Raw genomic sequence first — 142,979 nt, forward strand, 5'->3', positions numbered from 1 at the left:
ACAACAACCTCGATGCTCCTTGCCTTTCCCCATTCATTTTGAGCGGTGCGCTTTTTCAGATCAATGGGAGTCTATGGGAGCGACGGCGGGGGAACGTGCCACGCCGGTCAGAATTCCCGGGCATCTGGCACCCCACCCGCAGACTCTCTGTGCCGAGTTTCGCCCGCCTGAGGCTCACCGTTTCGGAGCTATTTCGAGTGCTCAAATGAGCAACTGGGTTTTCTTCCTATATCCTGCTCTGAGCGGTTAGGGAAGAGGCTCCAGCTAGGGAAGAGGCTCCTGCTTTCTCCTATTCCCTGATTTGGCCTGAAATGCAGCGACCGACTCCATCTAGTGGCGGAAAAATTGAAGTGCGCATAACCACTTCTCACCTTTCCCCTCACCAGAAATGATCCCGTGCCACCAAATGTCACCCGATGCTCGACCGGCGCCATCCGGAGGAGGAATAAATGAACTGCACAAAGACTTTCACCTGACATTTAACTGATGGGTAATTTTACTCCTTTTTTAAAATGATAATTATCTTCTCCCCTTTGAACGGCCTTCTCCCCGTTTCTTTAACTTAAATCTTGCTCTCCGTGCCTAAACCTAAAACAAACCTAATTTATTTTTATTATGGACCGTTTCACTGTTTTTTTTTGGAAGCCTTACCGTCCAATATTTTCCCTCAACCTAACCTCTCAGGATTTCAGTCAAAGCTAGGGGGGAGGCTCGATTTTTTTTTCCCTATTCCCTGATTTGGCACAGCCCTAACGCCACGGATCCCTAACGCCTAACCCCACGGATCCCTAACGCCTAACCCGTTTCCGACTGATCCTCCGTCGGCCCACGCAGGCTAAACCCTGAGTCGGGCGAAGAAGCCGTCGCGGCACACGCGTCCGGAACCCGTGCGAACCCCACCGCAGACCTGGCTTCGGCATCCGTAGCACGTTCGCTTCACGAGTTATTCTCATTTTGACTGATCTGACTTGGCTGTAGCCCTCTATCCTAGTGTCTTGTGAGTTAGGAAAGACGCTGAAGCTTTCCTATTCCCCGATTTGGCACATGTGATGGCAGTTACCGACTCCATCTAGTGGACGGAAAATTGAAGTGCGCATAACCACTTCTCACCTCACCAGAACTGATCCAGCACAACCAAATGTCACCCGATCCTCCACCGGCGCCATCCGGAGGAGGAATAAATGAACTGCACAAAGACTTTCACCTGACATTGAATTGATGGGTAATTTTACTCCTTTTTTAAAACGATAATTATCTTCTCCCCTTTAAACGGCCTTCTCCCCGTTTCTTTAACTTAAATCTTGCTCTCCGTGCCTAAACCTAAAACAAACCTAATTTATTTTTATTATGGACCGTTTTCCAGTTTTTTTGGGAAGCCTTACCTTCCAGTATTCTCCCTCAACCTAACCTCTCAGGATTTCAGTCACAGCTAAACTTGTTAGAAAAGGCCCTTAAAGTACAGTTTGCTTCGTGACCTTTGACCTCGCTCCACCTAACCCCAATCTGATTAGGGACCCCTAAACAACAACCTCGATGCTCCTTGCCTTTCCCCATTCATTTTGAGCGGTGCGCTTTTTCAGATCAATGGGAGTCTATGGGAGCGACGGCGGGGGAACGTGCCACGCCGGTCAGAATTCCCGGGCATCTGGCACCCCACCCGCAGACTCTCTGTGCCGAGTTTCGCCCGCCTGAGGCTCACCGTTTCGGAGCTATTTCGAGTGCTCAAATGAGCAACTGGGTTTTCTTCCTATATCCTGCTCTGAGCGGTTAGGGAAGAGGCTCCTGCTTTCTCATATTCCCTGATTTGGCCTGAAATGCAGCGACCGACTCCATCTAGTGGCGGAAAAATTGAAGTGCGCATAACCACTTCTCACCTCACCAGAAATGATCCCGTGCCACAGAAAAGGCCATTAAAGTACAGTTTGCTTCGTCACCTTTGACCTTCGGCTCCCTCGTGGCGGGTCTATAGATAGCTTCCCCGAGCACAAGCACAAAAGTCACCACACGAAGCACAAGTCCCCTTCCGCCGAATGGCTGAACCATTCCAGCAAATGGCTGAACCCCTTACCCGGGATCGGAGCACCGAACCCGGGCAGAGGCTCAGCCGTTCGGCGGGAGCCCTGGGAGGGGCCCCTCCACCCTCTGTATGTCCTCACTGCTAATATCAGTCCATGAATACTTTTCTTTTCTAAACGGTGGAAAACATTCACAAATACTAACGTCCGGACTCTACCTACACCCCTCCCTCCCTCCCTCCCTCCCCCCCCCCAAAAAAAAACAATGTAGGTAGGAGGTGGAGGAGGCCGTTTGGCAGCACCAGCTCGTGATGCCGGATGTATGACATCCGGCAGCACCCCCTTCGGCTCCCTCGTGGCGGGCCTACAGCTCCTCGACCGAAGGAGCTGACATATCTTAGCATATGTTTTTGTTCTAAAAACATATGCTAAGATAAAAAAACAGTTCATCATCAAGAAAAAGAACAGTAGAATCTTTCCCCCAGTAGCAAATCACCCACAGCCACTACAGCTAAAGCGCTCCCCTTTTATTCCCGGGACACTCCCCTACCTAACCCCCTCGAATTTGCCCCTCCTACCCGCCCGTGACCTCTGGAGCTTGACCTTTCGGCCTGCAGACCCGCGACATCCGGCAGCACACCCTTCGGCTCCCTCGTGGCGGCCCTATAGCTCCTTAACCAAAGGCTTCCGGATGGCAAAAGCGCTCCCCTTTTATTCCCGGGACCCTCCCCGACCGGCCCAAACGCCAACCGCCCCACACCTGAGCTCCAAAACATTTTTTTGGCCACCGTAACACTTGCAGACATAGGGCAGCACCACCCCATGATGACTTATGGCTGCAACCACCCACCCCACAGGGTGACGGATCGACCCCCGAACCCCTCCGAGCGCCCGGTCAAAGGGCCGACGGAAAAAAGTCAAGGCAGAGTTAAAAACAAAACAAAAAGTTCAGCTAGAAGAACTCGTACACAATTCCTGTGAAACTGACAGCTGGACTGGAAGCCCTGTTGTACCCTGCCCCCGTCACACACTCGCAGACATAGGGCAGCACCACCCCATGCCGACTTATGGCGAACCGCATCGCCGGATCCACACAAAGCACAAGCACAAAGTAGTTAGCCACCACCAAGCACAACTCCCCCCCCCTTCCGCCGAATGGCTGAACCGTTCCAGCAAATGACTGGAACCCTCTACCCGGGATCGGAGCACCGAACCCGGGCAGAGGCACAGACGCTCTGCGGGAGCCCTGGACGTCTCCTTATGGCTCGTGCCTCTGGTGAGGCAGCCATCCGGGAGCACCACCCCATGATTCCGTATGTCAAGAGGCCCTCCATAACACACAACCAGCCTCAAACGTTTTCTTGGTGCTAAATGCTAACAGCAGAAATTCTCTGTTGATCATATATTCAGACTTCATTCTTTAAAATATAGATGTTTAGTAGTTTCAATTTTAATGGAATAAACATATAATTATCATACTAAAAGCTACGGAAGCACGTGTCATACGTGCTTCCGTGTGACACTCGCAGACATCCGGCAGCACACCCTTCGGCTCCCTCGTGGCGGCCCTATAGCTCCTCGACCAAAGGCTTCCGGATGGCAAAAGCGCTCCCCTTTTATTCCCGGGAACCTCCCCCACCGGCCCAAACGCCACCCGCCCCGGACCTGAGCTCCGACAGATTTTTTCAGGGCCCAACACACTAGCAGACATAGGGCAGCACCACCCCATGCCGACTTATGGCGACCCGGTTCTACAGTACCGGGCCGCTCCAGGCGCCGCCGGACCCCGGGCTTTTGTAACCGGGATCCCGCCCGACCTCCGCTCCGAACCCCGCGTCGCTGGGACCTCCGGGGACCCCGATCCCGACCCTGCGATCCTTCGGGGTTCCCCATAAGTTCTCGACACAGCTCTCTTCAGGGTAACGCTTCCCGCGGGGTCCCTGCCCGAGGGGAACCGTCGCCCGACCGGCTAAAGTCATTCCTCAGGGCAAAGGTGACCCCCCCCCAGATCGCTTCCGACCCCCCCACACCTCCATCCCGCCTTTGGAAACGCTTTCCCCATTCGCCTGACTCCACATGTCCGGAATGAGCCCAAACGGCATCACCCCCGAACTCAGAGAAACCCTCTCCACCGTCGAACACCTGGACACTTCCAAAACCAACCCTCTATGTGCACATAGATCTGTTAATTCTGCTCAAAATGAGCAGAACGTCTCTCAACATGTCTGGATGAAACGGGGCGTTTAAAATGTCTTCATGATACTGATCTCTCCATAGAGAGAATTAAATTAAATCTTAAACACTAGGGAACTGTTAGAACAAAACAACAAGAATCAACCTTAAATATGGAAAAAAAAATTAGAGACTCTAAATCCAAACTTCACTCATGACTCCAACGAGACCTTTCTATCTTAGGATGAATAAACTTATGAAAATAGAAAGTTTATCAAGCTTAATTTATTCAACTCGTGCTCTCCCAAAATGAAAGACGGTTCAAACAGGTTCAAAGCACGCCAAGAAATGAGTTCAACGGAAGTGTAATTCCACTTTGACATGTTATGAAATGTAAAAAAAGTTAATTCAGCTGTTTTAAAAGTAGCTGCACATACAATGTAATAATTTATTACAATGATTATCTTATTTATAATAGATACAAATATATAATGACATATTAATATATAATATATTTATCATTATTACAATAATAAATTTTATAATAATTTGATGCAGCTGCTGATTATGATCAACGCCTAATTGCCAGCTGCAGAAGATTTGCATAGGGAGGAATGTCAGGTTAAAAGGAAGATCTTTTTTTCTTTATTTTAAAAATGTAAAATGTGGCTCAGGTAGTCTTGTAGTTAGTTTCTGCGTTGTACAATTTGCTCTGACTTTTTGAACACAGCATCTGAAACCACAAGAAGATCCTGTAGTTTAGTGGTTTTCATTCGCACACGCCACCCTGGGATTTGAACCCCGAGCATCACGTGGTAGCCATCCATTGCAAGTGGGGAAACTTAAACCACTCGACCATTGGAGCCATGGACGTTTTTTGCATTATAGCTGGCAGTAAAACAGTGGGATGGTGGATGGTGGAGATCCTGCTGCGGGATGGCTGCAGTGGGCTAGCTAGCCTTGCTAGCTCTTTTATACGTGTGAAAAAAAGAATTGGCTCCAGCAGTGGCGCGATTAGTCTTCTGATATACAGCAACGCAATGACCAACCAGTTGCCGGTGAACTGCTCCAACCACCTGCTGAAGCAGAGGTTGCGGTTGTGCTTTTGTCCTACACATGGATCCTGTAATTTAGCGGTTTGCATCGCCCATGCCGCCTTGGGGTTTGAACCCCTACAATCATGTGGTAGCCATACATTGCAAGTGGGGAACCTTAAACCACTCGACTACCTGAGCCATGGATGTTTTTTATGTTTTAGCTGGCAGTAGGACGGTTCTGCTTGCATCCGTGCTTCCAAAGGAGCGAAAAGAAATCACCAGACCTGCGCGCTTACAAAAAAAGGGAAAAATAACAACAAAGCATAAAAACACACTCTAAAATATATAAAAAAAAACTATTTACAAAAATAACAAAATTAACTATTTACAAAAACAAAAATAAATCATAAAGATTCTTTAACAAAAACATAGTTATTTACAAACAAGACTAAAAAACACACTAACTATTTACAAGAAAAGAAAAAAGAATTACAAAAAAGGGAAAAATAAAAACAAAGCATAAAAACACACTCATATATATATATATATATATATATATATATAAACTATTTAGAAAAATAACAAAATGAACTATTTACAAAATAATAAATTGAAATCAAACACAGGCAGCTCCTCATCTGAGTCACTGCTGCTTCTCAGATCCTCATGTCTCCAGGGTTGTAGGAGTAATACTCTACATTTAAGTGCAGACCTTATTATCGGGGATACTTCGTTGTTGGTGGTGTTGCTGTCGTTATTGCAGACGCTGCTGTTGCTGATGCTGTTGTTGCTGATGCTCTCCAACGGTGAAGGCACTTCCTGAGGCTGTGCAGGATCTGTAGATGGGTTAATAACGCACTGTACCCGTGCCGTGCCCTTAAATGTACCCGGGTACATTTAAGGGCACGGCACTTTAAATTGTATTCCATCTACTTCGATTGATGGAAGTAGATCAATGGCGTACTTCGACAGAACGCCAAGCTGTTCTGTTGGAAGTAGCAGCAGCGTACTCACCTCCTCACCCTGTCCGGCAGCTTTCCTATTCCCTGAGGTTAGTGGTGACTACGTCTGAGAACGGACCTTTGAATCTGAGGTCGGAGGGAGGGTCGAGGATTAGGACCTGGTCCAACTTGGACATTTTAGTTGAGGGGGGATGCACTTAGTTGTCGGTATGGTGACACATGTAAAAAATAACATTTATTTCGTTTGCCGTTAAAGCACAGTGGGCTTCGTGACCTTTGACCTCTCGCCGGCCCCGTCGGAGCTATTTCGAGTGCTCAAATGAGCAACTGGGTTTTCTTCCTATATCCTGCTCTGAGCGGTTAGGGAAGAGGCTCCAGCTTTCTCCTATTCCCTGGTTTGGCCTGAAATGCGGCGACCGACTCCATCTAGTGGCGGAAAAAAAAAACAATGTAGGTAGGAGGTGGAGGAAGCCATATGGAAGCACCACCTCGTGCTTCCGAGTGTCCGGAGGAGGGTTCGGTTTCACTCAATTCCAGCTTGGGTTGTCAATCACGTGGCTCCTTTAGCTTGGTGGAACAGCGAAAAGCGTCACTTCATTCGCCAGGTAGCGATTTATTGCACGTGTCTCCTGCAGTCTGGCGATTTGGTTGGGAATCGCGCGTGGCTCCTTTAGCTTGGTGGAACAGCAAAGAGCGTGACCTCATTCGCCAGGCAGCCATTTATTCCACGTGTCTCCTGCAGTCTGGCGATTTAGTTTCTTGGTTCCCGGAAATGAGGAAGAAGAAGCAGGAGAAGGAAAAGGACGAGGAAGAGGAGGAGGAAGAGAAGCTACTGACGAGGCTAAATTGTCGATCTCTGAATTACTTGCTACGAGGTGCCGACGGCTACGTCGGGAAAAAGGTTACCCGCGTGGCTCGAGTGCTCTCGTGGTTCAAGGTGGCCCGCTTACAGTGGATGGCGGCCACGTGTTTGTCCCCCGACGGACATCAGAGTCCAACGTCTGGCCTCGTACCGCAAGGAAGCGGCGTTGGTACTGCTGCTGCTCTTGGCACGTACTGCCAAACGGCACCGCGGGTACTTCTTCTTCAGCCTCAACCTGTTGCTCCGAGCGGAGCGCAATTCGCCCCACGACTGTTCGGGGATCCCGGTGGGTGGATTGCAGCCGCGTGGTTGGGGTTCGAATGCCAGGGTGGAATCGGCCAACCGCTCAAAGCACTCCGCCAAGCTACAGGATCCAGTTCGTGGTCGTGTACTGCGCTGAGGAGCTCCAGCTCCCGCTTCAGCTGGTGCCGGATGCGAGTAGCCCGTAATTGTTCGGGGACTCCGGCCTCGAGCGTGGCCGCCGCAAGACTGATTGAGCCAACGCCGCCGGAGCCGCTTTTCACGTTTGAAGACGAGCGGAACAAAGGGGAAACCTGAGACCGTCCGTATCCGCCGCTTGTGCCGCCTTGTTTTCTCCTTCTCCCTCTCCCTTTTCCCGAACCGCCAAACTGCAGGATCCGCGCACCGAGCGGCTGCGTCAAGCGAAGGGTGCCGTTGGCACGTCTTCCCTCCTGTTGGGGTCGAGAGGGAAAGCTCACGCTCTGCTTCAGACTCACGCTCTGCTTCGGGCGATGCGACCACAAGACTAACCGAGCCCCCACGCACGGGCGAAACCGCACGCACACACCCCCAACCACCCAACCCCCCCCCCCCGGGAAGCTGAAGCTAAACGTGCGTCTCCGTAGCTCGCTCCGCTTTCTCCTTCTTCACCTCTCTTTTCCCCCGACCGCTAAAGTGCAGGATCCACCGAGTCACTGCGGCGAAGCGAAGGGCGCCGTTCCCACTGCCGTTTCTGTTCTGTACCAGAAAAAGCCACGCGCGGATAATTCCTCGTCCAGGAACTGACCCGTAGCTCAGGCTCAGCTTCAGGGGACGTGACCGCAAGACTAACCGAGTCCACCCTTTTCCCGAACTGCTAAAGTACAGGATGCAGCGAGTGCCTGCCAGACGCAAAGGGCACCCCCCCCCCGGCAAGGCAGCCGTTTGGGAGCACCACCCCATGATTCCCTATGTCCGGACCGGTTGTGCACCGCCGCGAAAAGCACCACCGCCCACGGGTACTTCTTCTTCATCTGTAAGGCTGGGACCTGCCCTCGGGACGGTACGGGACGGGGGGGGCACCGAACCCGGGCAGAGGCTCGGCCATCCGGTGGGACCCCTGGACGCCTCGTTACGGCCCGTTCCTCTGGTCATAAGCCCTGTGCGCAAAAATAACCCTCTTAAAAGTGGTTGAAATCTTGAACAGACTGCTGGAACCACCACTTTTTAAATCTGGAAGCAAATCTTGACTTTCTCTGCTGGCTTAATCAACGATAAGACAGGAATTGCACTGATGAAAGATTATTTAATGAAAAACAGCAAGTTTGAACAAAAATAACAAGAAAGAAAAAAATACAAAAACAAGTGAAAAATCAAAATAAAGCAGAAAGCCATATAGCCGTTTATATAAAATATATATAAAATTGAACTATTTACAAAAATAATAAATTGTAATCAAAAACAGCAAGTTTGAACAAAAATAACAAGAAAAAAATACAAAAACAAGTGAAAAATCAAAATAAAGCAGAAAGCCATATAGCCGTTTATATAAAATATATATAAAATTGAACTATTTACAAAAATAATAAATTGTAATCAAAAACAGCAAGTTTGAACAAAAATAACAAGAAAAAAATACAAAAACAAGTGAAAAATCAAAATAAAGCAGAAAGCCATATAGCCGTTTATTTAAAATATATAAAAATTGAACTATTTACAAAAATAATAAATTGAAATCAAACACAGGCAGCTCCTCATCTGAGTCACTGCTGCTTCTCAGATCCTCATGTCTCCAGGGTTGTAGGAGTAATACTCTACATTTAAGTGCAGACCTTATTATCGGGGATACTTCGTTGTTGGTGGGGTTGCTGTCGTTATTGCAGACGCTGCTGTTGCTGATGCTGTTGTTGTTGATGCTCTCCAACGGTGAAGGCACTTCCTGAGGCTGTGCAGGATCTGTAGATGGGTTAATAACGGAATATCTGATCTTAAATCTTGATTATTTCTGCCGGTGTCAGCCAAGGAACACAAAGAGTGGAATTGCAATAAATAATAATAAAAGATTCTTTAGGGGGGGAACACATTTATCCAAACACAAGACCAACACACTAACTATTTACAAGGGGGAAAAAAAAACTTACAAAAACAAGGGAAATATAAAAACACACTCTAACATATATAAATAACTATTTACAAAAATAACAAAAGGGAACTATTTACAAAAACAAAAATAAAGCATCAAGATTATTTAACAAAAAGATAGTTATTTACAAAAAACACTAAAAAACAAACTATTTACAAGAAAGGAAACCTACAAAAAAAAGGGAAAAATAAAAACAAAGCATAAAAACACACTCTAAAATATATATATAAAAAAAACTATTTACAAAAATAACAAAATTAACTATTTACAAAAACAAAAAATTAAGTATTGGGGAAAAAAACCCACATAGCAATAAAAAAAAATAACTATTTACAAAAGACAGCTGAGGAGGGGGCTCAGCTCTGCCCCCTCCTCAGACTAATTAATAAATTATTTAATAATTCCCGGGACAGCCCGCTGTGCCGGTTGTCCCGGACATACATTAAGAAAATGCCTACATTTTTTAGCATCCTCCTTTGGGTGGCAGACGCGTACCCTCTGGTCCGGAGGTACGCCGGGTAGCTGGAGGACAAAAGTTAAATGTTGTCATTTGCACTTTAAATTGTATTCCATCTACTTCGATTGATGGAACTAGATCAATGGCGTACTTCGACAGAACGCCAAGCTGTTCTGTTGGAAGTAGCAGCGGCGTACACACCTCCTCACCCTGTCCGGCAGCTTTCCTATTCCCTGAGGTTAGTGGTGACTACGTCAGAGAACGGACCTTTCAATCTGAGGTCGGAGGGAGGGTCGAGGATTAGGACCTGGTCCAACTTGGACATTTTAGTTGAGGGGGGATGCACTTAGTTGTCGGTATGGTGACACATGTAAAAAATAACATTTATTTCGTTTGCCATTAAAGCACAGTGGGCTTCGTGACCTTTGACCTCTCGCCGGCCCCGTCGGAGCTGTTTCGAGTGCTCAAATGAGCAACTGGGTTTTCTTCCTATATCCCCTGCTCTGAGCGGTTAGGGAAGAGGCTCCAGCTGGCCTGAAATGCAGCGACCGACTCCATCTAGTGGCGGAAAAATTGAAGTGCGCATAACCGCTTCTCACCTCACCAGAAATGATCCCGTGCCACCAAATGTCACCCGATGCTCGACCGGCGCCATCCGGAGGAGGAATAAATGAACTGCACAAAGACTTTCACCTGACATTTAACTGATGGGTAATTTTACTCCTTTTTTAAAATGATAATTATCTTCTCCCCTTTGAACGGCCTTCTCCCCGTTTCTTTAACTTAAATCTTGCTCTCCGTGCCTAAACCTAAAACAAACCTAATTTATTTTTATTATGGACCGTTTCACTGTTTTTTTTTGGAAGCCTTACCGTCCAATATTTTCCCTCAACCTAACCTCTCAGGATTTCAGTCAAAGCTAGGGGGGAGGCTCGATTTTTTTTTCCCTATTCCCTGATTTGGCACAGCCCTAACGCCACGGATCCCTAACGCCTAACCCCACGGATCCCTAACGCCTAACCCGTTTCCGACTGATCCTCCGTCGGCCCACGCAGGCTAAACCCTGAGTCGGGCGAAGAAGCCGTCGCGGCACACGCGTCCGGAACCCGTGCGAACCCCACCGCAGACCTGGCTTCGGCATCCGTAGCACGTTCGCTTCACGAGTTATTCTCATTTTGACTGATCTGACTTGGCTGTAGCCCTCTATCCTAGTGTCTTGTGAGTTAGGAAAGACGCTGAAGCTTTCCTATTCCCTGATTTGGCACATGTGATGGCAGTTACTGACTCCATCTAGTGGACGGAAAATTGAAGTGCGCATAACCACTTCTCACCTCACCAGAACTGATCCAGCACAACCAAATGTCACCCGATCCTCCACCGGCGCCATCCGGAGGAGGAATAAATGAACTGCACAAAGACTTTCACCTGACATTGAATTGATGGGTAATTTTACTCCTTTTTTAAAACGATAATTATCTTCTCCCCTTTAAACGGCCTTCTCCCCGTTTCTTTAACTTAAATCTTGCTCTCCGTGCCTAAACCTAAAACAAACCTAATTTATTTTTATTATGGACCGTTTTCCAGTTTTTTTGGGAAGCCTTACCTTCCAGTATTCTCCCTCAACCTAACCTCTCAGGATTTCAGTCACAGCTAAACTTGTTAGAAAAGGCCCTTAAAGTACAGTTTGCTTCGTGACCTTTGACCTCGCTCCACCTAACCCCAATCTGATTAGGGACCCCTAAACAACAACCTCGATGCTCCTTGCCTTTCCCCATTCATTTTGAGCGGTGCGCTTTTTCAGATCAATGGGAGTCTATGGGAGCGACGGCGGGGGAACGTGCCACGCCGGTCAGAATTCCCGGGCATCTGGCACCCCACCCGCAGACTCTCTGTGCCGAGTTTCGCCCGCCTGAGGCTCACCGTTTCGGAGCTATTTCGAGTGCTCAAATGAGCAACTGGGTTTTCTTCCTATATCCTGCTCTGAGCGGTTAGGGAAGAGGCTCCAGCTAGGGAAGAGGCTCCTGCTTTCTCCTATTCCCTGATTTGGCCTGAAATGCAGCGACCGACTCCATCTAGTGGCGGAAAAATTGAAGTGCGCATAACCACTTCTCACCTCACCAGAAATGATCCCGTGCCACCAAATGTCACCCGATGCTCGACCGGCGCCATCCGGAGGAGGAATAAATGAACTGCACAAAGACTTTCACCTGACATTTAACTGATCGGTAATTTTACTCCTTTTTTAAAATGATAATTATCTTCTCCCCTTTGAACGGCCTTCTCCCCGTTTCTTTAACTTAAATCTTGCTCTCCGTGCCTAAACCTAAAACAAACCTAATTTATTTTTATTATGGACCGTTTCACTGTTTTTTTTTGGAAGCCTTACCGTCCAATATTTTCCCTCAACCTAACCTCTCAGGATTTCAGTCAAAGCTAGGGGGGAGGCTCGATTTTTTTTTCCCTATTCCCTGATTTGGCACAGCCCTAACGCCACGGATCCCTAACGCCTAACCCCACGGATCCCTAACGCCTAACCCGTTTCCGACTGATCCTCCGTCGGCCCACGCAGGCTAAACCCTGAGTCGGGCGAAGAAGCCGTCGCGGCACACGCGTCCGGAACCCGTGCGAACCCCACCGCAGACCTGGCTTCGGCATCCGTAGCACGTTCGCTTCACGAGTTATTCTCATTTTGACTGATCTGACTTGGCTGTAGTCCTCTATCCTAGTGTCTTGTGAGTTAGGAAAGACGCTGAAGCTTTCCTATTCCCTGATTTGGCCTGAAATGCAGCGACCGACTCCATCTAGTGGCGGAAAAATTGAAGTGCGCATAACCGCTTCTCACCTCACCAGAAATGATCCCGTGCCACCAAATGTCACCCGATGCTCGACCGGCGCCATCCGGAGGAGGAATAAATGAACTGCACAAAGACTTTCACCTGACATTTAACTGATGGGTAATTTTACTCCTTTTTTAAAATGATAATTATCTTCTCCCCTTTGAACGGCCTTCTCCCCGTTTCTTTAACTTAAATCTTGCTCTCCGTGCCTAAACCTAAAACAAACCTAATTTATTTTTATTATGGACCGTTTCACTGTTTTTTTTTGGAAGCCTTACCGTCCAATATTTTCCCTCAACCTAACCTCTCAGGATTTCAGTCAAAGCTAGGGGGGAGGCTCGATTTTTTTTTCCCTATTCCCTGATTTGGCACAGCCCTAACGCCACGGATCCCTAACGCCTAACCCCACGGATCCCTAACGCCTAACCCGTTTCCGACTGATCCTCCGTCGGCCCACGCAGGCTAAACCCTGAGTCGGGCGAAGAAGCCGTCGCGGCACACGCGTCCGGAACCCGTGCGAACCCCACCGCAGACCTGGCTTCGGCATCCGTAGCACGTTCGCTTCACGAGTTATTCTCATTTTGACTGATCTGACTTGGCTGTAGCCCTCTATCCTAACCCTAACCCTACTAACGTTAAACCCCTAACGTTAAACCCCTAACGTTAAACCCCTAACGTTAAACCCCTAACGTTAAACCCCTAACGTTAAACCCCTAACGTTAAACCCCTAACGTTAAACCCCTAACGTTAAACCCCTAACGTTAAACCCCTAACGTTAAACCCCTAACGTTAAACCCCTAACGTTAAACCCCTAACGTTAAACCCCTAACGTTAAACCCCTAACGTTAAACCCCTAACGTTAAACCCCTAACGTTAAACCCCTAACGTTAAACCCCTAACGTTAAACCCCTAACGTTAAACCCCTAACGTTAAACCCCTAACGTTAAACCCCTAACGTTAAACCCCTAACGTTAAACCCCTAACGTTAAACCCCTAACGTTAAACCCCTAACGTTAAACCCCTAACGTTAAACCCCTAACGTTAAACCCCTAACGTTAAACCCCTAACGTTAAACCCCTAACGTTAAACCCCTAACGTTAAACCCCTAACGTTAAACCCCTAACGTTAAACCCCTAACGTTAAACCCCTAACGTTAAACCCCTAACGTTAAACCCCTAACGTTAAACCCCTAACGTTAAACCCCTAACGTTAAACCCCTAACGTTAAACCCCTAACGTTAAACCCCTAACGTTAAACCCCTAACGTTAAACCCCTAACGTTAAACCCCTAACGTTAAACCCCTAACGTTAAACCCCTAACGTTAAACCCCTAACGTTAAACCCCTAACGTTAAACCCCTAACGTTAAACCCCTAACGTTAAACCCCTAACGTTAAACCCCTAACGTTAAACCCCTAACGTTAAACCCCTAACGTTAAACCCCTAACGTTAAACCCCTAACGTTAAACCCCTAACGTTAAACCCCTAACGTTAAACCCCTAACGTTAAACCCCTAACGTTAAACCCCTAACGTTAAACCCCTAACGTTAAACCCCTAACGTTAAACCCCTAACGTTAAACCCCTAACGTTAAACCCCTAACGTTAAACCCCTAACGTTAAACCCCTAACGTTAAACCCCTAACGTTAAACCCCTAACGTTAGGTTTTCCCCAGTTGGACTATTCCTTAAAAATATTTAAATGCATTTATATCACTATTTTTGCACTTGACATGTTGAAATGTGTAAACTGATAATGTGAAAATTCAGTCTTATACCATGTGATGATTTACAACACTAAAAAGTTGAATGAACTGCCAGTTTATTAATTTAAATTAAAGGGACCAAGTACAAATTTATGTGGAACTTGTCCTATGACTTCACTTCCACATTTTTTGGAAATCAGCACATGAGGTCAATTTTACTGCCACATGTTAGTGGCAAACAAAATACAGGTTACAGAAAAATCTTATCTAAATTATACTCCGGTAAAAATACATTTGCTATTTTTTTAAGATGTAAAAAAGTGTTTAATGTGATAACATCTTACAAAATGTAACTTTTAATAATCATTTACTATGCTTCTTCAAATTATTTAACAATATGTGGATATAGGTACTTAGTTAAATTTTGTTGAAGATGTTTAGAAATTACACATTTTACTACCTGTTGCTTATCTCATCTACCCAGGTCTGATAATGTCATGTGTGTAAAAGTGAAACAGAAAAAAGTAACCATTCAATTTCAAAATAATTAAGAATTTTATTAAGAATAAAGTGCATGAAATTACAACAGCTCAACATAAGAAACCAAAGCCACAAAATAAATTATCTTTGCAAAATACAAAAATCTGAAGATGCACCTTTAGAAACCACTGCGTGATAGTTAAGAAAGTTCTACCCCAGTGATCTGACTAGCTGTTTAAGCTAAATAACTTTTTATAAAGGCGTTTCGACTTTTTGGTGCATTCTAACGCACAGTTTAGAGGTGGTCTGAAATGGCCCGTAATGACATGTTGCTGTTTGCACAACAGAGAACATGCAGGTGTTACCAAGGCTAAGGATAAATTCATCGCTGTCTAATCCTTCCTGCATTTTCCCAAGGCAGGAACAATAGATGTGTTTATTTTCATACAGAAACATTTTACTAAAGAAAATGGGACCAAAGTTTATCAACTATCCATGTTTTTATTTAAAATTGCCTCAAAACTGGTTCCCAAATCACAGAGCTCTCCTGAACGCTGAAATGACCCAGTGCATCTATAAGCAGATTTTGATTATAAAAATAGCACGTCTCATACAATATTTTCTAAATCTTATATGAGCAGTTTCAATACCAAAACAGCTGTTACACAATATTTTCTGATTAGTTTTATACTTTGGTTTTAATGAAGTAACATGTTCAGATGAATATATGAAGTACACTCAAGAATGTGATCTACTAAAAGCTTAATGATCAAACTAATTTTAATGAAATTGGGATCATAAGAAAAGTGTTCTGCTGATTAAGTTATACATTGATTAAACTGAGTAAATCTAACCTAAATTGAGGTCTATTTTTTAGAATCAGGATCAGTGTAATATTTTTAAAATGTGCTAAAGTTAAAGCTAGAATTAAAACTAGCATAATTAAACTATTTCCAATAATGTCCAGTTATGATAACTAAGAATTAGTTTAGTAGAAAATGTTAGGGTATTATTAATGTCAAAAAATGAGAATGAAATTAGATTGTGTGATGGTTTTAGTAGTTTACTCTTGTACAACTATAGCATGTTTCATAGATAAATCTACAAAAAAATTTACAGGGAATTTTTTCAGAGCACTACTCTGAAAAGAGATGGGTTACTGGGATTAAATGGGGGTGATTCTCAAAGGTTGAAGATCTAGAATCTGGGTTTGGAAGGTTTGGTGATGGGTCATCTGTCTCAGACTCTGCAGCCAAGGTTTATTTACATCTACCAAATGTGGAAAATTGATGTAGGTTACTACTGTAAGAATCAGTTTGATGAAGATACCAACTAAAGGGTTGGGGGAGCTTCCACAGCCCAAGTTACACCAAGTATTGATATATATACTTGATGAAATGGTATTTTAATGTGCCACTACCAATGATGTCTACTGTTCATGCAAGAGATCCAGAAGATACCTAACAAAGATGTCAATCTGAAAGTGTCCCATCTCACAACCAATTACTGTCCATATATAAAACTCCAAGATGGATGTAACTGATCTTATGAGTTGCGACCACACAAGTGACAAGAAATGGACTTTGATGGTACCAATTACAGATTTGGCTTTGGCCAATAGCTGGCTATTGTACTGTAAAGACCTCTGTGTGGCACACCAAGAAGCATGTCTTGCAGTTTTGCAGGGAAGTAGGAAAAATTGTCTCAACTTAGCTTGATAACTGACTTAAAAGAGTGGGAATTGGACCTAGACATTTTACTCCAATGGATAAAGCACCCAGTGAAGGCATTGCTCCATGCCTCAGTCCATGGAACGGCTAATGCCCATATGCCAAAGGCAGCAAACTTGAAAAATGCAATGCAGCAGTGTTGTGTTCAAGACCACCTAACCCGAGACCAAGACCAGAGTGTATCAAGACCGAGACAAGACCAAGACTTTTGGGGTCCGAGACCAAGTCAAGACCAAGACCGAGGGGAGTCGAGACCAAGACCAGCGGCCTGCGCTACATGACACAATAAAAAGTAAAATATGATCGAAATTGCTTCTCAAAATAATCTGAAAGATCCATATTCCCATAAAAACACCAAGATATTAAATACTTAATACATTTTACCAATATTAAATATTCCATTTATGTGCTAAAAAGTGTGATGGTCTCGTGCCATCCCTAAAAACATAATGCCCTGGGCATTTGCCCATATTGCTCATATAAAAAGTGACCACTGTCTGCACCATTAAACATAGCAATTGAGGCAATGCCCCGACGGTAAATAACGCTCAACCATGAACACTGACCAAGGAGCAACAAGCAAGAAGTAACCAAACAGAAGGCGCACACCGTGACTGTTTTCACTCTCTATCCCAGTACATGAAGCCAGGTAGTCTGACACCATGGCACATTACAGCTGCCACTTTGAACAAAAACAATCAAAGAGCAATGTGGATGCTCCGCGTGCTCTTTCGTTCTTGTGTTTTAGTTATTTGTTAATTTAAATATTAACGTACATAATAAAATAATGATGCAGTGTACACAGAGAATTACAAGAACAAAGAACGGGTGTTCTGTCAGATCAGCATACGTTGTCAGATAGTCATACGCTTAGCTCAGACATGCATACGCTGTCATTACCATATGATTTCATTTAATCAGCAACATAGAATCATGACGTAGATCATCATACATTTGGTCATTAACAGTTGTATGGCATCCAGCTGCAGCCAGACCTGCTTTAAACACACTTTGAAACCACGACAACGCATGTATATCCATCTAGTTATCACATTATGTCATATTATAAACAATTTAATTACTTATTTTTGTCATAACTTGTTGCGTATACTGACAACTACACTGACGGTCGGACTTAATGGGCATGCGCTGGCATGGTACTCACTGCATGTATGCTATTCTGACAGCGTATCAACAGTTGTATGGCATCCTGACTTAGCGGTTAAGTGAGTTTTACACAGGCGTGTGTTGTAGCTGACTCCAGCTGCAGCCAGACCCTGCTTTAAATACACTTTGAAACCATGACAACACATGTATATCTATATAGTTATCATTGAAAACAATTTAATGACTTATGTTCATCATAACTTGCTGCGTATGGTGAACTGACAACTCCTCTGACGGTCGGATTTCTTAATGCTTAATGCATGTATGCTATCCTGACAGCGTATGGCTATCTGATAGAACAACGGCTCTCAGTGAGTGACACCCCAGTCCTATCTAATAAGTAAAGAGCCGTGGAGAAGAATCGACTGTTTCTGAATGTCACCTCACTATATTGCAGACTTTTGGACATAGCATTGTCCCATATATGCAACAAGTCAGTCAACACCTCCGCACAATAATTCAGCACAGTGAGTGATAACATTTTTCATCACAATGCTTATGTGTCTCTGTACAGCTAGCTTTGCTAACATCACGTTAACGGAGCTTACCTTCTTTGAGCTACTTTTCTAAGTGACGAAAAAAGTTAGACATTGCCTCCACCGTCTGTGAAAGCAAAGCGCTGCTGAGTTAGCTGTGGCCATCGGATTTCTTACTATTTACGCAGCGCTATTATATTACTGATGATTAGACAAACATTTTCTGCCGCTGAGAGGAAACCACTGCGCATGTCCTGGAGCGCCGCGTGCGAGTGAAAGGTGGGGAGGGTGGGGGGAGTAACAGAAACACTTAGTTGCTTGGATTTTAATCGGTGCATTTTGCATCCACTGAAAACAAAGATGTTAACAAATAAAGTGGACAGTATGCTGCACGTTTAGCGATATTTTCACAGTTGCGGTCTTGACTGGTCTTGAAATAAAATGCCGAGTCCTCAGCGCCCGAGACAAGACCGAGACCAAATGCGTTCGAGTCCGAGACGAGACCGAGACCATCAAAAAATGGTCTTAAGACCGGTCTTAAGACCAAGACCAACTTCGAGTACCACAACACTGCAATGCAGAATACAAGTGTCATGAATTGGATTGAGGTGCGGTGAGGAAGATGTCGTGGGACCAGGTTAATAGATGAAAAAAATTGATTTTAATGAAAAAGCCATCCATAATGGTTCCAAAACACAGGCAGCACAAATGAGCGGACAGTAAAGTTCTCACACTGGTAGCACTGGCTAATAAGGAACATGGACTGACTGGAACTACAACTTAGACAAGGACCTGACAACAAAGAGCACAGGTGGGTTTAAATAAAGAGGTGATAATCAGGGAATGAGACACACCTGGGAACAATAAAGGTGAGGACAGGACAACATGGAGACTCACTAGAGAAATAAACCCAACATAAAAAAATTAAATCCAACAAAAAGCACAACAAAACAAATTGAGTGCAGTTTTATTTGCAAGGTGCTCTGCTTACAGGCAGATTGCAATTGTTACAAAGCTGTTTACAGATTACTGTAAGAATGATCCCATAAGGGGGAAAATAGTTTGAAGTACATTAAGACTGAATTAAATGTTTCAAGTATCATAACATTCAAAAATTTAAATCAACTGTTTAGAACAGCAGCAATGCAATTTACTTTGAGGGATTTTACTTTAGGGACTTATGTCTTCCCATACCTGTCAGTAGTACTTTGAATGGAGACATTGCTGAAACAGTCACTACTGTTTATCATTTTGTTTCTGAACTCAGAAATGATACTAATGTGAATAGAAACTAAAGGTTTTGGATTTAATGAATAAATTGTGAGAAAGTTGTCTGCAATTTAAATTGAGTGTCCTCATATGTGGACATAATTTTTCTCAACTACATCATGTAAAACAAATTTTATATTTGGGCTGATTGGGACCTAATGATTGCAAAAATCAAAGGATTTAATAATACAAGACTTCAGGTCTTAGGAGGTTAAGGTTGTTTAGCAGACCTTTAAGCTGAAGATTTCCTGAAATTAACATTCATTCCTTTTGCAGTTAGAAAGAGTGGAGCTGTAAGATTGAAGACAAAATACCAGTTGGTGTGCATGTTGTATGTGTGAGGCTATTCCTCATAGAAGACTGGACTGCATTTAAGACTCCTGAGTCCTAGAGTCACCTTTCCCACGTGCTGTTCCTATAGGCGGAACCTGGGAAGGCTGATACATACCGCGCCCCTGGTTTCAAAAACACGCTATCCGTTAACACCGCAAGGTGGAACTAGCATGCCCAGGAAGCAGAAGCGTTCTCCGTTGATTCTCTTTTGGTCTGGGTTGAGTGCTGACAATCTGCTTGGTGGGGACCTAACTCACCTTTGTCAAGCTAGCTAACATGAACTGTGCACCAGCAGATTTTCACCATGTTGTTACTGCTCCCTATGCCACAGTGCCACCTAGAGGAATAAACAAAAGCAGCCATAGCAAAGTGTTACCACCCAGTCAACCTTCCAAGGAAGGAGAACCTGGACCAGCCACACCAAGCTGCTGGCTTCCACGTACCTGCTGAGATTCATCACCCCAGCATGAGTAAAGAGTCATTCTAGTGCCATCATACACCGCAAGACCTCTAGAATGATCAGTATTATGTGAGCCAAAGAGGGTACATGACCACATTAACTTACCCAAAGCTGCCACCATGGGATGTGTCCTCTATGATCAGCAGGCAGCACTTCAACAAAATGCACCTCATTCTGAGTCATGGTGCCGATTTTCTAGATGCTTCCAAGTTCATTCTAAGTTATCCAGTTCAACAGCTGAGCTCATTCTGATCACAACAGTATATGGTTTATTAAGGTTTGCAGCAAAAACAGTTGAACTAAAACCTAGAATTTGAAGCCCCACTATGCAATGCATTCTGGGAAATGCTGAAATGCTGACAGACATTTTAAAGGCCATTTCTGATGTTCAGAATGGCTTTTACAGAGATTTTTGGCACATAGCAGAAGCTCAGAGATGAGATTTGAATCTGAGCTGTGATTTCTGTCTTAAAAACTGAGTTTGAAGAGAAATGAAATCAAATAAAAGATGGTTAAAAGAGAAGATGCTTAAAACAAAAGTCCAGTCTTCAAAGCAGGAAATCCTGCATCCAACAGAGGCTCAGAGATGGCATTTTAAAAGTGAAGTGTGATTTATTTCCAAAGCAGAGTTCAAAAACAAATAAAAATGGAATAAAATCTGGCTAAGTTGAAGTAAGAGGCCACTGAGGTTAGGGTTAAAACCCAGCTCTATTCCTAGCAAGACTGACTAGGCAGAAAAATAAATGGGAGTCTTTAGCTCGGACCACCAAACGTGGTGGGCACCTGCAGAGGGTTGGAGGGAGCATAGGAAACTAAGTTTGGTCAAAAGAGCACTTATAATTTTGGAGTTGTTTTGAGTGAGCAATTCTTCAAATGAATGGAGGTCAATGGCAGCTCTGTGAAGGGAAGGAGCCACACCGACCAAACTTGGAGGGTATGTAAGGCCCCTTCCACATATTCTCTGTGCCAAGATTGTCCCCCTACCACTTTTAATTTATTTTGTTTGCTCTAATGTGGAAGTGGGTTTCCTCCTATACCCCTAACCCTCCACTAGATGGCAGCATAAGACTGTCATTGAAAACTAAACTCTCCAAACAAGTCCAAAACACATCAACACCTAATCAAATGAAACAGACCAACAAATAATAATTTTAAAAAAGAAATTTATTTTGTGACAAATTACAAATTTTATTATATTAAAACACTGTGCATGATATTAAGTAAACATGATATCAATGTATATATGTTCAATAATGTTATTGTAATACATACTGTAAGGCCAATCACAGCCAATCTATTTGTAGAAGTATTTTTCATTTCTGTGTTCATGTATTTGTACATATTTTCAAAGTGTATCGTTCCATGTTGTTTTATGATGCTATGCATGGGGCTGCCAGCAGGGGGAGTGCTTTAAAACCCTTTCACTCACCCCTCTGACCTCTCTCCTCCAGCATGCACCTGGCATGCCTTCCAGGATGCATCTGTGTTTTTCTGTTTGTTTGTAATCTTTATTGAGATACAAAATACATAATATTACAAAAATAGCATAGAGTGTGAGATAAAGACCGCCAGGGGACGAAAAACATTGAGGCAGTACATCAGCCTATTATTACATAAATACATTAAAGAGAAAATAAGGTGCTAATTTTAATAGCTTTAATATTGGTGAAATTTCCAATAGTTTTGACCTCATTGCCAAAAATGGGAAGACGTGTTTTTTTATTAGTGTAACGGCGTTTGTGCATGTGCCATTTGGCTAAGCATATAAGATTAATAATATAAAAATGTTTTTTTAGCTATTGGATAGTTAATAAAGCAAAACAATACATGTTCAAAACAAATGGAGAAATACTGTTCAATAGAAGCAGAAATCAAAATGAAAATACTTTTCCAAAATTGAACAGAGAAGAGAACAAAAATAAATCAAAGACCTTGTTTCCTTCACAAAAGGGCAAATAATGTCCATGTTATTGTTAAAACGTAGAAAATGTTTGGATGGGTAAATTCTGTGAATAATTTTATAAGATACTTCTTTTACTTTATTAGTTATAATATATTTGGTAAAGTCCAAATCCTTTTCCTGTTAAAGTTATGAATAAAGATGTTTCAATAAAATATCACATATAGAGTTGACACGTCTTTCTGAAATAATGAGCATTTATTTTTTGTTTGTTGCTTTTACAGATTGAGCAGAAACAGATTTGGAAAAATTTCACGTTTGGTTGGATAAAAATGAAACAGTCTTGGATTCTGTCCTATTAAACTTTTAAATAAAATAACTACTCCAGCATGTTGGGAACCAGGGTTTTGTTTCTTTGTGGGGGGTTTCTGTCCACCTGCTGCTTCCCCTTTTCAGCCACTAGAGGGCGACTGGAGGCTGCACTTGTGGAGAGCGTGCCTGCTGACTCAGCCAGTGGACTTGTGATCTATCAGCTAATCATCCTGGAGTATATGAGGAGCTGACTGCAAAGACCTCAATGCCTGATTGTTTGCCCGTAATTGTATAAAAAGACCTCCTGAGCTAGTTCTCTGTGTTTATTCCTCTGAAGATTCTCCAAGTAATTTATCCTTGTCGCATCTTCCTCAGGTGTTCCCTTGTGACTCCCCGGAAATCCTTTGGGAAGCCCAAGACCTGGTCTTCAGGATTTTCCCTTCTCATGATGCTGTGGATGTTACCAACTGGTTGCCGAAGTCCCTGGCCTTCACGTTTCCCTTTGTTACACCGTGGATTATTACCGTATTTTCCGCACTATAAGGCGCACCTGAAAACCTTCAATTTCCTCAAAAGCCGACAGTGCTCCTTATAATCCGGTGCGCCTTATATATGGACCAATATTGAGCCACAACAGGTCTAGCAACTACGGTAAGCAGCCGCCGACTTCATTTTTGCCCGTAGAAGAAGAAGCGCGCGGTGCATGCTGGGATAGTTGTCAGAACGTTTGGTTTGTTAATAAAGTCTGACTGACCTATCTACCTACCGACCGTCTACAATCAGGTCGTCTGCAGGTCATTTAGCACCACGTTCTCCACCAACATGCTGTGCACAAACGGAGAAGGGTGACCATCGTCCGGGCACGCCCGGCCCAGTCGCGGAAGGCTCTCCTCGTAGACCGGAGTCGGACTGTTTTGTTGATATTCACTTTAGAGCAGCTCCATCTAGTGGATACATAACGTAACTTCAGCCTCTACTGTAGCGTTTATTCTATGCGCCTTATAATGCGGTGCACCTTATATATGAAAAACGTTTTAAAATAGGCCATTCATTGAAGAAGCGTCTTATAATATGGTGCGCCTTATAGTACGGAAAATACGGTACCCACTGGTTGCCTGAGTCCCTCCAGCGTTTCCACAAAACTACAATAACCTGTTTCTGGATTCTCAGCTGGCAGTCGGTTCGCTCCACGCTCCTCCTCGCCTGTACTTACCCGTCCGCCCTCCACCGCAGTCTCCAAGTCTCCATCAAAGAGCTCATTCCATCAAGATTTCACGCTGGAACCTGGATCACTACAAAGATGCCCACAAACAGACCGTACCTTGGAACTCGCAGTATTTCCTCCTTGGCAAAATACCTTCAACACAAAGTAAGAACTTTCTGATTGTTTTCAACTTTCCCTTTTCCGACAAAACTGAACTCACCATTCTCCTCTCCTTATTCTTCAGTGAAACTGATGATCCAGTAGCTCCTCCCAAGAACCAGACTCACATTATCACCATCTCATCATTGTTGAAAATAAACTTTATTTATCTGATTCCTGTTCTCCTGGTGTTCTGGGGGTTGGTTGTCCTGATCCTCACTCCCACAGCTGGGACACAGCCAACAGCAGCGGTATAAACCCCAGCATCCTACCTGCATTCCTGACTGTTCACAGGCCAGTACCAGGAGTCTGATGACCCGAACTTTGTGGCCAAAGTCAGAGCCCTGCACAGGCTGTTAAAGGCGACGCACCACCTTAAAAATATGTTGGAGATTAACCGTGATCCAGCCGCGATCCAGTGGATCACGGAAAATCTGGTAACCACAGTCAAACCGGCCCATCCAAGTCCAAAAATGCTCAATCTAATTGATGGCATAAAGGACTTGAAGATGACTGGTATTGAAGAAGATTTTAGATTATGATATATTTTAAGAAAACCTCTGGCTCAATCGTCTTCTCATGGATCTAACCCTATCCCAGAGTCTTGACAGATAACTATGTTTGCTGTTCCCATTTTCTTGACACAATCTTGTTTGTAGAGCAAATTTGCATCTCACTGAGTAGGAGCAAATCTTTTAAAGTTTGAGCAACTAGAGGTTTCATGAAATTTTTTTTAAAATAAGCACCTAGCATGTGGATAAAGGTTTGACCAGAAACCCAGTCAGAAAACTTCAATCATTTTTCTTCCTCATTTCTGCTCTTTGTGTTAGATCCTGTGCTTATGTCTGCTGGTCCCCTGCACACAACACACACACACACACACACACACACACACACACACACACACACACACACACACACACACTGTTAGTGAAAGGTGAAATTGAGCTGATTTCATCTAGAGCCAGAGAGTAAGGAATAATAGAAAGCAAAAGGATGGGAGACATGTTGTCTCTGAGCTCTGCCTGTCGTGTTGTGATGATGAAAGCTGCTGCAGTCAGCATCGTTCCCTCCAGCTGATTGGTCAAAGTGTTTCCTGAAATACCATTATGCAAGTTTCCCCTCCTGTTTATTTCCTGACATGTCTGTGCTCTGTTCCTCACACCCAGCAGCGGCTCAGCTGTGGAAACTCTGGGATGGATCTCATCGCGTTCTGATCGTAACTGGACTCCTGGTCCACCCGACATCAATTAAACATTAACTATCAACCTTATGTCAGCTAATGTTTTGGTTGTCATAGAAACCATCAATAGTCACCTGGTAGGGTCTCACTGCTAAGAGATGTTAAACCTCCAGTCAGTTGTGATGACAGGCTTTGTCCTGCAGAGGGAGAAAAATCAGAAAGCTGAGCTACTTCACACCAAGGGATGCTGGGAGGAGAGGAAGAGGAGGAAGAGGAAGAAGAAGAAGAGGAGGTGATGATGTAAGCAGAAGCTGCAGAGATGCTAGCAGCCGAGTGACAGAGGAACCCAAAGTGACGGAGCTGACTGCATCTACAGGCTGGCAGAGAGGCAGCAGCACACACACCCCGATACACACACTGTAAGCTGCAGTGGAGCTAGCTTCTGATAGCCTGATAGCATGCTGCACAGGAGGCTGATCAGCACAAACAACGATGAGGCGTCCAAAGCATCCTGCTGCACGGTAAGTTCTGCATCTTTCTGCTGCTGATGCTGACAGCTGATCCTGTTCCCATGGAAACAATCAACCTGTCACTGCCCTTCATCACACAGAAGGATCAGGAAGTCTCTGCAGAGTACGAATAAAATACTTGACAGTTGAGAAGAGAGACTCTACAGGGATGCAGCTGAGCTAGCAGAACCACAGAGAAGCACAGAAACTACCAGGATGTAGCTGCTGCACAAACACTACAGATGGATGTGACTCCTGAAATGTTACTGACATTTATCCAAAATACACAATATTATAATACAGTGACAGCACACTAATCCAGCTGGTACTTAAGAAGTAAATACTGGAGAGAAACACGTCAGCAGAGGACCGACAAACATCTCAGATCGTGCCGCGCCACTAAAACTAAACACAAACACATTATGGAGAATAATTATTCAATCCCCAGCAAATTTCATGTCCTCACAAAGAAATGAACAGCCTGTAATTTTATGGATGGTCTATTGAAAGAAAATCAACAAAAATGTGAAATACAGGTTATAATAAATAAATTTATTAAAGTTTCCTGCAGATCCTGGAGCAAAACACGTCTCAACAGTTGAATCTGGACTCTTGCAGCAGCACAGATCTTTATTGAAGTTGGTCACCAGGTTTGCAAACATTTCCAGATGGATTTTGGTTTGTTTCTCTTTACAGAAAAGCTCAAAAATCCTGAAGGTTTTGAAGTTGTTTGTTGGCAAGTTTTCTCTCTAGATTTCCTTCACCTTAGGGTTAACTTCTCCTTCCATGTGATGCCGCTCAGAATGAAATGTCTCAGTGGTGCAGAGGTTCAAATGCAACAGGCAGATTTAGTAACATTTGTCTTACAAACATATAAGGTCATATAAGGAATATAGTATCTGACATTCACAGGCAGTTGCTGTAAAATCATAAAATGTTTTTTAAAAAGCACGGTGAGTTATTGTGAAGGTCATGCTAAAATTAGCCAATCTATCTATAGAGGATTAGAAAATTCTTCCCCTTGATCAAATCTAAATCAGATTATCACCCAAATTAAATCTTTTGTCCTAGAGTGTTTGTCTTTTCCTCTTGAAATATGCTGACCACAAAGGACTTAATTTCTTTACAAAATATTACAGAAATCATCTGCAAAACCTGCTGAGCTACAACACAAATCCTTCACATCCTACAGAGCTACACAGTGACAACTTCCTGTGTCCACAGGTGCAGATGTAGGAAGGATCAGGCTGACATTTAGCTGGAGGAGGGCGAGGAGCCAGCAGCTGTTGGTTATGTCAAAACGAGGAGTAGCAGGGCGAGGAAAGGGAGAGCGACCAGACGCCATGGCAGCCCTTCAAGCGGCCAATGAGGAACTGAGAGCCAAACTGACGGAGATTCAGATTGAACTCCAACAGGAGAAAAATAAGGTAAGGACTGGAGATCCAAATGTCCCACTCTGACTGCCGTAGTTTCATTAGTAGGACAATTACAAGTATTCTCAAACCAGCACTACTAGTTTCTGTTACTGTCAGAGACACTACTGCAGAAACCATAGTAGCCTTTGCTATAGTTACTGTAGTACATTCTGTAACCCAATGCATTTACTTTACCAATTTCAGTTACTGTAGCAATTCTAGTTGTGCTACAAAAGTTTCTATAGTCCATAAAGTACTTTCTGTAACAACACCATAGTTGTGTTTATCACGTTTTGGGTACTAGTACAGTTTTTGTGGTACCTCCAGTAGTAGTACTTGATGTACTGCGGTACTGTCAGTAGTACTATGTCTGTGTGAGGTACCGTTGTTTCTGGCTTCACCAGGTGAGCCGCCTGGAGAGAGAGAAGAGTCAGGAGTTGAAGGCGGAGCATAACCGTGCAACGGTCACCCTGACAGAGCTGAAGACCAAACTCCATGAAGAGAAGCAGAAGGAGCTGGCGGTTACCAGGGAGACGTTGCTACGGCAACATGAGATGGAGCTAATGAGGGTCATTAAGATTAAAGATGGAGAAATCCAACGTCTGAATGGACTCGTCCAAAACCTGAGAGACGGATCAACGGACAAGGTGATCATCGACTGATCGTCAATATTTCACAACTTCCATTCCATTGTGATTAAATCTGGATTTTCTAGATGGTTTTGCCTCAGAAGGCGCTCCTGTCCTAACCCTGACTCTCTGTGCAGGTGAGAAGCACCTTGATGGGGGAGATGGAGGAGGCGAGGAGGAGCTGGGAGACGGAGCGCTGTCGCCTCCAGCAGGAGGTGCAGGAACTGCGGGGAGCAAAAAAACATGCAGAGGAGACCTTGGCACTGGCTCAGCAGGCCTGCCAGGCCAGAGCAGCCGAGCTCCGATCGGCACATCATCAGCACCAGGAGGAGCTCCACAGAACCAAGAAAGACTGTGAGAGAGAGATCCGGCGACTGGTAGGGGGCGCTGTGGCACAAAAACAGTTCGCACACTGATAGCTGAGATACCAGGACAAACTGATCCTGTTTCTTCATTTATTTGCTGAGATTTCTCCAGGTTTCCAAACACATGAAGAAAGCCAAATCAGTTTGTACAACTTTCACTGAAAGGAAAACATTGATCCATTTTCTGATCCACTGAATCCTGATTAGCAGACCGTGTTTCCTCCAGAGCTGGAGGAAGCACTCAGAAAAGACTGGGATGATTCAGCCAAGTTTCACTCTGTCACTGACTGGTACTGAGCAGAAACAAAGAGCAGCTGTCCTGCTCCACCAGCATCATTTTAGCTGCTGATCAGCATGTGACCTCTGACCTCTGTAGATTTCATCTAGGTGAGAAGATGGTTGTCATTAAGAGGAGGTGAAACAGCTGAATTATGTTCAGTTCGGTCCCAGGTTCTGGTCCGGCACACTCAGGTCAACGTTTTGGCATATTTCTCCAAAAAAAAAGTCAATTATTTGCTTCTTTTTTGTTTCTGTGGGTGGAGGACGAAAGAAAAACCTGTTTTCCAGCTGGGCCCAGTTACACCCAGTTCACCTAACTGGAAACCAGCTGAAGTCGAGTTCCGTCTCATTTCAGCACAACATGCTCTAATAACTGCCAGCTGCAGTTTTTCTTCCAAAGCAGCAGACTCATGACCCCGCCCATCACCTGTCTGTCTGCCCTGATGTTCCTCTCTTCTACCTGTGTGATGATGCCTGACTAACCCTCCGCCTGTCTCCCTGTCTGTCTCTCACCGTGTGCAGATGGATGAGATAAAGCTGAAGGACAGAGCAGTCAGTGTTTTGGATAAAGCTCTGGGGCTGCAGGCTGGCCACGCCCACCGCCTCCAGTTACAGACTCAGGCTGCCGAACAACAAATCGCTGCTCTGAGAGACGCACAGAGGGCGGGGCTAAACCATCCTGCTAACTCCACCCCTAACAATGCTCCTTTCTTTGTAAGCCCCGCCTCTTCCTGCTTTTTTAAAAATGCATGAAAAAAGTCTGGGATTTTATCTTTGCTGCCCCCATGTGGCAACGTTAGAAACATTTTCAGCTCCTGCTGGTTCCCTATCATATATTTGTGAAAGGGCTGGGAGTCATTTTCTGTATTAAATTAAACCAGCATTGTGAGAACCAAAACCATTAAGGGCCTTTGCAACATTATTCCCATATGGAGGAAGAATGTCTCAATCCACTTCATTCAAATTATTTCCTGGAAATTTTAAGCCAGATTCCTTTTTAATTTCACTTTCTGCCAATGAAGTCTGTGGCAGATACAGTCTGTTTTAGTTATAATGGCAGAAGTCCCAACATAAATTCCCCAGAATTAAATATTCAGTTTTATCTTCACTAACTGTATTCATAACCTCTGACCCCAGGACAGTGGTCTGCTGTTCTTCCATCCATCATATATTGAGCCAGTCTCATCTTGGCTTCTTTTCCTCCATTTGGCTTGATCATGTTTAGAAATCTCTCTGGTTGCATTGAAAAATAAAACTTAAGAGATTAAATTCTTTTCAATGCTGCCTTGGAATGCATTTATTAATGGCTTCCTTAAATTTCCAAAGGTATACTGGCTTTGTCTTAATAATGCCCAAGTTGAAGAAGTCTAAAGAAGTCTTGTTTGTCCAAATCATAAAAATCTCTGAGGTAATTCTTGTTGAAAGGTTAGTTTGCAGTAAACAGCCGTAGCTGTGCATCCAGTGTTTGAATTTATGGATAATAATATTCTCAAATTTCTCTTAATTTCCTTTTTTCAAATTTCTCTTGGCTGTGCTGTGGTGGCGCAGGGGTTAAGCACAACCCACATATGGAGGCCTTAGTCCTCAACGTGGCCGTCGCAGGTTTGATTCCTCACCTAGCGACCTTTGCTGCATGTCTTCCTCTTCTCTCATTTCCCACTTTCCTGTCAATTAACTATCAAATAAAGGCCACTAGAGCCAATAAAACCTTTTAAAAAAAAATTCTTGCTGAGTACATCTGGAATCCAATTATTTAATTTATCAACAGATCCTTGCAACTTCTTGTCCTCAAGTATCATTTGAGGAGGTTTATCAGGTTGACTGTGTTCTGGGTCTTTCCCAGTACAGGTCACACCAGTTCACCAGGAACTGGGCAGCTTTGATTGTTTGTTAGAGTGTCTGAAATCTGCTTGCAGGTCAAACACCAGCTGATATCAACTTGTTCAGGTAACATGTTCATCTTAATCATGTCTATTCTCATCTGTAATGGTTATTGTCCATCTGCATAAAGAATACTTTGGTGATAGTTCTTATCAAACAGAGGATAAAATAATTGGTGTGCAGGCCAACCAACACACACAAAACACAGTGTGTGTTTGTGTGTGTGGATCCTAATAAAGTTGTGTGCCTAACTTTATTAGGCGCTGGTCTAATAGAGTTAGACCAGCGCCTTAAATAACCAAGCAATAATAATAAAATGCTTCACCTCCTCATAAGTGAAACCAATCAACGGCGCTCTGTGTGCATCACTCCCTCTAAAAAAATCTCACCTTCAGAAATAAAGGTGTCATGATTTGCGGTGAGTGCTGGTGAGGCAGACGCAGAGGACCCAGATTGAATTGAAGAAAATGATGGTATTTTAATGAAGAAGTAAGCAATACAAAAGTCCAGGCAACACAGATGCGGAAGGCTAATGGCTTGCAACTGGTTCAAACAAACTGACAACAGACTTGACAGAAGACAAAACGGTAGCATAAACCACTAGACGAGGACCCAACAAAGAACAAGGAACACAGGTGGGTTTAAATACACAGGGAGACAATCAGCGGAAACAAGGACCAAGTGAAAATAATCAAGGGGTAGACAGGACAACACAGAGACTCCACAGAACAGAGAAACCTAAATCTAAGTGCTGATTTATTTACCTGTGATCTGTCACAGCATCTTCCAATATAGGGGCATACTTCTGGGGACAAGATGCCCTGGCAACATACCGTTAAAGATCAGGTACCAACTCATCGAAAAGTATTTTACCACAGAACATAAGACCTGTGGCTGCCAAGGGCCAAACCATTCAAACACTCTGATCTTCTGATCTACGTTATTTTCCATCCACTCACTGTTTGCTCTTATCCTCTTCTGTAAAGTTTAAGATCATGTGATGAGCTGATCGCCCAATGAAAGCCACCCTGATCAATAATCTTTCTTTAAATGATAAAAACTAAATATTAATGGTCTGAACAGCTCTGTTTACTGTCTTGTTTGTTCTCTTGAACAGACCTCTGACCCTCTGATCTTGTGTGCAGTCTCAAGACGATCGAGACACTCGCAGGTTTCAGCTGAAGATCGCTGAGCTCAGCGCAGTCGTCAGGAAACTGGAAGATCGAAACTCTCTGCTGTCTGAAGAGCGAAATGAACTGGTAAAGATGTCCTGCCCTCCAGAACACACCCATCTAAAGCAAAGCGCTTTCCCCAACTCATTCCTACTCAGCTTTTTAATATTTTAATTTATTTTAAAATATTTTTGTCCTGTTCAGCTGAAGCGTCTGAGAGAAACAGAGAGTCAGTTTCTTCCCCTTCTGGATAAAAACAAACGTCTGAGCAGGAAAAACGAAGAGCTGGCTCTCGCCCTGCGTCGCCTTGATAACAAACTTCGCTTTGTGACCCAAGAGAACCTGGAGATGGCAACTATGGTAACTATGGTGACCACACACAACACTCATTTTTCCATTTGAACTAATTGAGCAATAATAACATAAAGATGCATCCAGATATCAGCTGACATAGAAAAACACCCGAGTTCAGTTACTGCATCCCACCAGCAGGTGTCAGTATTCATGTAGAACCCAGTAAACCCAAACAGGCAGACACACTTTCAGTTCAGCCTGATAACTGAGCTATGATCCAGTTCTGTTGGTTCTGAACAGTCAACAGAACCGTCGGTACCAGCCTGATCTCTTTGTTTGTCTACAGAGGAGACCCAGTTCCCTCAACGATCTGGACCGGAGTCACTCCTCAAGTTACCATGGCTACCACCAGGATGAGCGTGAGATGGAGTTTCTACGGTTACAAGTGGTGGAGCAGCAACACATCATCGATGACCTTTCTAAGGTACGACAGAAACTACAGCAGTATTACGACTTTGACGGCCATTTTAAATCTCCTCTGTGATTTCAGGCTCTGGAGACGGCAGGTTATGTAAAGAATGTTATTGTAAGTATTGAGCAGCCTCTGTCAGTACCTGTGAGGTACTTTCTGAGTAATCCATGTAACATCAGGAGATGACGATTGTGTACTTATCTGTGATATTCAGTTAGCTGATGAGCTTCAGGTCAGTGAGGATGAATAAAGACGTTTGGTTTGTTCTAGGAGCGAGACTTGTTACTGAGGTACCGACGTCAGGAACCAGTGAGGAGGAGGAGAACCTTCAGAGCCTGCAGGGTGAGAAGCTTCTGGTATCACCAGAACCACCCAGCAGCCAAGCCGTCGTCATTACGCCAACATGAGTATCGGAACCACAAAACCTTGTATTACTAATATTTGTACTTGTGCTGCAGATAGCTGTGCTCCGACAGATACCTGTACTACACCGTGTGTACTCCAACTGAACCAGTCGTTTATCTGATAGAACTACTACAAATAGTTCAGTAGAAATACTCTGAATAGTTCAGAGATCCAGTTTCAAAGCCTTCAAGTTGTTGGTTCTGAATGATGTTCTGGTTCTGGTCTTCGTTTCAGGGCGATGTCCAAAACAGCGACAAACCGTCCTCTAGTAAAAGTAGTAGTACTCCATTGTATTTATACTTAAGTAGAAGTAAAAAGTAGTCTTCTTAAACTGGTTCAAGAGTGAAAAAGTATGTGCTAAAATACTAAAGTACTGAGGAACTGGCCAGAATATCAAATATTTAAAAATGATGGAATTAGTCAGAAATATAAAGTTATCTGCAAATTCAAAATAAAAATGTAAGTAGTTAGTACCCAGAACTCCCAGATCATGATTTCAACAACTCCTCTGTTGTTTCTGAGGACTTGTTGACCTGGATGATGACATGCGTCATGTGTTTGTCTGCAGGTCATAGAGACATTTTATGGTTATGATGAAGAGGCATCGATGGATTCTGACGGATCGTCTTTGTCCTTCCACACTGACAGAACTCCAGATACGGAACCTGATGAGGTAAAAATTAAGAACTTAAACCAGCCCCATCTTAACGACCTCGGGCTCAACAACTTCAGGTCCCGGGAGTAAGAACAAGAAGCAGATTTAAATGTTGGAACTGGTCTGACTGGTTTTGCCGACTGACTGCTGGTTTCAGACTTGTGTTCGTGAGGAGGCAGAGCTTCGCTACCGCCAGCTTACACAGGAGTACCAAGCGCTGCAGCGAGCGTACGCACTGCTGGCCGAGACATGCGGAGGAAACTACGACGCTGAGAAGGAGATCAAGGTAGATGGCCTCTGAGCAAGGCAGCAGTAGAGTGGTGAATTCTCGCTGATCATGCTAAGGATGATGGTTCTGTCTCATGTCTTTCAGACCAGAGAACAGCTGCTGAATGAAATCAGTCGATATCAGAGCAGAGTGGCAGATCTGGAGTCAGCGCTGAAGCATCAAGGATTGGTAAAAAAACAACAAAAACAAAAAAAAACCTGCAAATTGAAGAAACTCAGACGTAGATGAGATCATTCAGAAAGGCTGAGCCTAATCAACAGGTGGGGGAGGGGCAGCCTTCAGTTTATTTTTTTAAAGGTTTTATTGGCCTTTATTTGAGAATTGAAAGAGGGGAAGGACATGCGGCAAAGGTCGTCAGGAAGGGACTCAAACCTGTGACATCCGTGTTTCGGTCTAAGGCCGTACTTTACCCCTGCGCCACCCCCAGTTTATTTCTGTATTTTTATTGGCTATCAGAGATCACCTGGCTGACAGAACATCCCAATCCTTCCTCCTTCCTGTCCTTCAGATGCGCATTCATGTTAAGTACGTCCCAATTCTTCCACTTCTGGCCTTAGCCACGCCCCTTTTGGGTCCTATTTCCGCCCTTTCTGCCTAACCCTGACCCCAACATGTCATAAGAAAACAGATTTGAACAGCCAAATATCTTCAGCAATGACTCTGGAAAGCAAAAACATCTCCAATGTACGTTTAAAGTCAATTTTTTGTTGTATTTGTACGTTTCAGCAGTAAATGCCTAAACAGTGACCGATCCGCAATTTTGGACCTCGAAGTTGTGGTGCAGAGGCAACCTGTCCTAATTCTCACATTTTTGCACGTTTGTAACCTGAACACTTGAACCCTTGTTCACTTTGACTGGACACTTCATGGAGGGGCCGGGGACCTTTATGTTGATGTTTTGTTTTCATGACTTCTCAGATCGGACCAATCAGGGCCAGGTACTCATCATCTCGTTTTGGTATGTGATTAAGAGACCCCCTTGCTCCCTCCAAGGGGGTTGATCCTATCCCAGCAGGAATTTGCCTTGCACAGGTTAAAGGTCAATCCCCAAACTCAAAAATTCTTCCTCTTTCAAAAATAGAAAGAAATGTTGGTTATTTTCCTAGGAAGTGTCAGAGTTCAGCATTATCTTTAAAGGGGGGGTATTATGCAAAATTCACATTTTGCAAATTTTTCTGGTTCTGGACCTCTTTTGGGTCTCAACTGCTATAAAAACTGCCCGAGCAAATGGAGCAGACTAAAATCTCATCTACGAATGATTTACACAAAATATGTAATGAACATATTCTGTGTAGCTTGGTGTGTAAACTGGTGGAACATGGTGAAAGGTGTCTGAGTTGTGTCATGTCTCTGCTCTCAGGACATGAAGTGGGTGGAGGAGAAGCAGGCACTGTATCAGAGGAACCAGGAGCTGGTGGAGAAGGTGAAACACTTCATTTAAACTCCTGTGACTTTGAGGAGGTTCTGAACCATCAACAGCTTCTTGGTTTCTTCAGGGTTAACTAACCTCAACAGTGGAGATCTTGGAGTTATTAAGGTGGTTCTGGACTGGGAGTCAGCCTTCTGACCAACTCTTGTCAGATTGGTGGCACCAGATGTTCAGTGTGGGTCACAGGTCAAGAAGACACCAGAATCTGATGTCAATAAATGTGTTTTATTCACATCTTTAAAATAGTAACAGTAGAATGGGTTGATTCAGATGTGTGCGGGTACTGAAGCCCAAACTATGATCCCAGTGTTGATCCTGATTGTTGTCGCCGCTCAGGTGGTGCAAATGGAAGGTGAGGCGCTGCGACTGAACGACGACATTCAGGACATCAGAGACCAAAATGAGTTGCTGGAGTTCAGGATCTTGGAGTTGGAGGTACTGTTGGCTTTGGGAGCAATGGTTGTATTGCAATTACTGATTAATCAATAACTTTCATTGTCATTATCTCTATTCCCATGGGAAAAGGAGAGGGAGCGCCGTTCACCCGGTATTAACTTCAAACAACTGCACTTCCCAGAAGGTCTCAGTCCCCTTCAGATCTACTGTGAGGCTGAAGGGGTCACTGTGAGTAGCACCTGGTCTCACCTGCAGACTAACCTGCACTCACCAAGCACTCGGAGTAGTCCTGAAGTTTTTTGCTCATGCAGAAACACCACAACATTCATGTGAAAACATTCTGTGGCTCATTATGAACATGTGAAAAACTGACCGATGGGATAACTCTTGTCCCAACAGGACATTGTCATCACTGAGTTGTTGAAGAAGTTGGACATCCTGGGGGATAACGCCGTAAGTGTATGTTGAATTTATCTTGTACATGTATGTGCTAAATAAAACCATCAGATCTGTGTGTGCTGTGGAACCACCCATGTTTAACTCTTTATAACTGTCTAATGCATTAAGTAAAACTACATGCTTGTTACCTTATGCTACATCACTGATGACAAAATGAAAAGAAATAATTCCACTGATCTCAGAACCAGTTCTGGGGACTCTGGTCTGTCTCACTGGTTACTGGTTTGTTGGAGGCTCCCAGTTGGTCGCTGTGATCACCAGATGGAAGAAGCTGGTTTTGTCTCCTTTGGTTCTGAAGGACTGAAAGTTTCAGTTTTATTGCTCATACTACATCACATCCTCCATTCCGTGGCTTTCAGGGTCTGGACATCCTTGAATCTCATAAAGGACCAAATTTAAAAACACAGAGCACATACCAAAAAGCATTGTTGTGCTTTATTGTAAGTATTCCAACAGTAAGTCCACAGCATAAACCCCACCACCATGACTTCGTCAAAAGAAAACAAAAACCAATGTGTGCCTTTGTGGCGCAGCAGGAGAGTGACTGCATGTCCTTGCAGCTCTTGTGTTTCTGCTCTACAATCACATCATGTTAGATTTTCTTCTCAGGGAGAGAAGTCAGTTCAGAGTGCAGGACAACCAGCAGAACCGAGCTGCTTCCTCCACAGAACCAGGCCTATAGACTCAACTGGTGCAGAATGATCTGTATCATTTAACATTTTAACATGAAATAACCTTTATTCTACTGTTATATTCCAATTCAATTGGCCGTGGCCTGGCTAAACACCCAAGGTTTCAGGATCATAATGTCCCTACTGGACAACTGGGTCAACCAGTCACGAGTGACTGAGCCACTGGTCCATTCTGCCTTGGTTTGGTCCTCATTGTTCATTGAAACAAGGACAAGCTTATAATTATCTTCTGAAATCTAAAACTGTGTGCAGTTACCCTCAATCAGCATCCAGTCAGCTCAGAAATGTTCACATTAGAGCTTTTTACATCACATCCTCCATTCTTTCCAGAGATAATCGAAGCTCAAGTTCTTCACACACTTTAAGATCCAACATGTCTGTTTCCTGTCTAGTTGTTTCTCACAAAGACAATGTGTTCACTGAAACCATCAGCAACTTAAAATTGATTCAGCTTGGACCTTCACCCAGCTGAACCAGTGAACCAATCAGCAGCTGGCCACAGGAAGGACTGAGGAGAACCAGTGAAACCGTCTTTGGAGACCATCCTTAGAACTCGGTGTAAGGCAGCTACAGGCCCTAAACCCAATCTGAACAGACCCAACTTTAGCTGAAGGGCCTTTCACATGAGTCTTCCCTCTGTTTCTGTTGATACTCAGGTGAAAATATGTGCTTATGATCTAACCTGCAAGTTTTTTCTTGTAGAATTTGTCCAATGAGGAGCAGGTGACTGTGATCCATGCAAGGACGGTGCTCACTCTGGCAGAAAAGGTGAGAAACATCTGGTCTAAAGGCTCCAACTTCAACTGATTTTAACATTTCAAGCAAGAGAAATGTTTGGTTTCAATATATTTACTTGAATATCAAATGAAAAATGAAATGACTGTTAAAGGTAACAATGGTACTTGTTGGTTGGAGGAAAGCTGGGAAGCTGCCGTGTTTCAGAGGCAATGACCTCATCTACATGTGTCATCTAGATCAGTGGCCCTCAGCCCCCCGGCCCTGCATCTTCAACATGTGTCTCTGTTCCAGAACAAATCATTTCAGGACTTCCTCTGCAGCCATCAATGCTGCAGAGGCCCCTTAACCACCAACTCATACAGGTCAGGTGTGTTTGTCAGAAGCACTAAAACATGCAGGGCAGTCTGGAACACTGAGAAACACTGATCTAGATCACTGAATCCAGATTCAAACCACTGTGGAAACAAGCCTAGTTTAGTTTTGTAGAGCTTTTCTTGTCCTCTAGAGGAGAAGCAGCGGCTGCACAGTTCAGAACCACCTGACTGCCTGTCTGCTCTTCCAGTGGCTGGAGTCCATCGAAGTGACCAAGTCGGCTCTGCAGCAGAAAATGTTGGACATCGAGAACGAGAAGGTAAAGATGACCTTTCTACTGTCAGACCAGCTCTATAACCTGACAAAGATGTTAATAAATGATGTCTCCATGACGACAGTCAACCTGCTGCTGATGTTCTGGCAACAGAAAACTTTTCTATTGGACTCTTTATGATGGTTGAAGCATTAATGCAGAGGATCTGATTTTATCCAACGAATCATCACAACATGAAGCTTCAGTTCAGTGTGAACTCCTGGTTTGAAGCAATATCTCAGCAGAACCTGATAAAAGGTTAAAGGTCAGTGTGAGTGAGGGTTGCAGCTCCCAGATGAAATCATCTTTCAACAGGAAGTAAAACTGTCTGACCAACATTTCTCTGTTTTTAAAAAATTATAAATGAAATCTAGTGACATCAGCAGAATAACTGATCACAAACCAGATTTTCAGACAGTTTAATAATTGTTTTAAGCAAGAAGATCTGAAGGTTTTAATGACTGACATGAACTTCAAGACCATCAATAAGTGAATGACTGCAGTCACATCTGCCACAAACCGATTCACAGTGTTTGAAGATATTTCTATCATCAGAATGATTTCTATCAGCTCAAATTCATCATATTTTGTCTGATTTGTCTCCAGGATCTCTTCAGAAAACAGAAAGGTTACCTGGATGAGGAGCTGGACTTCAGGAAGCAGTCCATGGATCAGGCCCATAAGGTCAGTCCAACCACATCATTTACTGTGTTTAGAAACAATATAGAAATAAGAACATATCCAACAACCCTCCTCTTTGAATTATTGTGCTATGCTAATAAGCTACTTTGCCTCAAAGTGCTTTACATGATTAGAAAGAAATAAAACAAGCAGAAAAAACATTATATTGAATTGGAAAAGTAGGAAAACAATGATCAATTGATAAACACTTTCGATGTTCCAGTTATTACTGGTCAAAAGAAGCTCTAACTAATTAGTTTTTAGTCTGGATTTAAAGGAACTCAGTGTTTCGGCTGTTTTTCAGTTTTGTGGTGAATAAAAGCTGAAAGCTACTTCTCCATGTTTGGTTCTGGTTCTGGATAAAGAGCAGAACCAGAACCAGCAGGTTGGTCCACCAGCAGATCTTTAATCCGTTAGTGATTTATGAACTAGCAGCAGTTTAAAGTCTCAGTGATGGAATGTAGATCTGGGTGATGTAGAACCAGGTGGTGTAGAACTGGGTTCAATGCCCACTTTGGAACCAGCTTTATGTGGCTCTGAAGGTTCAGGTCAAAGGTCATCACTACATCATGATAAAGAAACATTATCCTCCAAACTGTTAACAAGATGGAGTTTCTCCTGCAGTCTTTGGTTCCAGGGAGACCAAAACTAAAAGGACATTTCTACCATCTGTGTTTGACTCAGAGGATCTTGGAGCTGGAGGCCATGTTGTTCGAGGCTCTGCAGCAGGAAGAGGCTTCCAGGACTCCTGGACTAATGAAGGGAGAGGGTCGACTGTCTGACATGTTAACAGAAGGAGAGAAAGAGGAGCTGAGGAGAGCCATGGATCAGTGGAAACGATGTGTAATGTGTGAACTAAGAGAAAGAGATGCCCAGATCCTCCGAGACAGGATGGAACTGCTTCAGCTCACACAGCAGGTGAGCAGCTTCATATATTATAGATACATTAGTTTTAGTCACAGTCTGGTTCATAATCCACAAAGAATTCCACTTTTGCCCAATTACTATTCATTTCAAAAGAATTAGGGCCATGTCAAGTAGTAAAAAGCTCCAGATGACATCAAGTTTTCCCCTCAGTATGAAACCTAACAGCTAAGGACAAATCTCCTCCATGGTGTAACGTGTGATTGTAATTATTATTATTAGCCATAGTTCATTTGGGCTATGAAAACCACAAAGCAAAATAAAAAAAATTACCCCAGCGAAGAAAACCCTGAGAACAGCTCCACTCTGAAAACCTCCATCAGTCCTGGTGTGCAGCTGCTCCTCTGGCTCTCAGCAGGATGAGTGAAGCTGATGCAGAGCCGCTGGTTCACATCCAGCTTCCTGGTTCTTTCTGCCGCTGTGTTAAAGGATCATGGATCAGCTCTGGCACTCTGTTCTTCTGGGAACCAGCAACTTAACCAAAATTATTTGTTCATTTATTCTTTAATTATCAGAGTAGGAATGAGGGTTTACACACACGTCCAAACTCGGCATCAGTGATTACAAGGTTTACCAACAGTGAGATTAATATCAGTGAAAGGATTGAAAGTAGAGCAGAATGAACATGGAACCTTGTAATATGTTTGTGCTGGACAGAGGAACAAGGAGCTGGAGGAATGTATAGAAGCACAGAAACGACAGATCAAAGAGCTAGAGGAGAAGGTAAGAACAACCAGAAAATCTTCAATCTATTCCTACTGCGAGCTCCACTGATTCTTTTCTTTTTTCCAGTTTCTGTTTCTATTTCTATTCTTCTCTTTGGCCTTCATCCTCTGGTCCTGAATGCAGCAGGTGAGTCACACATCACACAAGTGTAGTCCAGGTTCAGGAGTACTGGCTCAAACATGTTCATCCAAGATATCAGGGTCTTTTGAGGTAACCCAGGTTGACTCAGGCAGTGAAAGCATCGCCAGGGTTTACCCAGGTAACCGTAGAGAGGATTAGGTTTCCAGTGTTGCATCAACTAGTTGATTCTTTACTCTGCAATGACTTTTTACTGGGCCAGTCCACTGGTTGCAATCACGTGACAAAACTGATTTTTCAAAGAAAATGAAACAAAGTGAACTAGGTGAATTCGTCAGATAGTTCAAGTTGTATAAAGATGTAAATAATTTACCAAAGAGAAACTGAAAATTCCAGTAAGGGAATAGAGGCGCTGCGCGGTGGCGCAGCGGTTAGCGCGGCGCCCCGCATAGACAGACCGGGTATCTGGAGTCCGACTCCCGTCCTCTGTTCGCTGGGCCCAGGCCTCTGTCGGATTGCTGTCAAATAAAGGCAACTAGTGCCAGAAACATTTTACTAAAAGTCTACCGGAGTAATGTGGGGCAACGCGGCATGATGATCAGCGTCGCTCTGCGTGTTGAAGCTTCCAACCTGGCAGCTTTACGCTCTTCTAAAATACGTCTAACGTCTGGAAACAAAGTCCAAGCTTCACTCTGAGGGTCTGATAGAGGCGATCTCTGCCGCCGTCTGCATGTGGGTCAGAGAGCCGCTGCTGATCGGCGGAGCAGCAGGAGGCGGCGCTGGGTTCAGCTGTAACCAAACGGATCCGGTCATGATTAGTCTGGTTGGTGATGTTCCACTGTGGTCTAAAGAGGTTTAATAAAAAGATTCCTATTAGGTCTTGTTGGAGGTGTGAGAGGAACCACCAGGACCCTGAACACCTCAGCAGACCAACTTTCCAAACGTTTAGAGATCAGAAACTCAACACAATTTAATTCATCTGTCAAAGCTCATCTTCTTCTGTTTCAGTTATGACATGAATGACTTATATAATTTAGTGAATGGTAAATGGATTGAACTTATATAGCGCTTTTCCAGTCATTTTGACCACTCAAAGCGCTTTACACTAGAGCAGGGGAGCCCAAAGTGGGTCCTGGAAGCCCGGCATCCTGCATGTTTTAGTTCTCTCCCTGGTTTAACGCACCTGGATCAAATGATGGCTTGTTAGAAGGCCTAAGAGGAACATTGACAAGCTGAAAAGGTTGTTACTGCCATCAGGGAGAGAACTAAAGCTTGCTTGAAATAGAGGAAATAAAAAATTAAATCCACCTGCTACTAGTACCACCTACTGGTTTGTGTGGTCCCTCAAACTGTGGCCTCAGTTGGTTTTAGATGCTCAGATAGATTCTGTAGTCTGGGCTAATCATTGGGTCCATCATCATTCAGTCTGTCAGTGGGAACTTTAAGTGTTTTCAGAATCTGAGTCAATCTGTTCCCGGGGTTTCCTCAGGTGTTTGGTATCTTGCTCCTTTTCACAGCAGAGTTTCTGAGCCCTTGTTTCTCTTTCTCAGCCCACCAGAGGCCACCATGTGGACACTCAGCAGTGCTGGCTCAGTTTGGACCAGAACCGGGAAACTGTAGGACTTTGCAGCTCTGAAACCAGTGGCAACAAAGCACAACTCAACCCTTCTTGTTGTCAGCTGGCCTCTACTTTGTAACTGCCACTGTCAGGACTGCCTCAGAGATTGAGTGGTTTCCATGGAAACAAAGCTGAGTTCAGGCCAGTGATGCTCCAAATGAGACAAAAACACCTGGGTTTCAGCTGAATGACACCTGCATACTGGTTGTAGAGTCACTGAGGCGGAATGCAATACCATCCATCTCAGAGCCGAATGCTGAACCCAGAAACGTCTTTACCACACTAAGAGGTCTGCTGAACAGAACCAGGAAGTCCAACTGAAACCCGGTTCAGACACAAACCTGCTGCGTCGTTAGGAGGCAGAGGTCAGGAGATGAAGGTGGGGAAATGGAAAGCATTCAACTCAAGTGTGAGTTGACTAAAGTCCCGGCTGAGGCCATGAAACGACTATCTGCAGACATGAGAGAGTTTGTGATGACCTTCAGAGTTCGGGTCATCCGATGCCTGAAAGCTTTTCAGAAATGCATGTTTGAACGCAACATGCATGCGTCTCCCCACATGGTGGCAGGTCTTGTCTAGACCCGAAGCAAAACCTTCCTGCCAGAGGACGCCGAGTTTCTTCACCAGGTGCTGGAGGTGGATCCAACCTCCTCCGTGTTCATAAGGAGATCCGACTCCAAGTGGAAACTTTTAAAACCCAAACAGTGTTTACTTCATGGAAAAATGTTCCTGGTTTTATTCCTGTTACTGATGATGGATGGTAACTTTACTGCTTTCAGCTGATTTAATAAAACAGATGAAGTTTTTATTCTGCTACTGGAGATAATCTCATTAATCTGAAATACAAAAATGATTGAATATTTTGTACTTTTAAGTCAAATTTTAATTTTTTTAAATTAAAGTCATCCTTCAGATCAGCTTTAAGTTTGAAGTGAGCTCTGCAGTTCGTGGTCATCATCAGTCAAAGTGTAGAAAGAGCACAACTCTGTGTGGATCCCACTCATCTTCAGTTCCAGCATTCTGGACTTTTATGATCTCAGATTCTATTTTTCTAGCCCTGCTGTGAAACTCTGACATCATCACTGAGATTAAAATGTTGCACATGAGACCCGAGGCGTTTGTGTTGTGTTTTTGATGATGGGAAACACTGACAGGGTCCAACGTTCAGATTTAAGGCCAGAGCAGCTAAACCTGAAACCCCAGGAGACGGTCCAGACCGGCAGCTTTGACCCGGGTTGCTGGATCGCCTCAGAGACCAAACTAACAAAGGACTCATTTGCTCCATTCAGACGCAAGAAAAAACAGAAAGCCAGAGAAAGCTTCAGAGCTGTTTCCCTATAAAGCAGCTCTTAGGTTAATAATGAAGTTCTGCTGCAGCCGGGTTCTGTCACAGGAGCTTCAGCTAACTGGGTCGGAACACACAAGAATATGTTTACAGGACGCCTTGATCTCTGGAAATTTGTTCATTTTAAAGAGAAAATTACCAAATAGTTTAATATTTTTCTATATGAGATTCAGGCCAGAGCTGCTGGAGCGTGGCCTCGGTCCAGGTTTCCATCTGGACCAGACTCCGGGCCGAAGGAGGGCGAGTCCAGATCATCCGGCCCGGCTGGGCTTCATGAGAAACTGTTTCCATAGAATCAGGGCCAAGAGTCAGGATTCATCCAGCTTCATGTAGGTCACAAACAGGTTCAGGTCCCAGAAATGCTGCAGATCAAAATCAGAGCTGGACTGGATCCTGCAAATAAATCAGATCAGTTCATTTCTACAGGCTCTTTACCAACAGAACATTCCGACACAATCGATTCGACTGATCTGAGTTTATCAACGGATAAAGTTCAGTTCATGATTCAAACTAGCTTAAGCATTTCTATGGAAACCCTGCAAAGGATCCTGACCTACAGCACCACCTTCTGACCAGCAGGGGGCGACAGTAGAGAGAGAAAAAAAAACTCCCCTTTAACATGAAAAGATCTCCAACAGAATCTGTACTTGGCTCAGAACCAGGAGTCACCTGCCCCCTTGGAACCGTCCAGAACCATCCAGAACTAGCCAGGATTATCCGGAACCATCCAGAACTATCTGGAACCATCCGGAACCACACAGAACCATCCAGGACTATCAAGGATTATCCAGAACTATATCCAGAAGTATCCGGAACCACACAGAGCAGAGACAGGAGCCCAAAGCCTTTTTTTTTTTTTTTTATTAGGCATTTTGAGATTTATACAAACATATAAACATTAAAAATAAAATATATATAAACAAAAAAAAAAAAAAAAAAAAACCTTACACAGCACAGAATCAGAAGAGAAAATTTGGAGGCATGTAAATAAGTCACAGCATTCTCTTGACAGGCACCAGTTGAGCTACAGACTCAATGACATGTCATTTAGGTTCACTTTACTGGTTTGTTAATTTTGAAATAATTAAGAACATGTTCCCATCTTCTTTTAAAGGTATAAAATTTTCCATCCAGAGTATCTCAATCTTTCTAATACAATCACTTCAGAAAATAGGTTTTTCCATAGCTGGATCGATGGGGCATCACAACCTATCCATTTAACCATTATTACCTTTCTGGCCAACATTAATAAGAGTTGCACAGTCTCTTTGTGAGTACCCAGGTGAGTGGGTATGAGTCCAAGTAGACAAAGCACTGGACCAGGATGCACTGTTTGTCCTATAGCAGAGCTGATTTCATGACACACTGCCTGCCAGAATGCCTCTATAATTTTACATTCCCATAGGCAGTGAATTCTAGTTCCTGTAGCTACTTTACATTTAGGACAGTTTGGAGAGCTTCCTGGTGTGTACTTGCTATATATATATGGAGATATGTATACATATTATATTGCATTTCTTTATATCGGTTGCATACTGAGATTCTGGAAGGCAGAGTCAAGATGTCTTCCCATGCTTCTGAATCAATTGTGCTTTTCAGAGTTCTGTTCCAGGTTGATCGTAAATTCTCCAAGTTATCTTTCCTTGGCGTTTGTAACTCGGCATAGAATCTTGACACAAATCTCCCACGTTTATGACAATCAAGAATAGCTTTATCAAGTAAATAACAATCCACCTCTAATGAGTCAGTTTTTGCCTTAACATAATGCCTTAGTTGAAGGTATTTATAGAAGTCCCTGGAAGCAATACCATATTGGGTTCTTAATTCTTCAAATGTCTTGAATTTTCCGCTATGCCACAGATCATGCATCCTAGCAATGCCAGCATCCCGCCATGACCTAAGATCAGGACCAGCGCCCTCTACTGTCAAATCCGGGTTGTCTACCAGTGTTGTCAGACATGAAAAGTTTTTATTCTGTCCAAACATTTTCTTCAGAATATTCCATGCTTTAATGGTATTAGTAATTAGAAAATTATCTTTAGCCATGGCTGGGAGTTCTCGTTGTTGTTTATTTAACAGATTTATTGGGTGGTAGGGTTTACAAACACTTTCTTCAATCCTTAGCCATGCATTAGCATGCTTTTGGGTAGCCCACATTGAAATAATTCTTGCATGTAAAGACAATATATAGTTCTCAATCTTGGGCAGAGCCCATCCACCCAAGGCTCTGGGAAGTTGTAGAACTTCAGTTTTAATTTTAGGTTTCCTGCCCGCCCAAATAAATTCTGATATTGCTTTATTTATTCCAGCTAAGTCTTTAGAGTCAATAAAGAGAAACAGCATAGACACTGGATAAATTAACTGAGGGAGGATTATCATCTTAACCAGGTTAACTCTTCCCAGAAAGGATATGGGAAGCCTCTTCCATCTCACCAATCTGTCCTTTATATGGGAGATTGTAGGACTGATGTTTTCGGGATACAGTTGATTAGTTTTAGATGTCATGCGTATTCCCAGATACTTTAACCCCGTAGGAGCCCATCGAAATGGTTTGATGAATGCTGGCTCTCCCCGGTCACAGAAACCCAAAGGCATAATTTCAGATTTTTCGTAATTGACCTTATACCCAGATATTTTACTAAATTTACTGACGCAGCCAATTAGGGCTGGGATAGATTTTACAGGGTCTGTCAATGTTAAAATGATATCATCAGCGTATAATAATATTTTGTACACTTTTGTTCCTATTAAAATACCTTTGATATCTTTACTTTGTCTAATTGCAATTGCAAGCGGCTCTATAGCCAGGGAGAACAGCAGTGGAGAGAGAGGACTTCCCTGTGCTGTCCCCCTTCCCAGCCCAAATGGTGCAGACAGGAGGCCGTTTGTCAAGACAGATGCTGAAGGATTCCTATAAAGAAGTTTTACCCAGTTTATAAAATTTTGCCCAAGTCCAAATCTTCTAAGCACTTCAAACATGTATTCCCATTCGACACGGTCAAAGGCTTTTTCCGCATCCATTGAGACAATGATGCCTGGGGTTTGTGTCTGATTAAGGTGTTGAATAATATTAATAAGTCGTCTAGTGTTATTTGATGAAAGACGTTCCTTAATAAAGCCGGTTTGGTCTATATTGACTATGTTAGAAACTACCTTTTCCAGTCTAGTAGCCAAAATCTTAGATAAAATCTTCACATCCACACCAAGTAAGCTAATGGGTCGATATGACGAACATTGTTCTGGGTCTTTGTCTTTTTTAGGAATTACAATATTTGCTATATACATGGTATCAGGTAGTTTAGATTCTTCTAGAGATTTATTAAAGACTCGTTGTAATAATGTGCTAATCTTACCTTTTAAAGTTTTAAAAAATTCGACAGGATAACCATCAGCACCTGGGCATTTGCCAGATTGAAGTGAAGAGATAGCCTTTTCGATTTCTAGAGTTGTTACGGGTCCTTCTAATAAGTTTGCCTGTTCTAGTGACAATTGTGGTATATTTAAGTTATCCAGCCATACATGTTCTAATGTGTCCGTCTTTGCTTCAGAGCAGTACAATTTTTCATAAAACCGTTTAAAACATTCATTGATATGCTTATTATCCATATGACGATGGCCCTCTTCGTCCTGAATTGAGGATATAAAGTTTGTGCCAGGGGACTTGTTTACTAGTTTTGTCAAGAGTTTGTTTGGTTTATTGCCGTGTTCAAAGAATCTTTGCTGTGCGAATAATATATCCTTTTCAGCTTTCTTTGTTATAATATCAGATAATGAGGCCCGAGCTGCTTTAAGTTCCCCCAGGATTTTAACTGATTTTGTGATGATATAGTCGTTTTCAAGTCTTTTAATTTGATTTTCAATTTTATTTTGTTCTGCTAATCTTTCTTTCCTCTTACAGCTAGAGTATGATATTATTATCCCTCGCATACATGCCTTATAAGCATCCCACACCAGTCTGGGGTCAGAGTTATTGTCATTGAATTGTAAATAAAAATCTGTCTGCTCTTCTAGTAATTTAGTAAAATCTTCGTTTAACAGCAGCAATCTATTCAGCCTCCATGAAGCTGAGCGGGCCAGTTTTCTGGGCGGTTGCATCGCTAGCGTTACAGGAGCATGGTCAGAGAGGGAAATTGTTCCTATCTCTGATTTCTCTACAGAATGTACCAAATGATTGGACATAAACAAATAGTCGATGCGCGTCATTGTTGAATGTGGCAATGAGTGAAAGGTAAAAATTTTTGTTGAGGGGTTGAGATGCCTCCATATGTCCGTTAAATCCAGTTCTTCTAAAATATTTTTCACTGCCCTAGAGTTCTTAGACTGAGTGTTTTGGGGAGGACTCCTGTCCATGAGAGGGCATAGAGAGCAATTAAAGTCACCTCCGATAAGTATGTTTGGGCAGTCCATTTCAGCAGTTTGGTTAAGAAGCGCTGCAAAGAAATCCTCATCATATACATTTGGGCTGTATACACTACCGAGCAAAAAGCTCTCTCCATAAAGAACACCCTTAATCAATATGATTCTACCTTCCGTGTCTCTAAATGTGTCTAGAGCTGTAAAAGGGAGATTTTTATGTATTAAAATTATAACCCCTCTTTAGTTTGTTGAATATGATGAGAAATGAACTTGCCCCACCCATTCTCTTAAATATTTTTTATGTTCATCGTCAGTAAGATGAGTTTCTTGTAAAAATGCTACTTGGGTTCCGTACTTCTTTAAACTATTTAGGATAGCCTTCCTTTTTATTACGTTATTAGAACCTTTTACATTCCATGTGCAAACCTTAATGCTCATCTTCAGAGTATTTCAATATGTTGCTTGACGCTGTCTTTTAAAAATATGCAGATAAGATTCAAATTTAAGTTTAACCTGCAAACTGCCTGCCTCAGATTGTGCTTTGTGCTGATAGACCAACAAAAAGGTTCCAAGCAAAAACCCAAAACAAAGCTTGGACCATCCTCTAACGAGGGAACAATAACTGTAGCAAGCTACATAACAAGATAACAATAATAAGCTCGTCATACCCTAATTCCTAGGTATAACAGGTGGGGGCCCAGTGATAAAACACAATCAGAAAAAAAAAGAAATTGCAGTGTTACAGCCCTCTCTGGGTCTGAATATCAAGCCACCGTGGATAAACACTTGCTGGGTGTAATAATGTTTTACCTCAACACTTTATCCCTTATTTATAAAACAGTGTAAACAAACTGAATTACAGTAGTGAATGTTGTTATGGTACCTGTTTTCTTTTTGTATATTCACCGTTGTTTTACTCTCATATTGCTCAGTCGTTTATGCACACACGGACGTGTGGAGAGATTCCTGTGAAGTCATTTAGGAAGTGTCTTCACGAATTCGTTAACTTCTTTCATGTTGGAGAGAGATGATGTCGTCCCATTTTGGTTGAAGATCTTGATCACGGTGGGGAACAGGAATGCGTATTTGACACCGGCCTCTCGCAGCTGTCGCCGAGCGTCTGCGGACTCCTGTCTCTTTCTAACCACCTCTGCGGAGAAATCCTGGTAAAAGGAGACTCTGCGATCTTCCACTTGAATTATCCCCTTGATCCTTGCAGCGCTGAGGATCCTTTGTTTATCGATGTAGTTGTGGAGCCTCACCAGGACTGCTCGCGGATGGTTTCGGTCATTTCGCCCCGCCGGAGGTCCGGTGCGGTGGGCTCTTTCAATTTCTATCCGTGTCTGCTGCAGTCCCAGGACTTTTGGAATCCACGCCCCGAAAAAAGCCACCGGTTCACTGCCTTCGATGCCTTCCTTTAGTCCCATAATCTTAATGTTTTGGCGCCTGCTCTGGTTTTCAAAGCTGTCCAGCCTTTCCAGGGCCCTTCTAATCTTTCCCTCCATACTGTCCAGTCTGGGCGCGCTTCTTGTTGACTCGTCCTCCAGATCAGAAATGCGCTGTTCAGCCGCAGATATTCGCTGCGTCATTCTGTCGAGTTTCTCCGAGAGTTCAGATACTGGTTTAAGAATTGCAGCTACTTTTCTGTCCAATATTCTTGGAGACCCGTTCCACTATGGTATCTTCTTTTAGAGTGTTAGCTTCCTCCACGTTACTCACAGTGCACTCCTCCATGTCAGTCCAAGCAGCGTCTTCGTCATTTTGGCTAGCTGCGGGTGTGCTAACGTTAGCACCAGCTTTCCGTCCTCCTTTCTTCTTTTTGCTCGGTGCAGCAGGCCCAAAAAAGTTTTCCAGAGACATGTCAAAGCTTACCACGGCTTCTGTTTCAGTTCACACGGTGGGGGATTGTCTTAAATGTTAGTTTTATTTCGACCCAGAGAGGAGACGAGGAACACACGTCTATTCAGCAGCGTGCATCACGTGATTCCCCCCAAAGCCTTTTTTAAACTGGAGAGTCGGGTCGAGTCCAGTTGGGCCGAGCCTCAAACCCGGCGTCTTTGGATAAGCCCTCAGGGCCCGGTCCAAACCCAGTCCGGAACCCTGTGGGTCCATTCAGGCCGGGCGGTACAGGTGTGAAGTCAGCTGTTGATTGGCTAATTGACAGTGGGGGCGGAGTCAAAGACAAGCCCAGATCTCCAATAGTTGATGTTCTGTTTGGCCCGATGTGCTGACCCAATTTGAATCTGGAACTAGAAAAAAGAGGAAGAACCAGGAATTGCTGACCAGAGAAAAAATGCTCCACAACAACTAACAGCTTCTTTAACAATCTTTCCAGATTGGACCAGAACCAACCAGCTTCCTACCAACAGCACTACAGCTCTGTGGTTCTGAGGAGCTATTCCAGGACCGCTTCAGTGACACAGTTGCAGTTCAGTCCTAAACCCAGTCATCCCATTAAACCCAATGTGCAGTGATCCGGGTCAGGCTGGGATCTAAGGAGAGTTGACAGAAAAGGAGCTCCAGGTCAGGCTCCTCATCTCTGGCCCGGTTCATCGTCTTTATGAGGTCCAGTAGCTTCACAAACAACGCTGCGTCTGATTTACATCAGTAGGTCTGGTTTCCTCTCACACACTCCTCACACACACTCCAGAGAGTGTGAACCAGGTTTTTATATCCTTGTGGGGACATTTTGGTCCCCATAAGGGGAAACACTGTTTTTGGGTTAGACTGTAGAAAATGAATGGAAATCAGTGTGAAGTCCCTACAAGGCACAAAAAACATGGCTGTGAATGTGTGCGTGCGTATGCACGTGTGTGTGTGTGTTTGCGTGGGTCTGTGTGTGTGTGTGTGTGTGTGTGTTTGCGTGGGTCAGTGTGCACGTGTGTGTGTGTTTTCATCTTCCTGCTCATTGGAGCTGAAACAGTCCAGGTCACATGACCTCAGTCTGAACTGAATTCCAGTCAAGAGAACCATCAGTTCTGGTGAACCATCTCCTCCTTCAGAGTTCTGGAGTCTCCGGGTTTGACCCGAAGAAAGAACAGAACCAGAAACCCAGACCCTTAGTTGGGTTCTTCAAATACAACCAGAACTTGTCAGGTTTTAATGAAGCGATTCCCTTTCATTATTTGGCATTTGTTGTCCTCTGTGGATCTCTTTTGGGTCATTTTCTTCTTCCTCCTCCTCCCCCTTTAGTCAGCCAGCGCAGGCTCTTCCTCCTCCTCTTCATCATTTGTCGGCAGCATGTCTGAGCGCCGGTTCCGTCAGGAGGACGACCGCTCCTCTCTCCTTTCCCGGCTTGGTTCAGATTCTCCTCGTCCTCGGATGAAGTTCGGAGGAATGTTCTGCAACGTGGAAGGCGCTTTCGAGAACAAAACTCTGAACTTCGAGTCCTTCAGTCCTCGGCTGCAGCGCCGTGGCGCCGGTCCGACCCAGACAGGAGGCCAACATGGAGTATGGACCGCAGTCCTTCCATCTGGACACACCCGGGAAAACTACGGCAAGAGAGAGGTTCATTACTTTCTACCTGTATTTGTTTGTAGATCGTAGAAAAATATACCTAACAGAATCCAACAGAACCATCTGAACCCAGGTTTGGTTCTGATTGGACCAGGTAAGGTAAGGTCATTTTATTTATATAGCACATTTTCAGCAACAAGGCAGTTCAACGTGTTTTACATGAATTAGAGGAAATACAAACAACACAAGAAAACCACAAGAGAGACAAAAAGGTAAAAGTACAACACTAAATATTGGTTCCTCAAGTTTAATAGGAATAAGTAGTCCATATAAACTAGTAGGGTTTGGTTCTGATTCCTGCCGTTTCTGGCTTTTTGGTCCCGTTTAGTTTCTGATTATCTAACAAAGTCAAAAGTCAGAACCTTCATCCAAGGCTTTAATGAGTCACTGAGGAATCTGGACCCGCTCCGCTAAATGTTTTTGTGTGTGTTCAAGCTGCACCACCAAAAATGACTAGTATGTAGCAATGAATAACAAAAGTGTTTTTCTCAGTGAACAACCTGTTGAGACCCATAGAAGTCAAACTAAGATTCAAATGTTGCATAGATATGAGTTTGGTTCAGAGTCACAGATCTAATCTCTGCTACACCTTTACAAAAACTTAAGGCTCTAAATAAGTTTTAATAAGTAACTCCACTTAATAAAATTCTTCAGAAACATTGATTTATTGCAGTGGTTCTCAATACAAATCATGTGTCATTTAAATTATAACTTAAGTTGCTTTAAACTTTTCTTTTTTGGGAGGGGGGGTTTCATGTTAAAACGTATACATATGTAGGAATTGAATATTTAGGAAGTATCATAACTTAAAGGTCAGTATCAGGGTTTTCTAGAAAAATATTCAGATTTTATTTTGTGGTTTTAAAGGCTCCACGTTGAAGATGGTAAGAAATAAAGACGTACTTTATTTATTTTGTTTTCCTGCCAACTGCAGTCGCCCCTCTGCTCTCGGCTCCCATACAGAGCTGTCGGCTAATGGTAACGCTCAGCCGCTCCCTCCAGTTTCAAACTCTTCTTATTAAAGTAAGAGAGAGCTAAATATAACTAAAATATTGGCTACCTTCGACAGAAAAAGGAGCCAAGTCTATGAAAGCAATGTAGCATTTTAGCTAGTTTTGATTTCCAACGCTCAAGGTGGTACTTTATCATGATTCAGCCAAAGTAATGAAATAACGAACTGTGGACTGATTTTTATTGTCAGTGTGTTTCTTCCTATTGAGCAGTGAAAGTAAATAAAAGGTGTTGCATGTCTTTTGCTTTCAGTATTTACTTACTGGAGGGTTTTTTTGTTTAGTGTTGCAGAGCCACAGCTAACAGCTAACAGCTAGCTCCTCACTTCAGCGGCTCTAACTGAGCCTGTGCCAGGCAGCTGTTGCTCCTTGAACCATCGTTCTAACAATAGTGGGGAGGGGGGTGGGCGACCTTAAAATTAAGACTTTTTTTCTTAGATGAATGGCAAATTTAAGTCTTTGTTTCTAACGCCTTTTTTTACATTGATATTGTTTAAGTACAAGGGTTTCTTTCATGATTTCTTTGGGAGGGGACAATTCTAGACTTTTCCAAGATTGGGGAAGTCTTGGCCTCATCCCGGATTTAGCCTATGACTAAGAAAAGAATGCCAAAGCTCCTCAGGTTAGCGCTGGGCAGCGTGTAGAGATGTAAACGCGCATATAATTTTTGTTCACAAAGTTAAATCATTCTTATCACGCGCCTCTGAAAGCGCAACTACAACTTATTCCTGCACAACCAGAGCTAACGCGGCGGGGTTTAGACTCTTACCTTGATGTGGACTTCTCCAGAGAATCATAATTCCACACAGAGGGTTGATGTAAATATCCACACAGGTCAGTCTGTGTCCAGCTTGAGTGAAAGGAGGATCTGCGCCGAGGTAAACTCAAGCAACGACAGCGCGCGAGGCAAAGCGCAGAGGCGCCAGCTGAGTGAATAAAATTAATTTTCTGGTTTGTCCATAAAGCTACACATCGAAAGCACAGCCGCCCGCAGTGTTCTGTCTATCGCTCACGGGTATAAATACACCCCCTCCAGGCATCATTTACAGGATGTTTATTGGTTCCCGAAAAACGACAAAAACCCGGACATAATCGGCTGACAGAACTTGAAAAATGGACGTTATGCTGCTAACACTTAGCTTTCATCAACAACTCAGGCGGAAGTGAGAGCGCTGCGCAGCGCAAATAAGAACATGGTTTAAATAGAATTTAACGAAGCTTCGAGGCAGATAAATTTTCCTCTTGGAATTTTAATAATCGGGGTACTCGAATCATTCGAGGAATCGTTTCAGCCCTACACCACAATGCACAAGGCCAAACTGGAGCTGCTGAGTAAAAATACAGACCCTGGAGAACATCTGCAGTTTCCGGGTCAGGATCAGGAACACTGATGGATTCCCCCAGGGTTCCGCCATCATCTCTTCTTCAATTTGCAGTTGAACTGTTCGGAACCAGTGACCCATTTAAGGCGGCTCTTCTCACTGTATCAAGTCGGAGCATCACAGTGCGAAGCTGGAACCCGGTTCTGAGGATCGGAGTCCATCCGGAAGCCGAGATCTCACTTCCTGTTTACATTTGCTGACGTCAATCTGAGCTAGACCCGCTTCAGATTCCAACATCTGTTACCATGGAAAACGATCCGAACCTGGTCATTCTTCAGGACCGAACCGGATTTCTTTCTTCAGAGCCGAACTGGGTTATTCTTCAGACCGGAAGTCCTTACAGAGTGAAAACAATAACTCAGTTTTTCTGCTGAACCGGAACCAACCAGCAGATTATCCGAACTCATCTAAAAAGAGTCTATCGGATCTCTGGTGGTCACCATGGCAACTGCAAAGCACTACTGTCCTGCTTGGGCCTTTATTGTGAAGGTCCACACCGGAACTGTGTCTGTGTATATCAGCTGGAACTTGACGTCACAGGTGGCTGCAACAACAATAGCTGCGGGTCCGCGTGAGGAGTAGAATCAGCCAGCTGATCCGGACCGACCCAGATCCGTCAGGATGTCCTTCCAGGTCAAGAAGAGACCCGCGGTACGTCCAACCCGAACCGAAACCGAGCCGAGTGCAGCCGAGATGAGACCGGGCCGGTGATGCTGAAGCTCCGCCTGTCTGACAGGGAGGAGACCCACCGAACTGAGAGGATGTGTGCAGCTTCTGGGCCGCTCAGCTCATCTTGACTGAGCTCTTTTTGTTTCGGTCCGAGATGAAAATCTGGGTTCTGCTGTATGCAGCACGCTGCATTCAGGGGCAGTGGGACGTCTCATGTTCCTGCATTGAAAGCTGATTTTCTGGGTTCCGCTTATTTGGTTCTGCAGAGCTTCAAGGTCTAGTTTTATTTTTAGCCTCATGTCAGAAACGTTCTCCAACCAGAGAGGTTGGTTCGGTCTCGGCAAAGAAACCAAACCAAAATCATGGAGACTTCAGGATGTTTTCCCCAGACCGGTTCAACCTCTGGATCAGTCGCCCCCCCTCTCGTGGCCCGGTTCCGCCCTGGCTCGGTTCCCTCCGTGATGAGGCGTTTCATCCAATGGTTGTAGGTTAGCTCATGATGCTCAGAGGTTCCAAAAATAATCGGCATTCCCTGGCTCTCATGAAAGCTACAGGTTTAGATGATGAAACGCCTCATTGAACCAGTTTGGTTCAATCTGTTTTCGAAGTTCTGGATTAATAGTTTATCCTCCTCAGAGAGGAGAATCCTGGTACAGGTTAGATATGGTCCCCGTTCACCTCAAGAATCTCATCTCTGATGTTCTTCCAGCTCACAGAGGAGGACATGCTGGATTCAGGAAATCTTGTCTTTAGATCAGGGGTCCCCAAACTACGGCCCGCCTCCTCATTTGGTCCGGCCCCCTGAACAATACCAGAGAGCATTCAGTGTTTTTTTTCATATATATGTGGATTTTTTTTCAACCACCAGGGGGGCTCTTGAGCAGATATGAAACTTAGTTTCCCTCAATAGAATATATACTAGTCGGTACCAGTCACCGTTTCGCTCACGGTTTTTTTCCATTTGCATTCTGGGTAAAAATCTATTTCCAAACGCGAATATGTCGTCGGCAGTAATCCAGCCCTCCCACCCCCCGTCAACAAAAGTTTTCTAAGGTTTCTTTCTCAAAAAACTAAGACCGGCCCCCGACCAGAAAAGGGAACAGTTATGTGGCCCTCGCAGGAAAAAGTTTGGGCCCTGCTTTAGATCATTAAGTTCCTGAGCTTCCTGGTTGGTTCCTCCAACATCTATCTTTCATTGTGAACGTCCGTATGAAGACTTAGGTCACATTGAGTCAGACCGGGTGGTGAACTGGGTCGTGTTGTGAGCTGTGTTCTTTTGGGTCACCTTGGGTCAAATCGAGAATCGTGGAGGTCATCAGCCATCTCTTCCTCCTTCGGATTTCCCCACAAGCCTCTCTGTTTCTCTGTTTCCAGGGAGACTGTCTCCTCATCAAAGGAGGAAAAGTTGTTAATGACGATCAGTCGTTCTACGCCGATGTCTACATCGAGGACGGGACTATCAGGTACATCTTCAGCCAGTTCTCCTATGGCTGGATGATCTCACCTGGTCACCAGGTGTCAGTGTGAGCTCCTCTGACATGATCACACTTCCTGTTTCCTGACAGGCAGATAGGCGAGAACCTGATTATCCCATCTGGTGTGAAGACGCTGGATGCGTACGGTCACCTGGTGATCCCTGGAGGCGTAGATGCCAACACCAACCTCCAGGCTCCGCAGAAAGGCCTGATCCCGTGTGACGATTTCTACCAGGGAACCAAAGCCGCCCTTTCTGGAGGAACCACCACCATCAGTCAGTGACCACCAATCATCCATCAGCACCCCCACCTGCATGCCACCTCATTACTGTCTGTCTGCAGTCGACCATGTGTTGGTGGAGCCGGGGACTAGCTTGCTGTCAGCGTTTGATCTGTGGAAGGAGACGGCAGAGCAGAGGGCGTGCTGTGACTTTTCCTTCCATCTGGATGTCACCAGGTGGCACGAAGGCCTCTACGAGGAGCTGGAGACGCTCGTCAAAGATAAAGGTGATCAATAAAGGTTAAAGAGACGGGGTGGTGATCAAACTTGTAGCAGCTAATGGGACGTTTCTCATGATCGATATGCAGCTGAGTCAACAATATGTGTCATCATGGCATAGATGGAAAGTTCTAACAAGTTTTACTGGGTTCTTGATGCTCCCACTTATATGTGGGGACAGGAAGTGTCTGGACTTTTTCCAGACTGATCCAAATGATCCTTCTTGACCCCTGAGGAAGGTTTTAGAAAACCTTTAAAATTCATCCACAAAGACCCAAATGAAACCAGGTTCTGGACCGTCACTTGGTCCATTTCTGATGCAGACCTGGAGAACATCTTGACAGCCATTTACCAGTAACCTTCACAGCAAGGCCAGAACCTTCATGATGACATCAGTAGAACGGCACCACTGACAATACCTACCTACTGACTGTACCGCTGTGTTTCAGGGGTGAATTCCTTCCTCTTCTTTATGGCTTACAAAGACCGGTACCAGAGCTCCGACTCTCAGGTGAAACACAGAAACATGTTCTTGTTTATTTGTTGTTGTCCACTTTCTGTTTATTTATTCATCACTTTCTCCTTCCTGGGGCTCAGCTTTATGAGGCGTTTGGGATCCTCCGGGATCTTGGAGCAATTGCTCAGGTCCATGCTGAGAACGGTGACATCATCGATGAGGTAACACACCTGAACAAGATGAACCACTGATCACATTCAAACCGGTCTTAACTACATTTTACTGGTCCTAAGTGGTCTGAAATGGTTTGTGTTTCAGGAGCAGAAAAAACTTCTCAGTGTGGGTATTACTGGACCTGAAGGCCATGTTTTATCTCACCCTGAAGAGGTAAAAGTACCTGAACCCTACATGGACGCCACCAGTGTGGTTTCTTTACGCTGTGATGGTTCCACCTGTTCTCCCGATAATTTCATCCACTCAGGATTGGTTTTCTGTGAACAGTGGTCTCGAACTCTAGGTATCCTGCGATGTCTCCCTTTTAGATGTCTCTCTGCTTCACCTGGCTCCAGTATTAGTTCACCAACAGATTATGTAGATGTAGAGTTGGACTGCATGCTAGTGAGGCAGTTTAGCCATTTAAGTGTATAGAACAAGGGATACATGAAACCGACTGGAGATTGAGACCACTGATGAAGAATAAAGGTGTTTTATTTACAGGCCCCAGATTTGACTGCTGTTGGGTTTGTGTTTCAGGTGGAGACTGAGGCAGTCTATCGGGCCATCACCATCGCCAAGCAGGCCAACTGCCCGCTCTACATTACCAAGGTGATGAGCAAGTCTGCTGCTGATGTTATCGCCAAAGCCAGGAAAAAAGGTGAGTACCAGAACCAGCTTTCCTACAGGTCAAAGTCAGATTCTGAGGTTCAACCGTTCTCCAGGAACTCATGACTTCAGCTTCTGTTGATGTCACTTTGGATCTACTCAGTGCGGAAGTCAGAGTTCAAGTCTAGAGGAAACGGACAGGTTTAGTTCAGACTTGGCAACAATCTGATCTTTGGTCTAAGGCAGTGTTTCTCCACCCTGGTCCTCAGCCCCCCTGCTCTGCATGTTTTAGATGTGTCTCTATTCCAGAACAGCTGTTTCAAATGATTGCATGACCATCAAGTACTGCAGAATCCTGTTAATCACCCAGAGATACAAGTCAGGTGTGTAGCAGAAGGGAAATACCTAAAATATGCAGGACAGGGGGGCGGTGAGGACCAGGGTGGAGAAACACTGGTCTAAGGTGAACGTCTCATGTCAAACCTGACACCAGTTTCCACAGGTACTGGACTGCAGCTCCAGGTCCTGGTGCTCCACGAAGCTCTTATGTTCTGAGTATGGAACTGAACTGGTGTCACTGAATGCCTCACCTTTAAGAGTCAGGTTGAACCAAACCACACCTGCTCCACCAAGCTGTCACTCTCTTTCTGTCTTCAGGTGTGGTTGTGTATGGGGAGCCAATCACAGCTGGCCTGGCCACTGACGGCTCTCACTACTGGGCCAAAGATTGGACCACAGCGGCTGCCTTTGTGATGAGCCCTCCCCTGAACCCGGATCCGTCCACGCCGCAGTATCTGACCTCTCTGCTAGCATGGCGAGTACACACATCTCTGACTCCACTTTAGCCTAGCAGCAGGTGAGTCTAACAGGTGTTTCTTTTCAGTGGCGATCTCCAGGTGACCTCCAGCGCTCAGGCCAGCTTCTCCACAGCTCAGAAGGCTGTCGGTAAAGATGACTTCACGCTGATCCCAGAGGGAACTAGTGGCATTGAAGAGAGGCTGTCTGTGATCTGGGACAGAGCTGTGGTAAGAGCCCTTCACCTGAAGCCGCTCTGACTGATGACATCACACCCAAAGGTCAGATGTTCCTAAGCTCCTTGAGGAAACAAGCGAACTGCTGGTGGAAGGTCAGGTTGAACACCACATTAGCAACTGATGTGGTTGGACAGTTGGGACTACACATGCAAATTAGCTTAGGCTATTATCTGGTATAGCACATCAAATGGTGACATTTATGTTTGAGCTGGTCAATGTTCATATCTAAAGAAAGTTAATTTTGAAAAAGTAAAACAAATAAAACTTACAGATTCTTTAACAACCTAAAATTCATGAGATCGCCCTCTTCTGGTAGAATTTTGAAACACTATTTCCTACATTTGTGCCAATTTTAATATCTTTAAAATTAAAACAGCGTAAATGAGAATGTTATCATCTCAAACGTTTGAGAGCAGGTTTCATAGATTTGAAGGGGGATGGTGACCTGTTTTTTTCAGGCTTCGCTGATTTCAAGCTTGTTCTGTCTGCAGTCCACAGGAAAGATGGACGAGAATGAGTTTGTTGCAGTGACGAGCACCAACGCTGCCAAGGTCTTCAACATGTACCCACGCAAAGGTATGCAGCACTTCATTTCTACTGGTGAGGCTTGATGGGAAACATTTTCCGTCCCCAGAAAGTCAGCTGATGGGTTGAAGTCATCAAGATGTTTCATGAACAGCCGGACAGAGGGGTCCGGCTTACAGGCCCATTGGTTCAGTGACTCTGAGCCAGAGTCAGTTTATGGACCTCACAGGCTAAAGTTTATTAAGCAACTGCTCCTCACAGCACATGCTTGGACCTTGGGTCAGAAGGTCAAAAACAAAACCAGTGGGAGGGTTTTGTTTAGGGGTGTTGCTAATCAGAAAGCACAGCCCCCAGGTGGTGACAGAGGTCATTAGGCTCCCTCCTGCCATCGCTGTCGACTTGGGGGTGGAGTGAAAACACAAACTGGGGAACCAGCCCATCTGGTAACACTCAGCCACTCATCTAAAGGATTGATCCACTTCCCCTTCCAGGGCCGTGCAGAGGCCACTAAAGGGGCAGGTGCTCAAAAAAAGGGCCCATCTAACCGCCTTCTAGGACAGAATATGAACAAAGCCTCTCAGCTTTAAGAGTTTAATAAACAATGATAAATTACAAAACTGTGAGATATACAATCAAAGCTAAGGAAAATCCCTATATAGATCATACAACTATGGATATGTAAGATATTTTATTAGTAATTTCTTTCTGCAGGTCTATTTTGTTATAGGAAAGTATTGAAATATTCAAACCTGCAATTTAGCGAGATATGTAAATCAGAGCTGGTGGTTTAGCTCTGATTTACATATTTTGTCTTTACAGAATTACACTATTAAAGATATAAACAAGGCCCAATGCAACCTTTTAGTGACTGTAATCTATAAAACAGAGCTGCCTGGTTGCTGCAGTGGAGATGAAGATGGTCCATTCAGGAAAGCAGAGCTGCATCAAACTTTAAGGTGGAACTGCAGAAAAAAGAAAAAGAAGCAAAAATGTAATTATTAATGCATGTCACCATGAGAAAAGCTGCTGAGTTTAGCTTAAAAACTTGTTTTAAAATTAAAATCACACATTTTTGTCTCATGAAGTGAATTTTTTTTGCAAAACAAACTTATTTGAGCTCGTCAGAAATCTTTTCTTGATATTCTAAGTTTTTGTTTGTGACTCAAAGTTTTGCTTGTGATTCTCACATGAAAAGATTTCTGATGTGTGCAAATAAAAGTTTGTTTGGAAAATAACTTTTTAAGTTCACGAGACAAAAATGAGTTATTTAATAAAAAACATTTTTTTAAACAAAACTTTTAGTTTTTAAAAAAGAAATCATTACAATTCCAAAAGTTTTGATTACAATTTTATTTTACTTAACTGAGTTTATTTTTTTATTGAATAATTGGGGAAATAAATTAACTCCATACTCTGAGAACCAGACCCTAAACTTAAAGTCTGGTTGAGTTTTTTCCCTTCATTAATGACTTTTATTACATACATTTTATCTATCATGGTAATTCAGGTGAGTTATTTTTAATTCTAAATGAATATCCTTGTTGGACTTTTATTTAAGTGCTATTCTCCTTCAAGGTACATTTACCTAACGCCAGAATAAATGCCATGTACTTTATGCAGCAAAGGAAATTAGACATAAATCCATTATGGAGATGATCGGTTCTGGACGGGCGATGTTCCCCTATTGCATAATCAATACTGAAGAATGACTGATATCATTAACGATACAGGGAAGAAGATTTTATTTATCTAGCTTTGCTAGCAAAGTCGTTAGCTAGCAGCTAGCTAATAGCACAACAACAACAGCCTGATGTCTGTATGATAAAAACACTGAATGATAGATCAGAACAGTTTCTCCTCACCTGGCTGTCTCCTCCCCTCAGTAGTTCTTCAGAGAAAGGCAGACAGAGGCCTGTCAGTGTCTGTTGTATCTCATTACCTCTCTGCTTAAACCGCTGAAGCAGAAACGAGACTTCAACGTTTTCCGTCATCTGACAAGCAGCAGGTCTGCTCCACTTTATTCACCAAAAACGTTTTAATTCACCAAAAACTGATCTGTGATCTGAATGTTCGCTACGTTCAGCTCCAGTTAGCCGCCTTATCTCACTGCGAGAGGCAACTGGGTCACAGGCAAAAGGTCAAAGGTAGCAAGGTGACCGGAGGGCTTATTATGTTGTTCTTCTTGAAAAGAAAAAAAAAACAAATAAATTTAGTACATGTTATGTGTCAGAAGAGGGTTTAGAAAATACCAAAAAAAAAAAGTTTGACAAAAAGGGCACTTGGGGGCAAGGAGCAAAAGGGGCCGGTGCTGAAGCCCCCCCACCCCCTGCACGTGCCTGTCCCCTTCGTAGTCGGCTGCTGGTTGCATCGTGCAGCTTCTAATTTCAGACTTCATCTCTTATGAGACCTGGAGGACAAACTTAGAGCTTCTGGGTAAAATCCAGGGTGGTGTTTATGGATGTTTTACTGGAAACTGGTGATCAGATTTTAGTCATTCGTAATCCCAGTTTACTGGATGTGCTTGTGTGTGTGTCGTTCTTCAGGAAGGATTGCTGTTGGATCTGATGCTGATATTGTAATTTGGAACCCAAAAGAGACTCTAACCGTTTCTGCCACAACTCACAACCTGGTAACCGCTGGTTTGATTGGTTTGTTACTCAAACTAGTCCATCTGATTAGTAGTTACATCCCCACCAACTTCTCTGTGCAGACATTGGAGGTAAACATCTTGGAGGGTTTCGAGTTTCGAGGCGTTCCCACAGTAGTGATCAGCGGCGGTCGGGTTGTTCTGGAGGACGGACAGCTCAACGTGACCGAAGGTTCTGGACGCTTTATAGCAAGAAAGGCTTTTCCTGACACAGTCTACAAGCGGATCAGAGCACGCAGCAAGGTAACCGATGAACAACAATATAAACAGTTAAGTCATAACTTGCAGGTTAACAGACAGATCTGTGAACTGACCAGTCAGTCTTCTGATGTTTTGGTTTCCATGCTCCAGATGGCTGAGGCCCGTGGCGTTCCCCGCGGTAACTATGATGGTCCAGTCCATGATGTCATCAGTGTGACCAAGTCAGTCCCACCAACTCCAACCACCAGGGGTCCTACGGGGACCAAAACCCCAACTGGCCCCCGAAACCTCCACCAATCAGGATTCACCCTGGCAGGTATGCTCAGTTGGATCCTTTAGAGGTGACTGGCCAGGTGAGGTGAACTGCTGATAAATTATTGGTCTTTCAGGGGCTCAGATTGACGATCACATACCCCGTCGCTCTGCTCAAAGGATTGTGGCGCCACCTGGAGGACGTTCCAACATTACATCTCTATCTTAATCTGTTCATTTTCCAGCCAAGTGTTGAAGAACATCTGTTAGTCTATGATCCAGCTGAGTTCACTGAACACCCTACAGGTGGAGGCACCTGTAGGGTGTTCAGTGAACTCCTGTAGGGTTCAGTGGACTCTACAAGTGAAACCGTCTGACCCTTTATGTAGTTTAACTCCAGGACTCCCCAGAACCTTCTGGGTCTCCTGAGCTCAAACTGACAACTTTAGTCCTGAATGTAGCTGTCCCACCCAGAACCTCACCATAGTGCTTAGTCAACCCCATGTAACCCGGTACTAGACAGAACCGGTTCTGACCCGACAGCGCTGAAGCCCTCCACATCAGCAGCGACGAGAAAGATGTCTTTATCTTACTTAGTGACATCACAGTGATATGAGTAATGCTGACATAAAACACCAATCAAGCAGAACATTATGACCACATTGGCCTCTCAAAATACTTCCAGCTATCTGTGAGATGAATGATGCCAGCCAACCCGCCTGTGGTTGACCCCTGACCCCCCTGGTGAGGTAGTCACAGCATTGCATCAGCTGACTTGAAGGGGCAGGCTGGCCTCCCAGGTCAAAGCTGGCCTTGTGGTCAGAACCAGGCTCGGTTGTGCTGGTGTTCTAATCAGTCTGGACCTCAGTTCAACTCCACTGTCCAAACACAAGGCTGCTTAACCCCAAGTCAGAGTTCTAGATGGAGGGTATTTTGGGTTCTGTGGCAGTACCACCCCACAGGTAGGACCCTAAGACCATCTTCCTGGTCATGTGACCAGCAGCTCATGGTTTCAGTGTAATCAGATGCAGCCTTTGTAGCAGTAATTGGATAACTTTAGATGATTGAGAACCACAGTCCATCTTCAGATGGTTTTGGATGTTTGGGTCATGTAGCAACTTCAGAACCTGGTTCTGTAGACCAGAGTTGTTTTCTCTGACTGTTGATACTGCTAGCACAGCTCTAGCTGATCATTAGCACCCACACTGAAGGCCTGGAATCAAATACTGAGGGCTTTTAATTTGAAAGAGCATGTCTCTGAGAGAGAGGTCACAGTCAGAGTTCTTGACATCATGTGACTCTGCAGCATGTGATGTCACATTCACATTTTTAATGTAGCGTTTTCTAAGACTTTGTCTTAATTTTGTATTTTTACTGTTTTTTGTACCTTGGCTGTGATTGGTTCAATGTTTGGGTCAAGGGTTACATTTGTCTTCTGAATATGATCCGTTTTTGATGTCAACGACTGGATCCACTTTTATGAGACCCACCAACCCAGACCCGTCCCAGTCCAGGTTGCACCGAGTACGTCCAGCGTCGTCAGAACAGTTTTATGCTAACTGAAATCAGTCTGTAAAACAAGGCAACCATTGGCTAGACATTAAGGTGGGCGGAGCCACCAGCTTCACCTTGCTGTTCAAATACCCAACCTGATCAATGGCACCTCAATGACCACACCCTCCTATTTTCACTCAATAGGTAGCATCAGTGTTAGCATCACTGCTCCCATGTTGGAGTCCAGCTGTTGCTATGGCTGTGTTTCTAACGCCTCACGTCCCCCCGCCCTGCATGTTTTAAGTGTTTCCCTTCTGCTACACACCTGACTTGTATCTCTGGGTGATTAACAGGCTTCTGCAGTACTTGGTGGTCATGCAATCATTTGAATCAGCTGTTCTGGAATAGAGGCACATCTAAAACATGCAGAGCAGGGGGGCTGAGGACCAGGGTGGAGAAACACTGAGCTATGGAAACATTGACTACATGATTTCAAAAGGATCCAACCTTTAATAAACTGGCTTTTCCATAGGATACTGTGTCCATGGGTCACCTGACCAGCAGGTGCTGAGTTTAACGGTTTGTTTAATCTAAACTCAGATTAACTTTGATTAGATCAACAGATTGCTAGGTGTCCAAGATGGCAGCCACGTGGTTTCTAGTCATCTGTTCTCACACAGTGACCAGAAACAGTGTCCATGAGAAGCGTTACTATAGCAACCACACCTGTGATGTAGTAGGTATTGTGATGGATGTAATTTGTTGTGATAACAGTTGCATGATTAAAGTGTGAAGAGAAAAACAGAGTAAGACGTCTCTTATTTTACACCATTTTTGAATCAACTGGTAACGTCATCCCATAAAAGCGAGGAACCCATTTAGGCAGGTAGCGTCTGGGAATAGGCACCAACCGGGCTAGATGTGGAAGGCCTTCAGGTTCTGCAGAGCCGAACCAATCCAATATTCCTGTTGCTGGACTCTCTAAACTAACTGAGATGGCAGATCTGGGAACATCTCCAGAAAACGATGAAGCACTTTCAGATCCATCTGAAGGAGGCTCTACTGATCTCATGAAACTCACAAGCAAATGATCTGCAAGACGAAAGCTTTATTTGACATTTTTCATTTCATATTTATTCATTTCACATTCAGGAAAATAAATCTAGTTTTCTGTAAACATCTACATTAAAAGTTCAAGTCTTATACTTCCAGATTTATTCTTAGTTTAGAAATAAGTTTGAAAAGTTTATAAGACAACTGGTCAGAACATCCTTTGTTTCAGGCTGGAAAAGCCGTCCAGTTTGTCTTAATAAATGGCCACTTGGTCCAGCTAAGCCCAGCTGAAAGAAGTTCTCCGTTTTGTAGAGAAGGTCAAGTCAAGAGCTGAAAAGCTTCACTTACTTTCAATTTCTGGCGGCATATTTCATAATAAACGTATGTTTTATGGTGAAAAGAAAGTCAAACAGGTCGGTTTCTGCTGATATAAACCTCCAGGGTTGAGTTCAGTCACATGGTACCTTTTGCAAGGAGGACTGGGTCAGTACTCCTCCTTGTTGGTCAACAGGGTGAAGTGAAGAACTTCCTTCCAGGCTCCACTGCATTTCTGAAAACATCCAAACAAACAGCAAACAGTGAGGAGATCAGTGAAAACTCTTAAGTTATTGTGGATGAAAAATGTCATGAAATATGTAGTGGAACGTGGTGAACACCAGGGGCCGACAGAGGGACATAGAGGATCTGAAGCGGACCTCATAGTGGGACCGGTCAGCTCTGGTCTTACGTGGTGCTGAAGTTGTTCCCCGGGTTTACGATTCTTTCTCGCACAGAATTTGGACTGATCATTCTGAAGATGCCGTTTAGCTCTGGAGACGTCAATGGCTGGAACAATCGGCCTGAAAACAATTGGATCAGAAATTCAATGCACCACCTGAGAAAAGGTTCTGAATTTGTATCTGTGTATTTGGGTTCCACTGAGCCCTTCATCTTGGTTGAGCTTACTGGAGGAGGATGGAGACGGGTTCTGGTCCGTTCCCACGGTGAGGACTTGTCTCCAGTAGTTTTCAGGAATGGACAGGAGGCAGCAGACAACCTGGGGATATGAGCAATCATTTGATCCAGATTCACCAAGGGGACCACAACCAGCTCAGAACCGAGACCAGTGGATCTTTTAAACAGACCTTTGGCCAAATGGTAGCGTCTTTCAAGATGGTTGTTGGAGATGGCTCAGCAATGCTGTGACCCACTATGGTCGGTCCAAACACTCTGGCCAAGTTGTTCTGGTCCATCTGGCACTGTGGACTCCTCATCACCCTGAATTTCAAGGAGAACAGGTTGGTTCTGAAGACATGACAGCAGGTCCAGGTTCTGTCTGCAGACCTCTGATCTACTGAAGATTCTTACTTATGGAGGTGAATCATGAGGAAAGCCAGGGTGTCTCTATTGGCCTTTGGCAGCTCGGACACGGCCCGGTACAGGACAGCAGAACCATTGTCCTCATCCAGCTCTAAAACACAGACAGACACTTTTCAGTGGATGATTAGAGCCAGTTATGAAACAAATTGAGAATTGATTCTTCTACCTGAAGCCTCCATGAAGATCCTGTGTAGCCTGAAAGTGACCAGGGGTTCCCTCAGCCTCCTCAGGAAGTCCTTCAGGACCCCACAGACTACATGGATGTCCTGAACTTTACTGAGCATCAGAGAAGGCTTCCCCTGAAGGATCCGATCTCTGAGATTTCTCACTGGGCGCTCTCCCCCAGGAACCCGATACAGGCCTCTCTGAGGAAGACATGTCAGACACACATGAGAAAACAGGGTAGAAAGATATAAGTGGGTAGTTCTCTGGTGGATCAGGGCTGTTAAAGTCCAAGAACAGTACACCCAAACTGAGTAGCAGGTCCACTAATTGCACCCTGAGGGGACAACTTGGCCCTTAAAACGTCACATCTTCTGGCCCGTCTGTAGCCGATTTGGATCATCCTCATCCTCATCTGAAAGCTAGGCCACCCGGTCCAGTATTTTAGGTTTAAAATTTCCTTTTGGTTCCTGCAGAGAACGGAGAAGGAACAACAGCGAAGAACTCACCTCATGAAGACCCCTCCTCTCAATCTCAGCCACGCAATCCACGATGACCTGAGGAACTCTGGGATGAGTCAACGGAGCAAAAGCTTCCAGAGAGTCCTAAAACAGAGCAGAACTTAAATCAGAGCTACAGACACATCAGTTGGTTCTGTTGGTGTTCTGATGTCTGTCAGATGAAGTCCAGATGGTGGACTGGTGGCCCTGCAGCTTAGTTTGACCATCATTCAGTTGGTCAAACTTCTTCTCAAAGGTACCTGAAACTGGAACTAAGGTCCAGGTTATTTTTGTGCATGAAAGGAGAAGTTTTCTGACCAACCCTGACAGGTGCTCTGTACCGTTTCCACAACAACTGCTCTACCTCCTCACCTTATCAGCATCACTGCATTAGACCTGAAATCATCCAGTAAATCAGAGAAATTTTTTCTGAAACTCAAAGTCTGAAGTTTCAGAGAGTCAGGACAAACCCTGGCGAAACACCTGGTGCTCAGGGAGGTTCTCCTCCTCCCTGCAGGGAAATCCAGAGCCTGTTTTCTGTCCCTGATTTCACCTTCAGTCCCACAGGAACCTGAAGGTCAGTGAGCTCTACAAACCCAGCAGACCAGAGCGAGTCCAGCCTGTGGGTCGCTTATTCTGCAGGCAGCTGAATGCAACGGGTCACATTGAGCTAAACCAACAGAGGTACCTTATGAGGTCCACCTCCTGTCACTGTGCTGGAGGACGAGCAGCTGTTTGGGAAATTCTGTTTGCACTCTGGATGAGCCACAAGCCGACAGGTCCTGCATTTTACAGCCATTTTCCCAAAGCGAATCCTCTTCCCACATGGCGTGCAGGTCTCTGGTCGGATCACCTGGAAGGACACTTTAGGTTACTCAGGAACTTCACGTCAGAGGTCTCAAAGGTCAAGATTCCACAAGGCTCCTGATGCATCCCTACTCTAACACACTTGGATCAACTTAAGGCAGGGGTGTCGAACTCCAGTCCTCAAGGGCCGCTGTCCTGCAACATTTAGATGTGCCTCTGCTGCACCACCTGAATAGAATAATTAGGTCATTAGCAAGGCTCTGGAGAACAGATCTACACAAGGAGGAGGTAATTAAGCCATTTCATTCCAGTGTTTTGTACCTGTGGCACATCTAAAAACTGCAGGACAGCGGGCCTTTAAGGACTGGACTTTGACACCTGTGACTTAAGGCGTGCTGAAGGTATAGTCCAAGCATTTGATGCTGTTGTGTTGGGCAGGAATGCATCTAGAAGCACCAGGGCAGCAGCTCTTGAGGAGTTGGACACCCCTGCATTGGACATAGGGTCCCAGATCAGGTCCAGTAAGACTTATGTACCGTTTTAGACAGAAACTCGTGTCTCAAGGACTTGTGGAGAACCGGAACGTTTCTGTCCTCCACAGGAGCATTAAGCTCCACTGATTTCTCATTGCTGGAGCTCCACAAAGACGTTTGATCTGAGGAGAAGATGGAAAGACCAGTCAGAGACCAGAAGTACCTTCTCATCATCAGTTGGACCTCATGGTCCATTTCCCTGCCTTACAGTAGGTCTGATGGAACTGAAATCCAGGTGAAATCCAGACAGGATGCAGCACTGAACTGGTACCAAATAGACCAATACCAAACCTGCAGTAGGGTTCTGATTGGTTCTGACTAAATTCAGTAGAAAATAAGGGCTTCAGGGTGGACCTGAGTTCAAATGATCTAATGGAAATGGACCAGCACCAATTGTGATCCAGAAAACCAGTCTGTTCAGTCTGAGCTGACTGCCTAAAACAGGATCAGAACTCTGTCACGATTAAACTGCGACCCGACCAGCTGAACAGATCCAACTATGAGGACCAGAACTTTCCATGTGTTTTGATTCTGCAAGAAGTAAGAACCACAAATGTATGAGGAACCAACAGAACTAACAACAATGGTTTCTAAGACGAAATATGATCCACAACGTCCAAGATGGTCCATCCTGTCCCCTACGGTCCAAACATGCAATTCTCTTAACTGGTCTCTGTCAACTGATATTGGGAGTTTTTCTGTGGATAGACTGCCCTCTGCTGGTTGTTCTCATGCATTATATTTTATATTTAACTATTTTCTGCTCTGATCCCAGAAGTCCAGACCAAAGGCAGTTCAGGGTGGTCCAGACCTGGTCCAGGTTTAAATCAGAGCAGCAGGTTCAGACAGTAGGTTTAGATAATCCAGGCTTGCTGTGGACCCAGATTCCATGTTCTGATTCTTAAAGTCCAAAATCCACAACAAAGGTCATCTTAAGGCAAGGGTCCCCAAACTTTTTCCTGTGAGGGCCACATAGCTGTTCCTTTCTCTGGTCGGGGGCCGGTCTTAGTTTTTGGAGAAAGAAACCTTAGAAAATTCTTGTGGGGGGCGGGGGGAACTGTTCTGTCTTTGAAACTGTCGATGGGGGGGGGTTGCGACGACACATTCGCGCTTTTAGATAGATTTTTACCCAGAATGCAAATGGAAAAAACCGTGAGTGAAACGGTGACTGGGACTGACTAGTATATATTCCATTGAGGGAAAGTCAATTTCACATCTGCTCAAGCCCCCTGGTGGTTGAAGAAAAATCCACATATAAACCGGAAAATACAATATATGAAAAAAAACACTGAATGCTCTCTGGTATGAGGAGGCGGGCCGGATCCGGCATTGTTCAGGGGGCCGGACCAAATGACGTGGCGGGCCGGATCCGGCCCGCGGGCCGTAGTTTGGGGACCCCTGTCTTAAGGAATGCTACCAGACAATTCAGATCTGGTTCTGGAGGGTTAGTTTAGCTGTAAAGCAGCAGTGGAACCTGTCAAAGTCCTGATGAAGATCTTCTCCTGATCATCAGAACCTAACGATGTAACCCAACTATAGAAAAAAGAACCACTCGCCTCTTCCTCCTGCGGCCCGAACGGAGACGGCCCCCTCCTGGGAGGCGGATCGAGCCGGGTCATCGGGAGAAGCCTGTTTGATTCCCAGAGCCATGTGCTTCTGTCCGCCTGCATCTGGAGTCGCCACGGATGCCTTCACGATGGATTCCACTTCCTGAGCAGAACACAGGTTGGAAGCCAGAACCAACAGGTCCCTGCTGGGTTCTGCTAGCTTTTTCACATCAGCCTCATGTCTTCCGCAGTGAAGCATGATGGGACATTTTCCAAAAAAAAGAAGCTTTTTGAACTTTGTTCGTTTTAGACCAAAGAAAGAGAAGCTGTGACCTCAGGACTGAAGGATTGTGTCTTACAGACTCGGCTGGTCTGATGACTGCAGGCCACTTGGTGTTCAGATTAGAGTCACAACAACCAGAACCATAAGGTCCAGTGTGAAACATCACCAGAACCATTTTGACAACTGCAGTTCTGGGAAAACGGGTTAAATTTGAGGCTTCACACGACCTTCAATCACTCACCCTGTGACGGTGGTGAGTGACTGGCGGAGTGGGGAATCGAACCAACAACCCACCAAAGAATTTACTGGAAACATTCAACAAATGTTTAGTGACCACCTGGGACAGACGTCCACCCATTTGTTCACGGAGGAGTATGTGTGATTCTGTGGGGTGGATTTATGGAATAGCACAGTGGAGGAGAAATGATAGAAGGTGAAATGAGTCTACATTAATTATGAGTCGATTACTAGTTATTAGATCTTGTGAAGAGTTTTACTTCTAACTTCCGCCACACCTAACCCGAACCAGAACAGCTATCGGTTTCCTGAGATGTGGCTCAGTCTACTTCAGCAGCTGGTTCCAATGATCAACTGGACCTTCAACAGGACGACAACCATCATCAGTTCTGTTGGGTCCAGCTATCAGGAATTTCTATTCCAGTCTGAGGTTCTGGTCTTCAAGAAGAAAACCAACCATCTTCGGGTTTTCCTCACCTTCTTAATTGTTCTCTTCTCCTGGATCTCTGCAGACACATTTCCAATTCTGCTCCGCTTCGCCACTGGACCTCCGACCGGCATAGAGGAGCGCTTCACAAACCCACCGGACGGACAAGGACAGAGACGGGTCAACAGGGTGAGGATGGAAGACAGGAGGACATCAAGAGGACAGGATGAAGACCAAGATCATCATCAGCTTTTCGGGTTCAAAGCCAATCAGGACTCACCCTCCGCTCTCGGACTCGAGACCTCAGAGGTTTGATCAGCGTGGAGTCCAGGTCCTGATATATGAAGACAAACGTACTCTGATCAGTGGGACAGTCCTGTGTGTGTGTGTGTGTGTGTGTGTGTGTGTGTGTGTGTCCTACCACATAGTCTTCAGTGCGGTCGTAGCTGATGTCGGAGTGGGACAGGAAGGACGACTCGTCAATGACAGACAACCTGCTGGGAGACGATCAGATGTGTCAACAACAGCCGACCCGGTTGGACGGTTCTAGAGACCCGCTCTGGATGCGACTGGTCTGGTTCTGAAGCAGTTGTGCTTGGAAAACCAGGAGCATCATCTGTACCTTTACCTCCTGTCCCGCCACTAGAACCCGTTTCTCTCCCCTCACCTCTTGGTGCTGCGGAGCAGCGTGGCGTTGGCTCCTTGCTGGTTGAGCTTTGCTAGGAGGTTTTTCTGCTCATCGTTCAGAGAAGTGTTGAACTTTCCGTCTTGGACCAGGATGTCACACATGAGCTGCATCTGCCTCTCCTGCAAGCGGTCGGAGTCGTTAGCGCCTCCCGCAGGCTGCCGCTGAGATCAGAAACCCATCAGCTTCCCTCACCAGGTACTGGTAGTTGGCCTCCACCTTGTGCCGCTTCCTCATCTCCACGTCCACCTGGTTCCGGGCGTGTTTCAGTTGGATCTCCAGAGCTGCTTTGGCCACATCCGACTTCACTAGCAGCTCCTTGAAGCGCTTCAGCTCTGCCTCCGCCCGCTGCCAGCTCCGCCTCACCGCCTCCAGGTTCTGCACCACGCTCAGGCATTCTGCATGGACACGAGACCCATCAGAACAAGAACCAGACGACCCATCAGAAAAAGGACCGCCAGGAATGGTTCTTGCCTCGCTCCACAGCCATGCTGCTCTCCTCCATGTGGATCCGCTGCAGAACCAGAGCCAGAAGCTCCTCCATCTGGAGCCGAGCGTCGGTCACCTGGATGCACATGGAGGACAGAGGCATGGGAGCAGAGTTAAACCAGAACGGACCAGAATCTGACCCAAAAATAAAACCAAAGATATAATTAGATCTTTAGAGCTTCAGGAACCGACCCAGTTTATCAGCTGCAGTTCTACTGCCAGAGAAACTTACTCTGGTTCTTCAGAACCGGTTCTGATTGGAAAGTGTGGTAGTGATTCTGGACCTCTGGTTTGTTGGGAACCAGAATTCACATCAATGTTTAGCTTATGTAATCATTGATAATTATAATCAATAAATTATTAATAAAATGGAAATTCTTTTGTTTAATCAGGGCACCAACTCCATCGTCTCTGGAAGACAAACTGTCATGAAGGAAACTCCAGCAGAACAGAAACAAAACTGAAGTTATCATCTTTGGACCTAAAGAGGAATGATCTAGAGTTATGGATCTAGAGTCAACACAGAGCTTCAGGTATTACAGCTGGAAACCAGTAATTGGGCCTGAAATCTGGGCGTAGTGATGACCTCTGACCTGAGCCTTCAGAGCCACATGAAGCTGGTTCCTCAGTGGACCTTCTAGCAGCTGCAGGACATTTCAGGCCCAAAGGACGAAAGTCTCCGACCAGAGAAACTCATCCAGGATTTAGTGGTTTGATTCCTGCAGCAGGTCAGACTGACAGACCAGAAGCTGCAGCTGGAGATCTGACTAGAACCAGGAGGGTAGAGACACCACCCGGTTCTACACCGCCTGGTTCTACACCGCCCGGTTCTACACCGCCCGGTTCTACACCGCCTGGTTCTACACCGCCTGGTTCTACACCACCCGGTTCTACACCACCCGGTTCTACACCACCCGGTTCTACACCACCCGGTTCTACAGTCCTTCACTGAGAGACTTTAAACTCCTGGTAGTTTAGAAATTAATGAACGGATTAAGATCTGCTGCTGGATCAACCTGTTAGTTCTGGTTCTGCTTCTGGTTTGCATCCAGAACCAGAACCAAACATGGAGAAGCAGCATTCAACTTCTATTCACCAAAGATCTGGAATAGACTTCCAGAAAACTGGAAAACAGCTGAAACACTGAGTTCCTTTAAGTCCTGACTAAAACCCAGCTGGTTGGAGTTGCTCCAAATCATAAAAGATTAAGAATTTAACGACGGCTCTTAACTAAATGTTGATTCTGTTACATGACTTTATGATTTGACATGCATTGTTGCTGAAATGTGCTATACAAATAAAACTTGATTGGTTATTGATTGAAGGAATGATCACTGAAGCACTGACTTCTAAACAAATCAGAGAATTTATTAACTAAATAACCCAAATTCTTCCATGAATAATAATCATAAATTATTCTCTTTCTTTCAGTTCTGGCAGTTACTAATGATGATACACAAATGAATATAGATATCTAATGATAATATTGGAGACAAATCAGAACAAAATGAACTGGAATAATGAAAAAAAAACAACTTTAAAACTAATTTAAAAAGAACTCCAACCGCATTAGGGTTAGTCAGGATGTCTGTCTAAGGTCAAAGGTCAGGTTTATCCAAAGTTTAGGAGCTGGAGAAGGTTGATCTCCTCTGAGCTTCATCCTGGCTAAAATCCAGAAGCAGCTGATCAGATAGGTCAGCAGGTGGGTGTCAGAAACCTGACGAACATGAAAGCATTTATTCATCATCAAAAAATCCCAAAACAATAAAATCTATTCTGTGGGAGGAGAAAACTGGCGAAATGTGTTCAAACCTACGATTTTCTGTTAAAAACTGAGCTGCAGCATTCTCAGCAACCAAACATAAAACACATTACAGTGACCAAGTCTGCTTGCAATGAACGCACAAAGCATTTTCCCCAAGGTCAGGCCTGGTTAGGCCATCTGCCTCAACTGGAAGAAACTCTTCTTTAAGACCGATTGAATGATTTAAACCCAGCTTAAATCATTCTCAGATTAGCAACAGACTGTCAAATTCAGCTTTAGAGAGCCAAAATTCACAAAGAGACAGAAATGCGGCTGAGCAAAATCCCTTCAGTTTTATCATCGTTAAAGTTTGGTGCCATCCAGACATTTCAACAGAGGATTGATGGAACCATTAATCCATTTGAGGGGCAGATCGATCTGGCAATCAGCGCAACAATCAAAGGAAAAGACCCTTAGAAGAGAGTCCAGCTGAAGCAGGTATGATGAAAATAAAAGTGGCCCCAGGATGGACCCCTGCAGAGCGCCGCATGCAAGAGGCGCTGAAGTGGAAAAACATCGGCAACATTAACACAAAGTGTCTGGAACCGTCATGGCTGCTCCTGTATCCCCAACAGCAATAAAAGGGTTCTGTGGTCAACAGCATTGTAGGCCAGGTCAAAGGTCAAAGGCCCAGTGACAAAAGGATCACAAAGTGACCAGAGCCATTTGCTAAAAAGTTCTCATTTAAAAACCCTCACGAAGGCCGTTTCTGTTCCAACCCAGACTGGAAGATTGGAAGAGGTCTTCGGTTTGTTCTGGTCCAAGTTCTAGAGCAAAGGTTCAGATGAAACTATGTTGCTCCTCCACTGAAAAACAAGAATAGCTCATCCAAGTTCAGTAAATTACTTAAGTTTACAACAAGTGAGTGAAGCTATAAATACATTTACCAAGTTGAAAGTGATAAATTAATTTGGATAAATTTCATTAATAAAATGCTGAGAGCTGAAGCCATTTATTTGACTTGGACCAACTGTTCTCCTTTTTTCATTGATGGGTATTTGCAGACTTCAGCAGTATGAAGAAGAGAGAAACAAACCAAAGTTCATCTGACAAATTCTGTGGAGAAAATCTGCTGACACGGCGTGGGCGGCTGACGGACCGGACCGGAACCACGGAACCAAGAACAGAACATGTGAAGTTCCAGGGGCTGAAAACCTTCGGGACCAGACAGGCTGGCGGTTCTCTAGAACTTCGACTCAAATCTTTTCAGTAAAGGTCAGATCCAACGGAACCGGAAGAGGAAGCCGCCGAAGCTGCTTCACTTGCAGGAAACTGGGTTTTATTCTTCTGGACTTTTAGGTTTTCAACAATTAACCAACATTTAAGTCATCAAAATGTTCTGATTAAAAATAACATTCTAATTTAAAATGTTAGATTATCCCGTCCCTTTCCGAACGTGGGTTCAGGTTCTGACCCATCAGCTGCTTCACCTGAGCTCAACTCACCTGCACGTCGCCCCGGCCGTACCGGAAGTTCAGCGGCCATGCGCGAGAGCCAAATATGAAGCGTCGCGTCACGTGGCCGTGTGACGTTTTCCTCATCGCTCGATCCTTAACGCGGGTTGGCCGGAGTCCTCCCGGGTCCAACTCACTTCAAACAATAGAGTCCAACGTCATAATGACGTCATTATGTGACTCAGGTGTGCTGAAGCAGAGACACATCTAAAGGTCGCAGGACACCGGACTCCAGGCTCCTCATCATCATCATCATCTTCATCGTGGGCCTCGGAGGTTCTGCTCCGTTCTGATGGGCTCAGAGTCTAGAACTGCCCAGACTGGTTCTAGTTCAGAACCTGGAAGACCCTCAAGTCCATTTACTCTGAACCTCTTGGTTCAGAACCAGAACCAGCTGGCCTGTTGATGGGTCTGAGGAACCACTACTGGGCCGGGTAGTGAAGAACTTTAAGTACCAGCAGAGCCTTAAAATGCGTTTTCAGATGGACGGTATCAGCACAGAAAGTTCTGATCCACATCAGAGAGGAAAAACTCCTCTTTAACAGGAAGAAACCTCCAGCAGAACCAGAACCGGGTTCGGTACCAGCGGCCGACTGGAGGTTTGAGAAGACAGAGCAGAAGAACTGAGAAGTTTCTAATGAAAGTAAAAAGTTAGCAGCAGGATCAGGTGATGACAGCCTCATGTCAGCTGATGCTCCGCCTCCAGGAAGGAATCAGCCAATCAGAGCACCAGATCAAGTGGAGCTTCTATGGAGAGAAAACAAAAAGTTAGCGGTTGAAATAGCAGCAGAAAATGCTAAATGGAGAGTAGCAGCAGAAGCCTGTAGCATCATGACTGCAGCAATGGCTCGGGATGACCCTAATCAGCTTCAGCTGGAACTAGAACCATCAGGATGGCAACACTGCTAACAGGAGGTTCTACAGAACTTCACGGGTCAGAACCAGAGGCAGTTGGATCTGTTGGTTCTGACCACCTCACCGGGTTCTTCTAGAACTCCCTCAGTAAAACAGTAGAACCTGATTGGTTCTGATTGGTCCATTCAGACAGGCTGGCAGAACCACAGGAGGCGTTTGAGGCTTCCTCTAAAATACGAAGTCTGAGCGTCCGATGGGCCTGCAGGAGCTCGGTCGATCCTGTGATCGATCCAATCCGGATCACCTGACCTGGTTCTGTCCGCTATACCTCTCTGAAGTTACATCCGGATCGTTACTGGGACGGTTTTCCGTCAACGTTCCATAATCAGAACTGGCAGCCGGTCCTGAAGGTCACATGAACTAGATCAACTGCCGGTTCTGATCCAGTAGCTCAGCAAGTTCTGAGCCAGTTCTGACTAGAACCAGCAGCCGGTCCAGTTCATGTGACCTTCAGGACCAGATTCTTCCATGAAGGCTGGGCAGCGTTTCTGCCACCCGCTGACGGGCCGGGCCGAGCCGGGCCGCTCTGTTATGTAACTGGTATCTGAAAGTAGAGACAGGATTAGGGGTCAAAGGTCAGAGCCCAGCAGGATTAAAACGTTAATCTGCTGGTTGGATCAGCTGCTGTTCTGCTGCGGCGCCAATCGTTCTGGTTCTGGAAATCAGAGCCTGGTTCAGGCCTCCAGAACTTGGGTCAGACCCCTCTTCTTTATGGTCTTCCTCCTCTGATGTCATTCCAACATTGAGTTGCCATGGAAACCTGTATTTAGACCCATATTCCCATCAGGAACCATAGAATTCACTGATCTGAAGCAGCTCTGAATAAACGGATCAGTGGTTCTTCAACTGCTGACCCAATCAAAGTTCAGACTGGGCCAAGGGCCCGGGATGAAGTACTGACCCATAGCAGAACCCTGATCAATCAGACGAATGGACCGGGTTGGAGCGGTTCCACTTAGAACCTACCTGATTCTAACGGTTGATCCCAACAGAACCTGACTGGTTCCGGTGGCTCTGACCGGCAGACGGCTGGTTCTGCTCAGTGTCCAAAAATCCAACAGGTGGAACATGTGATTGGAAAGCTAGTTACCAAGGTAACTGGTTAGTTCACTGGGCTGTAGAAGGGTTGGTGAGCTGAAACCTGACTGGTTAACCAGCTGGTCGGTTAACCAGCCAACTCATTCTTAGATTGTGTTGGTTTTTTTAAAGGTTTTATTGGCCCTAGAGGCCTTTATTTGATAGTTAACATACAGGAAAGTGGGAAATGAGAGAAGGAAGACATGCAGCAAAGGTCACCAGGTTGGGAATCGAACCTGCGACAGCCATGTCGAGGACTAAGGCCTCCATATGTGGGTTGTGCCTAACCCCTGCACCACCACAGCACACCATGTTGATTGTGTTGTTTTTAAATCAATATTTATTCGAGGAAATAAAAGCAGAGTGAACTTTATTAAACTTTTACTCTTAAAGGTCAAACACAAAAGGATCAGTCATTCCTCATAGTTACATCATTTACAGTGACATCTGAACGCAGCACGAGGCCTTCAGGGACCATTGGAACATCTCAGCATCTACAGACATAAAACTTTACAGGAGGGTCCCCAAGTCCAGACCTCAAGGGCCACCTGACCACTTCACACACCTCTCTGCTGAAACACACCTGGGTCAGGTAAACGGCGCTGCCAGCCGATGCAGATGCATCTAGAAGATGCAGGATGGGGACGACCCCTGCTCTACACACACTTCCCTTCATACTTCCTGTCTCACTCTATCTCTCTCTCTCTCACACACACACACACACACAAAGGTAAGGGCACTGCAGCAGTTCAGCAATTAAAGGCTTCAGGAAGGTGAGTTATAGCAGTTACCATGACAACGAGGATGGAGGAAAACAAAGCTTCTACAGAAACATTAAAGTTAAAACTTTCTGTGGATCGACACCTGGACCACCTGTAGAACAGGTCTGATGTTCTGGTTCTGACACAGTAGTTCTCCCTTTAGTTCAAGTCCAGATGGGTCAGAACCTTTGTCCAATCGTAAAGTTTCTCTATGGGAAAAATGGACCTGCAGGTCACCATGGAAACAAGAACCAATACCAGAACATTTTGAGGACCAGCTAAAACTCAACATGTGAACTGGGGACGGACTCCTGGTACTGAATGCCATCAAGGGTTTAAAGCATTTGATAAAACTGCAGAAACTGGTTCTGGAGTGGGTCTGGCATCTGTGGAACCGGTTCTGGTCATAATGACGAAAAAACAAAGATGGTCTCAAAGAACCCTGTGCCCATAAAGACCGGTTGGGTCTCGGAAGGTCCAGAAGACGAGAATAAAGCTGGATGGATCTTTGGGTCTTGGTTCAGAACCGCCATGAAGTTCTGAGGATCTGAGGTCCGTTTCTGGTTTGAGGAGTTCTAAGCTCTGGAAGTCACTTCTGGACCTTTGAACCTGACTGAGGTTCTGTTGGAGGTTCTGCTTGCACATTTCAGAAGGTCCAGTGCTCCAAGGAACCTCTGCATTGTTGCTCGGAGAATTCAACGCTGGTCCTGGACCCGGACTCTTCCTGAGATTCTGGTTTGGAGATATTTGGATCCGGTTTGGCTTTGATGCGTCTCTGGAGCAGGCTCCTTCAGTGGTTCTGGTTCAGTTGTGACTGAGGACAGCAGAGGCTCCTCTGGAGCTGGTTTGGGGATGGGTTGAGATCTGGTTGGTTCCGGACGGTTCTGGAGAATCTCTGCCTGATAAAAATCAGTCAGAAGCATCCCTCCTCACCAGTAGGGGGCACCGGTCTCCACCCGGCCCCAGCTCTGCCACTCAGGGAAGATCCCCGACGATGTTCTGGGACTTCCAAACGGGTCAAAGTCCATCTTATCCGTCTTCTGTCTGCCGCCATCCCTCGGAACATCCTGCCCTGGGCTCCTGCCAGAGGCCTGGTCCGGACGGCCAGTCGGGTCCGCCATCGCCAGCCGGTAGTTGTTTCCCAGGTTGTTGTCCCAGTGGACCTGGTCTTTTGTCTGGTACCGGATGCAGAATTCTACTCGGCTGGATGGAACCAGGTCTGGAGGGAGGGGGACGGAGAAGGTGAAGGTGTCGATGTCAGGGCAGCCGTAGACGTTGTTCAGGTACCGGCACCAGACATCCTGGAATGAGTTCCAGGAGTCAAAAGTGATCCGAACTGAGACGGACTTCTCAAAGCAGATGTTCCGGACATGGACGGTACCGGAGAGAAGGTGGTCTTGCACCGAACAGGTCTCTAGACACACCTGCTGGGCTTTGAGCCGGTTCCTCAGATCCAGATAATCTGCAGCTGGTGGCGTGAAGTCCAGAACCAGGCCAGAACCCAATTCTGCTGAGTCTAGAAGCAGAGCAAAACCAGAGATCAAAGTGGGAATTACAACAGGTTCTAATCCAGGTCAGGTTCAAACTGTTCAACTGGAATCAACTGAAACCAGTTACAACCAACTGGAACAAGTTGGAACCAATTGGAGCCACCTGGACACCGGGTCGTTCCAGGTGGCTCCAATTGGTTTGCCTGATATTTAAATTGATCAGGAGTCAAATGGTTCTCAGACCCTAACTGAAGAAGAGATTGCAGAACATCTGCATCGACTCGTCACGGGTTGGATGCTTTTTACCTTTGACCCCCAGGTCCAGTGCCTCAGTGGCGCCCTCCAGCTCTGTCAGGTGGAACTGCAGCTCAGCCAACGGGTCATCTTCGGTAAAGACATAGACGGTGGTGAGCGCCAAACCCTGGGAGTCCGCGAATGCCACGCTCTTCCTTGGGTTCTTCCTTGGCGCAGAAGTGGATGTCTCCATGGAGACGGAGTCGCAACACCCTGAGGACAGACACGGTCGCAGCGAGCGGCAGCTCGGCCTCGCAGCCGCTGGCACATACTGACAGTCATGGTTACTGAGGAAGGAGCGAAGCGGAGGAGAGCTCGCGAGGCAGATCCTGATGGCCATGTCCACAGGCATGATGGGAAATGGAGTCTTGAGGACAGAACGACAACCTGTTAGACAACATGGAGGACCAGCCATGCCCTGTTCTCCTACTACTCTCCACTGCCTGGTCTGCTACTGCTGCTGATGGGAACTCTGACTTATCACACCATGAGCTGCATTCACACCAGTCCTGTTTTCATCAAACTGCCTGGAAAGCGGTTTGGTGTGAACCCTAATCCAACTCTGATGTGAATCAAACAGTGACTAAAGTCCAAGAGGTTGGAGTCCTAGTCAAACGGTGTTTTTGACTAAATTCCCAGAGGGATAGAGCCCCAGTTAAACAACGTTTAACTGAAGTCCTAAAAGGGGCGTGGGTTTTAATATTTTTATCTTTTATAATCTTTTTTTTTCAAAATCTCTTTCTCACTGCTTATTACATGCCGTTTTTATTTTAATTATGCAAAGCACTTTGAAATGCCTTGCTGCTGAAATGTGCTATGCAAATAAAATTTGATTGATTGATTGAACTTTGGTCCTCCTACCAACCTCAGTCTGGGTTTGGTGGAAGTAACCTCTGATGTTTTTCTAATGTGAACGCCAAACGGACCGAGATTGCTCCAAAAGCAGGAAGTGCACAGCTGACTCATCTGTGCATTGATTGGCTGGTTGAACAGGTTTATTGGTGGTTTTTATGGTTCTGGTGGACCAAACGGCTGAGGTGTGGAGCTGAGCATTGGAGTTGGGTCAGAACCAAAGCCTCCCTGACCCAACTGCATATCTCCAGTGAACTTAAAGAGCAGACACCAATATGGATCAATAATCAATAATTATTTGGATGATCGATCTCCTCCAGGTGTCATCAGCTGGCTGTTCAATGAACCTTATTGATTATAGATCTGATGAACTGGAACTTCCAGAACCATCCATCCTCGATTTTCACCTTTAAATCCTCTGTTACATTGTCAACATAATTATTGATCATCATCATGTGTCTGAAAACTTCTCTATAAATAAAGTTTGATCGAAGACCCGGTCCGAGTCGAACCGGGTCGGAACCAATAGATGTCCCCTGTTCCCTCTGGTCCAGCTAAGGTTCTGATTCGGAGCAACCAGAAAACCAGAACCTCCTGACTGGTTTTGACCTCACCAACCCGATGGTTCGGTGCCGGATGATGAACTGGACCTCCGGCTTTTGTGTGTGTGTGTGTGTGTGTGTGTGTGTGTATGCGCGCTCGCTGACGTTGCGCAGATCTACATTTCTGTCTCACCTGCTGAGTTTCATGGAGAAGTTCGGTTCGGTAGTTTCCGGTGAATTCCGCCAGCTTCGGGCCGCAGCAGGTCCAGGTTCGGTTCTTCGATCTTCTGACAAGTTTTAGACTTTATTTACTGTTTCTCTCTCCTTTCAGCCATCTTTCTGCTGTGCACGCGCCTCGGCACGCCCCCTTTCATCCGCGCACGGAGAACAGAGTGACCAATCAGAGCTCAGAGACGTCAGCCGCTTCCTTGTTCCTCCAATAGGAAGCGACGGTGAGGCGACTTGATCGGGTCACGTCCTTCTCACCGCCAACGGAGCAGCAGGAGTGAAAACAACCGACGAAGGCGGGGCATAGACGGCAAGATAATCCGGGATGAGACCGTTAGCGGCTGGAAGAGGACGGTTCCGAAAAAAGACCAGAAAGAGTCAAAGGTCGCTGTGACGTCAGTAGGAGGTCAGAGGAAGGTTTAACAAAATCACTGTCATTAAAAAAATCAGACAGTCATTGAACAACACAGTAAAGCCATTCCTCACCCCCACAACCTCCACTGACCTCTGAAGAGGAAGAGGAGGATGATGAGGATGAGTTGGTTGATGAGTGATCAACTATAATCATTAAGTTTGGGGTTTCTGCTTGTTGCCTCGGCTTGAGGTTGGATTCTGTTCAGATCCTTACTGAAGGTTAACTCATGATTTGATTATTGTTTCTTAAACGTACTTTAGAAATAAAATGTGTTTTTTTTGTTTGTTTTTTTGCCATGTAACATTACTGTCCACGTTTAAATAAACTGCAATTGAATTTTGGTTTTATAGTTTTGAAATGTGTTCACATCCCAGTTGGATTATAAAGTCAAACTGAAAAACTAAAACTAAAATAAAGACCTGATGTTTATGATCAGAAAGTTGCAGAAGAACGTGTTGATAGTTGCATAAATAAGAGAGCAACATGAGAGAGCAACATCATATTTCCATCTAAAATAAAACATTTAGTCAGAAATTCAAATAATATCAATAGTGTTTATTATTTGTTTTTGGAATGAACAAACAGGCAGCTGTGCTTTAAATCTTTGGTTACATCATTTGTTTACAAACATACTGATAAAAAAAAATCACAAGTGCTTACTGGGCGCGTGCAAAACAAAATAATAATACTGCCAGGAACATCAAGTAGGACCGAGAACGCTCTCACAGTGACAAAAACCTGTACCGATAAACGCTGAACCCTTGAACCCTCCAGACAAAACCGGCCCCCACCCCACTGTCCTCAAGACGGCAAAACCCTTCAGCATCTCGAGACCCTAAACATCGGCTGCAGTTCGCCTCCCTAGGCAGCAGGGGGCAGCAGAGCAGTGACCCTGGGGGGGGCAACATATCCTCAGCAGTGGAGCATTTTTGACTTCAGACGTGCAAAGAGAAACTTAACTACAGAAAATTCCTTCACTTTCAGAAAAGTCATCTTCTAGAAACGATCCGATTGGTTCTGGACTCACCAACCCCAGATCTGGGTTTTGGTCCAGACGAGGTGATGAACCCCCCACCCCCACACTTCCCTCCTACAGGCAGATGTTGATCTGCTTGGCCAGCTCACGGTCCAGGTCGTGGATCAGGGTGTCGAAGTCCTTCAGGCTGAGGCGACAGTTGAACGGAGCATCAAAGTCCATGAAGTCGTCTATGAAGTGGCCTCCTCCTGTGGCTCCGGGCGGCCAAGCCTCCTTCTGTTCTTCCTCCTCCTCTTCCTCTCTGCTGCCTGAAACACGGAGCAGAGAGTGACACGAAGCCTTCAGCCGAACCTGAAGTCCGAGCCGCCCCTGTGGTCGGAGTTTTACCTCCTTCGCTCTCACTTCCCGCCACCTCGTCGTAGTCGGCTTCATCCTCTGCCGGCAGGTCCGGCCCGCAGACGGTCCAATCCCCCGCGTACCGGTTGACGGGGGGCGGGCTCTCCAGTCGAGCTGGTCCGCCACGCCCCCGACGGGACACCACGCCGTCCGCGCCGGGAAGCCACAGTGGGCGGTGCTGCGGGTGTGGTTCGACCTGGAGGTGCCGGGCCATGGAGGGGGAGCGTGGAGGGGAGGGGTCGTCTTCTGGCACTCGGTTGATTGGCACTAAGGAGGAACACGGGGAATGTGAAGATTATGAAAGGTGAATGTTGTGAGTGCAGCAGCAGTGGGTCGGCTCGGCTCACCTGGCCAGAGCTGCAGCAGGTAGTGCAAGGCCTCGATGTGCCGCTTGAAGTCCACTGCATTGGCCATCTCCTCCCCCGGACAGAGGGTCTTGCCCCGGCCCCCCCAGCCAGCCGCCCGGCGGGCCTCCTGGGTTGGGGTGAGGAGAACCGGGCCAAAGCAGACCGCCAGATTCTGGTGCGTCATCCGGTTGAAGGAGCTGAAGGACGCGACCAGGCTGAGGTGATCCAGCAGCACAGACAGCGTGGCCTGGGGGGTGGGAGGGACCCATCAACTACAGACAAATGGAGCCCTGACAGGGCGGCTGTGATGTCACTGCTGTGATGACATGAATGTAGTGCACTCATGAACTAGATGAAGGCGTGAAAGTGACTATGGGTCCCTAAATGTATGAAGGCTTTAACTGAGGCAACTGCAGGAAGGAAATACTCTTGTTAAATTCTGTTGTTTTTGTATTTTAGTGTTTCATTTTCATTCTCAGTTTTTCATTCTGGATCTTTGTTGAATAAATAATGACTGTAAGGGTTCTGGGGTTCTGTTTGGACCCTTTAGAACTGTCCGTTAGAATGGTTCCTATGTGCTCAACCCAATCACCAACAGACCCACGGAGTTTGGTTCTGTAGATCTGCAGACATGGGCCCCCCCAAGGTTGCTTCAGTTCGCTTTACCTTTTTATTTTGTACACGAATGTGTCAGCAGTGGTGGGAAGTAAGTTACCTGTACAGTTACTGTACTTAAGTACAATTTTCATGTATCTGTACTTTACTTAAGTAGATTTAATAATGGATACTTTCTACTTTTACTCCACTACATTTTACAGTAAGTAGGGTTAGGCTACATTTCTACTAAACCGTCCCGTTACTCGTTACATCCAAGTCCTGGGTTTTAAGGTGGCGCCGTAAAATCCAAGCAATAACGTGACTTAGTGTCTGTTGTCACCCATCGCCTCCACCTTTACTCGCACGCGGAGCTCCAGACATGCGCAGTGGTTTCCTCTGAGCGGGAGAAGATGTCTGTGTGATCGTCAGTAATATAATAGCTGCATAAATCATAAGATATGGCGACATGTAAAACCAGCAGCGCTTCGCTTTCACGGTGGGGACTTAGTCCAACTTTTAGCGTCACTTCGAAGGAAAGCTTAAAGAAAGGTAAGATCTGTGGACGTGATGCTAGCAAAGCTAGCTGTACAGAGACACATGTTGCATCTGGATGAAAAAAGTTGTCACTCATGCGCTGAATTATTGTGTGGAGGTGTGACGTCCGTCAGTTATTGTGTTTTGTCCTGAGGCGGAGCAGAAGGGGCGGGACCAGGATTCGCCAGGCCCAGCGCGTCCTCGGGATATAAGCAGCCTGCTTCAGCGCGTGAGAGAGAGAGGACAGGAGCTGAAGCTGGCTTGGAGCTGAGCCGGCTTCTCCACCCAGCTTGATTCTACAGAGGTGGCTCTTCCCCCAGCTGCCTGCCCACCCGGTCCTGGTTTGGATGGTTTGTTTGACCTTTCTTTTCTTTTCGCAGGGCTTATCCGTGGAGCAATGCCACCGACCACAGGGGGGGAGCACCCGCTTGTCTATGCTGGTCCTGTTTATTTGCTTGGATTGTACAATAAAGACTGTATTCTTTTATTGAAGGCCGTGTCTCTCTGGCTTTTTGTTGCGGCTCACGAGCCGGGTCGTAACAAAATGGGGGCTTGTCGTTAGTTGAACCTGGTTGCGTTTGGATAATTTGTTGTTTTTGGTTAAGATTTGGTTTCTGGATTTTTATTTATTTATTTATTTATTTTTTGTGGTTGTTGGATGGCGTAGTTTGTTTTGTTTGTTTTCTCCGGGTGTGGCGTTTCGTTTATTTTTTTTCTGTAATCAGTGGGTTGAGTGTTCATCGTGTACACCTGTTTGCAGCTTTGGTCCCCTGATAGGCGATAGAGGTGTAGCTCCTTTGGGCTTCATCTGGTCGTTGTCTTTGTAGTGTCGCTTCTAGGTGGTTAGTGTTAACTGTTTACAGTTATCTCGGGAGCACGTCCGTGGGATTCTAGGCAGGGAATCTGTATAGATTTCCTTTCTGGCCCGCTGGTTTAAGGTGCGTAACAACCCGCCGCCGAAAAGCGTGAAGACTAGGGATCAGCTGTTAGGTAAGTTTTTGTATATAGGCAAGAATAGTGGGGTTCTCAGTCTGCCTTTTGGGTACACGACTTGGCACTTTTCCCTGGTTACTGTTTGCGTTTCGTTATAAATGATCATGACTTCTCTCTGAATTTTTTGATTCTCCCTCAGAGGAGTTTTTGGAAGGTTGCTCAAAAGAGCAATTATTTGAGATTGGAAAACATTACGGGGTGGAAATTGATGGCCGACGGTCTAAAGAGAATGTGAAGTCCATTTTGGTCGCAAATTTAGTTGAAAAGGACATTTTGCACAGCTCAGTTGGTGAGATTACAGCTAAACCTACTGTTTTACCTCCTGGTTTGACATTTGAGCAGCATAGGGAATTGCTGTTGTTACAGTTTGAACACGATAAGTTCAAAATGAAAGTACAACTGGAAGCAGAGCACACTAGATTGGAGATCGAACGGACACGGCTAGATTTGGCTAAACAGAGTGTTGCGTCTGGAGTCTCTCGTTCTTCTTCCGTTGCTTCTGAGGCAGTTGATATGGAGTTTGATGTCATTGGGAATTTACGTTTATTGCCTAAATTTAATGAACTTGATCCAGATTCTTTTTTCGTCATTTTTGAGCGTGTGGCTGAGGCGCGCAGCTGGTCTGATTCTGCACGTGTGCTGTTGTTGCAGTGTGTGCTTGTGGGGCGTGCTCAAGAAGTTTTTTCTACGTTGTCTGACTCTGATTGCCATGACTATGCTAAGGTGAAAGCTGCTGTTTTAAAAACTTATGAGTTGGTGCCTGAGGCATATAGGCAGAGGTTTCGGAGTTGCAGAAAAAACTCTGAGCAGAGTTACCTGGAATTTGCCAGAGATATTAAAATGCATTTTATGCGGTGGTGCGCGGCAGCAGAAGTTAAAACCTTTGAGCAGCTATGTGAACTTGTTGTTTTGGAACAACTTAAAAACTCAGTTCCTGAGGTGGTTGCTACTTATATTTGTGAACAGAAAGCTCAGACGGCAGCTGCAGCCGCGGCGCTCGCGGATGATTACGTTTTGACCCATAAATCCCAGTTTCCGACAGCAAGTGGTTTCAGGGGGGACATTGGGCGAAGCGATAGTTCTCGCCGTCCTGCTGGTTTGCGTAAGGTGGAAGTTAAACCTCCTGGTTCTTTTGACAGTAATGATCGTTGTAACTACTGCCATAAGCGTGGTCATTGGAAGGCGGATTGCCATCTATTTAAGTCTAGAACTCCAACATTTCAGTCTAGACCAGAGGGGGCGGGTTTAGCGGCGCCTGTGTTTACAGGTGTAGAGAAACGAAAGGAATCGCCGCTCGTAGAGCCTGTGGAATCATATTTACCATTTATAAGAGATGGTTATGTATCATTGGCAAAAGGTGAAAAGAAAATACCTGTGAAAGTACTTAGAGACACTGGTGCGTTTAATTCTTTTATTCAGGCGGATGTATTGCCTCTCCCTGAGCACACAGAGACGGACAACTGTATTCCGGTGAGGGATATGGGTTTGAATATTTTGTTGGTTCCTCTCCACAGGGTGTTTTTGGAGTGCCAGCTTTTTTGTGGAGAGGCTTTGTTGGCGGTGCGACCTGCGTTACCTATTGACGGGGTCTCGGTCATTTTGGGTAATGATCTAGCGGGTTCCAGCATGTGGACAGATGAATCACCCACACCCTCAGTCGGCAGTGAGCCGGAGTCTCAGAAGTTGGATCGACAAGAGGAGAATGAGCGTGAATTGTCGAACGTTTTCACTGCTTGTGCTGTGACTCGAGCTATGTCGCGCTCTCAAGTGAACGGTGACAAGGACGCACAAGAGGAAAATAAAGATTACAAGTTCTTTTTGCCTCTTGCTGATTTTCCATTTCCTGTCACTAGTACTGATTTGATAACTGACCAACGTGCAGATTCCTCATTAAAAGAATTATTTCAACAGGTTCGTCCGGAGGGGGCTGTGTCAGACCACGAAGGTGCGTATTTTCTTCGAAACTCTGTGCTAATGAGAAGATGGGTGCCACATTTTGGTTCTGTGGAACATGCGGTGTTTCAAGTGGTAGTTCCCTCTAAATATCGTGAGGCACTGTTGAAAGTAGCACATGATGATTCTGGACATGCTGGTGTAAAAAAAACATATGACCGAGTCCTTAGACATTTTTTTTGGCCTCGTTTGAAGAGGGATATTTCCTCCTATGTTAGGACATGTCATGTCTGTCAGCTAACTGCAAAGCCTAACCAACCTTTGAAACCCACGCCTTTATTACCCATCCCTGTTGCAACAGAACCGTTTGAGCACCTAATCATTGATTGTGTGGGTCCCTTGCCAAGGTCACGATCTGGGGCTTGCTATTTGTTAACTGTTATGTGCCAAAGTACTCGATATCCGGCTGCTTACCCGTTACGCACAATAACAGCAAAATCTGTGGTGCGTGCTCTTTCTCAGTTCATCTCTGTATTTGGCATTCCTCAGACTATTCAGTCGGATCAAGGCACAAATTTCTCTTCACGTCTTTTTGGCCAGGTGCTAAAACAGCTTCGTGTTAAACACAACAGATCTACGGCTTACCATGCAGAAAGTCAAGGAGCGTTGGAGCGTTTTCATCAAACTTTAAAGTCATTGCTCCGTGCTTATTGTATAGAACTGGGGAAGGATTGGGAGGATGGGTTACCATGGTTGATGTTGGCTGCTCGGGAGGTTACTCAGGAGAGCATAGGCTTTAGCCCAAATGAGTTGGTGTTTGGACACACCGTTAAGGGTCCCTTAGCAGCTGTGGCAGCGGAGTGGAAAGAACCAGAACCACCCCAAAATCTCATTGACTATGTGAACGGCTTTAGGCATAGACTGTATGCAGCGCGGAATTTGGCTAAAGAAAAGTTGTCTGCTAGCCAACATAAAATGAAATCTTTGTTTGATCGTCGAGCAGTGGAACGCTCGTTTTTGCCCGGGGATCAGGTTTTGGCACTGTGTCCCATTATTTCATCTCCTTTTCAAGCTAAGTTTTCCGGCCCGTATACAGTGTTAAAGCGGCTCTCTGATCAGAACTACCTCATTGCAACGCCTGAGCGCAGAAAAACCACGCAGTTGTGCCACGTGAATTTGCTAAAACCATACTATGCGCGAGATCAGGTAAAAAAATCTCCCGAGGACATACACCCAGTTTGTGCGGTTAATGAGGTTTGTATGGCCACTTGTTCTAACGAGGAGACTGGTACCTTGGACAGCGCCATGACGCACGGGCGTCTTTCCAACTCGGAGTCGCTGCAGAAATTGGATGTGTTATCACATCTTTCTGAACATCATTCAAAACAGTTGAGTGAGCTAATTTATAGCTTCCCGGGTTTGTTTTCTGATACTCCTGGGCGTACAACTTGGTTGGAACATGATATTGATGTGGGTCAGGCGAGTCCCATAAAACAACATTTTTATCGGGTAAACATGGAGAAACGAAAATGTCTTGATGCAGAAGTGAAATATATGTTGGATAATGGGATAGCTGAGCCATCTTCGTCTAGTTGGGCATCTCCTTGCATTTTGGTTCCTAAGCCAGATAATACATTCCGTTTTTGTTCAGACTATAGAAAATTAAATGCTGTCACAAAGCCCGATTCATTTCCACTTCCTAGAATGGATGATTGTGTGGATCAAGTTGGTTCGGCTAAATTCGTTAGCAGATTTGACTTGCTTAAAGGTTACTGGCAAGTTCCTCTGACAAAACGTGCACAGGAGTTAGCTGCGTTTGTTACTCCTTCTGGGTTGTATTCATACACAGTTATGCCGTTTGGACTTCGGAATGCACCCGCTACTTTTCAACGATTAATGAATTATGTGGTGGGAGATATGCCAGGTTGCGCGGTGTATTTAGATGACGTAGTGGTTTATTCTGATACTTGGGAACAACACATGGAGCGCATTCACGACTTGTTTACTCGCTTGTCGGTGGCAGGACTTACAATTAATCTTGCTAAGTGTGAGTTTGCGAAAGCAACCGTGACATACCTCGGCCATGTAGTTGGGCAGGGTCAAGTGCGCCCAGTCGCAGCCAAGGTGCAAGCAGTACAGAACTTTCCTGTTCCTGTTACAAAAAAGGATCTCATGCGTTTTCTTGGTCTGGTTGGTTATTATCGTTGTTTCTGTAAAGACTTTTCTTCGGTAGTAGCCCCATTAACCAGCTTGCTTTCTAAGGATGCCAAGTTTGACTGGTCTCCTTCTTGTCAGCATGCGTTTGAGCAGGTAAAGCAGCTTCTCTGTTGTGCTCCGGTTTTGGCTGCCCCACGCTTGAATGCTCCTTTTCAGCTCCATGTGGATGCCAGTTATGTGGGTGCAGGTGCAGTTTTGACACAAATGGATGACCAGGGCAATTGCAAGCCAGTCAGTTATTTTTCAAAAAAATTTAACAAACATCAATTAAATTACTCTGTGATCGAAAAGGAGACACTTGCTTTAATCCTGGCTTTGCAGCACTTTGATGTTTACTTGGGGGGTGGTGCTCCTATTGTTGTATATACGGATCATAATCCGCTTACATTTTTGACGACGCTAAAATGTCCTAATCAACGTTTGGTTCGTTGGTTGCTCTTTTTGCAGTCTTTTTCTTTGGATATACGGTACATAAAAGGACGAGATAATGTAGTTGCTGATGCGCTTTCTCGTGCCCCTGTATTGTAAACGACAATGCATCTTAGATCTGGATGATTTTTATTTATTTATTTATTTTTTTTTTTTTACTTGGGATTCCCTTGTGGGAACCCATGTTTTGTGGGTGGGGGTGTGACGTCCGTCAGTTATTGTGTTTTGTCCTGAGGCGGAGCAGAAGGGGCGGGACCAGGATTCGCCAGGCCCAGCGCGTCCTCGGGATATAAGCAGCCTGCTTCAGCGCGTGAGAGAGAGAGGACAGGAGCTGAAGCTGGCTTGGAGCTGAGCCGGCTTCTCCACCCAGCTTGATTCTACAGAGGTGGCTCTTCCCCCAGCTGCCTGCCCACCCGGTCCTGGTTTGGATGGTTTGTTTGACCTTTCTTTTCTTTTCGCAGGGCTTATCCGTGGAGCAATGCCACCGACCACAGGGGGGGAGCACCCGCTTGTCTATGCTGGTCCTGTTTATTTGCTTGGATTGTACAATAAAGACTGTATTCTTTTATTGAAGGCCGTGTCTCTCTGGCTTTTTGTTGCGGCTCACGAGCCGGGTCGTAACAGGAGGTGTTGACTGAGGTGTCGCAAATATGGGACAACGCTGTGACCAAAGTGCAATATAGTGATATGATATTCAGGAACGATCCGATTCTTCTGGACGAAGGTTGATGGGACTGAAGCCTCACTGAGAAACGTTCTGTGTTCTTGTAATGCTCTGCGTACACTGCAGTATCTATTATTTTATTGTATTAAAAAAAAATATATATATATATATATATATATATATATATATATATATATATATAATAAGGCAAGTCCTGAGAAGCCAGCTCAATGGCAAGAACAAGATCCGTGCAATAAACAGCTATGCCTTACCAGTAATCAGATACCCTGCCGGAATAATTAGCTGGCCAATGGAAGAGATGAAGGCCACGGATGTTAAGACTCGGAAGCTACTAACCATGCATGGAGGGTTCCACCCCAAATCCAGCACCCTGAGACTGTACACAAGCCGTAAGGAAGGAGGCAGAGGACTAGTGAGTGTGAGAGCCACTGTCCAGGATGAAACATCTAAGATCCATAAATACATCAAGGACAAAGCCTCAACGGACGATGTGCTCAGCGAATGTCTCAGGCAATGGGGAACAGAGGACGAGGTGCTGGAGGAACCATCATGGGAGGACAAGCCCCTACATGGGATGTACCACCGACAAATAACTGAAGTGGCTGATATCAGGAAATCCTACCAATGGCTGGAGAAAGCTGGACTCAAGGACAGCACGGAGGCCCTCATCCTGGCCGCCCAGGAACAGGCCCTAAACACCAGAGCAATAGAGGCTCAGATCTACCACACCAGACAAGACCCAAGGTGTAGGTTGTGCAAGGAGGCCTCTGAGACAGTCCAGCACATAACAGCAGGGTGCAAGATGCTGGCAGGGAAAGCGTACATGGAACGACATAACCAAGTGGCGGGCATAGTGTACAGGAACATCTGTGCAGAATATGGACTGGAAGCCCCGAGGTCAAAGTGGGGGACACCCCCAAAGGTGGTGGAGAATGACCGAGCTAAGATCCTGTGGGACTTCCAGATCCAGACAGACAAGATGGTAATGGAGAACCAACCGGACATTGTGGTGGTGGATAAAGAACAGAGGAAAGCCGTTGTGGTGGATGTAGCAATACCAAGTGACCACAACATCAGGAAAAAGGAGAAACTGGAGAAATACCAGGGCCTCAGAGAGGAACTGGAGAAGGCCTGGAAGGTGAAGACCACAGTGGTGCCTGTGGTCATCGGGGCCCTCGGGGCAGTCACCCCCAAACTGGAGCAGTGGCTCAAACAGATCCCAGGAACAACATCAGACATCTCAGTCCAGAAATGTGCAGTTCTAGGCACAGCCAAGATACTGCGCAGAACCCTCAAGCTCCCAGGCCTCTGGTAGAGGACCCGAGCTCAGAGGATGAAAGAGACCACCCACGGAGGGTGAGAGGGGAAATTTTTTTTTTAATATATATATATATATATATAATTTATTTAATTGGCGAATAAATAAAACAAGAACGTAAGAACACAAAGCATGCTCATTGCTCTTTGTTTTCTGGTGGCAGATGTTGCAGCAGGAGGGAGGATGAAAACAGTCACGGTGCTCCTTCTGCTTCGTTACTTCTTACTTATTGCGCCTTGGACAGGTTCATAGTTGAGCGTTGCTTACCGTTAATTCCTATGTTTAATGGTGCGGTTTAACGGTGCAGACAGTTGTGGTTTCTGAGATTGGCAATATGGGCAACTGCCCAGGGCGTTATTTTTTTTTAGAGATGGCAGGAAACCTGTGGATTGTGCTACAGAGATGAAAGCAAAACAGAATGAAGAAGAGTTTGAATTGATACTGGTTAAATTTATTTCAGCTCTAAGTATTTAATATCTAGGTGTTTTTAAGGGAATGTGGATCTTTCAGATCAATTTGAGAAGCAATTTTGATAGGTGCACTTAATTTTATTGTGTCACGTAGCGCGGGGTGCTGGTCTTGGTCTTGGGTTCGGTGGTCTTGACTACAACTCTGCTACTGGCTCCTGGTTGCATGTCCTCCCCCACCCACCTTCTTTCCATCCCCTTTCAGTTGGATTTCTTTCAAAATAAAAGCCACAAGTGGCAAAAAAAGTGAAGTTCATGCTATGTTAGGACAGGAGACAAGATGTTTCCATCCCTGAAATTATGATGCATAGAATCACATGTCTAAGTTTAAACTATGTTACAGAGTAAACATAATGAAAACATGCTTTATCTGTGGCATTGTTCATTAAAATGGGACATTACTGATGTATTAAAATTAAATACGATCGGTTCACTTAATGATATTGTATTAGGGATTAGGTAATGCATTCAGCAAGTACTTGTATTTTAATACTTAAGTATTTTTAAAAGCCAGTACTTTTTTACTTTTACTTAAGTACATTTTTTGAGTACTTCCTCCACCACTGGTGTGTCAGTTCTCAACCCAATCAATACATAATAAAATTTTCAGATGATACTGTTATTCTGAGTCTCTTAACAGGCAATCCTGACAGTCATAAATCTGCTGTAGATAAGTTTGTTTTATGGTGCGACTCTCATAAACTACAGATTAACACCTCAAAAACTGTTGAATTATTTCTGGATCCTAAATCAATCAGTGACCGGAATCCTATAGCCATACATGGCTGCCCCATTAAACAGGTTGCATCTTTTAAATATTTAGGTGTGTTCATGGATGGCGATCTAAGTTGGCGGACACATGTGACAAATGTATGTGCAGAGGTTCACCAGTGTCTCTATTTTCTTAGACGACTTCGATTGTGTGGTGTTTCTAAAATGATAATGCTGATCTTTTATAGGGCAACTGTCGAGTCTATTCTTAGACCATCACTGGATGGTTTGGAAATCTCACTGTTAAATTAAAAACTCAAATTCAAAGTCTGGTGAAGATGGCAAGCAAGATTATCAACACTCTGGATCCATCTTCTCCACAACTCCTGTTTGAGCAGGCTACCATCAGGCAAGCTGAGAACATCTTGTCTGATGGGTCATATGTGCTCGCATCAGAATATGTTCTTATGAACTCTGGAAGAACGTTCAGGGCCTCCCTTTGCAAATACAACCGTCTGAAACATTCATTCGTACCTCTCTCTATTAACTTGATAAATGGCAGACTAGCGAGGCCTGGACAGAGCAACAGGAGGTCCAGACAATGACCAAGAGTAGCATGTAGTGCAGGGGTGTCTAAAGCGGGTCCTGGAGGGCCGGCATCCTGCATGTTTTAGTTCTCTCCCTGGTTTAGCGCACCTGCATCAAATGATGGCTCATCAGAAGGTCTGAGGAGAACATTGACGAGCTGAGGAGGTTGTTGCTACCACTAGGGAGAGAACTAGAACATGCAGGATGCCGAGCCTCCAGGACTCACTTTGGACACCCCTGATGTAGAGGATGTATTTGGGATGTACTGCTGATCTGATATTTGTGGTAGTATTTTTTTACTTTGTTTTTTATTTGTTCATGGTTACTGTCCTTTTGGATGAGTTTTTCATCGTTGTACTGCAGTTTTTGCCCCTGCTTCCAGGATACATTTCTCCTGCGGGAGACTAATCAGTCAGTCAGTCAGTCAGTGAGTCTGTCTGTCTGTCTGTCTTCCTACCTTCCTTCCTTCCTTCCTTCCTTCCTTCCTTCCTTCCGTTACCTTCTCTGGTTCCGGCAGACAGGACAGGAGTCGAACGGTGCACTGGGCCGCTTCTGGGTCAGGGGTCTCCAGTGGTGGTCGCAGGGTCATGGCCTCCCGGACCACCTGGTACAGAGTCCTGGTGATGAGCGGCGACGGCAGCTCACGGAGGTAGTCCTTCAGAACACCTGGAGAACAACAGCGTTGGTTCTGGCTGGTTCTGATCCAGTCCAACTGGTCAGTTTATCAACATAACAACAGTTTACTCCTAACACCGTCTCAAGGCCTGTTACAAAGAAAGTCCAATCAGGATTCAGAAAACAAGGCAATCAGTACTGAGTAATGTGTCTTTGATTCTGATCCAAACCCTTGGGACCAGGTCAAATACAAAGATCTTGTTCTAGTTTATTTGGGAAACCGGTCTCTGGTTCTGTTTAGTTCCCTCCCTCCAGTTTCACTTGATGACTGATATCTTTGAGTTTGGACCCAGCCAGCAGTTTAAAACCAAACAGTCCACCAATCAGTGGGTCCGGTTCTAAAAAAAGTCCTCATGAAAAACTAAGCTCAGGACTGGGTGAGAACCTGAGCTTGGTTTGCTCCTGCACCAGGTTCTGGTTCTGGTCACTGACCTGTGATGACGTTGACGTCGGGGTACCGGTCCTCGGACAGACACACGGCTGAACTGTTCTTCTCAAACCCGTCTCTCAGCTCCTTCTTGACGGCAGCAGAACCACACAACCGGTACAGACCCACCACCTGAACAAACCCAGGTCCGGTTCAATCTTGGATCAGTACTGAGGAATCAGAGCGGTCGCAATAGAAACGGCTTAGTTCCCACCTTCAGGCCTCGTCTCTCTATTTCTGCCACCGTCTTCTGGATCAGCAGGGGAACTGGAGCTGCGTTTCCTTCTTTCTCCACCAGGTGGTGCAGTTCAACCCCAAACACATTAGCAGGTGCTGAGGGATCCCTGCCGTGCTGCCGACACAAACATTCAGATTCCCAGCACCTCTAGGCTTTTTAACAGCAGTATGTGACTTTTATTTTAGTAAAGATATTTTAGAGTTTTTTTATTTAACAGTCAATAAGGAGGGGAGAGAAGAAGTAGACAAGCAGTAAATGACCTGAGACCGGGAATCGGACCCAGAACAACCATGGCAAGGACTACAACGTCTGCACCCAGTGCGCCTTCTATAGGACTCCCAGCGCATTGCAACAGCAGCATATATAGAGTTTACCAGGATCTCCCAGGTTACCTGGGTGTCCCATTTTTCCTGCAGAGTCAGTTTGACGTACAGCAGTCCTCTGGGCTCCAGCTTCAGGCACAGCTGCTGACTGCGACTTCCTGACACAGAAACAAGCAGCAGATTTCAACCCGAATGAACCATCATCACCTCTCCAGGATCAATAACCAAAATCAGGTGGAATGTGATCGACCTTTAAAGAGCGGCGGGATGGAGACGCCACCCAGACAGCACACCCGGTTCCTGTTTGGACCTCCAGCAGAATTACTCTGGTCTGGTTTGGCGCCGCCCACCACTGACGGAGCCGCTGCAAAACAAAAAGCACTTGTGACACCAAGAGTCCTAACAATGGGTGGTCCAGGTCAGGGTCCAGGTCCAGGTCCAGGTTCAGGTTCAGGTTCAGTTGAGGGTCCGGGTTATTTAAACATAGCTGGGGTCGGGATCTGGACCCCCCTAGAATTAAGCCGGTACCTGGTGTTAGCACCACGATGCGGAGCTGCCGGGCCCTCTCCAAGTCAAGGTGAAAGGTGTGGTTCAGGGGCCGGGTGTGGCCTCTGAGGTTCAAGAGGGCGGTCCTGGCTCTTGTCACCCCATCGACTTGGATGGCCAAGAAGATTTCTTTGCTGTCCTCTGATCTAGGACCGAAAGAGGCACAATATGCTTAGGACTAAAACAGGCTTAGAGACATTACGCTGCAAACTGGAAGGACATTTTCCATTTTATAGTCAAAGTCCAGGTCCTGGTCTGATCGGTCAGCTCTAGTTTACCTGCTGCTCTTCATCTCCTCCAGGCCCAGCAGGTGCACTGTCAGTAACCCCGTCACCCGCTGGCTGCATCGCGGCGGATCTGAGCCCACGTACAGCTGAAACGAACTGACGTCACACCAAGCTTCCTGGGATGCTGTGAGGTCAGCAGCCTGTTGCCGGGGCAACAGCTCAGGGGAGTCTCCGTCACTGAGATATCCTAACAGAAATTAAAAGGGGCTCATTGGCTACTGGGTTAGTTAGGCTCACCAAAATCCTAAGTAACAGCGTGCCAGAGACTACAGATTGGTAATAAATCAGTCACATCTTTGGTTCCTGACAAGGATAAATAAGGAGGACGAAGAAATACCAAAGATACAGAAGCCGACTCCCAACCTTGCATTCACTCACAGACCTGAGGAGGAAGGGTAACTGCAAAGGGTAGCCTACCTGAGACAGCTAACCCAGCTAGTCCAGGATGCTCATCTAGCCTAGCTAACCAGCAGCAGACAGCATCATCTAAAACATTACCAGACATTAACCAAGAGAGTTAATCTATGTAGCTGCTGCATCAGCTAGTGTTTGAAACAACAACCCGACTGTTGCCTAAAGGTTCTAACTAAGCCTTCAAGAATTCAGCAACTAGTCAGGTCAAAGTTCAGCCATTAGTATAGTAACTAAGTAACTAAGTCGTATTAGTAACTAATGGCTCAACTAATGAACTATTAGTTACTAGGTTAATTTAACTAAAACAATCTGAGGCAACCAGAGCCATGAAGGAAGGAAGGAAGGAAGGAAGGAAGGAAGGAAGGAAGGAAGGAAGGAAGGAAGGAAGGAAGGAAGGAAGGAAGGAAGGAAGGAAGGAAGGAAGGAAGGAAGGAAGGAAGAGGAAGGAAGGAAGGAAGGACCTCCTTTGCCGGCGGAGCGTTGTCTCGATGATCGACGGTGAGGACGCGCTGGGGGGGCAGAGCTGTCCAGATGGTACCTGCTGATGACATTCTGATTGGCCAGCACCGGAGATGATGCTGCGTTGTTATTGGTCGGCTCGTCCCCACCTCCTCCACCGGTCTGGCGGTTAGTACGGGAAGATGAACGTAGACTGAGTTTTCGCCGGAGTTCAGGAAGTTTCTTCATTTTTAAAGAGAGTTTCCGAACAGTACCAGGAGACCTCAGCCTGTCCATCACACTCCCAGCTCCGCCCCCTTTGTTTAGGGAGGTGGGGCTTGAGTCTGAGGCAGGGCAGTCTGCAACAGATGGATAATCAATGAGCAACTCACTTCAATCACACAGCAACTGGTGGAAAGAAGCAGCTTACCTGAGATTTCTTCTCTAATGTCATGAACCTGGTGACTGACGCTTGGATTGGCGCCCTCCTGTGGACACTCACAGCTACAACCATATCCTCTGAGATCTGCAACCTCCTGCTCTTCATCCCTTCTCTTCCATACCTCCTCTTCTGTCGGTGGGCCTCCTCCATCCTCCTCCTCTGGGATGGGGTTGTACCATATGTTGCTGCTGCTGTTCTCCTCCAGAGGCCCAAACTCATCATCCGGAGCCTGGGACTTTCCTGAAGACAGAACCCATGCTCGGCTGCTCCGCTCCAGGCTCTGCAGGTACGCCCGCTGGCCGAAAAGCTTGGCGCTGACTCCTGGGGTGGGAATCTCAGTGGCTCCCCCTGAAGCTTGGGAATCTTCCTGCTGGATACTGGTGACTGCATCCCTAGGTGGCACGGCTTCAGCATGCGCCTGAAAACACGGCAACATGGGTTACAACCTCCAAGGGAGTCAAGCAGCAGAATCCATCACCAAACTGAAATCAAGGCAGAATCAAACTGGAGGAACCACAGAGAGAGAACAATGATGGATCAACAGGAACCACCTCCCATCTGAATACCTTGTCGGTCCAGGTCAGTCCAGATTCATGGTGGGATATCCATGATGACCACTGGTCAGAGGTCATGTGGGTGGAGTTCGGACAAGAAGCTTCCTGCCGCACCCATTGCTGTTTCTTAGCAACCGTAATGTGATTTCGAGGAGGAGAGCTGGGGCCAGAGTGGGCGGTGGTTACAGTGCTGGATATGATGTTCAGTGATGGTGATGATGGAGACGTCTGAATGGCGGCAGAGCTGACTGGAGGCTCTGAAGAAAACAGAAAGTTGAGAAATGGACCTTCAAGTTCTGCATCATCAGACACATGAACACGCCGTCTGCTCTGGACAACCTGCTGGCGTCTCACGTTTCCTTCCCTGGGGCTCACTTAGCTTCAGCTCCTGCCTTAGCAAGGCTTCTCTGTTTCACTGGTTAATGGTACTGTTGCCTTCCTATTCACTCTATTGAGTCCCTGAAGGGCAATTCATGTGCAACTAGGTTGAGCCAACACATTCACACAAACACCTTTATGCATTACTTAGACAAATCGGAGACATACATCAAAAAATAAAAAAAGAATGCAAAAAAAAACATGAGCTGATGTCAAGTCAGGGCATTAAAGCTACAGTTTAGTTAAAGACTGACAGTGGGGACACCAGACTCTAATCTGTTCGTTCTGCGGTGGAATCCATCAAGGCCTTTTTATAGATTGGAATACTGATCTGGACTTGACTTGGTCTATAATTTCATTCAACTGAATCCCAATTATTTTTCCAAATCTAGTTCTGCATTCTTTGATAAAAGCTTTCTTTCTGTAGAATAGGACATCGAGGGTTTCCACCTGGTAACGCTCCTCCAGCATAGACCAGGCAGTCAAGACTTCAGGCCGGCTCACTGACGCTACCCTACGATAGTTTTAGACTCCAGGTCACCACCAATCTCTCCAGGATTCGACCAGGTTCACCTGCTGAGAAGCAGACTCCAGTAACTGGCAGCTTCATCGTCAGAGACATTAAAGACACCAGCAAACATAGGGAGGTTTTACACCAGGGGCCACAAGGGGCAACATCAACACCTGGTTACAACAACCAGAGGCCACTAAAGTTAGTTCTGCTTCGGTGTGTAAGTTTGCCAAAACAATGGCAGATTGTATTTGACCAGGAAACGAAACCAGTTCAGGCTGGTTAAGAGGCAGCTGGTTGCTAGTGTTCTGAGCATGCTCAGTAGAGAGCAGCGTCTCGTGACAGGCAGCATCAGCGTCTGACCGAGCTGCGTGAATAAGCCGTGTTGTTCTGCTGAGTGCGACCTGAGGCTGCTGCTTCTGGTCTGCGTTTATCTGGTTGGGATCTTTCTGTGTGAAACACAAACACCGCTATCCTCTTCTCTGATTGGTCGATCTGTTAACCTGATGCTGAGGTCACTCCAGAATGAAAGCATGTTTAGAGACAGAAAAGAATGTCACGCAAACTGAACTCTGCCTCATGTTTAACGCCAAACAAGGACCATCAGACTAACACCAGAACCTGGTTCCAGTCCTGCGGTTCTGGCCCAGTGGGTCAGAGTTTCCCTCGATGCTCATGTTCCCTTTGCACAGAGAAAAGCTGCAGGATGCAGAGCTGCTGCAATAATTTCTGGGACAATTTATCATCCAGCACATTTGTTATTGTGACCAGCCCACCGACAACAAACTGACCCAGAACCAACTGACCCAACTGAAGTTTTTATTTATCAGGAACTCTTTTCAGATGTCCTCAGGTAAAATGCATCCTGATGGTTCTGAGGGTTCTGCCCAACTGCTTCCTGAGGCTACAAGCAGGACCAAACAGGAAGTGACCCTCTCCAGAGGCTGACTTTACTTCCTGTCATCAGAATGAGTCTGAAAGCTAGAAACAGAAGGGGGAGGGGCAGAGGTTGAATAAACAGCTGCACAGATGTGAAAGGAGCTTCTGTGTTCAACACACACTGCTGAGTATTCACTATTCATCACACACACACAGATGCAGACTTGTGTGTATTTCTACCCACATTCAGACTTTGTATTGACTTCCATTCACTTCAGTGAAGGTTAGTGACCCAAACCTTATAAACCAAACTCGCCTTAACCGGACCTCAAGGGGTCCACTGTATCAGGAACGGGCTGTGGGCCCCATAAGGCCCATTGGTCTTCAGAATGTTAATAAATATGACAGAGACACACACACATATACACACACACACATATACACACACACACACCCGGCCTGCAGTCAGCGACACAGGAAGAAGCGTTGGGTTGGTCCAGAGGTCCTGCCAGGTTCTGAGGTAACTCTCATTGGATTCTGGTATTAGAAGAGATCAGTCCTTGCTGAAGGGTCCAATTTGTCTCCTTCAGAACCAATAGGCCCATTTCTACACCAGCAATCCTGGTCCAGTATGAACAGAACCAGTGCAGTGAGACAGTCCATCCGGACACATAAACAGGAAGTTCAGCAGGGCTAATGACAGGAAACTGATCTGTGTTTCCGTTGTGCTCAGCGACCCAATTACAGGCTCAGGCCCGGTTCTGGATTTACTTCCAAGTCTGAGGCTCAGAGAAATCCTTCTAGACGGTCCAGAACCTGTCAGAACCAGGGCTGTAACGATTCCTCTAATGATTTGAGTACCTCGATTATTAAATTTCCTTGAAGCTTCGAGGCAGCTTAGTGTCTTTAAAATATGTTTTATTATTTAGCGCACCTGGTTCCGGTCCGGTTCTTATTTGCGCTGCGCAGCGCTCTCTCTTCCACCTGAGTTGTTGATGAAAGCTAAGTGTTAGCAGCATAAGGTCCAATTTTCAAGTTTGGACCTTTTACTGATGATAATGTTTGGGCTTTTATCGTTTTTCGGGGACCAATAAACATCTTTAACTGGTGCGATGCCTGGAGCCGGCCCGGCTCCACAGAGTTTATCAGGGGGGCGTTAGCTTATTTTGGGGGCAGATTATATTAAAGTAAAACGAGATTTTACTTTAATATAAATACGTAAACAAACCTTTATGTGACATTTCAAATAAAATAACCATGTTTATTAATGCAAAATAAACCATACCATATACAGTGACATGTATAAAATACTGAGTAATTATGCTCAAATTTGCACAGACATTAGCTCATATGTTGCAGAAATCTAATATTTCCAATGTTTTCTTTATGTAAAATCAATCTAATCAAGTAAGAGTAGAAATATTAGTCAACTAAGACAACAAAGTTCAGTGCATTAAAACTATTCTTATAAGTACCTTTTTCCCCAAAAAAGTTACTAAAGTAAATGTAATCAGTACTACCCACTTTTGAACATGGATAACAAAATTGGTACTCTGTTCTTGTTAACAAGACTAGCAAAGCTGGATATATTGGGTTTGCTAGTCATCATTTAACTAACCAGTCAGTCACCAACAACTTTACTCAACTTGGTTAGTTTGGGGGGGAAACTGTGGAAGGTTCTTTGCGTTTTGTTGGTTTGCTGCCATAATTCTAACACACCTGAGCAGCTCTGCACAGCAGCAGCAGGTCACCTTCACTGCCTTGTCGCTAACATCAACACAAAGCTATAAATGTCTGTGCAAGGTCAGAGTTCATCTATTAAACCGACTGGAGATGAATACATAAACCAAAAACTGGAGTATAGACATTTTTTATATAAGCGTATATGTGGGCCTGCCTCTTTATTATTACAATTTAATATAATTTCAGATTTTTGTGTAACTTTTCTCCATGTTAACTTAGAAAGTGAGCTGTTATTGTTACAGGTTAGTTTTCTAAACTACAGAAAAGTAACTGTTAGGGAAGCTCAAATAGGAAAAAATGAACTGATGTTGATATCCGATAGCAACCCTGGTGTTATACTAGATTTACTAATATTTTATTTTATAAATTTTTTTATCTGATTACTCGATTACTACAATATCTGTGTACAACAGCCATAGTCAGAACCATCAGCTCCAGGTTCCATCAGGTTCTCATCCTCATCCTCATCTGATCCCAGGTGTCAAACAGTAAATGGCCTGGATTCATTCAGTTTAACCAGCCCAAAGGACTCCAAGCACTGGCGCCCCCTGCTGGCCCCCCTGACCACCTGTTGGGCCCCTGACCTTGGCAGAGAAGGGTCGACATGACAGCGGCTGTCTGCAGGTTTGAGAAGATAGAGCAGAAGTGAAGACGATGGCCACCTGGACCCAGGTCTAGTTCTGGGTTTACTGGTTCCAGCAGGTTCTACTGACCCTGAGGACCTTCATGATGCATTCACTGGCCATCATGATGCATTCACTGACCTTCATGATGCATTCACTGGTCATCATGATGCATTCACTGGTCATCATGATGCATTCACTGGCCTTCATGATGCATTCACTGGCCATCATGATGCATTCACTGGTCATCATGATGCATTCACTGACCTTCATGATGCATTCACTGGCCATCATGATGCATTCACTGACCTTCATGATGCATTCACTGGCCATCATGATGCATTCACTGGTCATCATGATGCATTCACTGGTCATCATGATGCATTCACTGACCTTCATGATGCATTCACTGGTCATCATGATGCATTCACTGGCCATCATGATGCATTCACTGACCTTCATGATGCATTCACTGGTCATCATGATGCATTCACTGGCCATCATGATGCATTCACTGGCAGTTGGAAAAGTGCTCACCGCTCAGTTTGGGCTCTGTCTTCCTGCGCCTCCTGTCTTTGCCCCTCAGCCTGGAGAAGGTTCTCCTCAGCAGCGGCTCGGCCATTCTGCGCCTCCTGCAGCAGGAGCAGAGCCCGGTTTCCCCGCAGGAGTCGGTCCGGTTCCTCCTACAGCAGGAGTCATGGGTTCCTCCAGGAGAACCAGGAGTCAGCGCTCCTCCTCGAGGCAGAATCCCAGCAGGAGGAGAAGGAGTCAGTCCCTCGTCTTCTTCACACTCTGGACCAGCGTCTCAAACTTGGACAAGACTCTTCCTCTCCTCTTTCTCTCCTCTTCGTCTCCTCCTCGCTGTGAAAGTTGTTCGACAGGAAATGAATTCCAGGCATTCTTTCCCAAACTCCCTCTCTGCTCCTCCTCCCACTCTCCACCCTGTGCTGTGGGAGGAGCGGCCCTGAGGCATCATGGGATCTGGAGTTTAAATCATCTGGAGTGCTGCTGCTAGTCGACGACTCGATGCTCAACTGTTTCCGTAGAAACGGTTTAAACTTATTAATGAACTGAACTGGATGACAGACAGCAGCAAGCATTCAGGGACATAAGCAGGACATTTCCTGGTAGTTTGTGGTCCAGTAGCTCTGCCCTTCAGGTCAGGGTCTTGTGATGGGGGTTTTGTGTGTGTGTGTGTGTGTGAAGGGGGGGGAGGTGGCGCTATCTCGGCCCATTACCAAGATGGCCGCTGGCAGTTTTCTGGCTTTCTGTGAAAAGGCACCATGTCAATGACCTGAGTGGGTGGAGCCTCAGAGTGAGGTACTGATGACATCACTGGATGGCATGCAGACCCTCTAGGTGATGCAATGCTCACCTGTAGTCACCTGACCGAGGGACAATCAGACACCAGAGCCGTTCACAGACGTTTTATTTTAAAATCCGTCTACAGTACAAAAGCTGCTCTCTGATTGGTCAGCCTGGAGCAGGAAATTATGTCAGCTGGACACTATCTTACATTCAGTGAGATCTGAATTAAAAATATAGAAGCCTCTCATGATACTAGTAAACATGACCAGGAAGACATGGATTAAAGTCTTTAACGCCGGGAGCAGTTCCACACCACAGAAGAAGAAAGCGTCTGCAGTCGGGAAAAGCCCTGATGGCAGCGAACGCCTCGCCAAGTCTGAGTCAGCCAGTCAGGAATCAGGTGTGTTCAGAGACACATAGGAGCAGAGTGTCCCTGAACACACCGTCACAAGGTGCTGACTGACCCGTCTCCATGGCGACGCTGGGTGATCGCTCACTGAGTCTTTGAGGGAACGTCGAGTTTCCAGATAAAACTTCCTGGGAAACCGACAGAAAGGCACCTGATTGGTTCTTCCACTGGATGGACAGACATGTCATTGGACGGTTTCTGAGCTCCTCCTTCTCTTCCTCTCACTGACCCAGCATGTGGCTGATGTGACCCTGGAATCATCATGTTTAACATCACCTGTTAGCTCACATCTGATTGATTGATTGATTGATTGATTGATTGATGACATCACAGGCATCTGAGGTCAGACCCTCCCTGACCAGAACCAGATTCGGGTTCTTACCGATTCTCCTCCCAGACAGCGGGGGCAGCGGCGCTGAGGTTCAGTCCGGGTCAATCCGACCTGCAGACCAGAACATGTTAACAGGTTCTCATGGCAGTCCGATGTTCAACAAAGCCTCTTATTAAGTTTTCTGCCTCGGTTTCCATGGTAACTGATCCGGAGCAGTCTGTTTAACTAGCTGTCGCCATGGCAACTGGCACGCACCTGCTGCTCCTGCTGCTGATTGGTCACAGGCACACCATGGGACATTTCCATTGGATACTCTGCTATCTGGAGCTCCGCCTCCAAACACATCCGCTTCTGAAACCAAAGGTCATCATCATCATCATCAGTGACATCATCAGGCCCAGTATGGGTGGCGCTGCCAGTGAAGGCATAGATCTACTCCATGCAGATGTGTTGACCGCTTCCTGCCAACACGGGTCAGAACCAGAACCGGTTCTGAGTCCTGCTCCACATGTTCTCCAACTCACTCAGGCACATTGGAGGGTTCCCCAGCATTCACGACCTGCTGACAGCACCTCTATCAGCCTGGATTTTGATTAGGCCATTCAAAGCTCCTCATATGCAGCTTTAAAATTCATCATTAAGAGACTCTGACTCTTATTTCAACAGTATGAGAGGAAACACTGGCCTCAGGTCACCAACAGGGGGCAGCACAGAGGCAGGACCAGCCAGCTGCCCTATGGCTCTGAGGTTATTGTTGGAACATTATTATTATTATTGTTATTATTTCCATATTCCCCTAACCCTGTCACAGTTATTGTTACCCTGGAAAGATCCATCAAATACCTCCAACAGCCACCAGGACAGGCCTCAGCTTCCTGTTACCATATATGGTCATGATGAGTTTTCAACATCTGGCTTGAAAAATGCTCATGGTCCAAATTTTTAAAAGTTGTATTCATGTGTTCATTTTATTTGTTAAATTCATTCATGTCATTGATGGGAGATATTGAGTCTGATTGTCTGGAGATTGTATGTGGGATTCCTCAAGGGTCAGTACTGGGACCAGTTTAATTTAATTTGTATATAAACGACATAAGCAAAGTGTCTAATGTATTAAAATTTGTGTTATTTGCTGACAACACCAATATTCTAGTCACATTAGAATCATCCATAATGTTGGTTATTATGAGAACACAAACCCGTTATTCTTAAAATCTAGAACTGTTAAATTTGAAGATCTGGTGGAATTTAAAATTGCTCAAATTATGTTTAAGGCATCTAATAAACTGCTACCTGAGCTCATACAGAGCATGTTTATGAAAGAGAATAAGGATAAAACTTAAACTCAAACGTAAGAATTTGTAGTTTACGCAGAGATTTTGTATTTCAATTTATGGTGAAAAATTACAAGTTAAATGAGGGGTTAAAACAAAGTTAGAATTTATTACAATTTAAAGGGAAATATAAGGAGGAATTAAAAGAGCAAGAAAAAGCTTGGACTTTGTTTCCAGACGTTAGACGTATTTTAGAAGAGCGTAAAGCTGCCAGGTTGGAAGCTTCAACACGCAGAGCGACGCTGATCATCATGCCGCGTTGCCCCACATTACTCCGGTAGACTTTTAGTAAAATGTTTCTGGCACTAGTTGCCTTTATTTGACAGCAATCCGACAGAGGCCTGGGCCCAGCGAACAGAGGACGGGAGTCGGACTCCAGATACCCGGTCTGTCTATGCGGGGCGCCACGCTAACCGCTGCACCACCGCGCAGCGCCTCTATTCCCTTACTGGAATTTTTAGTTTCTCTTTGGTAAATTAAAATTTTATGCATTTGAGCTGTCTGACGAACTCACCTTGTTCACTTTCTTGGAAAAATCATTTTTGTTATGTGATTGCGACTAATGGACTGGCCCCGTAAAAGTCATTGCAGAGTAAATAATCGACTAGTCGATTAGCAACCACTTGATTAACCCAGATAAAATGGGAAATTAATTAACCTTGTTTATTAATAATAATAATGAGGGTCCATCTGAAAATATTGTGTGAGTTTATGAGGGAGGAGTTCATAAGTTTCTTACTTCTTCCTACTCTTTTTCTAGCAAGATAAAATTATTGTTAAGATTATTGTGGTGCAAAAAACATGTCTTTTCTTTCATTGTTCATGTGTATGTTTTATACTTCCATCATGTTCGAAATAAATAAATACATGTTTGACCTTTGTGTTTCCTCTGATAACTAACTGGAGTCCATCAGCTGAATGTTCTAGCCGACTCAGTACCATGAGTTCGGAGGGTTAGGGTCAAACGGTACCAGAACATAATAAAGGCCAGAGAAGGGAAAACAGCAGTGAAAACATCATAATGACTGATAAACAACTAGTTTAAATTAACCACCGACTAGTTAGCTTTACAGCTGAGTTAGTCTCTTCCTGTTAACCTTCCTCTTCCTCATCTTCCTCCAGGTATTTCTCACCTGCTGGCAGATCCAAGGCTCCGCCCCCTTCCTTTTCAGCAAGTTAGCTCCCTGCATGCTAACGTTAGCCTGTTAGCTCCAAACTGTTTCCGGCCTGTAAAGCCCAAACTGACCGGCCGACCGAGCAGCTTCCGGTTCAACTCCCAGTAAACTAACTCGGGACCCAATTAACCAGTTAACCAGTAACCAGCTGCAAACACACTGCTGCTGTTGTTGTCCGACCTTCTGCTGACCGGCAACATTAAGTTTACAGCAATCACACACTTCGGGTACGGAAATGACGCCTACCTTCACAATAAAAGCGCTTAAGGCGCAAGCCGGAAGCATTTTTTTTTTTTTTTTACTCTTACTTGAGTCTTCGAAAGCTGTTTTTTACTTTTACTTGAATAAAGTTATTTTGAACAAGTATTACTGTACTGGAGTATTAAGTTTGGGAGCTCTACTCCCTCCCCTGGTGGTGAGGACGTGCAGAATGGCAACCTCCAGAGCCTTTGTCTTGTCCTGGCAGCTGCTGCAGCTTTCTTTTGCCAACTGATCCATAAGGATATTAAACTGTTTTAATATCCAGCCATCTTTTCTGCTTAGCCACTTGTTTAATAGTTTAATATAATTTCTTGAGCTCTGAGCTTTGCCCTCCCGTTTATCTTCCTTCACCCCAACACTAAAAGACAGCCCACAATAATAATAATACAGCCAGTATTCCACAACTGGAGTTTATTCAACTCGATGCTTTTATTCTGAAACCCGTCTGACTGTGCCGGAAGTTTCTTTCTGTCAGCTTGATACGTGACGCTGAGAAGCCTTTGTAACTTCTTTTTCCATGACTGCTCAGATTTCAAATTAGAGCAAGCCAATTAACGTCTAGACAAGCTATCGCGAGATTGGCACAGTGAAAAAGTTAAATTCACAATTAAAAATATTTGAAACAATTCAGTGACGTAAAAGCAATCACATCAAATTAACACATCAAATATTTTTATTTAAACAACTTTATTGAACAATCAAAAAAACAATACGTCACATTTACATTATGGAATAAACATACGACTGAAAAGGAAACAAAATATTTCCATTCCTATAACAAATGAAAAAATAATATTAATTAAGCAATATTAATAAATGGGGAGGAAAATATTACAAATAAATATGCATGAAAATGTTCATCCACAGTTGGACTTTCTTCAACTGTAAATTGTCAATGAACAATTTTAAAGAAATTATGAAAAAGGAACCAAACATCTGTAACTTTATTGCAGGTATTTCAACACCAAAAATACAAAAAGTACATTAGTTACAGTAAGTATTAAATAAATTCAGAAATAGGTTATCCTAAAGCTCATTAAGATTTTCAAGACTGTTGGTTTTGGTTGTTGTTGGAAACATGCGGTTCTGCTTGGAAAGAACAGTTTATTAGTTTTTGTTCATAACATTAAAACCGCTGATAGTTTTTATTCCGTTGGTTTACATTTCCATATAAACTCAGAATTAATCAGTGAGTTTATATTTCTGCTCAGTCCAAACAAGTTTTTTTAGAAAATTGTCTTTCATCCATAAAACATCTATCTATCTATTTATTTATTCATTTATTTATTTATTTATTTCAAAAAGTTTGGAGCAAAACTTATGAAAGTTTTATTTCATATCAGTGACTTTAGGATAAATTTAATGTCTGATAAATAAATTATCTTTTCTTCTTCTGTGGTTAGGTTGTCGACTGCTGTGAATCATCATTCCGAAGGAAATTCAAATATAGCTGCAAAATCCTCAAATCCCCAACGCTCTGCTGCAACCAGCCTGTTTCTGAGTCTGGGTCTCCAACCTGCGGCTCCAGAACCGCTGGTGGACCCTCCAGCACAATAAGGGCCCGATTAATCCATCCATCCATGTCCTCATGTGGGTCTGGAGGTTTGCTGGTGCCTTTCTCCAGCTGTCAACGGGCTCGAGGCGGGGTCACCTGGACAGGTCGCCAGTGGACCGATTAATGTGTTTTCAAGTTTAATAACTGACAGGTTTTAGCAGTTTTTACCTTAAAAAAAAACAAAACACTAAATGCACCAGCGATATTTCCTTAGAGCTAGTTTCTCCTCATCAGGTTGATAACTTTGTGCTTTTCAAACAAAATTTTCTACAAATATCTACGCCTCACATGACAACGCTTCTATCCTCTTTGGATAGTTTTATATTTTTTTCTTTATTTAACCCTAATCTAGAAAGAAACAATGTCTCTTTAAACATCCCTCGCTTAAAACCTTTTGCGTTGTCTCGCAATAATGTCCTGATCAGTTCATGTGTTATAACTGTAGGCCTTCCTCACGGCGGCCATCTTACTTTGCAGCAGAGTTATGCTAACCCCAACCCAACATGATAATAATTCAAACAGTCCAAATAGATTGGATGTATTTTTATTTCTTTCCTTCTTACAGGAAGTTTCTGTTCATGTCAGAGGTTTGTGATGCCTTTCTATCCTAAAGAAAAAGATATAAAACAATGAGATGAAATAGCAGAAAGTAAGATGGCCACCGTAACAAAGGCTTACAGTATTCAGTTATAACACATGTGGTGTTTTTGTTTCTCTTGAGGATGTACTTATTTGTGCTTGGCTTGATCTTTTTTTATAACCTCTGTAACGGTTATAACAGTCCGACGTTAATGATTAGGAACTGTTATAACTGACAGACGTTGGTGTTCACTGTGCGTCAGGCGGAGTGTTTTTTTAGTTTGATTATGTTAATTTAGGATTAGATTTTCTTCATTTTTTGCTATGTTATTTTATTTGTGAATTTTGTTTTATTTTATTTCTTTGTGGAAACTCTGGATGTCGATTGAATTTGAATTGTATTGTATTTTATTTGTTTTTTTTTGTAATCAGAATAAAGGAGCTCTTGCCAGAGATACACTGTTACGACTCGCTTCCTCTGTGATCCACAGATCTGGTTGCACAGGATTCATCTGCCTGTGCACCACTTGATACTGGCCCCAGATTCCCGGGGTCTGGTGCCGGTAACAAACGCAAAAGAACAGAAAACTCCCCATGTCCCCTATGGGCCTCCGTAGGTCTGGAATCTGACTGTTGGTGAATTTCTGTTTCATGCCACTGATGATTGTAGCATCTGTCAGTTCACTGCTGTACTCTTCCCATCATGTATTGATTTATATTTGATGTCTTTTTTGTATGTTTTACTGCTTTTTATTTTCTTACTTTTGATTCTTGCTGTAACAATATTTAAATGTCGTGAACCTGATAAGGTCATTTAACTGATGCCAGAAATGGATGTTTGGATCCTGAAGGCTGCAGAGCCTTGACCTTTGACTTTTGTCTCTAGTTAGGATCGAAGATGGAAGCTATGACCTGTTGACCTTTGACCTCAGAGTTGTTGACATGACGTCAGAGGAATAAAAACTAAAGCGTGAGTAATAAATGGTCAGCGTTGTGCTGCAGTTCCACAGACGGTGCAGCAGAGGGCAGCAGAGTTCACTGAACCAGAAACTTCAGTGAAGTTGATTTTTCTTTTCTTTTTTATGTTTTGCAGAAATTTAACTGCAAAATTTCTGCAGTTAAATTTTGAGAACATAAACAATATTCAACTATTTGAAAATTATGACGTTATAATCAATTTCTTTGGGACCAACATCGAGTTACAGGAAGTAGAAACCTGCTGAGCTTCAATGATGGAGACCAATCCAACTTCTGTATTTAGGAAAGTATTCTCTCATGGGGCCCAAAGTCGGCAGAGGGCCCCATCCCGTAGATCGGGTCCTGAGACCCACTGGCGAAAAAAAATCGTCAGCAGTCAGAATTCAAAGGTCGTAAAGAAGACGCTGTGACATCAGTGGCATCAGCTGCAGGTGGAAGAGAACTGAAGAGCCAACAGGACGGGCCCCATCGGACCAACAGGACGGGCCCCATCGGACCAACAGGACGGGCCCAATCGGACCTACAGGACGGGCCCCATCAGACCCACAGGACGGGCCCAATCGGACCCACAGGACGGGCCCAATCGGACCCACAGGACGGGCCCAATCGGACCTACAGGACGGGCCCAATCGGACCTACAGGACGGGCCCACTTGGGTGATGGTGAGGATCCAGAAGCAGCTCTGGTTGGTTCCTCCTGTCGGTTCTGATCGGATCAGTGAACAGAACCTGCAGAACCAGACCTGCAGGTGGAGGTCAGAGGGAGGACGGGTCTGGAGTCTCATGAGGCCGGAAGCTTTTTGGACCAACGGAGCGAAAGAACCGAGGAAGAGGAGGAGGATGAAGGTGAGTGCTTATTGGTGTTTCAGTGTTTAGTTCTGGTTCTGGTCCCTGAGGAACTGCCCCGCCCCGATCCAACTTGTTCCTCATCGTTTTCATGTCGAAGGAACCCGAGTGGAAAATCTTCATCCCCACGGACATTCCTCTTCCTCACCTACCAGAGACTCTGCTGCAGACGATCTGGACCAGAACCAGAACCAATCTCCTTCGCCTGGACTCAGACCATCTGACCTTTGACCTGAAATGGTATCTATTCTGATATTCTGGCATTTCACCCTCCTGCCAGCAGGTGGAGTTACAGCGACACTGATATGAGGAAACCACAGCAGGAAAGACTCTGTGTGTGTGTGTGTGTGTGTGTGTGTGTGTGTGTGTGTGTGTGTGTGTGTGTGTGTGTGTGTGTTTGTGTGTAGGTAGGTGTGGGTGTGTGTAGGTGTGTGTGTAGGTGTGTGTGTAGGTGTGTTTGCGTGTGTGTGTGTAGGTGTGTGTATAGGTGTGTGTGTGTATAGGTGTGTGTGTGTGTGTGTGTATAGGTGTGTGTGTGTGTAGGTGTGTGTGTGTGTGTGTGTGTGTGTGTGTGTGTTTGTGTGTAGGTAGGTGTGGGTGTGTGTAGGTGTGTGTGTAGGTGTGTGTGTAGGTGTGTTTGCGTGTGTGTGTGTAGGTGTGTGTATAGGTGTGTGTGTGTATAGGTGTGTGTGTGTGTGTGTGTATAGGTGTGTGTGTGTGTAGGTGTGTGTGTGTGTGTGTGTGTGTGTGTAGGTGTGTGTGTGTGTGTAGGTGTGTGTATATGTGTGTGTGTGTGTGTGTGTGTGTGTGTGTGTGTGTGTGTGTGTGTAGGTGTGTGTGTGTGTGTGTGTGTGTAGGTGTGTGTATATGTGTGTGTGTGTGTGTGTGTGTGTGTGTGTGTGTGTGTGTGTGTGTGTGTGTAGGTGTTCCAGCAGCAGCTCCCTCGGCTCCTCCTCGTCTCCTCTGATAAACCGACTCTGGATCGTCTCCAGCCTTCTGGAAATCTCGTCTCTTTGTTCTGCTGGTTTGGACCAAACCGGTCTCCGTCCCTCGGCTCCTCCAGGACCTTCCAGGATTCTCCAGAACCTGTTTGATGTGTTTTCAGGCCCGGACCTGGAGCCCGTCCTAAGCACTACAGCGATTGTGGATCAGAAGACACACAGAGTCTCTCACACACACACACACACACACACACACACCTACACACACACACACACACACACACCCACACACACACACACACACACACACCCACACACACAGTCACTGTAGGATGAAGGATTTTCCAGCTTTTTCTCAGCAGCACAAAACTCTAAAGGAGAACACTGAGGAACAGAACCGGGTCAGAACCAGATATCCAGATGACTTCAGGAGGTTCTGGCGCTGATGGACTGGTCAGGGTGGAGAGGTTCTGGTTCTGGTTGGTCCAGTGGCAGCAACCTTGCCAGTGTCAGTCAGTGATGAATTGTGGGTAGAAAAGCCAACCTGCTTATTGTGTACATTTGAAATGTAAATCATGTTATCAGGACTAATGGGCCGGTTCTGATGCCACAGTCACGACGCAGAGCCGGAAGTCGGTGATGAAACAGGAAGTGTCCAGTTGTTGCCTCTTCTGACCTGTAGAAAGGTCAGACCAATAAGGAGGAAGAGATGAGGAAGAGGATCCCAGAATGTTGAACTGGAAACCAGTTCCAGCTGCTGGGTGGACGATCTGTACTGAATCAAGCTGTTTCTCCTTCAGTGGGGGGACCATGAGTGCTGCTGAGGCGTTTCCATAAGGCGTTTCCATGGTAACGTAGGATGACACGAGCCTCACCCTCCTTTCATCTTTCATTCTTGGTGTTTCTTCGATGTGCGGCAGGTTGCCTTTTTCATGGTGCCTCCTTTCCACTCATAAAGTTCCCAGGATGCCTGGAAGTCAGATCGGATCTCACTCAGCTGATCCTGAATCCCAGAGGAGGCCAAAGGGTTACATGATTCAGAGCTGGTTCTGTTCTGGTCTGGATGAGTTCCTTTGGGTCCAAATGAGAGAACTTTTGCTGAGATGGTGTTTAACTGTGACCGGAGATGAGACATCCTGTGAAGCTGCTGCCTCCTGGCCTGCAGGGGGCACTGCTGAGGACATTCTCTGACTCTGTGGGGCCAGAAGCTCGTGAAACAATTCGATTGATTTTACTGTTTAAAAGTTTAGATTTGTTTTAGATCTTCTGATAGTTTAGCATCTTTTCATGTTTTGTGGTGTGTAAAACTTTTTATGAGTGGGTTTTATTTTAGTTTACTCTTTTCAACTGGCCTTGTGAAAGATTGTGAGATTTTAAATGTCACTAAATCGTCTCTGGGTTAATAAATAAATAGGACAGATTGAGTCAGAGGTTCCTTGAAAGCCTGTGGTTCTGACCTGCTGGTTCTGACCTGGTTCTGACCTGCTGGTTCTGACCTGGTTCTGACCTGTTAGCCAAGGACAGATGATCGTATTGTATCTAAAATGGGGGCAGTAATACAAAGGAAACACTTCATTAAATAATCTGGTTCTGATTGGGTCCAACAAGAAAGTTGAAGGTTTAGAAGAAGCAAATACGAGTCACGTGATGCGCCCACTGCAGGCAGACGTGTGTCTGAGCTCCAGGCAGACCTCAGCAGTGATGCCTTTATACTGATGACTACATTGCTCCAAATACTGAATCAATTCCTGAAACAGTGGACAAATACTTACTATTCCAGCCTGACTAACTGGTGCTGAAACTCAGCCGGTTTTGGAAGTTTTTCGTCGACTCAAGGGAGAGTCCTCTCACGTGGACAAGATGGCGACTGAGCAAGATAAACCAACATTGAAATCCCTGATGAAGGCTATCTGTGAATCGAAAGAAGAGCTCACTGGGCATATTATTCAAAAAACGGATAATATCCAGCAGTCGCTAACAAAAGTAGAACTGTCGTTATCAACACTGGCTGAACAGGTGCAGGAAATGGAGACCAGAATTGGAGCTAACGCTGACGCACAAGCACGTTTACTAAAAACGGAGAGGGATGTAACTTTCCTGAAGGACAAAACCGACGACTTGGAAAACCGGAGCAGGAGGTCAAATGTCAAAATCATAAACATCCCAGAAAAGTCAGAAGGTACCGACCCGGTTGGTTATGTGGAACGAGTAATCCCGCGGCTCCTTGGGGAGGAACAACCCCGGTTACTATCGAGAGGACACACCGCCTGGGGAGACCGTGGGAGCGGACCGGACCTATTCTCGTGAAATTCCTGAACTTCAGGGACAAAGTACTTCATTTGGCCAGGGGCAAGGGAACGGTGCAGTTGGATAGTAATCGAGTCTCATTTCACCCGGATTACAGCATTGGGATCCAACGCAAAATGCTCGCTTTCAACGAAGTGAAGAAAAAACTACGGGAGAAAAACATTGAATATGCCAGCAGCTACACTGAGGATCCGACACGGAGGTGGATTTAAACTATTTTCAGTCCCGTCTGAGGTGGAGACCTTCCTGTCCGCTGTTCGGGATGAGGGAGACAATATTTCCTTTTCAAGATGACCAGCTCCAAGTCTGTTAACGGTAAAATGAAGTTTTACAAGATAATCCATGATTACTAGATATGCTGAAAGGCTAAAGCATATGAGGCACATATGTGTTAGATTATAACACTTGTACACCAGGTAGATTTTGTTAAGTAGAGTTAAAATAGCTCTTGAGTATTTTTCCCTTTTGTCTTTTTCTTGTTGGAGCAATCGTATTATTCTTTTTCAGAAAAATTGTTCTCTGCTGAGGATAACAAATGTTTAGAAGCAGAGTTTAACCCACAATTTGTTTTTTGTTTTTTTGTTGTTTACTAGGATTTAAATGTGGGTTTTCTTCTTTATTTCTTTTTCTTGGGTTTTGTGGGACACTCTCCATGAGGTTCAATTTGTGATTAATGAAACCTGTAAACTTTTAGCAAGGGTCAGAGATCTCCTTTTGTTGCTCCAAATTATATATCGTGTTGTCACTTAGTCAGAATATTTTCTTACAATATTTAAAATGAATAAGACAGGACTACTAAACTGTATCTCGTTGAATGTTAGAGGGATTAATAACCCCATTAAAAGGAAGAAAGTTCTAACATACTTTAAGAAAAACACAGACATCGCCTTTATTCAAGAGACCCATCTCACAGATGTAGAACATTTAAAGTTATGCAGAGATTGGATTGGTCAAGTATTTTATTCTTCTTTTTCATCTAAAGCCAGAGATGTAGCCCTGCTTATCAATAAAAACCTCAGATTTCGGTTAAATTATATGGAAAATGACAGAGCTGGCAGATTAATTTTGATAGACTGTGTAATAAATACAGAGTAATACTTGTATCTTTATATGGCCCAAACTTAGACAACCCAGAATTTTTTAAAGATTTAACTCTAAAACTAGCAGCGGTTGAAGCTCCATGTATATTGGGCGGCGATTATAACCTGGTTCTAAATCCACCCATGGATCGCTCCTCTCCTACATTCGCTGCACCATCTAGATCTGCGGTAGCTCAGGGAATGAGGGAACTGGGATTGGGGGATGCATGGCGTTTACGTAACCCAACCAGCAAAGACTACTCGTTCTATTCCAATATCCACAACTCATATTCAAGAATTGATATGTTTTTGACCTCATTCCCACTTGTGTCACAAATCAAAGCCTGTTCTTGTCATGATCCCTGGGTTTCTGTGTGTTTATTTTGGAGTTCTTCTGTGTTCAGTCCTGTTTTCCCTGTGTAGTCCTGTTCCCTGTGAGTCTCTGTCCTCCCTGTTGATTGCTCCCCAGGTGTGTCGTATTCCCTTGATTACCCCGTCTGTATTTAAACCCACCTGTTGTCTGTGTTCCTCGTCGGGTCCTAGTCGTTAATCTGTGTCGTCGTGTCTATGTCTATTGTAAGTTTGTCTGAGTGTCGTACGGCAGTAGAACTGTGAAGTCCTGCGTCGGCCTAGCTCGTATATTCAGTCCGTTATCCAGTTGCTACCGGTGTTAGCTGTGTGCTACCTTCCGCCGTGCTGCCTGTTGGACTGTGAGCTGCATCAATAAATTCTTCATTATTCATCTTACCTGGGTCTCAGCGTCCACCTCCTCACCACTTCAACCCCACCTCATGACAGTTCTTACTCAGCAGCCACAATTTCAGACCATAACCATAACAAATGAAATTAGAATTTCATCATCCTGTTTCTTCCTCTAGATGGAGGTTCAGAGAACATCTTCTTAGACCAAAATTGATATCTATTTAGAAGTAAATTCAAATACATGGGAAGAGCTCAAGGTTTACATGAGGGGGCACATTATTTCATATGTTTCATAGAAAAACAAGCAAAAAACGGAACAAATTTCTCAACTAGAAAAAGATATAAGGACTTTGGAAATTGACCATTCAAGAACACAACAACCAGAATTACTGAACATTTTAAAGCAAAAACGGATTTCATATGACAACCTGTGTGCAAAGTAAAGCTGAAGCAGAAATGGCAAGGACAAAATATCACCACTATGAATTTGGCAATAAAACAAGCAAATTACTGGCGTGGCAGATAAAAAAGGAAGATAATGAAAAATGTATTCAGAGTATTCAAATAGATGGTAGACATTTAGAAAATACAAAAGACATAAATTTGGAATTTAAAGAATATTATCAAACATTATATAAATCTGAGCTTGACAAAGGTAAAATAGATATAAATACATTTTTGAAACGATTACATTTACCTAAGATTAACACAACTGACAAAGACATACTGGATAGTGAGATTAGTGAAGAGGAGGTCCATCTTGCTATTAAATCATTACAAAATAATAAAGCCCCAGGGCCAGATGGCTTCCCAATTGAATACTTCAAAACCTTTTTAAGCAAATTATTTATCCCTATTACAAATATGACCAAAGAGGCATTCCAAAGGACAGAACTTCCTCAATCCTTAGAACTTGCAACAATAACATTACTCCCCAAACCTGGAAAGGATAGACAAAAGTGCGGTAACTATAGGCCCTGTTCGTTGTTCTGCAATAGCCAGCCACGCCCTAACCTCACCACTGACTGACTATTGACCAGTTCTCTGTCTAACAGGTCCGGAAAATCCCTGAAACCTGGGTCTTACCCTATCACAGGTTTACTAGAGAATTTCTGTTTAAACTGGCGGCGGAGAAAACTCGTCTAGCTCTAACTACCTTCAGATCCAGAAGTTACGGCCCTTTTCAGTTGAGAAACAGTCGACAGAGTAGCACTAGCTGCCGCGTAGTTCCAACAACCACTCCTGTTAACGGTAGCTTTCCTCCTTAAAATAACGTGCACTTGTTATCGGCTAGATTGGATTTAGTGACTTAGATATAAGTCCCAGGGCCATTATTTATTGCTCGCCAAAGGAAAGTACGAAGCCACCAATTTCTAGAATCATACATTTAGATTTTACTTATACCAGAAGAACCCTCATCAAACAGTGACTCAATTGAATTCAATGTCCACAACCTCTATTCTTATTTTTATTATATTTTATTAAGCAAGCTTTAGCAGGGGTAAATGACAAGCAGATTTAATAAAAGTAATTGTAAACTTGTAACAGGTATTAATCTCAAATTATAAAATCAACCCAATCAACCATACCCTATCTTATTTCTATCCCTAACCTGTGTCACTAATCTCACTGAGCGAGGCTTTAGGGGCAGGGCAACTCACACCCGATGTTAGTCGATCTTGGCAGCCGAAATCTTTAGACGTCCTTGGTTAGAGTCTCTGTCCTAGCCGGGCAAAGTCCTTTTCCGGAAAAGCAGCAAAGTCAATCTGTCCGACCTCTTTTAGACGAACAGAATCTTCATCACTAGGTGACCTTTGTCTTTTCCCCAAGTCTGCTGCTGTTGAATAGAGATCGTAGGGTGGAGGTAGAGGAAACGGTCCGATTCAGGGGCCAGGGCTGGGGCTGACGGATCTTGTCCTTCCTTGCGGCGAGAAGTCTCAAACTTTTCCCCCGGTCCCAGGGTGTGGTCCAAAGCTGATCTTTCGCCTGCGTCCTCTTGTTGATTCTCCTTCAGCGCCGCGGACTAAGAACAGTTTCCTCCCCAGCTCGCTGGCTTTTAAACCCTCTTGGCCCACAGTTGTGTATGTGAGAGGTCTTATGACTCATTCTTCCCGAATATCTCATCGGAAAGCACCCGTCCCACCCAAACCTTGTTCCACCCTGAATTGGTAATACACAAACCTCCCTCTTTTGACTGTTGCAACTCCTTTGCAACATTTCTCTCTTTTCTGTTGGCCATCTGGTAGTTATTACCTTTTTTGGCAATTTGTTCTGAGGCCCCCGCCCAGCCAGCTCAGTGCTTGTGACTCTTTTATTTTCCTGTGCTCAACTCTGCAATCTTCTTATAATGTACCCTGAAACACAGTTAACTCAAAACATAATCAATTTGTTTTTTACCATTATCTGAAATCATATATACCAACTAAGTTGTTACGGTTACAGCAGATCATGAATACAGATTATATATTTCAGTCATACATTACAGACATGGTGATTACAATACATCAATCATTCCAACTATTACACAACTATGTATTTTGTATTTCATTTCTTTAATCATCTTAAATCAATACAAGATCATCGTCACTCCTCAGGCCTTTTACCCTGCTTTCTGCGTGTACCTAGAGAGATCTAACAAGTCCATGCCAGTTTTCTTGACAGCCCCTCAGCCTTGCATACCTTGGCATTAATATTAGTTCCTCGTATGATCAGATTTACCAAACGAATTACACGTCATTAATTAATAAAACTAAAGCAGAACTGGAACGATTGATTGATCTCCCACTATCTTTGATTGGCAGAGTTAAAACAATTAAAATGTCTATATTACCTAAATTTATCTACTTATTTCAATGTGTCCCCTTAAAAGTTCCAATGACATTTTTTAAAGATTTGGATAAAGCAATATCTGTATTTTTATGGTAAAAGAAGGTCACAAGAGTTAAGCTTCTCACTTTAGAGGCTCCTTATGCTAAAGGCGGATTAAATCTTCCAAATTTCAGAATGTATTACTTGGCCTCCCAGTTCTGTATTTTATGGATGTGGATTCATTCAAATGGTAACGATGTGAGGTGGTGTCAGAGTTGACACCTATTAAACACAGCACATAACACAGGAAAGACAAGAGAAAGTTAGATTCTTAATACTCGCGAGGAGAACAGACAGAGATGTGCTTTCAGTTACAAATCTCCTGCTGCTCTGAAGCACATTTGCCTGCCCCTCTCTTTTTATTGTCTTTAGGATCCCTAATCACAGAGAGCGCTGTAACTCTAAGGGGAGGGGAAAAGACACTTCATCACACAGTCACAGCGCCAAGATTATAGCTAACTAACAACACAATCTATCTCGCACTAGCTTATCCAGTTCCTGACCCAGGATCAAGCAGGACAAGTTGTACATCTTCACGGCGATGGTTTTATAGCTATCTAAGAGGTCAAAGCAGGCCGTTCTGAGAAGAGCTGCTGTCACTGCTCTTCTTCAGAGAGGCCTTTTGAGAAAGCAAGCCAGAGTGATTAACAATACAGAAACATTCCTTAAAACATATGACTAAACTAAATAAGTAAGAATACATAAACTAAGAATACATAAACTAAGAACATAATAAAACAGTATAACAAATAGTTGATAATAATACAATTTACCCAACAGGTGGGTCTCGATAGAACAACAAGAACTAAAATCTGCATCGTTAGCAATTATCCCCTTCCTGGATTGATGGATAAAATCACATCAAATCCTTTAATTTTAGCTACCTATAATGCATGGCTTCAGTTACATGCCCTCTTAAATCTAAACAGAATTGTTGGTTAACACACCACTTAAAGGGAACCCTAACATTCCTCAACCTATAGCAGATGGAATATTACAAACTTGGGTCAGAAAAGGCATTAGATCAGTTGGCGATCTTTATACCAACAATGTCTTTCCCAGCTTTAGTCAATTATCTGAATTTTATGACTTACATAGGCACAATTATTTCAAATATTTGCAGATCAGACACTGGATTAAAAGCCAAACAGAGATATTTCCAAATAAACCAGAGGAAACTCTCCTGAAACATGTTTATTAAACGTACCACCACAAAAGGACTTATTTCTTGTGTTTACAAAATTGTTCTTGATTACTCACCAGCTTATGACACCAAAAAAAACTAAATGGGAGTCAGACTGCAAATACGATGACAAAAACTGGAGCAGATTACTAAATTCATCTCAAACAATATTAATATCAACAAAACACAGACAAATTCAATTTAATATTTTACACCGCATATATTATACCCCATACAGGTTGAATAAACTGAATGCCAACATCACTGCCAAATGTCAAAGGTGTAAAATGTGTGTAGTGGATCTTCATGTGCTTTGGAGCTGCATACACTGGAAAGCCTACTGGAATAATGTAACTCAGACAACAGCAGCAGTTTGTGAGCTTTCTGTAGACGCTGACCTCAGGATTTGGATACTTGGAGATGTTACGTCCTGGAAATTATATCCTTGCAAGAAATACTTTGTTTTGTTAGCATCATCTGCAGCAAAAAAGTGTATATTTAAAAATTGGAAATCTGTGGAGCCTCCAAACCAGAAACATTGGATCAACGACCTGTTGTCATGCTGTACTCCTGAAACATGTTTTCACTCGATACGGGGACATTGGCTAAGTTCAGCCGGATTTGGACTCTTTCTGGACCTTCTAACCAGATTAGATCTGAGAGACTGATTTGTATTGATCTTTACTGTCTTATTTCAATTATCTTTTTTTATTCAATATTTTTGTTGAATTTCTTTTCTCTTGACTCTGGCCTTTCAAAAATATGTGAAGTGTTATATATTACTGCATCTGTTGTTACATGGAGAGAGTGGGTGGGTTTCACTTCCACCTCTTGGAGTCAATAGAGCTCGTAACTGCTGGTGATTAGTCAGCTTTAATGAACTCTTCTTGTAACTTTTGTTGCCACACCACCACCATCGAACTAAAAATGCAACAAACACGAATGACACGGTGTCACAAATACAATGATATGACATATAAACGTACCTCGCTGGTTCTTGTGAGGTAGAAATGAGAGCGAAAACAAAAAATAATTCTTAAACTTAAATTAATTGGAACCACTTGCTAATATGCCTTTACATCGTGTGCTTCTTTCTTTTGGTGCCCAGCGAACATTCTGGATTGCACTTCCTACTCTAGCTTTTCAAAATAAAAGTCATAACAAAAAAATGTGCCTAATACAAAAATAAAACAAACAAACTATGGCAGTAAAAAAAGGGCTTTCACAAAAAAAAAAAAAAAAAAAAAGAAGGTAGTATTGTACACTTGATGTAGATTTTGTAAATGATCCATGGATCATTTACCATGGAAAATGATCCATGGTAAACTTGGATCATTTTCAGGGTCTGCATCAACCTTCTGAGTAAATATATCTATACAAGAAGAAGCAAATACTTTGGTCATTTCTCAGCTGGATCAGAACCGTCAGATCCGGTTCTGTAGTTACATTCACTTCTTCAGCGTTTGTGTTTGGGAGGATGTCAAATATTTTATTTCTAATAGAACCATTTTATTTAAGTGGTTCCTGCTGGGAGTCGATGGCTCAACAGAACTTTGTTTGGCCAGTGGACTGAGATCTAATCTGGGATTTCTCCCAGATTAGATGATCATTATTAGATTATAATCATCTAACAATCATAAAAATTATTTGATGATTTTTCATCATATAATAATGGTGAAAAATACAATGTTCCAGCTTGATGAAGGGTAATTTTGTACGTCACCCTATTTTCCCAGGTGAACTCCTTTAAATGCAGAGCCCCATTTTTTCCAAGTATTCTGCTTCAAAGTGTGAGTTCTGCATTAAGTCAGGAAGCAACAAATGGAGAAACCAATATGTGACAGAGAAATGTCATGAGTTGTTAAAGCATTGCTATAATAAATGTTTAGAGTAATCTAATCCACCTTCAGGCCAGAGATTACATTTAAAGATTGGTCCGCCAGCAGGACAGGAGTGAGTTGGCCGCCAATCTAAGATAGACTCTGATGGTAAACTTGGATCATTTTCAGGGTCTGCATCAATATTTAATGCCAATCAGATCAGAAGTCTGATAATGTAAAAATTCAGATTAAGCGCCTGGTGGACGATATGAAACTACAACACTAGTAGTTTTAATCCTTCCCCCACAGAACGTATTTCAAGGAATGTGAGAATTTTGATGAAATATGTTAACTCACTGTTTGTTGATCAGTTTTATTGATCAGTGTGTTCAGTTGTTTGCCACTTTGGACTCAGAAGTTCTGAAGTCCAGTTAAGTCCACAGATCCATGACTGAAAGGTTAGTTGTCATGGTCACAGCAGCTGGGCTGCACCTGTTTTATTGGTGGAGCTCTGTGTGTCTTAACGAGCTCGTTAAGGTGGGAGGAGTCATTAATGGGACAAGCTGACCAGCCTCTGGTCACAACACACACACCCTCTGGATGATGACCACCTCACATTAAAACTCTCACTTTTTCTTTTATGAGTGTCATTAATGTTGGTTTAGAGCCCAACTAATGACACACACTCCGATACCAACCCTCTCTCTCTCTCTCACACACACTGCATAACAGAGTGGATTTTATCCCCCTCATTAGCTTTTAGCTCTGCTGCTGTCGACCTTTAGACAGTCTGACAGATTTAAACTCTGATGACTTCACGTCCAGAACGACTGCTTTATGTCCAATTAAGATCAGACTTCAATGATCCTATAAAGGTGAGTCTGTTAGTGCCTCTCTCTCTCTCTCACACACACAGCAGGACAACAACAATCTCTGGTCAAGTTAACTCAACAAACAGAATGAACCACTCAGTTGGGTTCTGACCCGTCAGCAGGTAAAAGGTGAGGTCATGTCTGTTGGCTGATCCAGTAGAAATTCAGGAGGAAAAGGCTTTCAGGACAGACGTCTCCAGGCACCGGACCGTGGACTTGGACTGGTCTGTGGGTTTTGTTGTACCAGACATGTAAAAAAATCGTCTGTTATGTAAATTCCCTGCTCACAACGTTTTCTTTTTCAGCCAAACAGGACCCTAGCCCCTGACCCCTGACCCCTAACACTGGTGGACTGAAGGAGCCGACAACCTGAAGGACTTTAACTTTGTCAACTTCCTGATTGTAAGAGCTACAGCAGTCCAGCCTGAGGGAACAACATGGATTCCTTCAGCTTCACTCCTGGAACAATAAACTACACTCACTGGCCACTTTATTAGGTACACCTGTCGCAAATGAGCAGTTAACCAATCACAAGGCAGCAACTCAATGCACTTAGGCATGTAGCCATGGCCAAGACAATCTGCTGCAGTTCAAACCGAGCATCAGAACAGGGAAGAAAGGTGATTTAAGAGACTTTGAACGTGGCATGGTTGTTGGTGCCAGACAGGCTGGTCTGAGTATTTCAGAAACTGCTGATCTACTGGGATTTTCATGCACAACCATCTCTAGGGTTCATAGAAAATGGTCTGAAAAAGAGAAAATATCCAGTGAGCGGCAGTTCTGTGGGCCAAATGCCTTGGTGATGCCAGAGGTCAGAGGAGAATGGCCAGACTGATTTGAGCTGATAGAACAGCAACAGTAACTCAAATAACCAGTTGTTACAACCGAGGTATGCAGAAGAGCATCTCTGAACACACAACACTTTAAACCTTGAGGAGGATGAGCTACAGCAGCAGATGATCACACCGGCTGCCTCCTGTCAGCTAAGAACAGGAAACTGAGGCTACAATTTGCACAGGCTTAAGAGAAGATTGGAAAGACGTTGCCTGGCCTGATGAGTCTGGATTTCTGCTGCGACATTCGGATGGTCGGGTCAGAATTTGACGTCAACAACATAAAAGCACGGATCCATCCTGCCTTGTGTCAGCGGTTCAGGCTGGTGGTGGCGATGCAATGGTGTGGGGGATACTTTCCTGGCACTTTGCACCTATAAGTACCAACTGAGCATCGTGTCAATGCCACAACCTACCTGAGTATTGCCGCTGAATGTCCATCCCTTTATGACCACAGTGTGCCCATCTTCTGATGGCTACTTCCAGCAGGATAATGCGCCATGTCATAAATCATCTGACTGGTTTCTTGAACATGACAATGAGTTCACTGAATTCAAATGGCCTCCACAGTCACCAGATCTCAACCTTTGGGATGATTCACATCATGGATGTGCAGTCAACAAATCTGCAGCAACTGCGTGCTGCTATCATGTCAGTATGGACCAGATTCTGAGGAATGTTTCCAGTAACTTGTTGAATCTCTGCCACCAAGGATTAAGGCAGTTCTGAAGGCAAAACGGGGTCCAACCAGTACTAGCAAAATGTACCTAATACAGTGGCCAGTGAGTGTACAATTCAAACATATTAATCCAAAGCCAGTGTGTCGGCCTCCGAGTCGGTGATGGAGAACTTCGGCTTGTTACTATGGTTACCACAGTCTCTTATCCCTGCTGCTTGATGACGGTTTGATGTTCAATTAGAGAGCAGGTGATCAATAAAAGTCGATCCAGACTCACTATGCCTGCAGTTTCCTGTTGATCTCAATTTGCAGACACAGACCATCTCTGATCAGAGGCAACATTAGACAGAATCCGAGATATTTCCCAGAATGCTTCAGGGCTCTCCTAGCTGCTAAACTCTCTCTGATAGATGTTAACAAGTTGCTTCAGCAGTCTGACTCAGGAGACTCCAGAAAAGGTTTCAGGAAATGCTGCTAGTCTGCAGCATTTCCTGGTTCTGGTTCACTGGACCAGTCAGGTCCAGGTTCTGGTTTTGGTAACAGACGATGATTCAGTTGTTCTGTAACAGGAGAAACTGTCTGATCAAGCAGAGAAGCAGTTAACCTCCTCTGATGACCCCTGGGAGCAACGGGATCATCCCAACATCCAGCTGCAACACACACACACACACACACACACACTGCACCCTCTTTCCCCCTCCCCCAGTCTGTGTTCTTCCTGCAGCCTCCCAGCTGCCAATCACAGCAACTTCCTGTAAGGCTTGGCAGCTAATCAGACGCTGCACTCAGAGTCCTGCAGCTACAACAAGCTGACGGGACGACAGAGATGAAGAGTGAGGAAGAGGAGAGGAACCACTGAGCTGCAGTAAATCTATTCAAATCCTGAGAACAAACCCAACATCTAGATACTCTTCATCCTCCTCCTCATCATCACCTGTAATTGTCCCTGTGAGGTCACATGATCACCAGTCACCAGGTCACAGCCAAAGGAACAAACCATTAAACAATTAGACTAAAACTGAGTAAACATTCAGAAACTCGTTAACACTCTGATGCTAACGAGACCCCCAACCAATCAGTGCACAGCTATATCAGGGCCGCTAAGGAGATAACTGCCCAGCAATTAAAGATGACATACTTAACATAAAAGCTTGTTGCTGGTTCTGTTGACACAGAACCAGCCAATCTGGATCCAGCCAGAACCAGAACCAGCTGCTGAATGAGGATGACTCTCAGCAGTACTGCAGCCAGCCAGCAGGCGGCACTCCAGATTTTCTGGATTCAGTGTTTGACAGATAACAAGTCCATCAGTTCTTGGTAATTACAACTGAATTAATCATTCATGTTAAAGCACAGAGCCGGTCGCCCCGGAAACACAATCAATCATCATCATCATAACCAGGCTCACTGCTCCCAACACAGTTTTCACCTGCAGGTAATTACGTCTGTCAATCATCCTGAGCCAGATTGGTCACTTCACAGGCTGAAGTGACCAACCAACCTGTGATTGTGTAGCCGGTTCCATCCGACTCATCTGTTGTATGTACTCTGCGTTGTGTGTGTAGGTGAAGAAAGAAACCAGCAGTCGAGGACCCAGGGTGTTTTGTAGCAGGAAGGCGGGTTTATTCTGTTCAAAATAAAAATGCATTCAGCACAGCAGTTCCCGGGCTCTGGCCTCCCCACACAGACCTCTCCCCAGCGCAGCTCGGCGCGAACTGAGGAGAGCGGCGGGAACACACAGGACATGACGCCAAACAGGAAGCAAGAAAATAAAAGCGTCACCACCAAAATAAAATTCAGAAACTAAGAAAAACAAATATACATAAATAGTGAAGATGGATTTGAGGTGAAATATACACCTTTTTTACAGACTTGCTACATCCACCCCTCCTATATTTCACCAAAATCCAAGTCAGTCTAAAGTTTACAATCCCAATACATGGAAAACTGACAAATTTGATGAAAATTTAGCACAGGGTTGCCATAACCAAGTACAGCACTCAGCTTGAGAGCTACCTACAAAACAGGTTTCGAAGGAGCATTTGGTTGATCAGGCCTCTGCCCTTCTCAGATCAATATGATGCCATTTACACCATACAATTCTGTGCCATCTTTAAACCCATAAACACAATACAGAATGTATATTTGAGGAAAACAATATTCTGTTACAGTTATACTTCCAAACTGTCCAGGTACTGGACTCTAAACAAATGAATTCGCTCAAAACCAAGTAAGAATGGACTGGGATTTTTGGCTCACAGAGTTGGCCAAATCCCTAAGATCAAAAGGTCTTTGAACCGTGGATTCAATGAGTCTGTTCACCCTTTTGCTTACCCTGCCCACCCGAGTCCTAACAACTTGGTCAGTCTCTGGGGGGTGACACATGTCCATGTTAGCATCTGAATTTACAGGAAGAACCTCCGTGTCCGTAGAGTGAGCATGACTCACTGTCTGTAACTCTCCGTCTGTCACATGACTATCAGCATGTTCACCTGAGAGTTCCATCACACTGTGAGGCGTCACAGGACTCTGGTTGGATAAGCCTGGTTCCAACACGTCTTGATCCAGAGAAACATTGCTGTCACAGTTTGTCGATTTACTCATCTCCCATGCATTATCTCCATCATCTAAACTTCTCTCGTCCGAAGCATCAAAGGAGTCCGACAGACCTTGTGCCTCCTCTGCTCCTACAACAGCGACCTCATCCTGGGCTGTTTCCACAGGTAGAAAGCTGATGTCCAATATCAGGTTCCTGTGCACAATTTTTTTGTTACCTTGCTTGTCCTCCAACTTGTATGTGTGAGTTTGAAGATTCCTGTCAACAACTGTGTAAACTGTAGCACTCCACTTGTCGGATAACTTTTTCTTCCCTCTTTCACCCTTGTTTGCTAGCAAGACTCTGTCTCCAATGTTCAGATGGGTACCTTTCACTTTTCTGTTGTACCCTTCTGCCTGCTTATCTTGTTCTTCCACAGCATGTGCTTGAGCTATCTTAGCTGCCTCATACAGATGTGACATGAGTGTGTTGGCATAGTTCTTGTAATCAGTAGTCACCGGATCACACAACACCTGTTTGAATATCACATCCACAGGGAGCCTCGGGACCCGACCAAACATGAGTTGGAATGGAGCAAATCCTGTAGTCTCATGAACTGTTGCATTATATGCAAAAGTCAATGTTTGTATTTGTTCAGGCCATTTGTTCTTCTCTCTCAGTGGCAATGATCTGAGCATGCTGCCAAGTGTGCGGTTGAACCTCTCGGTGCCCCCGTTTCCCATGGGATGGTACGCAGTGGTGTGAGACTTTGATATTCCCGCCAGTCGAAGCAGTTCAGCAATGAGCTCACTTTCAAAGTTTGCTCCCTGATCCGAATGGATCCGTTCAGGAAATCCATACACACAAAATACACGGTCCCACAACTTTTTAGCAACCTGCTTTGCTGTTTGATTGGTGCATGGAAATGCGTGGGCTAGCTTTGTGAAATGGTCGGTCAGGACAAGCACATCCACTGAGTTTTGCTTTTTGTCTTCCGCACTCCAGAAGTCTAAACACACCAACTCCATTGGGGCAAAGGTTCTTATGCTTTTAAGAGGGGCTCGAGCACAAGGTTCTGGTGTTTTGGCAAGAATGCACCTCTGGCAACACTTTACATACTCCCTCACATCGGTATCCATCTTTGGCCAGAAGAATCTCTGTCTTGCCAGGTGAAGTGTCCGTGCCTGCCCCTGATGTCCAGCCATGTCATGAATGCCTTGCAAGGCTCTTTCCTTGAGGCCATCAGGAAGAACAAACTGATGTCTTTTCTGTTTGCTGAGAGGATCTCGAGTGACTCTATAGAGGATCCCATTTTTAATCTTGAGCCTCTCCCACTGCTTAATGATCACCATAGCTCCAACACTGAGTCTTGCTCTTTCACGTCTGGATGGACGTCTCTCTCGGATAATGAATGGCAAAATTGTGGAAACATCAGGATCAAGCTTTTGGGCATGTTGTAATTCATCCAAAGTGAACACAGGAAGTGAATCTTGCCCTGGTACACCCAAATCTTGGACAGACTGAATTAGTGCCACCGCACGAGTCTCGGTGACCAAATCCCACTGGTCATGCATCTCCAGAAGAGCCTTGACTGCCACTGCGTCATACGGGTAAGGTTGTGAACTACAGTGGAGTTCTGGATTGCCACAAGATGGTTTCTTCACTTTTTGGCTCTGGACCTTTAGGTGAAAAGCGTCTTGGACCCCATCTTGGCTAATGCTATCAGCTTCGATAAGGAGACGAGAGTAACCCTCAGTGATGATCCTATGGCTGACAGTTGTTGCAAATGGATCCCTACTGAGTGCGTCAGCCACTGTGTTCTTGGATCCAGGTATGTGTTTCAGATCAAAAGAGAAGGGTGCCAGCTTCGCAACCCAACGCTGCTCACAAGCATCAAGTTTTGGCTTCGTCATGATGTAGGTGAGCGGATTGTTATCAGTCCACACCGTGAATGTTTGACCTCTTAACCAATGACTGAACTTCTCACATATACTCCATTTCAAAGCCAAAAATTCAAGCCTGTGAGCGGGGTATTTCTTTTGAGAGTTACTCAGCGTCTTGCTGGCAAATGCAATGGGGCGAGCTTTCTCTTCTCCAGCTGGAACTTGAGATAAGACAGCTCCAAGTCCATCCAGTGAAGCATCAATAGACAAAATCAGAGGCTGTGAGAAATCTGGGTGTGCAAGAACAACACAATTCAACAGCTTTTCTTTGAGACTTAAAAAGGCTGTTTCACACTCCTCTGTCCAGTCAGATGGTCTCAGTTTTCTGTAAGAACCAGCAGTTGTTTTGGTTTTGCCCTTCCTCTTCTGTCCAGCAGTTAGAGCAAACAGGGGCTTGGCCACAGATGAACAACTCGGAATGAAATGTTGGTAATAAAACACCATACCAAGGAAGGACTTTATCCTCTTGACTGAAGGAGTGCATCCATCATCCTCCATCAGGTCAGCTGTTGTCATCCTTGTAATGACTTCAACCTTTCCAGGGTCGACAGACACTCCATGGCCATCTATAATGTGTCCCAGAAATTTCACTGATGATCTCATAAAGTGACATTTCTTGGGACTCAACTTAAGATTGTGCAGGCGAAGGCGTTGGAACACAACCTCTAACCTCTCCAGAGACTCTTTTTCACTTGAAGCAAAAACAAGGAGATCGTCCAGATAGCATAACAAACTGCTAAAGTTCAGATCCCCAAATATGCTGAGCATCATCCTCATGAAAGAGGCAGGGCTGTTGCACAGGCCTTGGGGCATTCTATTATATTCGTATAACCCCATAGGAGTTGTGAATGCTGTGTATTTCTTCTCCTCCTCCGCCATAGGAATGTTATAAAATCCTGACGTCAAATCCATAGTGCTGAAGTAAGTGTTGCCTCCAAGAGCAGCTAAGCAGTCGGACTGGTGTGGAAGTGGATGCGCATCCTTGAGTGTCCTCGCATTTAACCACCTGAAGTCTGTGCATATCCTCAGACTGCCATCCTTCTTCCAGACCAGTACAAGGGGAGAAGCATATTCACTCACAGATTTCTTTATTATCTCCTGTTCCTCCATGTCAGATAAAACCTGGCGCAGCTTGTGATAATGAGCTGGTGGGATTCGGCGGTATGGAAGGCGGAATGGTCTATCGTCAACAAGCCGGATGCGATGTACAAAGCCTTCTGCCTTGCCACAATCTAAAGCATGCTTAGAGAAAACATCATTATATTTCTCAAGCAGCTCGACCAACTTGGTTTTCCCTGCATCATCAGTGTGGCATGAATCAATATCAAGGTCACCGAGCCCAACCTGTTGCAATCGTAGTTTCAGATCTGTGAGCCCCTCTTTGACATGTCCCTTCTCTGGAGCAGCAGTTTCAACCTGGCTGATGCCTTGAAAAACCTCAAAATCTTCAACTGCTAGGCAAGGAGACACATCTGCCAACTTGCTGTTTCTTTTCAGCGTGATGGGCTTGTCTGACAGGTTAGCAACTTTTAAAGGGACCCACCTATCTCCCCATAAGGGAGTGATAATGCGAGCAACCATGATGTTACGAGGCATCGACTTAGATGAGGTTGGTTCGGTGATCACAGTACTCCCAGGAGACATAGGAATGTTATGTGGCAGCTTACCCCACACCAGATGTTCAGTTCTTGCCAGCAGGGTGACTGACTGTTGTAGCTTGACTGTGCCCACCTTCTCTGGGAGTTCTTTACCTCTCCACCGAGAAGTGCTTGCCATCATGTCAAGAAACTGCTCACATTCTGGGAGAAGACTGGGACTGGACACTAGACGCCAATAATCATTGGTTATTTTCAGCTGATGCATGAGGAATCTTATGACATTTGTGCCAATGATTAAATCGTCTCTTTGGCCTGGCACTACTAACACTGGGACAACACAGGCCTCGCCATACAGTTTCATTTCCACCTCATACATGCAGCGGGGTTTGCTGAGCGTCCCTCCACAACCAATGAGAACAATTTCTTGAGAGAGGGGTACAGGTTCAGAAAGTGAGTTCTGATTCAGCATCATTTGTTCCACCTTCTCACTCAGCGTGCAGGCCATGGAACCTGAGTCAAGCATCCCCTGTAGCTGAAACTTGTTATTGAGAGTCACAGGTGTATAAAACAGTTCATCAAATGGCTCAATTCGTTGTGTGTTTTGAGCTATCACCCTAGCACCAACTGGTGCTGCTGCACATGCCTTTTCATACTGCTGTTCAATGTCATTATTATTGAGGGTTTTTTCTTTTGAGCCCACACCACCCCTCATCCCATGCAGGCCAGCTAGTTTAAATGCTGGGGATCTTGTGACTGAAGACCATGCTCACTTCTGATGGATGAGCGGTTGGGACAGTCTCGCTTAATATGATTTGGTTCAAAGCATGCTAAACACAGTCGTTTCTGTTTGCAGTGTGAGATGGTAGAATGATCCCGAGACTGACAAACCCTGCATGCTTTGTGATGCACTTGGCTGGGTGCGTTCTGTCTGCCTGCAGTCTGACTGTTCTGTGAGAGTGTACGTTCAAAGAGACTGATTAAAGTCTTCATGCAGCTGTCATTACAATGTGGCAGGGCTGCTGCACCAGTTTCTTGGGGTGATGGAATGTCTCTTAAGTGACAGGGTGGTGATGATAATTGTTCAGGAACAGGAGCTTGAGCATGAACTGTAGCTAGTTTAGGATATCTTGACCTGGAAACCGCCTGCTCTCTGGCTTCAATTTGGTAACGATCAATGTGCTCCTGAATTTCACTGGCTGTCCATTTGTCTGGTGCTTTGAACTTCAAAATGGCAGCAAGCGCTGGATCAGGGCAATGTTTCACAAACATCATAGTTGCTTCTTGGCAAGGGTTATCTACATGCCTTCCTAATCTCTTCAAGCCCTCTTCTGCTGCATCAACTGCCTTCTTCAAGCGTACCCAGTAATCTAGAGGTGTTTCTCTTGCTAGTGGCACAGTGTTGTAAAAGTCAGCCATCGGCATACATGAATAGGGCACATCACTGAAATGTTGTCTGAGGATGCTGTAGACAATGTCTGGCTTTTCCTGAGGCTTTAGTGAAGGGCTGCTTCGCAGTGTTATCCTCACAATATCTTTAGCTTTTCCCATCAACTTGGAGAGGATCTCAGAGTACTGTTCATTAGTGGGTGTGCCTCGTTTTCTGAAGTAGATTTTCATTAACTCTTCCCACTCGCCAACAGTGTTTTTGTCAGATCCATCTCCCCTGAAGGTGGGGGGTTCTTTGACGTCTGGCTGTAGTACTAGCTTTGCCCCAGTCAAGTTGAGGTAAGTAGGTTCACTCTGCGATTGGCCCACACTGCCCTGAAATTGCAGACCCTGAACACCTCCTTCCCCACATTCACCCTTAAGACGGTCCATTATGGACTGTCCAACTTGCTGTGCAATGCTTGTAATAAGGTCACTTAATGGTGGGTCAGCACTAACTGAATTGTCCAGGACCGCACCATCACGCACATTTGTAGAAGATACATTCTCAACTACACGTGTAGAACAAAAGGCTGGAGAGCCTGCAACATTAGCATTTCGAACTGGAGTAAAAGGCAAAGCCTCAATCATTCTCCCTCTCCCCACAGAGAAGTTAACACCACTCAACGAACATTTGTCCTCATCTGCCTTATTTTTAACATAAGTCATTTTCAGTTTGATTTTTTTTCTTTTTTTTTTTTTTTGAACAGTTCTTTACATAGACACAAATATATAAAATATTTTTTTTTGTTGCTGGAGCAAAACACTATTCCACGTTCAACTCTGTAAAACTATTCAGTCTGTATAGATGTGTTAATGTAACAAGCAACCTCAGGTGACCAGCTGACGTTGATCCACTCTTCTCGAACCACGGTGAACTTGTCCGAAGCAGTGTGGATCCGGGTCACGGCACCACTGTAGCCGGTTCCATCCGACTCATCTGTCGTATGTACTCTGCGTTGTGTGTGTAGGTGAAGAAAGAAACCAGCAGTCGAGGACCCAGGGTGTTTTGTAGCAGGAAGGCGGGTTTATTCTGTTCAAAATAAAAATGCATTCAGCACAGCAGTTCCCGGGCTCTGGCCTCCCCACACAGACCTCTCCCCAGCGCAGCTCGGCGCGAACTGAGGAGAGCGGCGGGAACACACAGGACATGACGCCAAACAGGAAGCAAGAAAATAAAAGCGTCACCACCAAAATAAAATTCAGAAACTAAGAAAAACAAATATACATAAATAGTGAAGATGGATTTGAGGTGAAATATACACCTTTTTTACAGACTTGCTACAATTGGTCACTTCCAGCTGTCATTAAAATCTCTACTATACCTCACACACACATACGACCTGTGGATGCTTGTCCAAATGCAACAGATTGCAGAACCACCTGTAGTCATGGGGATGCTGTAAATGGTAAATAGACTGAACTTATGTAGCATAGAGTCATTTCGACCACTCAGAGCTTGGGGTTAATGTCACATTGACATGTGGCAGTAGGAAGCTGGAACTGAACTACTCTACCCACAGAGCCACCGTTACCCCAACGGAGCACCGTAACCCTAGTGTAGAAGGAGATGGAAAGACTCCTGTACTGCAGAGCCTCACTCTGAAAATAAACATTACTTACATACTGAATGAATGAATGAATGAATGAATACACTTTATCAATCCTAGTTTCTTGGTTCTGGTCCGGTGACCAGAGCTCTGATGTAGTCGACACTTCCAGCAGGAAACAACAAAGATCTGTCTGCTCCGGCAAGCAGGAAGTGGAACCTGAGGTTCCTGAAGTCTCTACATGTTGGACCTCTGGTCCTCCCCGATGCTACTACTGGCTCGCCAAGCCTCACTGGAGGTCAAAGGTCGAGGGTGGAAACAGAACCACATCATCTACAGGAACAGGCAAGACATCTTCAGTTTATTCTTTCTGATTAAAACATTGTTTTTTAATAAAATGCATCCACAGAAGCTGCTGTGCTCAGAGTGACATCGTGGCTGCCTGGAGAAATGATACGTTTCACAGCTTTCAGCCATTGAAGTCGACATGAATAGGAAGTTAAGGGCAGATGTGAATTGGCTTTGGGCTAAACAAAATGGCAGACCAGGTGTAGCTTCTGTGAAGAATAAAAAGCCAGGAACATCTGTTGGAGAGTAGTAGGAGAAAGTAGCAGACTTTCTGTGTTTAATGTTGATAATTTACCAAAATAAAGTGAACTGAACTTTAACTTCAACTCTGTCTCAATCAAAGCTAAGCGTTTGGGCTCTTTGGCTGCCGATTGGCTGACTCCGACAGTGTGTTTCTGGGCAGCCATGTTTTATTCAGGCAGCATCAGTTATTAAAACTACTTAGTGGGTAAAATATTAAGCAGGAGCATGTCTGCCTTAAACTGCTCCAGAACGCTTCAACTACAGAGTTTAACGCCACCTTCAGTCCATTAGGCAGCTAGCGGAGACGAAGTCCCAGAAATCTAAATATTAGGCAGCAAATGAGTCAAATAATCGACTGAATATGTGAGCAGAAAGAGTAGAAGCCAAGTGAGCCTAAAGGCTGAGCAGCTGAGCTCTGGATGCTAAACAGGCTGCAGGCGACGCGTGCATCAATACTTACAGAACTGGGAAGAGAACTGGAAAATACCGTCTGTCAGTGCTGAGTGGGGGATTGTTACACTCATCCCATCATCACAAAGAAACTTCTTTAAATTCTCCTCTAGCTGGAGCCTCTGGTCCATCAGAGCAGCTGCAGCATTCAAAACGTTTCTGACTTCAGCAAGTCCCAAAGAACCTGGAGCGGGCCGGACATCTGCTGAGGAGGAGACTCCAGAACCAAACGTCGGGACCAATAGGTGGAACCAAACGCTGGAACCAAACGATGGGACCAATAGGTGGAACCAAACGCTGGGACCAAATGCTGGGACCAATAGGTGGAACCAAACGCTGGGACCAATAGGTGGAACCAATAGGTGGAACCAAACGCTGGGACCAATAGGTGGAACCAAAAGCTGGAACCAAACACTGGGACCAATAGGTGTAACCAAACGCTGGGACCAAACGTCGGGACCAATAGGTGGAACCAAACGCTGGAACCAAACGCTGGGACCAAACGATGGGACCAATAGGTGGAACCAAATGCTGGGACCAAACGATGGGACCAATAGGTGGAACCAAACGCTGGGACCAAATGCTGGGACCAATAGGTGGAACCAAACGCTGGAACCAAATGCTGGGACCAATAGGTGTAACCAAACGCTGGAACCAAACGTCGGGACCAATAGGTGGAACCAAACGCTGGGACCAAACGATGGGACCAATAGGTGGAACCAAACGCTGGGACCAAATGCTGGGACCAATAGGTGGAACCAAACGCTGGGACCAATAGGTGGAACCAATAGGTGGAACCAAACGCTGGGACCAATAGGTGGAACCAAAAGCTGGAACCAAACGCTGGGACCAATAGGTGTAACCAAACGCTGGAACCAAACGCTGGGACCAATAGGTGTAACCAAACGCTGGGACCAAATGCTGGGACCAATAGGTGGAACCAAACGCTGGGACCAAACGTCGGGACCAATAGGTGGAACCAAACGCTGGGACCAAACGATGGGACCAATAGGTGGAACCAAATGCTGGGACCAAACAATGGGACCAATAGGTGGAACCAAACGCTGGGACCAAATGCTGGGACCAATAGGTGGAACCAAACGCTGGAACCAAACGCTGGGACCAATAGGTGTAACCAAACGCTGGGACCAAATGCTGGGACCAATAGGTGTAACCAAACGCTGGAACCAAACGTCGGGACCAATAGGTGGAACCAAACGCTGGGACCAATAGGTGTAACCAAACGCTGGGACCAAATGCTGGGACCAATAGGTGGAACCAAACGCTGGGACCAAACGTCGGGACCAATAGGTGGAACCAAACGCTGGGACCAAACGATGGGACCAATAGGTGGAACCAAATGCTGGGACCAAACAATGGGACCAATAGGTGGAACCAAACGCTGGGACCAAATGCTGGGACCAATAGGTGGAACCAAACGCTGGAACCAAACGCTGGGACCAATAGGTGTAACCAAACGCTGGGACCAATAGGTGTAACCAAACGCTGGGACCAAATGCTGGGACCAATAGGTGTAACCAAACGCTGGAACCAAACGTCGGGACCAATAGGTGGAACCAAACGCTGGGACCAAACGATGGGACCAATAGGTGGAACCAAATGCTGGGACCAAACGATGGGACCAATAGGTGGAACCAAACGCTGGGACCAAATGCTGGGACCAATAGGTGGAACCAAACGCTGGAACCAAACGCTGGGACCAATAGGTGGAACCAAACGCTGGAACCAAACGCTGGGACCAATAGGTGGAACCAAAAGCTGGAACCAAACACTGGGACCAATAGGTGTAACCAAACGCTGGGACCAAATGCTGGGACCAATAGGTGTAACCAAACGCTGGAACCAAACGTCGGGACCAATAGGTGTAACCAAACGCTGGGACCAAATGCTGGGACCAATAGGTGTAACCAAACGCTGGGACCAAATGCTGGGACCAATAGGTGTAACCAAACGCTGGAACCAAACGCTGGGACCAATAGGTGGAACCAAACGCTGGGACCAATAGGTGGAACCAAAAGCTGGAACCAAACAATGGGACCAATAGGTGTAACCAAACGCTGGGACCAAATGCTGGGACCAATAGGTGTAACCAAACGCTGGAACCAAACGTCGGGACCAATAGGTGTAACCAAACGCTGGGACCAATAGGTGTAACCAAACGCTGGGACCAAATGCTGGGACCAATAGGTGTAACCAAACGCTGGAACCAAACGTCGGGACCAATAGGTGGAACCAAACGCTGGGACCAATAGGTGTAACCAAACGCTGGGACCAAATGCTGGGACCAATAGGTGGAACCAAACGCTGGGACCAATAGGTGGAACCAATAGGTGGAACCAAACGCTGGGACCAATAGGTGGAACCAAAAGCTGGAACCAAACGCTGGGACCAATAGGTGTAACCAAACGCTGGAACCAAACGCTGGGACCAATAGGTGTAACCAAACGCTGGGACCAAATGCTGGGACCAATAGGTGGAACCAAACGCTGGGACCAAACGTCGGGACCAATAGGTGTAACCAAACGCTGGGACCAAACGATGGGACCAATAGGTGGAACCAAATGCTGGGACCAAACAATGGGACCAATAGGTGGAACCAAACGCTGGGACCAAACGATGGGACCAATAGGTGGAACCAAACGCTGGGACCAATAGGTGGAACCAAACGCTGGAACCAAACGCTGGGACCAATAGGTGTAACCAAACGCTGGGACCAATAGGTGTAACCAAACGCTGGGACCAAATGCTGGGACCAATAGGTGTAACCAAACGCTGGAACCAAACGTCGGGACCAATAGGTGGAACCAAACGCTGGGACCAATAGGTGTAACCAAACGCTGGGACCAATAGGTGTAACCAAACGCTGGGACCAAATGCTGGGACCAATAGGTGTAACCAAACGCTGGAACCAAACGTCGGGACCAATAGGTGGAACCAAACGCTGGGACCAAACGATGGGACCAATAGGTGGAACCAAATGCTGGGACCAAACGATGGGACCAATAGGTGGAACCAAACGCTGGGACCAAATGCTGGGACCAATAGGTGGAACCAAATGCTGGGACCAAACGATGGGACCAATAGGTGGAACCAAACGCTGGGACCAAATGCTGGGACCAATAGGTGGAACCAAACGCTGGGACCAATAGGTGGAACCAAACGCTGGAACCAAACGCTGGGACCAATAGGTGGAACCAAACGCTGGAACCAAACGCTGGGACCAATAGGTGGAACCAAACGCTGGGACCAATAGGTGGAACCAAAAGCTGGAACCAAACACTGGGACCAATAGGTGTAACCAAACGCTGGGACCAAATGCTGGGACCAATAGGTGTAACCAAACGCTGGAACCAAACGTCGGGACCAATAGGTGTAACCAAACGCTGGGACCAATAGGTGTAACCAAACGCTGGGACCAAATGCTGGGACCAATAGGTGTAACCAAACGCTGGAACCAAACGTCGGGACCAATAGGTGGAACCAAACGCTGGGACCAATAGGTGTAACCAAACGCTGGGACCAAATGCTGGGACCAATAGGTGGAACCAAACGCTGGGACCAATAGGTGGAACCAATAGGTGGAACCAAACGCTGGGACCAATAGGTGGAACCAAAAGCTGGAACCAAACGCTGGGACCAATAGGTGTAACCAAACGCTGGAACCAAACGCTGGGACCAATAGGTGTAACCAAACGCTGGGACCAATAGGTGTAACCAAACGCTGGGACCAAATGCTGGGACCAATAGGTGTAACCAAACGCTGGAACCAAACGTCGGGACCAATAGGTGTAACCAAACGCTGGGACCAAACGATGGGACCAATAGGTGGAACCAAATGCTGGGACCAAACAATGGGACCAATAGGTGGAACCAAACGCTGGGACCAAACGATGGGACCAATAGGTGGAACCAAACGCTGGAACCAAACGCTGGGACCAATAGGTGTAACCAAACGCTGGGACCAATAGGTGTAACCAAACGCTGGGACCAAATGCTGGGACCAATAGGTGTAACCAAACGCTGGAACCAAACGTCGGGACCAATAGGTGGAACCAAACGCTGGGACCAATAGGTGTAACCAAACGCTGGGACCAATAGGTGTAACCAAACGCTGGGACCAAATGCTGGGACCAATAGGTGTAACCAAACGCTGGAACCAAACGTCGGGACCAATAGGTGGAACCAAACGCTGGGACCAAACGATGGGACCAATAGGTGGAACCAAATGCTGGGACCAAACGATGGGACCAATAGGTGGAACCAAACGCTGGGACCAAATGCTGGGACCAATAGGTGGAACCAAATGCTGGGACCAAACGATGGGACCAATAGGTGGAACCAAACGCTGGGACCAAATGCTGGGACCAATAGGTGGAACCAAACGCTGGGACCAATAGGTGGAACCAAACGCTGGAACCAAACGCTGGGACCAATAGGTGGAACCAAACGCTGGAACCAAACGCTGGGACCAATAGGTGGAACCAAACGCTGGGACCAATAGGTGGAACCAAAAGCTGGAACCAAACACTGGGACCAATAGGTGTAACCAAACGCTGGGACCAAATGCTGGGACCAATAGGTGTAACCAAACGCTGGAACCAAACGTCGGGACCAATAGGTGTAACCAAACGCTGGGACCAATAGGTGTAACCAAACGCTGGGACCAAATGCTGGGACCAATAGGTGTAACCAAACGCTGGAACCAAACGTCGGGACCAATAGGTGGAACCAAACGCTGGGACCAATAGGTGTAACCAAACGCTGGGACCAAATGCTGGGACCAATAGGTGGAACCAAACGCTGGGACCAATAGGTGGAACCAATAGGTGGAACCAAACGCTGGAACCAAACGCTGGGACCAATAGGTGTAACCAAACGCTGGGACCAATAGGTGTAACCAAACGCTGGGACCAAATGCTGGGACCAATAGGTGTAACCAAACGCTGGAACCAAACGTCGGGACCAATAGGTGGAACCAAACGCTGGGACCAAACGATGGGACCAATAGGTGGAACCAAATGCTGGGACCAAACGATGGGACCAATAGGTGGAACCAAACGCTGGGACCAAATGCTGGGACCAATAGGTGGAACCAAACGCTGGGACCAATAGGTGGAACCAAACGCTGGAACCAAACGCTGGGACCAATAGGTGGAACCAAACGCTGGAACCAAACGCTGGGACCAATAGGTGGAACCAAACGCTGGGACCAATAGGTGGAACCAAAAGCTGGAACCAAACACTGGGACCAATAGGTGTAACCAAACGCTGGGACCAAATGCTGGGACCAATAGGTGTAACCAAACGCTGGAACCAAACGTCGGGACCAATAGGTGTAACCAAACGCTGGGACCAATAGGTGTAACCAAACGCTGGGACCAAATGCTGGGACCAATAGGTGTAACCAAACGCTGGAACCAAACGTCGGGACCAATAGGTGGAACCAAACGATGGGACCAATAGGTGGAACCAAACGCTGGGACCAAATGCTGGGACCAATAGGTGGAACCAAACGCTGGGACCAATAGGTGGAACCAATAGGTGGAACCAAACGCTGGGACCAATAGGTGGAACCAAAAGCTGGAACCAAACACTGGGACCAATAGGTGTAACCAAACGCTGGGACCAAACGTCGGGACCAATAGGTGGAACCAAACGCTGGAACCAAACGCTGGGACCAAACGATGGGACCAATAGGTGGAACCAAATGCTGGGACCAAACGATGGGACCAATAGGTGGAACCAAACGCTGGGACCAAATGCTGGGACCAATAGGTGGAACCAAACGCTGGAACCAAATGCTGGGACCAATAGGTGTAACCAAACGCTGGAACCAAACGTCGGGACCAATAGGTGGAACCAAACGCTGGGACCAAACGATGGGACCAATAGGTGGAACCAAACGCTGGGACCAAATGCTGGGACCAATAGGTGGAACCAAACGCTGGGACCAATAGGTGGAACCAATAGGTGGAACCAAACGCTGGGACCAATAGGTGGAACCAAAAGCTGGAACCAAACGCTGGGACCAATAGGTGTAACCAAACGCTGGAACCAAACGCTGGGACCAATAGGTGTAACCAAACGCTGGGACCAAATGCTGGGACCAATAGGTGGAACCAAACGCTGGGACCAAACGTCGGGACCAATAGGTGGAACCAAACGCTGGGACCAAACGATGGGACCAATAGGTGGAACCAAATGCTGGGACCAAACAATGGGACCAATAGGTGGAACCAAACGCTGGGACCAAATGCTGGGACCAATAGGTGGAACCAAACGCTGGGACCAAATGCTGGGACCAATAGGTGTAACCAAACGCTGGAACCAAACGTCGGGACCAATAGGTGGAACCAAACGCTGGGACCAATAGGTGTAACCAAACGCTGGGACCAAATGCTGGGACCAATAGGTGGAACCAAACGCTGGGACCAAACGTCGGGACCAATAGGTGGAACCAAACGCTGGGACCAAACGATGGGACCAATAGGTGGAACCAAATGCTGGGACCAAACAATGGGACCAATAGGTGGAACCAAACGCTGGGACCAAATGCTGGGACCAATAGGTGGAACCAAACGCTGGAACCAAACGCTGGGACCAATAGGTGTAACCAAACGCTGGGACCAATAGGTGTAACCAAACGCTGGGACCAAATGCTGGGACCAATAGGTGTAACCAAACGCTGGAACCAAACGTCGGGACCAATAGGTGGAACCAAACGCTGGGACCAAACGATGGGACCAATAGGTGGAACCAAATGCTGGGACCAAACGATGGGACCAATAGGTGGAACCAAACGCTGGGACCAAATGCTGGGACCAATAGGTGGAACCAAACGCTGGAACCAAACGCTGGGACCAATAGGTGGAACCAAACGCTGGAACCAAACGCTGGGACCAATAGGTGGAACCAATAGGTGGAACCAAACGCTGGGACCAATAGGTGGAACCAAAAGCTGGAACCAAACGCTGGGACCAATAGGTGTAACCAAACGCTGGAACCAAACGCTGGGACCAATAGGTGTAACCAAACGCTGGGACCAAACAATGGGACCAATAGGTGGAACCAAACGCTGGGACCAAATGCTGGGACCAATAGGTGGAACCAAACGCTGGGACCAAATGCTGGGACCAATAGGTGTAACCAAACGCTGGAACCAAACGTCGGGACCAATAGGTGGAACCAAACGCTGGGACCAATAGGTGTAACCAAACGCTGGGACCAAATGCTGGGACCAATAGGTGGAACCAAACGCTGGGACCAAACGTCGGGACCAATAGGTGGAACCAAACGCTGGGACCAAACGATGGGACCAATAGGTGGAACCAAATGCTGGGACCAAACAATGGGACCAATAGGTGGAACCAAACGCTGGGACCAAATGCTGGGACCAATAGGTGGAACCAAACGCTGGAACCAAACGCTGGGACCAATAGGTGTAACCAAACGCTGGGACCAATAGGTGTAACCAAACGCTGGGACCAAATGCTGGGACCAATAGGTGTAACCAAACGCTGGAACCAAACGTCGGGACCAATAGGTGGAACCAAACGCTGGGACCAAACGATGGGACCAATAGGTGGAACCAAATGCTGGGACCAAACGATGGGACCAATAGGTGGAACCAAACGCTGGGACCAAATGCTGGGACCAATAGGTGTAACCAAACGCTGGAACCAAACGTCGGGACCAATAGGTGGAACCAAACGCTGGGACCAATAGGTGTAACCAAACGCTGGAACCAAACGCTGGGACCAATAGGTGGAACCAAACGCTGGGACCAATAGGTGGAACCAAAAGCTGGAACCAAACAATGGGACCAATAGGTGTAACCAAACGCTGGGACCAAATGCTGGGACCAATAGGTGTAACCAAACGCTGGAACCAAACGTCGGGACCAATAGGTGTAACCAAACGCTGGGACCAATAGGTGTAACCAAACGCTGGGACCAAATGCTGGGACCAATAGGTGTAACCAAACGCTGGAACCAAACGTCGGGACCAATAGGTGTAACCAAACGCTGGGACCAAATGCTGGGACCAATAGGTGGAACCAAACGCTGGGACCAAACGTCGGGACCAATAGGTGGAACCAAACGCTGGGACCAAACGATGGGACCAATAGGTGGAACCAAATGCTGGGACCAAACAATGGGACCAATAGGTGGAACCAAACGCTGGGACCAAATGCTGGGACCAATAGGTGGAACCAAACGCTGGAACCAAACGCTGGGACCAATAGGTGTAACCAAACGCTGGGACCAATAGGTGTAACCAAACGCTGGGACCAAATGCTGGGACCAATAGGTGTAACCAAACGCTGGAACCAAACGTCGGGACCAATAGGTGGAACCAAACGCTGGGACCAAACGATGGGACCAATAGGTGGAACCAAATGCTGGGACCAAACGATGGGACCAATAGGTGGAACCAAACGCTGGGACCAAATGCTGGGACCAATAGGTGGAACCAAACGCTGGAACCAAACGCTGGGACCAATAGGTGGAACCAAACGCTGGAACCAAACGCTGGGACCAATAGGTGGAACCAATAGGTGGAACCAAACGCTGGGACCAATAGGTGGAACCAAAAGCTGGAACCAAACGCTGGGACCAATAGGTGTAACCAAACGCTGGAACCAAACGCTGGGACCAATAGGTGTAACCAAACGCTGGGACCAAATGCTGGGACCAATAGGTGGAACCAAACGCTGGGACCAAACGTCGGGACCAATAGGTGGAACCAAACGCTGGGACCAAACGATGG

General features: G+C 45.1%; 5 protein-coding genes and 2 long non-coding RNA genes across 11 annotated transcripts; 3 read left to right on the forward strand and 4 right to left on the reverse strand.

Moving 5' to 3' along the window:
- The first annotated feature begins 26,836 nt into the window (after nt 1-26,836).
- On the forward strand, nt 26,837-42,918 carry jakmip3 (Janus kinase and microtubule interacting protein 3). The gene is made up of 23 exons (XM_088016626.1): nt 26,837-27,015; nt 27,408-27,650; nt 27,770-28,009; nt 28,799-28,990; nt 31,303-31,416; nt 31,534-31,689; nt 31,970-32,107; nt 32,174-32,209; nt 32,366-32,437; nt 33,069-33,173; nt 33,313-33,441; nt 33,529-33,612; nt 34,805-34,867; nt 35,210-35,308; nt 35,399-35,497; nt 35,669-35,722; nt 37,123-37,188; nt 37,721-37,789; nt 38,390-38,467; nt 39,149-39,382; nt 40,046-40,111; nt 40,181-40,240; nt 41,743-42,918. The coding sequence occupies exons 1-22, from the start codon at nt 26,881-26,883 to the stop codon at nt 40,229-40,231; spliced, it is 2,523 nt and encodes an 840-aa protein (XP_087872752.1). The 5' UTR covers nt 26,837-26,880; the 3' UTR covers nt 40,232-40,240; nt 41,743-42,918.
- Nucleotides 42,919-50,665: 7,747 nt separating this feature from the next.
- dpysl4 (dihydropyrimidinase like 4) lies at nt 50,666-64,300 on the forward strand. 2 transcript variants are annotated; one of them, XM_088016582.1, is made up of 15 exons: nt 50,666-51,018; nt 55,463-55,551; nt 55,654-55,838; nt 55,906-56,070; nt 56,512-56,573; nt 56,660-56,740; nt 56,838-56,906; nt 57,273-57,393; nt 57,999-58,155; nt 58,225-58,366; nt 58,867-58,951; nt 61,444-61,529; nt 61,611-61,790; nt 61,899-62,064; nt 62,138-64,300. In XM_088016582.1, the coding sequence occupies exons 1-15, from the start codon at nt 50,752-50,754 to the stop codon at nt 62,227-62,229; spliced, it is 1,947 nt and encodes a 648-aa protein (XP_087872708.1). In that variant the 5' UTR covers nt 50,666-50,751; the 3' UTR covers nt 62,230-64,300. The 2 variants fall into 2 exon arrangements, with proteins under 2 accessions (XP_087872708.1, XP_087872707.1); XM_088016581.1 differs by lacking the exon at nt 50,666-51,018 and adding an exon at nt 53,816-54,070.
- A 282-nt stretch (nt 64,301-64,582) lies between these two features.
- LOC106904945 (rac GTPase-activating protein 1) lies at nt 64,583-81,054 on the reverse strand. Of its 3 annotated transcripts, none has more exons than XM_088016580.1 (17): nt 80,959-81,054; nt 71,562-71,652; nt 71,283-71,485; nt 71,070-71,209; nt 70,824-70,899; nt 70,683-70,736; nt 70,453-70,545; nt 69,465-69,618; nt 67,912-68,030; nt 67,257-67,421; nt 66,578-66,673; nt 66,073-66,271; nt 65,895-65,997; nt 65,672-65,804; nt 65,493-65,583; nt 65,275-65,386; nt 64,583-65,097 (listed from the first exon to the last, which is right to left on the reverse strand). In XM_088016580.1, exons 2-17 carry the CDS (start codon nt 71,629-71,631, stop codon nt 65,052-65,054), a joined length of 1,854 nt encoding a protein of 617 aa, XP_087872706.1. In that variant the 5' UTR covers nt 71,632-71,652; nt 80,959-81,054; the 3' UTR covers nt 64,583-65,051. The 3 variants fall into 3 exon arrangements, with proteins under 3 accessions (XP_087872706.1, XP_087872705.1, XP_014824981.2); XM_088016579.1 differs by lacking the exon at nt 80,959-81,054 and adding an exon at nt 74,826-74,936 and having other exon boundaries at nt 70,824-70,896; XM_014969495.2 differs by lacking the exon at nt 80,959-81,054 and adding an exon at nt 74,826-74,911.
- LOC106904946 (protein phosphatase 1 regulatory subunit 3C-B-like) lies at nt 77,144-81,093 on the reverse strand. Its single transcript, XM_014969497.2, has 3 exons — nt 80,959-81,093; nt 79,384-79,738; nt 77,144-79,103 (listed from the first exon to the last, which is right to left on the reverse strand). Exons 2-3 carry the CDS (start codon nt 79,721-79,723, stop codon nt 78,517-78,519), a joined length of 927 nt encoding a protein of 308 aa, XP_014824983.2. The 5' UTR covers nt 79,724-79,738; nt 80,959-81,093; the 3' UTR covers nt 77,144-78,516.
- Nucleotides 81,094-81,942: 849 nt separating this feature from the next.
- syde1 (synapse defective Rho GTPase homolog 1) lies at nt 81,943-102,972 on the reverse strand. 2 transcript variants are annotated; one of them, XM_088016578.1, is made up of 15 exons: nt 102,575-102,972; nt 97,916-98,160; nt 97,471-97,767; nt 97,338-97,395; nt 96,931-97,266; nt 96,047-96,242; nt 95,751-95,914; nt 95,473-95,586; nt 95,292-95,380; nt 94,876-95,013; nt 94,667-94,793; nt 94,059-94,225; nt 83,128-83,374; nt 82,772-83,047; nt 81,943-82,692 (listed from the first exon to the last, which is right to left on the reverse strand). In XM_088016578.1, the coding sequence occupies exons 1-15, from the start codon at nt 102,657-102,659 to the stop codon at nt 82,499-82,501; spliced, it is 2,733 nt and encodes a 910-aa protein (XP_087872704.1). In that variant the 5' UTR covers nt 102,660-102,972; the 3' UTR covers nt 81,943-82,498. The 2 variants fall into 2 exon arrangements, with proteins under 2 accessions (XP_087872704.1, XP_014824976.2); XM_014969490.2 differs by having other exon boundaries at nt 97,338-97,767.
- On the forward strand, nt 84,385-90,363 carry LOC148153541 (uncharacterized). Its single transcript, XR_015766384.1, has 2 exons — nt 84,385-84,608; nt 90,026-90,363. It is a non-coding gene; the product is annotated as an uncharacterized LOC148153541 (long non-coding RNA).
- A 477-nt stretch (nt 102,973-103,449) lies between the features above and the next one.
- On the reverse strand, nt 103,450-106,929 carry LOC148153542 (uncharacterized). The gene is made up of 4 exons (XR_015766383.1): nt 106,553-106,929; nt 104,341-104,436; nt 104,137-104,196; nt 103,450-104,005 (listed from the first exon to the last, which is right to left on the reverse strand). It is a non-coding gene; the product is annotated as an uncharacterized LOC148153542 (long non-coding RNA).
- Nucleotides 106,930-142,979: the final 36,050 nt, after the last annotated feature.

This window comes from Poecilia mexicana, unplaced genomic scaffold (assembly GCF_051168715.1).
Source record: "Poecilia mexicana isolate PSO_F unplaced genomic scaffold, ASM5116871v1 scaffold_19, whole genome shotgun sequence".
In the NCBI taxonomy this organism is placed as follows: domain Eukaryota; kingdom Metazoa; phylum Chordata; class Actinopteri; order Cyprinodontiformes; family Poeciliidae; genus Poecilia; species Poecilia mexicana.

Bases quoted from the DNA above. Each gene is read 5' to 3' on its own strand.
- jakmip3 (XM_088016626.1), top strand. From the start codon at position 26,881: ATGTCAAAACGAGGAGTAGCAGGGCGAGGAAAGGGAGAGCGACCAGAC. The intron at 37,790-38,389 runs GTAAAGATGACC...ATTTGTCTCCAG, and splicing joins TGGACATCGAGAACGAGAAG to GATCTCTTCAGAAAACAGAA. The intron at 40,112-40,180 runs GTAAGAACAACC...TCTTTTTTCCAG, and splicing joins TCAAAGAGCTAGAGGAGAAG to TTTCTGTTTCTATTTCTATT.
- dpysl4 (XM_088016582.1), top strand. From the start codon at position 50,752: ATGTCTGAGCGCCGGTTCCGTCAGGAGGACGACCGCTCCTCTCTCCTT. The intron at 51,019-55,462 runs GTTCATTACTTT...CTCTGTTTCCAG, and splicing joins AAAACTACGGCAAGAGAGAG to GGAGACTGTCTCCTCATCAA. The intron at 57,394-57,998 runs GTGAGTACCAGA...TTCTGTCTTCAG, and splicing joins CGCCAAAGCCAGGAAAAAAG to GTGTGGTTGTGTATGGGGAG.
- LOC106904945 (XM_088016579.1), bottom strand. From the start codon at position 74,921: ATGAGGAAAACGTCACACGGCCACGTGACGCGACGCTTCATATTTGGC. The intron at 70,546-70,682 runs GTGAGTCCTGAT...GGGTTTGTGAAG, and splicing joins CTCGAGTCCGAGAGCGGAGG to CGCTCCTCTATGCCGGTCGG. The intron at 65,805-65,894 runs GTAAGAATCTTC...CTTGAAATTCAG, and splicing joins CTCATGATTCACCTCCATAA to GGTGATGAGGAGTCCACAGT.
- LOC106904946 (XM_014969497.2), bottom strand. From the start codon at position 79,723: ATGCCTGTGGACATGGCCATCAGGATCTGCCTCGCGAGCTCTCCTCCG. The intron at 79,104-79,383 runs GTAAAAAGCATC...CTCTGCTTCTAG, and splicing joins ACTGGACCTGGGGGTCAAAG to ACTCAGCAGAATTGGGTTCT.
- syde1 (XM_014969490.2), bottom strand. From the start codon at position 102,659: ATGGCCGAGCCGCTGCTGAGGAGAACCTTCTCCAGGCTGAGGGGCAAA. The intron at 98,161-102,574 runs GTGAGCACTTTT...TGTTTTCTTCAG, and splicing joins GACAGAGCCCAAACTGAGCG to AGCCTCCAGTCAGCTCTGCC. The intron at 94,794-94,875 runs GTGGGAACTAAG...GGGTTTGTTCAG, and splicing joins TAGAGAGACGAGGCCTGAAG to GTGGTGGGTCTGTACCGGTT.